This window comes from Sorex araneus, chromosome X (assembly GCF_027595985.1).
Source record: "Sorex araneus isolate mSorAra2 chromosome X, mSorAra2.pri, whole genome shotgun sequence".
Classification (NCBI taxonomy): domain Eukaryota; kingdom Metazoa; phylum Chordata; class Mammalia; order Eulipotyphla; family Soricidae; genus Sorex; species Sorex araneus.
In genome coordinates this window covers 150018147-150162325 of record NC_073313.1, presented here as the reverse complement: position 1 = coordinate 150162325, position 144179 = coordinate 150018147, and the positions used below count along the sequence as shown (strand labels likewise).

Genomic DNA, 144179 nt, shown 5'->3' with positions numbered 1-144179 from the left:
ACAATAAAAACCATATGATCATATAAATAGATGCAGAGAAACAAATTGCCAAGATTCAGCACCCGTTTCTGATGAAAACTCTATGCAAATGGGCATCGAAGGAACTTTCCTTAATATAGTTAAAACCATCTACCAAAAGCCCACGGGAAGTATCATTCTCTTTATTTTTGTTGATATAATGGATTACGTTGATTAATTTCTGAATGTTAAACCATCCTTGCATCCCTGGGATGAATCCCACTTGGTCATGGTGTATGATCTTTTTGATGAGTTGTTGGATTCTATTTGCTAGTATTTTGTTGAGGATCTTCGCATTGGTGTTCTTCAAGGATATTGGTCTATAGTTTTCTTTGTTAGTGGTGTCTTTGTTTGCTTTTGGTATTAGGGAGATATGTGCCTCGTAGAAACTGTTCGGAAGGGTTCCTGTCTTTTCAATTTCCTGGAAGAGCTTGAGGAGAACTGGCAGCAAGTCTTCTTTAAATGTTTGGAAGAATTCGCCAGTGAATCCGTCTGGACCTGGGCTTTTGTTTTTGGGGAGACTGTTGATTACAGTTAAGATTTCCTTGATATTTATGGGCCTATTCAGGTATTTCAAGTCTTCTTGGTTAAGTCTTGGGAGATTGTAGGAATCAAGGAATTCGTCCATTTCTTTTAGATTCTCTTGTTTCGTGACATACAGACTTTCAAAGTAGTCTCTGATGATCTTTTGAATCTCCTTGGTTTCTGTTGTGATGTCCCCCTTTTCATTTCTGATTCGGTTTATTAGGGTTTTCTCTCTTTCTTTCTTTGTGAGTCTTGCTAGCGGTTTATCAATCTTATTTATTTTCTCGAAGAACCAGCTCTTTGTTTCATTGATCTTTCAGATTGTTTTTCGGGTATCCATATCGTTAATTTCTGCTCTAAGTTTTATTTCTTTCCTTCGCTCTGGTTTGGGTTCCTTTTGCTGGTCCTCTTCTAAGATCTTGAGCTGCGAAGTCAAGCTATCTATATAGGCCCTTTCTTCCTTTCTGAGGAAAGCTTGCAGAGCTATAAATTTTCCCCTTAACACAGCTTTAGCTGTGTCCCATAGGTTCTGGTAGTTTGCGTCTTTATTCTCATTTGTTTGGAGGTATCTCTTGATTTCTTCCTTGATTTCCTTCGTGACCCACTCATTGTTCAATAGTGAGTTGTTTAATTTCCAAGTGTTTGATTTGGTTCTCCGCGTCTGTGCGTGATTAACGTCCATCTTCAGTGCATCATGGTCTGAGAAGATAGTTGATACAATTTCTATCTTCCCGATTCTATTAAGGTATAATTTGTGACCCAGAACATGGTCTATTTTGGAAAATGATCCATGTGTGCTGGAAAAGAATGTGTATTCTTTCTTTTGGGGGTGTATAGCCCTGTATAGGTCTATTAGCCCTGTCTCTTCCATTTTTTCCTTCAGAGCCATTGTTTCCTTACTGAGTGTTGTTCTTGTCGACCTGTCCAGAGGTGATAAGGCAGTGTTGAAGTCTCCTACTATTATCGTGGTGCTAGTTAGGTTCTCCTTAAATTCTGTTAAGAGTTCTTTTAAGTATTTAGCTGGTCATTCATTAGATGCGTATACGTTTAATAGTGTGATTTCTTCCTGGTGTACATATCCCTTCATGAATAGGAAATGACCTTCGCTGTCCCTTCTAATCTTTTTCAGCCTGAAATCTATGATGTTGGATACTAGTATGGCCACTCCCGCTTTTTTGAGGGAGCTGTTTGCTTGCAGGATTGTTTTCCATCCTTTGATTTTGAGTCTGTGTTTGTTCTGACTATTCAGATGTGTTTCTTGTAGGCAGCAGAAAGTTGGGTTTAGTTTCCGAATCCAGTTCGCCACTCTGTGCCTCTTGATTGGTGCATTTAGACCGTTAACATTAAGAGAAATTATTGTCATGGGATTTTGTGCCATTTTTCTGTAGGGTTTGTTGTTCGTATAGGTTTTTTTTCCCTTGTCTTATAGTAGCCCTTTGAGTCCTTCTTTTAAATTTGTTCTTGAGTCTATGAAGTTCCTGAGCTGTTGTTTCTCCGTGAAATAGTGTATGGTTCCTTCAAGTTTAACTGAGAGTTCATCCGGGTAAAGTATTCTTGGGGAGGCATTCATTTCATGGAGTTTTTTCACTATATCCCACCATTGTCTTCGGGCTTGGAAGGTTTCTTCTGATAGGTCTGCTGTGAGTCTAAGGGGTGCTCCTTTGTATATGATCTCCGTCTTTGATCTTGATGCTTGCACTATTGTGCCTCTATCCATAGCATCCATCATTCTGACTATGATATGCCTTGGGGATTTTTTATTTGGGTCCCTTTTAGCTGGTGAGTACCAATGGTCTCCTTCTGTGTCTAAAAGCATATTTGAATTGTGAAATTGTTAAAGTATCTGGTGTAAAAATCTTATGATTTGAGATAATTAAGGAATTTTAAAATTAAGCCAAAGAAGGTTTTCCCTATGTTTCATTAAAAAATTATGGTTTAAGGGTTTTCTTATGCTAGTGTGTTAATGTATATATTTGTTTGTATTTGTACTGTATTTCAATATGTGAGTAGAAATTACTGTGGTATGTTAAAACAAGTTTAAAGAGTAATGGGTTATCCTAATAAATTGAATCAGAAATGAAAAGAGGGACATCATAATAGAAACCAGTGAGATTCAAAAGATCATTAGAGACTACTTTGAAAGTCTATATGCCACAAAACAGGAGAACCTAAAAGAAATGGATGGATTCCTTGATTCCTACAATCTCCCAAGACTGAACAAAGAAGACTTGGAATACCTGAATAGACCCATCAATGTTAAGGAAATTGAAAATGTAATCAAAAATCTCCCCAAAAACAAAAGCCCAGGCCCAGATGGTTTCACTGGCAAATTCTACCAAACATTTAAAGAAGACCTGTTGCCTGTTTTCCTCAATCTTTTCCAGGAAATTGAAAAAACAGGAACTCTCCCAAACAGTTTCTATGAAGCACACATCTCCCTAATACCAAAAGCAAACAAAGACACCACTAAGAAAGAAAATTACAGACCAATATCCCTGATGAACACCGATGCGAAGATCCTCAACAAAATACTAGCAAATAGGATCCAACAACTCATCAAAAAGATCATATATCACGACCAAGTGGGATTCATCCCGGGGATGCAAGGATGGTTTAACATTCGGAAATCAATCAACATAATCCACCATATCAACAAAAGTAAAGATAAAAACCATATGATCATATCAATAGATGCAGAAAAAGCATTTGACAAGATCCAACATCCTTTCATGATGAAAACCCTCGCCAAAATGGGGTTTGGAGTAACTTTCCTCAAGATAGTCGAAGCCATCTATCACAAGCCTACGGCAAGCATTATCCTCAACGGGGAAAAACTAAAGGCCTTTCCTCTCAGATCAGGCACGAGACAAGGATGCCCACTCTCACCACTCCTCTTCAATATAGTACTAGAATTACTTGCGATAGCTATTAGACAAGAAAAAGAGATTAAGGGCATCCAGATAGGAAAGGAAGAAATCAAACTCTCACTATTTGCAGACGACATGATACTATATCTAGAGAAGCCTAAAGCCTCTACTAAGAAACTCTTAGAAACAATAGATTTATACAGTAAAGTTGCAGGCTACAAAATCAATACCCAAAAATCCATGGCCTTCATATATGCAAACAATGAGGCAGAAGAAAGGGTCATGAAAAAAGCAAAATCATTCACAATCGTGCCCCAGAAAATCAAGTACCTCGGAATCAGCTTAACCAAGGAAGTAAAAGACCTCTACAAAGAAAACTACAAAACGCTACTCCATGAAATCAAAGAAGACATGAGGAAATGGAAACATATACCATGCTCGTGGATAGGGAGAACCAATGTTGTCAAAATGGCAATACTCCCCAAAGTATTATATAGATTCAACGCGGTCCCTATAAGTATACCCATCACATTCTTCAAAGAAATGGATCAAGCAATCCTAAAATTCATATGGAACAACAAACGCCCACGGATAGCTAAAACAATTCTTGGGAAAAAGATGATGGGAGGCATCACCCTCCCCAACCTCAAACTTTACTACAAAGCAGTAACAATTAAAACAGCATGGTACTGGAACAAAGGCAGAGCCTTAGACCAATGGAACAGGGTGGAATACCCCTACACACAACCCCAAATGTATGATCATCTAATCTTCGATAAGGGAGCAAGAGATGTGAAGTAGAGCAAGGAAAGTCTCTTTAACAAATGGTGCTGGCACAACTGGACAACCACATGTAAAAAAATGGGCTTAGACCTCCACCTGACACCATGCACAAAAGTCAGATCAAAATGGATTAAAGACCTCAACATTAGACCACAAACCATAAGGTACATTGAAGACAAGGTCGGCAAAACCCTCCAGGATATTGAAGATAAAGGTATCTTCAAAGGTGACACAGAACTAAGCAATCTAGTAAAAACAGAGATCAACAAATGGGACTACATTAAACTAAAAAGCTTCTGCACCGCAAAAGATACAGTGACCAGAATCCAAAGACTATCCACAGAATGGGAAAGGATATTTACACAATACTCATCAGATAAGGGGTTGATATCAATGGTATATAAAGTACTGGCTGAACTCTACAAGAAGAAAACATCCAACCCCATCAAAAAGTGGGGCGAAGAAATGAACAGAAACTTTACCAAGGAAGAAATACGAATGGCCAAAAGACACATGAAAAAGTGCTCTACATCACTAATCATCAGAGAGATGCAGATCAAAACAACCATGAGATACCACCTCACACCACAGAGACTAGCACACATCAAAAAAAACAAAAGCAACCGCTGTTGGAGAGGATGTGGGGAGAAAGGGACCCTTCTACACTGCTGGTGGGAATGCCGACTGGTTCGGCCCTTCTGGAAAACAATATGGACGATTCTCAAAAAATTAGATATTGAGCTCCCATTTGACCCAGCAATACCACTGCTGGGAATATATCCCAGAGAGGCAAAAAAAGTATAATCAAAACGACATCTGCACATGTATGTTCATCGCAGCACTGTTTACAGTAGCCAGAATCTGGAAAAAACCCGAATGCCCTAGAACGGATGACTGGTTGAGGAAACTTTGGTACATCTATACAATGGAATACTATGCAGCTGTTAGAAAAAAGGAGGTCATGAATTTTGTATTTAAGTGGACCGGCATGGAAAGTTTCATGCTGAGTGAAATGAGTCAGAAAGAGAGAGACAGACATAGAAAGATTGCACACATCTATGGTATATAGAATAACAGAGTGGGAGACTAACACCCAAGAATTGTAGAAATAAGTACCAGGAGGTTGACTCCATGGTTGGAGGCTGGCCTCACATTCTGGGGAAAGGGCAAGTCAGAGAAGGGATCACCAACTTTAATGCAGTGGAAGGCCATGTGGGGGAAGGGAATTGCGGGCTGAATGAGGGTTAGAGACTGAGCACAGTGGCCACTCAACACCTTTATTGCAAAACTCAACAGCTAATTAGAGAGAGAGAACAGAAGGGAATGCCCTGCCACATTGGCAGGGTGGGGTGGGGTGAGATGGGATTGGGGAGGGTGGGAGGGATGCTGGGTTTACTGGTGGTGGAGAATGGGCACTGGTGAAGGGATAGGTACCCGAACTTTGTATGAGGGAAGCATAAGCACAAAAGTGTATAAATCTGTAACTGTACCCTCACGGTGATTCACTAATTAAAAATAAATAAATTTAAAAAAATAAATAAATAAAAAATAAATAAAAAATATAAAAAAAATAAAAAAATAAAAAAATAAAAAAAGAGTAATGGGTTAAAAATGTGAATTTTTATTTTTATTTTTTATTTTTTTGCTTTTTGGGTCACACCCAGCGATGCTCAGGGGTTACTCCTGGCTTTGCTCTCAGGAATTACTCCTGGCGGTGCTTGGGGGACCATATGGGATGCCGAGGATCGAACCCGGGTCGGCCGCGTGCAAGGCAAACGCCCTACCCGCTGTGCTATCGCTCCGGCCCCAAAAATGTGAATTTTTAAAGTTATAAAATTGGTTGCAAAATTTTATCCTATCAGAGTTTAAAGATATTAGGCTTTTTCGCTGGAATTTCAGACCAGCTTCAGGTCTTCTTACTGAAGGGAAGAAAAATGAGTCATTTTTAATAACCAAGTGAATCCAAGCAGCTATAAATTGCCCTTCTGGCTTTAGTGACCTTGCAGCTGAACAGAGGCAGCTGCCCCCAACCCCTCTCCCTTCTCAGCAGAGGCAAATGAGAGCTGAGAATGGTGACATATCACAATATTATGCTGATTTCAGCCTTGAAGTTAGGAAGTTAATATCTAAGTGCTAAAAGTTTAGAATGCTTTTTGAATTGGGAATATACAGGAAACAAAATATGTATTTGTGGCAAAAAGAAATTTAAGGTTTAAAACATTCTGGCAGAAGAATTTTATCTGAAGAATTATGAAAGGAAGTAGGAGATAAAACAGACAACTAGAAGGAATATTTGACCTTCATAGTAAGAAAAATATTGATAATCTAAAACTTTGTTTCCTTTCTCTATATTTTTGTGATTTTTTTTTTGCTTTTTGGGTCACACCTGGCAATGCACAGGGGTTACTCCTGGCTCTGCACTCAGGAATTACCCCTGGCCATGCTCAGGGGACCATATGGGATGCTGGGATTTGAGACCGGGTCGGCCGCGTGCAAGGCAAACACCCTACCCGCTGTGCTATCTCTCCAGCCCCTATTTTTGTGATTTTTAAGGATTAAAAATTAAATTAGGGGGCTGGAGCGATAGCACAGTGGGGAGGGCATTTTCCTTGCATGTGGCCGATCTGGGTTCGATTCCCAGCATCCCATATGGTTCCCTGAGCACTGCCAGGCATAATTCCTGAGTGTGTGAGCCAGGAGTAACCCCTGTGCATCACTGGGTGTGACCCAAAAAGCAAGTAATAATAATAAAATAAAATTTAAAAATTAAATTAAATTATCTAGTATACAGACTCCTGTTACAGTGTTCTTAGATAATTTAATTTAATTAAATTAATTAAAAATACAAAGTTAAACTGCATATGTGACTATTTGAGTTGTGTACTGGAAAGAAAATAAAATATAAAACGCAGTCCACTGGAAGTGATGAAGTGAAAAAAAAGATTGAAGAAATATGTAGGTAAATGAAATACATGAATCTTGTAAGTATTTTAACTAGAGTTCAGAATCTGATGTTATAAGATCTTTAATTATGAACCTTTTGAACATCTATGGGACTGATGTAATGTTTTTAAAAGAGCATTGCAGAATATAGCTTAGTCATGGTAATTGAAATAATGATTAGCAACTTGTTTCTAAATTTCTTGGTAGATCAAACTATATTAAGTTCAACAAAAATAAGGTTAAAACTGGAGACATGAAAATAAGGAAGGAATATAAGCGTATATTTTAGGTAAAAAGGATGATGGATGGAGATATCATTAGTGGGTAAAAGGAAAAGGAATCTGTTAAAGTGAAACTAGTTTTGAAGGAAGGTTATAGGACAAAATCAACGTAAAGGAATGTGTAGAAGGCTTGAAGAAATGTGTGTGTAGGTTTGAGGTTGTGTTTTAATAAAGAAAACTGTAATCAAACTATATTGTTATAAGAAACTCTTTAAATTATCTGCAAAATCATTCTAGTATAGACTCCTGTTACAGTGCTCTTAGATAATTAAAAATCAAGGTTTTCAATTTGGAACTAACTAAGTTAAATATGATGTTGCTAAACTGTATATTCTCTCTCTACAGAACATAATGCTTCATTTGACTAGGACCCATAGTAAATGGGTAGATTTCATTGTGAGTAAGGGAGATGTTTGCTTTTCTCTCCTCAGTGCCATGAAACATTGAGGTATTATGTTTGCATAAATCCAGACAAGAGTCTTTCCTCTCTGCAACAGAGTCTAGCCCTGGTGCAGACAGAAAAACCAAAAAAACCAAAAAACCAAAAGCCCTCTTCCAGGGAAAGAATCAGGAGATTGGTCTAAATGACAGGAGTAGGTATTTAACAGTTATTGTTTCAAGTACTCTACTAAGCTCAGGGAGACCCCAAAGGCAAGCTGACTCAAGGAAGGACTGGACATTGTCTGTGCCATGGTAAAAGAGGTAACTGGAAATCTGCAATAACTGACTCAGCCTGGGCCTTGCCCTCAGTGTCAAAAGTAGGAGGCCAGGATCTCTCCCAGCTCTGAAGAAGGGATGGGATGGACACTGACAGGATACTCCCATGGATGGCGAGAGGCCTGAGGACACATCCAGTTCAACCTGAAAGCTCTACCTTTAGTTCATCGTGGGACCTGATCTTCACATCTTATGGCCGAGCCTGAGGTATCCCTGATGTGAGTTAAAACATTAAATGTCATTATTGGTGTGTCTCCTGCTCTGTCTTTGATCAGTCCCTAGGATTTCTCAGTAAATAACAGGGTACCCCAAGTGGAGAGTTCTCCAATCTTCCTGCATTTGTGCAAAAGAACAAGCCAGATTTCTTAAGCTGTCTGGCAAATTTAAAATGGAGTAGGAGATAAAACCATGTTTCTGTAATTTGCCTCTTTTGTGAGGGAAAATATTCTAGTTATACAAAGGTGATTAAATAATTGGGTAATTTAGTAAGTAAGCTATCTAACCTATAAAGATGCTCAATGTTGTACATTCTTTCACCAGTCTGGCCAGAAAAGTGGAAGCCAGAGCTTTACCAAAGTGGGGGAACTTCAGGGGCTGGAGCAATAGTACAGAGGGTAGGGCGTTTGCCTTGCACACGGCCGACCTGGGTTCGATTCTCAGCATCCCATATGGTCCCCTGAGCACCACCAGGAGTAATTCCTGAGTGCAGAGCCAGGAGTAACCTCTGAGCATAGCCAAGTGTGACCCAAAAAGCCAAAAAAAAAAAAAAGTCGGGGAACTTCAGCTTAAAGTATCAGTTGCTTTCCTCCAACCTGTCAATTGACTAAAGAACTGAGAGTGGACATCTAAACTGTTTCTAAGTATTCATTCTTAGTACATAACAGTTCTCAATTCTTGTTCCCCCATGGGATTAATAGCCCATTGCATAATATCTCCTCTAACCCAGAACATTCTGCAGAAGAGGAAGAACAGGCATTGGAGTGAGGTTTTCAAAGAGAAGTTGAAAATTACAGACCCCTAGACTAATATAGTGAAATATTGAAGGGATGAATGGGCAGTAAGAAGTAACTCAGAACTGTGCCTCCTATGCCATTGATAATTGGTTCTTGTACCCTGAGCACTTGAGCATTTGTCATTTGTTCTTCTGCCTCCAAGGTTTGGTCATTTCAAAGAAGCATTCCTTAGCCTAACTGATGTGATTTTTCAAATTCATTGCCTGGGGCTCACTAAAAACTAAGGTAACCTGAGATTTCACCCCTTGTGCAGGCAGGGTCAGTGCCCTGGTATCAGCAGGAAGCAGCTCCAGAAGATGGAACATCAACCACTTTCCCTTTAAGGATTAAAGGTGGTGAACTCTCTAGGGGAATATGATGTAGACCGATAAATTAAGGAAGCCCCTTCCCACCTTGAAAATCCCAATTGCCCGGTTGTGAGTACAAACTCCCTTATGGAGGAACTCTGCTTTGAAATTCTCTGGGGTTAACTGCCACTATTCCAACTTAGCCTTGAAAAGGAAGTGTAGGCCAGAATGTATGATCTGTCTCTTCTCCTGTTGTTACTAGCCTTTACAGGTATTTACAGGTATCAAGGCCCAGCTCCATGGAGGCTTGGAGCACACTGCCAGTGTGAACTCATCCGTATGCATTGAGAGTTCTGGCTTGAATCAGGTGACATAAGATGACATAAGACCCCAGAACCTCGGTGGAGAGGTCCATCCTCACACAGTGATCCTGAACACACCAACTGCTCTGAAGGAGGACATAATCCAAAAGGCTGCCACCCCCCTTGGAATCAGAACGACATCGACCAGTGACATGTCCAGACAACGGGAGACGACCCCCTCAAGATAAGGCTGATGAAAGTGACTTAAAGGAACCATGGGAAGGGCATGGGTTTCTGTATGCTGTATCTGTTTCTGTATCTCTGTTTCTGTATGCTTGTAGTGAAAGCTGCAGACCGAGCTCGTTACCTGCCCCAGTTTGGGCACTGGGTAGTTTTTGATATTGAAACAGGTAAAATTAACCTTGATCTTTGCCAGTTATGACCCATGCTGGGATGCATGTTTGTTCAGGGACCTACCGAGACTATTGTAATCAGAACTATAGAGTGGCCTCCCAGCAATTATACAACATGTTAGCTAGAAGAGCCCCTATACCGGGACCCAACAATACGTGGCTTGCTTGTATGCAACCCCTTGCCCGTTCCCCTCGTACCTTGCCAATTCCAGTACTCCTGAATTGTGTTTAATGGTAAAGATTGTGCTACAAGTATCTTGTAATAGAAAGGGAATTGGGAAAGTCAACTTGTTTACCCCAATCGATCCCATCCCACCTGAGACTCCTAGTACCCCTGCTTTTGTTCCTGACCATGGACCCCTTGCACTCAGAACAAGCTAGTGGTCTTTGTTAAGGGTGGAATAAATACAGTAAGCTTATGGTTTTCAGACAACAATACTAATGACCCTGTGGCTGAGGATGATTCCACAGTTTGAAACAGAAAAGGGGGAAGAGTTGGACATGGAGTGGGGCAGGAGCAACTCCATCATGCCTGGTTCCTGCTTCATGTTTTGTTTTACTTAAATCTTTTTGTTTTTCTTAAATCCTTGCTTCTCCTCCCTGGCCATCTGTGATGGAAGGTCATTTGGGCTGAAAACTTGGCCTTGGCAAATAGTTTCATAACTGCTATTCACTGTCTATAGAAGCCACCCAGGCACAAGCAGGGTGGGTAGCTGCCAGAATGTTCTAAAAACATGTCTAGATTACGTATCTGTAATTGCTTATTTGTACTATTTGAAAATGTTTTCTTCTGAATAATGAAACTTGCAATTTTTACTTACGTTTATGTTTGAATTTGTAAGCACAGGCTATGATGTAAGCAATAACTATAAAACTAGTATCATTCCCCTTGCTCAGGGTCTTGCTTGGGCCTGCGTGCCTAGAAGTTTGACCCCAGCTAGCTGGCTTAATAAACTCCACTTGTGTGTTGCATTACTGGTTGAACTCTTTGTGCGGGCTCGGAGAGGTGAAAATTATAGACACCGGTAATAATTTAGCTGGGTTCTGGAGGTTTTCAGCTGCAGGGGCTCAGCTTGGGGTACGGAGGGACACTCAACCCGCACCCCTCTGAGGTGAACACAGCCTGGAGCGGGGGCAGAAGATTTAATCCAAATAGGAGAATTAGTAGTTCCCTGAGTCTGTGCACCTTCTTGAAAATGCCTCTCAGCTGCTGTATAGGGTTATCTTTGAGGTAAATTTAAAAATTTTAAAGTAAACAATGTCAAGGACAAGGAATCAAGTGGAAGCATACCTCCTTTTCTGTTTTTAAATAACTTGTTTTGAGGGTTCTATGGACACGCTCAACTATGCCTTGTCCTTGTAGGTTATAAGGAATTCCAGTAATGTGTTTAATTTGCCATTCATCACAGAAATATCAAAAAGCTTTACTAGTATAGGCTGGGTCATTGTTGTTTTTAATAGCAGAGGGAACGTCCAGGACAGAAAAAGATTGTAGTAGGAAGGAGCAGAGTGCTTTGTTTCTCTCAGAAGACATGGGAACAGTCCATAGGAAGCGAAAATAAGTATCTATAGCTACATGGAGAAAAGGTTTCTTAGGAAACCATGTGACATGATTAATATTCATTATCCATAATCCATTGGTATGTAGACCTCAGGGATTAGCTCCAGCCACATGGGAGGTGCAGTGTAAAGGAGCACAGACAAAGCAAGCACGGACAATATGCCTGGCTCCCTGCATAGGGATATGATGGTGAAAATGAAGGCAGGGGACATTCGTGTGTAGGGCCTGGTGCTCTTCTGCAGCAGAGGTAAAAATTGGCACTGCCAAGAGATCAGCAGCTTCATTTCCCAGAGTCATAGGTGTAGGAAGACCAGAATGAGATCTGATATGAGTAATACATACAGGTTCAGATTGCTTTTGTATAAGAGCTTGTAGCTGCTGAAGCAATTGTTGAACTATAGGATTGGGGGCATTTAGAGAAGCCATCATGATACTAGGGAAGAGACCAACCACATAAGCTGTGTCGGAGACTATATTAGCAGGTCTTGGTTCATGGGAGAATAGATAATCCAAAGTAGCAATTTCCACTTGCTGGGCAGAGGTATAGTTAGTGTTTACTGTTGTAGTTAGGGAGGGTCTAGAAAATCCGCCTTTCCCTGAGGCAGAGCCATCAATATACTATATGGGAACATTAGGAATGGAGGAGGAGAGAATGAAGGAGGAAATGACAAATGGAGTTCTTTTGAAAAAATCCCAAACTCTTTCTGCTGGGTAGTGGAGGAAATTTCTCCCGAAAAAATCAGCTAAAGCTCTTTGCAAAACATCACTGAAGGCCAGGATGGAGGCAATTTCTATCACAGGGACAGGGAGAACAATGATATGAGAATCAAATCCCAGCATGGCAAGGGCTCTCATTTGCCTTCTTCTTACCTTACCCTTGATTTATTTACTTCTCTGTGCTTCTCCTCCCTATGCCCTGGGGTCAAGGGTGATCTATGTATTCCCCCTTTAATACATTGCATTCTCTTGTCCAGTTATTCTATAGCCCACATATATGAAATCATCTCGTGTTTGTCCTTCTGGGTTACTTCGTTTAAAATGATGTTTTCCAGTTCCATCCATGTTGCAGTGAATTACATGATTTCTTCTTTCCTTGTAGATTAATATTTTTCAACTGTGTATATATACTGTGTCATGACAATCCATTAATCTGTTGTTGGACATCTAGGTTGTTCCCATATCTTGGCTACTATACTAAGTGTTGCAATAAATAATTGTGTATATGTCCTTATGAATGAATTTTTTGGTGTGTCCTGGGGCATAACAGGTAGTAAAATTTCTGAGTCATATGGCAGGTCTTAGTTTACTGAGAATCACCACACTGTTTTCTATAAAATTTGAACCAGATAACTTTCCCACCAGCAGTGGATGTGATTTCCTTTTTCACCACAGTCCCACCCACACAGATTGCTCCTAGTATTTTGATATGTGTAATTCTCACTGATCTTATTTGATATCTCATTGTGTTCTTTTTCGAATTTTCATAATAATAAGTAATATTGAGTGCTTTTCATGTTCCTACTGACCACTGTCTGTCTTCTTCATAGAAGTGTCTGTTCATATCCTCTCCCAATTTTTGGGTAGGGGTTTTGGATATTTTGGTAATCTTTCTGAGTATGTTCTTCATATATGCTCAATAACAACAATTCTGAGAGCTTTACCACAATAAAGCCAATCAGATTGGCTCCTTTGACATCCAACCAGTAGTAGAGAATGAGACAAAACCACAAAAGGAGACAAACTCTGTCCAAGGTTTAGGGTCACCTAGGAGGCCATCAGTGAGTTCACAAGATGGCCATTATTATATGCAGTACTTCCTCCTCACCTCACCCTGGCTCCCAGCATGTGAGCCATTAAGTTGACAGAGACATTAAGGACAGTTAGTAGGCATATCAAAATTTAATCAGTACCTTAAGAACAGAGACTGGTAAATTTCACATAGCTAATCAGCAGCCACACTTGAAATATAGAGTAAAGCTGTGGTATTTTCCTATTCTATGTTTGCTTATGCTGGCCTCTACATAGATATAGACTCAGATTCCTTCTTAAGGACTTAAAAATGTAGAAGAAGCAGGAATCCTTTCAAGCCATTTCAATATGACCAATATTACCTTGAGACCCAAAGTATACAGTGACATAACTATAAAACAGAATTGCATACCAATATCTCTAATGAACACAGATGTAAAGAGCCTCAATAAAATCCTAGTGAATCAAATATAACAATACATTATATGAATCATGCACCATAGATGAGTAGGAGGTATTCCAGGAATGAAAATGTAGTTCAGTATATCCAAGGCAATTAATATGATCACAGTATCACTGTATCACTGTCATCCCATTGCTCATCGATTTGCTCGGACAGGCACCAGTAATGTCTCCATTGTGAGATTTGCTATTACTGTTTTTGGCATATAGAATATGCCACGGGTAGCTTGCCAGGCTCTGCCGTGTGGGCGAGATACTCTCAGTAGCTTGCTGGGCTCTCCGAGAGGGGCGGAGAAATTGAACCTGGGCGGGCCGCATGCAAGGCAAAAAACCTACCCGCTGTGCTACCACTCTAACCCAAATAATATAATAAACCACATTATTCAAAAGAAAGATAAAAACTAAATGAACATATCTATAGATGCCAGGAAAATGTTAAATGAGATTTAACACCTATTTATAACAAAAATACTCAGCAAAAGCTGGGATAGAACAAATTTATCTCAATATAGTATAAGCTATGTACAACAAAACTATAATCAACATACCTTTTAGAGAAAAACTGAGACATTTTTTCTAATCTCAGGCACAAGAAAAGGATTTCCACTATCACTGCTATTATCTGATGTAGTACTGAGAGTCTTAGCCACAATGATATGGCAAGAAAGAAAACTTAAAGGTACTAAAAATTTTAAGGAATTGATCTATCAAAGATGACATGATAGTATACAAAATTCCCTACAGACTCCACAAAAATTCTTATAACCAATAAACCTACACAATAAAGTAGCAGGCTACAAAATCAATACAAAGAAATATCTTGCATTATTATACATAAACAAGGAAATAGAAGAGTAAGAAATAAAAGAATTCAATTTAAAAATGTGGGGCTGGAGCGATAGCACAGCAGGTAGGGCATTTGCCTTGCACGCGGCCGACCCGGGTTCTAATCCCAGCATCCCATATGGTCCCCTGAGCACCACCAGGGGTAATTCCTGAGTGAAGAGCCAGGAGTAACCCCTGTGCATCGCCAGGTGTGACCCAAAAACCAAAAAAAAGAAAGAAAGAAAAGAATTCAATTTAAAAATGTGTATGAAAATCTCAAACACTTAGGAATCAAAAAAAAAGATGAAGGACCAATTTGGTGAAAAATATAAATCACTACTGAAAAAAAATGAAAGAAGACCTCCACCAGAGTCTCCTCTTTCCTCTCCCAAACCTCCAACCCCCAGACTCTGATAAGTCCAGTTCTGTGAACCAGAGAGCCTATCTTTATTCCACTACAATGTATTTTTGATTACTATAACTTTGTAGTATACTTTAAAGTATTAAAATGCATTGACACCTATATTCTTTTTTCTCAGGATTGATTTGGCTACTCTTGGCTCCCTACATATTTTAGAAGCATTTGTTCTATGTGCTTGGATATTTAAGTATCTCATGATATTCATAACAAGCAATAGAAAAAAATATCTAGCATCTGCCTGTGGTAGACAAGCTTGAATGGTGGTGGGAAGATAAAAAATAATAGTGGTGGGAAGTTGGAATGGTGATTGGGTTGGTGTTGAAATATTGAATGTAATCAATTAATGTGAAAAACCTTATGAAAATAAAATTTAAAAATTAAAAAAAAAATTGGGTCGTCTGCGTGCAAGGTAAATGCCCTATCCGACTTTATTCAATCAATCAATCAATCATCACAATATCCCATTTATCACCAATTTCTCGGGCGGGTTCAGTAACATCTCATTTCGTCCTTTCCCTGAGATCTTAGAAGTCTATTTCGACTTGGCCCTCCTAACGATGTTGCACTGGGTGCTCTTCAGGGTCAGGGGAATGAGATCCAGCTTGTTACTGGATTTCGCATATGAATACACAATGGGGAGCTTGCAAGGCTGTCCCATGGGGGCAGGAAACTCTCAGGAGATTGCCAGTTTCTCCTAGAGGGAGAGGTAGGCTAAAGATATCGCTTCTGAGAGCTTGTTTTTTAAGTCTCTCTCTGGATGTTGGCCGTTGATGGGACTACACACACCTGGGTTCCTCAGCCGGTACCTTCATGCATGAGGCCTGTCCAAACATGTAGAGAGGAGCCTCCAGCATGGCTGCAGCTAGGTTCCGGTGGTCTTCGGCCGCCAGGAGCTCTGTTTGGGGTGGGGAGGGAAGCTGGAGCCCATTCCCAATAAAATAAATCCTAATAAAATAAATCCTACTTTATTAGGTGAGTAATATCACTATTTTGATCTACAACAAATATGTAAGGTACACTTAAATAAATCAATAAAATTCCCAATATCCATCTGATAAGAGGTTAATAATAAAGGCACAGTAAAGCACTGGTAGAATTTTGCAAAAAAAAAAAAAATCTAACCCCATCAAAAAAATGGGGAGAAGAAATGAACAGAAACTGCCTCTAACAAGAAATACAAATGACCAAAAGGCATACAAAAATGTTCTTCATCACTAAGCATCAGGGAAATAGAAATCAAAACAAAAACAAGATATAGTCTTGCGCCACAGAAACTGGCACACATCAAAAAGAAGAACAGCCAGCACTGGCACAGATGCAGGGAGAAAGCAACTCTAATTCATTGCTGGTAGGAATGCCAGCTGGTCCATACTTTTCAAAAAACAGTATGAGAATTCCTAAAAAAAATGCAAACAGAAATTAAGCTTCCATATTACACAACAAAACTGCTCCTGGGAATATATACTAGGACCAAAAAAACACAACACAGAAAAGCTATCTGCACATATATGTTTATGGCAATGCTATTAACAATAGCCAGAATCTGGAAACAACCTGAGTGCACAAGAATAGATGACTGAATAAAGAAACTATTGTACCTATACAGAACGGAATACTATGCAGCCATTAGAATGGATATGGAGAATATTATGATTAGTGAAATGAGTGAGACCAATATCCAAGTACCTAAGACTAATACAAGGGCCAGGAAGACTGCTCCACTGCTGGAAGCTTGCCACAAGTGAAGGGTTGCCAGTTAGGATTAAGAAATGATTACTATGATAATAATGATTAGAAATGATCACTCTAGAGAAGAACTGAGTGATGAAATGAGCTAAAGGGATATACATGATAACTTTTCAGTAGCAGTATTGCAAACCATAATGCCCAAAAAGAAAGAGGGAGAGAGTAAGAGTGAGAGAGGAAGAAGAAAAGTGTGCTATAGAGGAAGGCTGAGGGGCTGGGTGGCGGAAGGGAAATTGGAGACATTGGTGATAGGAAGTGCACCCTATTAAAGAATAGGTATTTTACCATTGCATGACCAATCATAAACAAATTTGTAACTGTGTATCTCAAAGTGATTTAATAAAAAATGCAGAGAATAAATAAATAAAATGCAGAGAATAAATCAAGAAAAAAAGCTGAAGTATCAATCGTGTCAGTAAACAAAAACCTGAAAGACAACTTAAGAAAATAACCTCAATACTGAAAGAAAAATTCAAATATAATAGTTGGGGACAAATTTAAGAAAGCAGGTAAAGGATCTTTGTGCAAAATACTAGAAGATATTGATTAAAGAAATTGATAACACACAAAAATGGAAATAAGTGATGATTCAAGGTAGGAAGAACTAATATTGGAAAAAGTTCATAATATAAACCATGTTTATATTGAATACAATAGCACTTAAAATTTTGATCATACTTTTTACCAAATAGAAAAATTAAAAAGTTATTTATGAAAATCATAGATATATCCAAAAGACCATAGTAAAAGCAAACTTACATAAGAATGAAGATGGAAGCATAATATTTCCTAATTTCAAAAAATGCTAAGATTGCATAAAAATAAAAATAATTTTTATCAGGACTAGATGTATATACATACATATACATATGTACACACATGTGTATATGCTTAAATCATATTATATTTCTGCTCCCTGTACTAAGGAAGCAGAAAGAAGTTCATAGAAGAAAGCTCACTCATACATAGTCCACTAAATATTTAACATGTCTGCCTGGAAAATAAAAAAGGGAAAGGATCATAAAGACCATCTCTTTAGTAAACGCTGTTCGAAATTGGATTTTCATGAGCTGAATGAAACTGGACTTCCAATCAATCACAAAAATTAACTACTAATAGATTAAAGATTGTAATGTAAGACACAAGTCCATAAAACTCCTAGACAATTACATAGGAAATTTCTTTTGCAATAATTTCATGGATAGGACACCTGAAATAAAAACGTCAAAACTACAATACATTAAATAGCTTATGTAAAAGAAAATAATTAGTTGGCAAAATGAGAAGGCAACTGTAGGGAGCCATTTTTCAATCCTGGCTCTTCAAGTAAGACAGAGCCTGGCACTTCTCAAACAGGGGCTTACTTAAAATTCCTGTAACAAGGATGCCATCGCTGACCCTACTGACCTTCCCGTTCCGCCATTGTTTACACTAGCCGATACCCGTGCCTGACATGATAGATGAACATGTCACGATCTGTGATTGACTACTGCTTGTACGGGGTCCAGGCACATATACCATACTACTGCCTGCCTCCCAGCAGGCAAGTATAAATGCTGTAGGTGCCAGTGAATAAAGCTCTCTCTCTCTCTCTCTCTCTCTCTCTCTCTCTCTCTCTCCTCTTTCTTGTTGCTTTCTGTCTCTGCGTCTGTTCATTTGGCTGCGTTCCCTCCTTAGCCCCACAAAGGGTCCTACCTGCTGGCCAGGACCGGGACCCTCACACCTGGCGCCCAGCGTGGGGCAATAGGGGACCACCGAATACCCGGTCATGTTCATGTCGGCCGACAAACTCACGAAGAAGGTATCTCTGAGGGTCGCCTCTCTCTTGGCGCACACCCTGGTATGGGACCGGGCTCGAATACAGTCTTGTCACACCCTGGTATGGAACTGGGCTCAAATACAGTCTCATGTTAAGGACGAGACGGTCACTGGCGGAAAGGCTTGAATTCCTTTGTCTTGTATGTGTGTGTGTGTGTGTGTATGTGTGTGTGTGTGTGAGTGATTGTGCAGTCTTGGACGTCCTCTTCCTTGTACTGAGTCTGTGGCTCCACGACTTGGCATCCTTAAGATCCCTTTAAGGTTACGGAGTCCGATTGGGCTGTCTGCGATTCCACAAGGAACATATGGTCTAGTGTGGTGCTGGTTTAGACACTGGCCGCAAGTCACCTCTCAGGCTGATCTACTATGGCTAAGTTCCTCACCAGCCAGACATGCATCTGAGTGGTCCATTATGAATGCCCCTGTCTTCCCCTTCTTGTGATAAACCATAAGCCTTGTTCTTTCTGTGCTTTCATTTCTGTCAAGTTGACAGAAACAGCCTACCAGTGACCCTTTCCTTTCTGTACTGTCATTTCTGTCAAGTTGGCAGAAACAGCCTACCAGTGAAGACAGTCACTGGTGGTAGGCTTGAATCTCTTTGCCCTGTGTTCTCATTTCTGTCAAGTTGGCATAAACAGCCTCCCAGTGAGGACAGTCACTGGTGGAAGGTTGAATCTCTTTGTCCTGTTTTCATTTCTGTCTACTTGGCAGAAACAGCCTCCCAGTGAAGACAGTCACTGGTGGAAGGCTTGAATCTCTGTCCTGTGCTTTCATTTCTGTCAAGTTGGCAGAAACAGCCTACTAGTGACCCTTTCTTTTCTCTTCTTGTTTTATGGCCTGCTTATCTTCTGTTCCCTCCATCTGTGTTCACTCCTGGGATATCCCCGTTATTTGCATCTTTTTTCTCACTATCCTTATGTTTGTTGCTATTTGCATTTTCAAATGGTGCTTTTCCCGCTGATAAAGATAAATTCCACTCCCTTACTCCCTAAAATCATGGGACAAACACTTTCTAAAAAGGAGCTCTTTGTCAATGCCCTGAAAGACTCCCTTAAAGACCATGGAGTAAAAGTAAAGAAAAAAGACCTAGTACAATTTTTTCTCTTTATAGAAGGTATTTGCCCCTGGTTCCCTCAGGAGGGGACTATTAGTGAAAAGAAATGGGCCAGAGTAGGTGATTGTATGGAAGATTATTATGAACAGTTTGGTCCTGAAAAAATTCCTATTTCTGCTTTTTCTTATTGGAACTTAATAAATGAGACTCTTAAGACGCAACAAAGACAGCCAGAGACTCAGCACCTTGTTTCCGAATTTGAGACCTTTTTGAGGAAAAAGTATAAGAGTTCCAAGGCTCCCTCAGTCTGTGGGAATGACCCCCCCCATGCAGGAGGCTGACTCCTCAAAATCTGCCACTATAGACTCTGACCATCCTGCTCCCCTATCTGAGCCCTCCCGAGCAGAGGCGCCTCCGAGACTTTATCCTGTGATTCCTGGCATCTCTGATCCCTCTCCTCCTGAACCTGAATCCCTGCCCCCAGAGGATGGGGCTATCCTGGAAAATGAGGTGGCGAGGTATCAGCCCTCAGCCCCTTGGCCCCCATCAGGAAAACAGCCACCCCCTTATCTGTCCCATGCCACTGCCTTTTTTAATTCCTCCTACAACGCCAGTGAGACAGTCCGTCAGCTTGCCTGGGACACTGCCGCTTTACACGCAGTTCTCCAACAGAAGCAGCAATATGTCCAACTTTTGACTCAAATAAGGCAGCTGGATAAGGAACTCGTGAGTGCCCTCAGCCTTCTACCCTCTCTCGAGGACCTAGCCTCTCTCAAGGGCCTAGTAAGAAAAGCTCGGTCTCTCCTTCACCCCGCCACACTCTAGCATTAAAACCCGTGGCTGCCGTCCCAGTTACCAGGTCCCATTCTCGGGCCCTCAATTACCCCACCTCCGCCATGGCTCTGCACCCGATGATGATTCCTCAGATAGAGAAGCTGAGGAGGCCTATCAGCCTGAGGAAGGGGCACATCCTGAAGAGGTAAATCCCCCTCAGGACGTAATTCCTCAGGCACCAATCCGCCAAAGTTACAGTAGATTAAAATTCGGGGACCTGAAAGATTTAAAGGCTGCTGTCTCTTCTTGCGGCCCCACTGCTCCTTTTACGCTTGGCCTCTTGGACTCCCTTAGTGAGGGATGGCTCACGCCAAACGACTGGTTCTCAGTCGCTAAGGCTGTCCTGAGTAGAGGAGACTATCTCTTGTGGAAAACAGATTATTCTGATCAATGCCAAGACATGGCGTGCAGCAATGTCGAGGCAGGAGGCTCTTCCTCATCCTGGGTCTTTGCTAAATTTCAGGGCCATGCACCATTCGATTCTAATGAGGTGCAGGCTTAATTCCCCCCAGGGCTACTTGCCCAGATACAAACGGCTGCCCTCCGGGCCTGGAGGAGGCTTCCCTCTAAAGGGTCGGTAGTAACATCCCTAGCCAAGGTTCATCAGGGAGCTAATGAGCCCTATAGTGATTTCATAGGGCGCCTCACAGAGGCGGCTGAAAAACTTATGGCAAGCGAAGAGACAGATAATGAGCTGATCCACCACCTGGCCTATAAGAATGCTAACTCCACCTGCCAGGCCGCACTTCGCCCCCATAAGCATGGGAAGACCCTCTCAGAATACATCCAGCTATGCTCTGATGTCGATCCCACCACCCAAAATATAGGGCTTTCTATAGGGGCTGCCTTCAAACAGCTTGCCATTCAACCAGCAACTGGCCAGGACAAGCTATGCTTTGGCTGTCAGCAGCCTGGACATCTTTTAAAAAACTGTCCCAATAAAAACTCGAGGCCCACCTCACACCACAGAGACTAGCACACATCCAAAAGAACAAAAGCAACCGCTGTTGGAGAGGATGTGGGGAGAAAGGGACCCTTCTTCACTGCTGGTGGGAATGCCGACTGGTTCAGCCCTTCTGGAAAACAATTTGGACGACTCTCAAAAAATTAGATATTGAATTCCCATTTGACCCAGCAATACCACTGCTGGGAATATATCCCAGAGAGGCAAAAAAGTACAATCGAAACAACATCTGCACATGTATGTTCATCGCAGCACTGTTTACAATAGCCAGAATCTGGAAAAAACCCGAATGCCCCAGAATGGATGACTGGTTGAGGAAACTTTGGTACATCTATACAATGGAATACTATGCAGCTGTTAGAAAAAAGGAGGTCAAGAATTTTGTAGTTAAGTGGATGGGCATGAAAAGTTTCATGCTGAGTGAAATGAGTCAGAAAGAGAGAGACAGACATAGAAAGATTGCACTCATCTATGGTATATAGAATAACAGAGTGGGAGACTAACACCCAAGAACTGTAGAAATAAGTACCAGGAGGTTGACTCCATGGCTTCGAGGCTGGCCTCACGTTCCGGGGAAAGGTCAACTCAGAGAAGCGATCACCAACTACATTGTAGTCGAAGGCCATGTGGGGGAAGGGAGTTGCGGGCTGAATGAGGGCTAGAGACTGAGCACAGTGGCCACTCAACACCTTTATTGCAAACCACAACAGCTAATTAGAGAGAGAAAACAGAAGGGAATGCCTTGCCACAGTGGCAGGGTGGGGTGGGGGGGAGATGGGATTGGGGAGGGTGGGAGGGACACTGGGTTTACGGGTGGTGGAGAATGGGCACTGGTGAAGGGATGGGTTCCCAAACTTTGTATGAGGGAAGTATAAGCACAAAAGTGTATAAATCTGTAACTGTACCCTCACGGTGATTCTCTAATTAAAAATAAATAAATTAAAAAAAAAAAAACTCGAGGCCCAGACCTAAAACACTTTGTCCTGTGTGCAAAAAGGGCTTCCACTGGGTGTCAGAGTGCCGCTGGAAAGCCAGGCCGGGAAACTTGATTCGGGGCCAGCCCCAGTGCCCCCAATCCGCTCCCCCTCCCATCACTGGGGCTCCTCAAAATAATGGGCCGTTCAGCCTATCGGCGCCCAATCCCTTTGTAAAGCCATCCCCTACTCAGCCGGATTGGACCTCTGTGTCACCTCCCGCACAATATTAGTTAAGGAACAGGGCCCACAGATAGTTTATGTCAATACTTGTGGCCCTTTGCCATCTGGAACTTTTGGCCTGATTATTGGACGAGGCAATATGCTCGCTCAAGGTGTGCAAGTACTCCCCGGGATTGTAGATGCTGATTTTCAAGGGCAGATTGGAGTAGTAGTTGAATCAACCTCCCCATTTTCAGTCTTGGACATTGGTGCGCGGCTAGCACAGCTATTACTCATTCCTATAACAGCAGAAGAAGAACCACCCCCAGTGCCAGACACTTTTGCATTCTTTGCCCAACACGTTCTTGATCACAAAGCCATGATGACTTTAGAAATCAACGGGAAGGGTATCTCGGGTCTGACTGACACTGGTGCAGATGTAACAATCATTGCCCAAAAAAGACTGGCCAAAAGAGTGGCCCCTCACCCCCTCACTGACTTGCCTTCAGGGTATAGGCCAATCCCAAAACCCTGTGTTAAGTTCATCCCCGTTTGATTGGCGCACCAAGGAGGGCAGATCCGGGACTGTACACCCTTATGTTCTGCCTGGGCTCTCTGTCAATCTCTGGGGATGGGATATTCTCTCACAAATGGATCTTTTACTAATTGACACCAAGGGCCTAGACATGCTCCTCGCAGCCGGTTATTCTCCCGGAAAAGGTTTAGGTAAAAACCTCCAAGGCATGCCTGCGCCGCTAGCCCTCGCCCGAGTGAAAAATGACCGCGCAGGCTTTGTTTTTTTTTTCAGTAACTGCCACTGCTCCTCCTGCTCCCCATATGGATAAGATCATGTGGAAGTCCAGTGAACCTGTATGGGTGAACCAGTGGCTCCTCCCCATTGAAAAATTACAGGCCGCCAAGCTGTTAGTGCAGGAACAACTCGCGGCAGGGCACATAGAGCCCACCTCCTCCCCCTGGAACACACCCATTTTTGTTATAAGAAAGAAAAACGGCAGTTGGTGACTGCTACAGGATCTACGAGCAGTAAATAAAACCATGGTCATTTTCGGGGCACTTCAACCTGGACTGCCATCCCCAGCAGCCATTCTTTCAGAAATGTATAAGATAGTACTCAATTTAAAAGATTGCTTTTTCTCAATTCCCCTGCATCCTGATGATCGCCCCCATTTTGCCTTTAGTTTGCCAGCTACTAATTATAAAGTGCCCATGCAATGTTTTCAATGGAAAGTTTTACCCCAGGGAATTGCAAATAGTCCCACACTGTGTCAAAAATTTGTGTCTCAAATTCTTGCTCCCATCAGGGCACAATGGCCCGACATTTATATGGTTCATTACATGGATGATATACTGCTTTCTGGATCTAATCCACAGGCCACTAAGCTCTGCTGCAATCAAGTAATCTGTGCGTTTACTCAGTCTGGCTTTCAAATTGCCCCCAATAAAATTCAGACTGCTGACCCCTATAAATACCTTTCTTGGATTCCGCCTCCAGGGGTCCCACGTACTTCTGCAGAAAACGCAATTGAAGCTTACTTCGTTAAAGACACAACATGATTTTCAACAACTGCTCGGGCATATTACATGGCTCAGTCCCTATCTCAAACTTACAAAAGAAGACCTTATGCCCCTTTATGACCTTTTGCGTGGTAATGCTGACCCCCTTCTCCCCTTCGGAGTCTGACACCAGCGGCCCGAGAATCCCTAGTTCTCATAGAAAAGGCGATTGAAAATAATTTTGTTTGCTCTCTAGATTACCAGCGCCCTTTTCACCTCCTTATCTTCGCTACTTCTCATTCCCCTAGGGACTTAATTTGGCAGGAAAGCCCTGAAAGATAACGTGGACGCCCTTAGGGCAGGTTCAGGAATCTCAGTGTGAACGTGGTGAGTGGGGTGCGCACCCGCGTGAAAGAAGGACCGGTCCGAGCGAGTGCAGAAGTGTGCTTTGTGTGTGTGCCCTTAGTGTGTGTGTATGTGTCTCATTATCTTTCTCTCAGTTCTGCTTATTATTATCAGCAGAGAAGGCAGGAAAATGTAAGATCATGTGGTTAAGTGTTTAATGATATCAGGAATGAAAAAGCATGTCACTAAGGTAGCCTATCCCCCAGTCTGATAAGAAGATACTAGTTCCCTGTCTCAGAACTAGTCTTGACCAAGAAAGAAGAATGCTAGCATCTGACCACCTTAGGTTTCAACAATTTTGAAAAGGTTTTGCTAGCTTATATCAACAAAAGCGCTTTCTTGACCCATTTTTAACAGGCAGGAGACTGGCTGGTCAGGCAGGGAAACGGGGAGCAATGTTCCCAATTGGCCGACAGGGCTTAACTTTGCCCTGGGGACTGCTCCTTCCTTTCTCAGTCTGTCAGTTTTCTCAACTGCAGACCTGTGCACATGTACGTGTGTGGATTTTTTTTTTTTGGTTTTTGGGTCACACTTGGCGATGCACAGGGGTTACTCCTGGCTCTGCACTCAGGAATTACTCCTGGCGGTTCTCAGGTGACCATATGGGATGCTGGGATATGAACCCGGGTCGGCTGCGTGCAAGGCAAACGCCCTACCCACTAATGCTATCACTCCAACCCCCATACGTGTGTTGTTTTTAGTGAACTTATTGTCTGTCTGTCTGTCTGTGGAACACTTGAGTGTCAGAGCTAGTTTGAAGTCAGTAATTCTTAGACCTGGGCAAATAAAATCAAGGGAGATCAGAATGATATGAAGCCCAGCAATTTAAAGATCTAGGTATCTTTGGAACTTGTTAGATCAGGTTTAAACAAAGATTTCAAATTAGAATGTGGCGCCTACAACGAAATTAAAATTTTTAACCTAAATTTCTTATTGGAAGAATTTAAATAGTTATTAACAGTTGAAATTATTTTGAATTCCAGTATCTGTACTATCTAGAAAAAGCTACAGAACTAGAGCCAGAAAACTAAAAGTGAAATAAGAATTCAGAGAGTGCAAGGCTTTATCTTAAAAGCCTCAGCCAATTTTAATGAGGAATTTAGCTGTTTTTTAAGCAACAGAGGTACAGAAACCCTCAAAATAAATAAAGTTTTCTTATGTTTCCATAAACATTGACAGTCCAAATGTTTTTTTCTATGCTATTATCAAAGGTTGGTTAATATATATATATATATATATGTATATATATACATATATATGTGTATATATATGTATATATATACATATATATATATACCCAAAGGGCTCTTTCTGTGTTTGAAAACATGTTTGTATTGTAGAATTGTTAAAGTTAGAAAGCTCATGATTTGAACGAAAGTACAAGAACTATTGAACTTAAGCCAAAGAAGGTTTACTTATGTTTCATAAAAATTGATGGTTTAAAGGCCTTATGCCGTTGTGTCAATGTACATATACATCTGCATTGGATTATTAGAATGTGAGCTGAAATAATTGTAGTAAAAACAGGTTCGAAGAGTAATGGTTTAGTTAAAACATGAGTTTTTTAAAGTTATAAAATTGGTTGCAAAACTTATTCTACCAGTGTTTTATTTGATCTGAGATTTTTTGATAACAATTTTTTAAGCTACTTACCTCAGGGTTATAAGGGTTATCTGAGGGTTATAAGGGGTTAATCTCATATGTCAGCTTGAGCGGTTTTTAAAGATTCTCCCTGAATCTGCCCATCCCCCTGCATTCCCAGCTCAGCAAGCTCTGCCTCAGTCAGACTGGATATGCAGACCCTCCCTAACCTCAACAGTGAATTCTAATCACACTTTTGCCCAGCAGATAAGACTTGCAAATTTAGTTTCTTAACTCTTCCAGGTATCTGGTTCTTGCAACTTTGTAAATCAGAAAGGGCTTGGGAAACAACTGATCCTTATGTTTGCATTAAAATCTGAGGAATACACAAAAAAGAAATGGTGGGGCCCACTCGCCGCGCCCGCTGCTCCAGTGTGACCGAGGAGGCCAAAAGAGCTACTTTGGACACCACTAGCCCACTGAAAAACTTGCAGTATGTGAACTGAGCGTTTCCGCCAGGCTGCCCATGCGGGGGCCCGGTATTTCTCTAGGTTTTCCCATCTTATGAGCACCATAAAAGGGTAAAAGATTGTAGCGATAGAATTTCAGGCAGAATTTTCCCTGGACTTTATACAGAAACCCAAAACCGCGCGGCCGCTGCTGCGGCCGCACTACCTAATGTCATCTAATCATCAGCAATATGAAATGGTTCCTTAGTAACGGGTTGGACTTTGGGGGGACCAAAAAAGGGTAAAAGTTTGTAGTGACGTGTAATTTCTGGCTGTACTTTCCCTGGACTTTATACAGAAACCCAAAACTGCGTGGCCGTGCGACCTAATATCATCTAATCATCAGCAATATGAAATGGTTCCTTTTTAACGGGTCGGACTTTGGTGGGAAATCCTAACAAGAATAGTAAGTCTTTTGTTGAAATATTGAAGGCAATCAAAGTGGTAGCCATCTCTCTAGATTGAACTAAGCCATATCCCCATGCCGGCTGAGAAGAAATATCCTTCTTTTTCGGGAAGAAACGCGGCGTGGCGTTAACCATAGTATGATGTCCATTAAGTTGACACGAACCTGGTGGCGTGGGAATGGGATACAAGGGAATAAATTATTATGTACATGGAACAGCGGGACGCTGGTGGAATCTCGAGGTGGGGTCGATACCAGCGCACTACTTTTGGTTCCAGAAACTGCTTGCAGACATTCTACCAGACTATCAACTAAGCCAGAGCCCCACGCCGGCTGATGATGGGAAATAACCATCTTTTTTGTTTTTTTTTCCCTTTGTCAGGCAGCGTGGTGATTACTAAACAGGCGTGAACTCGGTGGCGCGGGAGGAGGGGGGGAAATAATAGAAAAGTTATGTAACAAACAGCAGGACTTAATATCTCTACATTCTCAGCAATGGAGACTACCAAATGCTTCCTTGACAGTAGGACTGTCTTTTTCTTTTTTGGGGGAAACCCCAGCAACAATAGCGAGTTATGTGTTGAAACATAGAATGTAACCAAGATAAAGCGTAAACGAAGTGAAACTTATCACTTACAAGGGCAGGGATTGGGGAGGCGGGAGGGGGCGGGAGGTATACTGGGGTGGTTGGTGATGGAATAGGGGCACTGGAGAAGGGAAGGGTGTTTGAGTATTGTATAACTGACATAATCCTGAGAACTATGTAACCCTCCACATGGTGATTCAATAAAATTAAAAAAAAAGAAATGGTGGGAAACCTCCTTGTAGGAGGAAATGTCTCTGCTTATATTTTAACAGATGACAGACCTACTAATACATTCTGGATCCTGCTACGGCCTCATCTGGAGTAAAATTCATCCTCCTGGCTCAGTCTCCAGACCACCTGAGACTCCAACCCTCCAAACGTCAGCCCAGAGCAGATCTCAGCTGGAAGTCACAAGAAAATCTGAAGAAGACTCAGCAAAACAGAACCCACATGGGGAAGCACAGGCTGAATTGGCCTGAGGACTTAGTCTGGGATTTACGGTACCAACCTTATCCTGAACCTCAGAGAACTTTGTACACAAGTGTAAAATCCTTACTGTTTCATGGTAATTTATGAATGTTTTAATCATTAAAAAGTGTTTTCCTAGAAATCAGAATTCTAAGATGTCCCCTGGTTAATTTCTAATGTAAAGTGAACTTTCTCCCAGTGAATATATGTTATAAGAACTTTAGTTGTGATCATCTTTAAAACTTTTTGAAAATCTATAGAACTGATGTAATGCTTTTTGAATGATACTGCAGAGTAGTTTTGTCAAGATAAATGAAAATAAACTGTAATCAATCTACATTGTAAAAACTCTTTAAATATATCTGCAGAATTGTTCTAGTATCCAGACTCCTGTCACAGTGCTCTTAGATAATGGAAAATCAATGTTTTCAACATGGAACTAAATGAATTTTATGTGATGGTCACTGTGCTTCCCTGAATCCTCTACTATGAAGGAGACTCTTTATCCCCACAGGTAACCATCATCCCATTCAGAAGAGGGAGGTGATATCCACTCTAGCCATAGCCACGCTGTTTGGAATTGGACTGGCAGCTGTTTGGAACTGGACTGGCAGGAGCCAGGACTGGTATCAATTCACTCGCAACCCAGCGGAGCAGATTCTCATCCCTTCGAGTAGCTACTGACGAGGAACTGGAGAGGATCGAAACCTCCATCATCATCTCAAGAAATCCCTGACGTTCCTGTCTGAAGTGGTGTTGCAAAACAGGAGAGGACTGGACTTATTATTGTTGCAACCGGGGAGGATTATGTGCTGTCCTAGGGGAGGAATGCTGTTTTAATGATGTTTTTTTGCAGATCACACAGGAGTGGTCCACGATTCCATGACTAAGCTCAGAGTAGGATTTAAGATTACTTACTCCCCTTGCTGGGTCCACTGTCAGCTGTATTATTGTTAGTTTCTGTTGGCCCTTGCGTTTTTAATCGAATCTTGGCTTTTATTAGACAACAAATTCAGCAATTAAAAGCCAAGCCTATATAGGTTCATTATCATTGGCTTGATTTGCAGGACGCTCACACCTCTGTTCAGATTCATACCTCATATTCCCCCAGTTCTTTACCTTGAAGGATGCCGGGCTCCCAAGGATTTCTTCTAGTGGATCAGGTTGCCAGGCAAAGCACTGCAAGGGAGGGCTGATACCTGCTCCCTGTGAGGTATTCCGGTATAGCATAGAGGTTACTCCAAGACCAGGGACTAATGGGGCCTGTGAGGAGCCCCCTGCATAGACCTGATCATCCCTTGCCTCCACTCCCTGCAAAAATGGAGTCTTTTTGTCACAAGGGATACCGAATATGCCTCCCCTGAGCACAGTTAATTTAAAACAAAACAGGGGGAGATGTAGGGAGCCATTTTTCAATCCTGGCTCTTATCTTCAAGTAAGACAGAGCCTGGCACTTCTCAAACAGGGGCTTACTTAAAATTCCTGTAACAAGGATGCCATCGCTGACCCTACTGACCTTCCCGTTCCGCCATTGTTTATACTAGCCGATACCCGTGTCTGACATGATAGATGAACATGTCACGATATGTGATTGACTACTGCTTGTATGGGGTCCGGGCACACATACCATACCACTTCCTGCCTCCCAGCAGGCAAGTATAAATGCTGTAGCTGCCAGTGAATAAAGCTCTCTCGCTCTCTCGCTTTCTCTCTCTGTCCTCTTTCTTGTTGCTTTCTGTCTCTGCGTTTGTTCATTTGGCTGTGTCCCCTCCTCAGCCCCACAAAGGGTCCTACCTGCTGGCCAGGACCGGGACTCTCACAGGCAACCTACAAAATTGGGGAAATACTTCAACTATGTACCTCACAAGTTACTTATACATATATATACATATATACATATAAACATGCTTACAATCCAATAGAAATAAAACACCTAATAACAATATGTTAAAGTGTCAAAGAACCTCTGAGTAGTCAAAGTAATACTAGGGAAAAAGAGATAGAGGTGATCTTTATTTTTTATATTTTTATTATTTTTTAAAATTTTATTGAATCACCGTGAGATAGTTAAAAGTTTTCACGTTTGGGTTACAATCACACAATGATCAGACTATCCCTCCAACGGTGCACATTCCCCACCACCAATATCACTTGTATGCCACCCCTTTCCCACCCTCCCCCTGCCTCCATGGCAGACAATATTCCCCATACTCTCTCTCTACTTTTGGGCATTATAGCTTGCAACACAGACACTGAGAGGTCATCATGTTTGGTCCATTATCTACTTTCGGCATGCATCTCCCATCTCAACTGGTTCCTCCAGCCATCATTTTCTTAGTGATCCCTTCTCTATTCCATCTGCCTTCTCCCTTCCGCTCAAGAAGCAGACTTCCAGCTATGGGGCAATCTTCCTGGCCCTTGTATCTATTGCCTTTGGGTGTCAGTCTCATGTTATGTTATTCTATACTCCACCACTGAGGCACACTGCACACCCAAAGGAGGTGGTTTTTAGACCCAGAACTCCGAGGGACAGGAATCAAGGCAGGCCGCAGCAATAGCAGCCAACATTCAAGACTCGTTTTATCTCCCATTATCCAGGTACAGTCCCAGTGCAAGTGGCATCCAAACCTGCAGCGGCTAATGTGGCCACAAGTTATTCTCCGCCCCCCCCCATGTCCCATAAAAACCATAAATTAGCCTCTTAGGTGAAATTTTCACTAGGGCAGCCCAATCACCAAAACCACATTAAGCCAATAATTTATTAGGCCCACCTCAATTAATATCACACCAAAAACACAATAGTAACAGTGTGTGTGAAAGTCTAAACCACACAGGTCACAATAATAAAGCAATGCAGAAGACCACCAAGCTAAGTTAGCGAAGAAACTAGCCCAGAATACCCAACCAGTAACAGTGAGCTAGACAACATCTCTGACAAGGAATTTAGAAGGGAGCTACTGAGGACGCATGGGGATTGGAAGGATTAACATTGTCAAAATTCCAATACCCCTCAAAGTACTGCACAGATTCAATGCAGTCCCTATTAAGAATACCCATGACATTTTGCAAAGAAATAGATCAAACATTCCTCAAATTCACATGGAACAACATACCCCATGAATAGCTAAAGCAATCCTTGGGAAAAATAATATGGAAGGCATCAACTTTCCCAACTTCAAACTGTACTAGAAAGCGGTAGTAATTAAAATAATTTGGTATTGGAATAAAGACTGACCCACAGATCAACGGAACAGAGTGAATATCCTGACAATGACCTTCAAAATATATAATCACCTAATCTTTGATCAAGGAGCAAGAAATATGAACTGGTGCAAGAAAAGCCTCTTCAACAAACAGTGCTGGGAAAACTGGGCAGCTATTGAACTCACATCTGTTTCTAATGCCAGGCACAAAAGACAGGTGAAAATGGATTAAGGACCTTGATATCAGACCTCAATTAATAAGATACATGGAATAAAATATGAGCAGAACTGTCCATGACACTGAAATTAAAGGCATCTTCAAAGATGAAATACCACTGACCAAAGCAAGTGGAAGCAATGATAAACAAATGGGACTACTACACACTTAAAAGTTTCTGCATCTAAAAAGAAACAGTGACAAAGATACAAAGATAGCCCACAGATTGGGAAAAACATTCACCCAATACCCATCTGATAAGAGGTCAATAAACAAGATATATAAGGCACTGGGAAAAGTTTGAGGCTCTTCCTATTCCTGGAGTGTGCAGATATCATTGGGCTACACTAGCACGCGACAGGGACAAATGGAGACGTTACTAGTGCCTGCTTGAGCAAATCGAAGATCAACGGGAAGACAAGTGATACAAGTGATAAGGCACTGGGAAAAGTTTACCAAAAAAATCCAACCCTATCAAGAAATGGGGACAAGAAATGAACAGAAAATTTCTCAAAGAAGAAATACAAATGGCCAAAATGCTCATGAAAAAATTCTCTGCATCTCTAACCATCAGGAAGATGTAAATCAAAACAGCAGTGAGATATTATCTCACACCACTTAGATGGGCATACATAAAAAAGAACAAGAGCAACCAATGCTGGCATGATGTGGCGAGAAATGCTAAGTGAGATGAGTCAGAAGGAGAAGTACAGACAGAATGATTGTACTCATTTGTGGGATATATAAAAAACACATAATACAAGACCAGTACTCAAGAACTGGTAGAAGAAACAAGCTAGAAAGCAGTTGGGATAGAGTGGGACCAGTATGACAAAGATAGTTGGAAATAATCACTCTAGATAAGAAATGTGTGCTGTTTGTATGTTTATTGCAGCACTGTTCACAATAGCCATAATCTGGAAACAACCCAAGTTCCTGAGAACAGATGACTGGTTAAAGAAAAGTTGGTTCTTCTACACAATAGAATACTATAAAGTCATGAAAATTGCTTATAAGTGGATTGACATAGAGAGTACAATGCTAAGTGAAATGAGTCAGAAAGAGAGGGCAGACATATAATGACTGCTCTCATTTGTGGAATACAAAATAAAATAATCAGAGACTAACACCTTAGGACAGTAGAGATAAGGGCCAGGAGGATCACTCCATGGTTTGGAAACACCTGCCTCATGTGCTGAGGGAAAAGGCAGTTGGGATGGAGAAGGACCACTAAGTCAATGATGTTTGGATGGATCGCTCGGGATGGGATATGTCTGTTGAAAGTAGACAAAGGACCAAATATGATGACCTCTCAGTATCTGTATTGCAAACCATAATGCCCCAAATTAGACAGAGAGTAAGAAGGCAGGTGTCTGTCATAGTGGCAGGCAATTGGGGTGGGGGTGGTGGGAGGTATACTGGGAACATTGATGATGAAAAATGCGCACTGGTGGAGGGATGGGTGTTCGATCATTGTATGACTGAAGCTCAATCATGAAAGCTTTGTAACTCTATCTCACAGTGATTCAATAAAAATTTTTTAAAAATAATTTTGTGTTGATTACAGGTTAATTATCAAACATGACAACTTAGTACCTGTATGGCAAACCATATTGCACCAAAGCTGAAAGAGACAGACAGACACAGAGAGAGAGACAGAGAGAAAGATTGAGAGAAAGAGAGAGGAAAGTGCCTGCTATAGAGACAGGCTTGGGGGAGGGTGGCAGAAGACTGGGGACATTGGTGGTGAGAAATGTACTGGTGGAGGTATGGGTGTTGGAACACTGTGTGACTAATACCGGACCATGATCGGCTTTGTAACTCTGTATCCCTCAGTGATTCAATTAAAAATTTTTAAAAAAATCTTGGAAGAAGCAATGAACAGAAACTTCCCCAATACTAAAAGGTATATAAAATGCTCTGCATCAGGGAAATGCAAGTTAAAAAGTTAAAACAAGATATCACCTCACAGCAGTCAGACTAGCACATATCAACAAGAAAAAAATAACAGACTCAGTATTCCTGGGGCTGCAATGATTCACAGAGATACCTACATGAGTTGTAAAATAAAGAGCTTTTAAACTGAACAATGAAGAAATCGGTTTTTGGTGTAATAATCTTACATGTTAATCCCAATGACCCTAGAATTAGCTGGTAACCACTGTAAGGGTATAAAAGATGAGTTAGGATAACTCTGATTTCTGGCAGAGCAACCAGGTTTCACTATTACCTGGAATGAAGAATGAAATTAAATATTATTTCTAATGCATCATTCTAAGTTCCACTTATAAATCCGTATAGATAGGATCTCAAGGCCCTCCAACTTTTAACCGACTAGTAATGGAACAAGTTGTCGATGCAAGACTACTATTTTGGGTGAGCTAGCAGTATGAAGCAGATTTTATTTTTGGAGCCTCTGCTGTCCCCCAATTCTAATTAGAAATCTGTAGATTTACATTAATAAGAGAATGAGACTTTGGAGCTACCAGAGTAGGAGAAACAGAGAGGTTCCAGGGACAAAAGCTTCTTCAGTCTAGATATTTACAGGCGTGGATGGTCAAGGACTCCTTGGAGAAACTGTCTTGGATCTGGAAGTCTAGGGAACCAATTTTACCAGAAACAAAGCAAAGATATGGAGACTGTTAAGGGTTGGCCTGGCTTGGCCTGGCTTGGCCTGGCCCGGGATGGTGAGTGGAACAAAATAAGCAAGTTTCAGAGGGGAGGTCCCCAACTTCGGCTTAGTTTACTGGGCTTAGTAAACGAAGGAGAAAGGTCAGAAGAGGAAAGGCCAGGAGTCGGAAGAGAGATGAAAACCCATGCTGTGTGTTGCAGCTTTAAAGGGTCTGGTGATTGAGGGAGCCTGTGGCAGTGAATTGGGTGGAGCTGCTGGGTGGGGTCTGTGAAAGCGGGGAGAAACCAAACGAATAAAGAAAACCTCCCCCCCCTCAACATCGAATGCCGTGAGGGGGCATTTCGGTAAAAGGGTGTGGTTTAGAGATTCCCCACGCTCCCCAACTCTTTCAGACCGGCTCCTTTCGAGATGATTCAAGTCGAGTAAACTTGGGCTCTAGACAGTGCCCGTTTCCCCTAACTCCCCTGAGGAGGAGGCTGGTGTCCTTTATTTCCGTTCAGACCCCACCCAGACGGTTTTGGCCCCACGCGGGGAGGAGACGATGGCTTCTGAGGCGCTGAAGCCTGAAGTAAGTCTCTTTCGTTTTGCCCACCTACCCGTTCCCCTTCCTTTTGCTATCCTCACAGGGTTTATCGCTGGGCAGCAAAGGAACCACCTTGAACAAAGGAAGAAGACGTCCGAGGAAGACAGGGAGGGTGGAACTGAGTAGGTGAGGGTAAGAGGGGGAGCCGAGCCGCGGGCACCGCCGGGCAGCCGCGCTCTGAGTGCGAAGGTTGTGTGGTTGCAGACGCCACTTTTCTTCCTGTCACTCGAGCCTTGACTTACAGTCCTCCAGGTTCGTCTCCCTCCTTTGCTCTCTTTCCCCTCGGCCAGTCTTTTGTAACACTCCAGCTTCCGGGTCTGTTTGTTTAAAGCCTCTGCTGTGAGCTGGGAGGTCTCCATCTTGTCTGGCCTTCTTAAAGAGACAGTGCATTAGTTCCACTGAAGGAACCCTGTACTGGAAATTCTATTTCAAGAAGGATGGTAGCCACTCACCGTACTATGACGCTAAGTGTGTTGGGGGCGGGAGGAGGAGGGGGGAGTTTATGGACAAGTCAGACTTTTCTTCTTTTCACAAGACTGGTTTTAATATCCATATTATTCTCAGGAGGCACACACAGGACAGTGTTGCCCTTCCTTTGCACATTAATCATTGAATCAGTTGTCTCCTCAATTTTAGTGAGGGGAAAATTGCCATTTCCTAAGGGGTTGCCATGACAATTCACATAGGTTGAACAAATATGCTGATTCTATTAATATTTGAGTTTCAGATTTATTCCCTTTGGCTAATTCTGCTACTGAGTGGTGCCTCCTACAGTACGTATAGGGTTCTCTTTTTTTAAAATTTTTTATTAGCTAATCACCGTGAGGTACAGTTATAGACTTACAAACTTTTGTGCATGCATTTCAGTCTTACAATGATCAAGAACCTATCCCTCCACCAGTGCCCATTTTTCATCACCAGTGCTCCCAGCATCCCTCCCACCATCCCCACCTTGTCCCCTCCACCGTACCCCGCCTCTGTGGCAGGGCATTCCGTTTTGCTCTCTCTCTCTCTCTCTCTCTCTCTCTCTCTCTCTCTCTCTCTCTATTTGGGTGTTGTGGTTTGTAATAGAGGTATTAAGTGGCCATCATGTTTGGTCTATAGACTGTTCTTAACTGGTTGCTGACTAAGGTTTTCCCCTAAGATATGAAAATGAAATTTATTTTCACATTTATAGAGTATTTCTCATTTGAAAGGCTCAATGGTTTACATTCATTGACTTTCTTTTAATTCTAATCATACACATGATAAAGCCTGGCAGATTCAGCTGATTCATTTGCTCAAGTTAAATGATCTGAAAAAATAGGGAAGCAAAATGCTTCACCAGGAAAGTTTAGGCCACCTTGGCTAATATGTTATTCTCATGCCTAACATGTTGTTCTCGGGCCTATGTCCTCCAGTTTGGAAGTTTGTGTTAGTAAGGATGGCTTCAACCAATAGTTGTCTTCTGTTAAATAAAGAAGTTATGGGGCCGAAGCAATAGCACAGTGGATAGGGCATTTACCTTGCACACAGCCGACCTGGGTTCAATTCACAACATCCCATATGGCCCCCTGAGCACTGCCAGGGGTAATTCCTGAGTGCAGAGCCAGGTATGACCCAAAAAGAAAAAAAAACAAGTTATTAACAGGGTTAGGGGTGGGGAGAGAGCAATTGTGCAGCAGGTAGGGCTCTTGGGTTGCACATGGCCCACCTAAATTCAGTCCCTAGCATCCCATACATCCTGAGCCCACCAGGAGTGATCCCTGAGCACTGAGCTGTGAGTAATCTCTGATCATTTCCTAAAAACCAAACAAACAAATAAAGAAAATGACTGGTATGGCCAATTCTTGTTTGAAGACTTCATATAAATTATCTCCCATTTTTCTCTCTCTCATGTTTTATTTAGGAAACACAACAGGAAGGGATGCAACCTGATGATCATAAAGAGGAAAAGATTTGTTTGAAGTTTTAGGGCTAGTATTTCACTCTTTTCTGATGTAATGAAATAGATGTTTACACTTCAGCTGTCTCTGATATTAAATACAAGGAACAGAACATCTCACCTCTTTAATCTACTGGATGCATTGCATCTCCAGTGCCAACTCCCTGGCCTGAATTCTCAACAAAAAAAGAAACATTACTTTGACCAAAACTCTTCTGGTAACTTTTATTACTAAAAGTAGAGTCTTGACTCAGAGTAAATAAATATTTGTATATGTCAGTCTCACTGAACTCTGCCATCATACCCTGACATGGAGAATGGGAGAAGAATTCTGTTGCTGATTACTCAGTCTCCTGCATTTGATATGCAATGTTAAGTAAGGTTGTGCTTTCATTATAAATTGCTTTATGTTCATTTAGTTTTCTTAAAAAACTTTTATTTACAAAGTTATTGACAGTTCAGTTTAAGGCATATAATATTTCAACACCAATCCCACCACTAGTGTCAATTTCACTCCACCAATATTTCCATATTCTCTTCCCATCCCAACCCCCACTCCAACCCCACCTGTCAACAGGCACATAACAAATTTTCAGTGGTTCCAGCTTAGATCTCATGTTTTCAGTTTTGAATAGTCTGTATTTTGGTTATGTGACAAGACAACTCACCCATATCACCAGTATAAATAAAGCCCTGATGCCTGTTGACTTTTAGTTCTCTTCTTGCCAGCTTGATTTCTTTCCTTATCTGCCCTCCTCTCCAAACATTGGGGTCAAAGGTGATGTAGCATCTCCCCTTTTACTATAATACTTTTTCTCATCCAGTATTCTGAATATCACAGTTAAGTGCGATCATCCTGTGTTTATCTTTATTCTTCTGGATAACTTCACTCAATATGTTATCTTCCAGTTACAACCAGGTTGCAAAAAATTGCACGATTTGATCATTCCTTGCAACTACATAGTATTCCATTGCATATGTATACCACAACTTCATAGTCTGTCATTGGGAACCTAAGTTGATTTTATACCTTAGTTATTATACTGAGTGCTACAATGAATAATGGTATGCATGTCTTTTTTGAGAGAGATTTTTATGCCCAAAAGGTAGATGCCCCAAAGTGGTATTGTTGGGACATATGGTAGTTCAATACTAAGTTTACTGAGAACTCTCCATACTGTTTTCCACAGGGTTTGTACCAGAGAGCATTTCTACCAGCAGTGGGATGAGAGTTCCTTGTACACTACATCCATGCCAACACAGATTGTTCCTACTATTTTTGATATGTGCCATTCTCACTGGTGTGAGATGGTATCTCATTGTTGTCTTGTCTGGATTTCTCTGATGATAAGTGATGCTGAGCATTTTTCATGTACCTACTGGCCATACACCTGTCTTCCTCTCAGAAATGTTTATTGTTTCCTCTCCCCATTTATTGATAGTGTTTTTAATTTGTTGTTGTTGTTGATCTTTGTGAGTACTTTATATATCTTGGATATATCCTGGATATAACTTTATTTGAGTTGTTGAACACAAATATTTGTCCCATTCAGTTAACTGACTTTAGCTTTAGCCCATGTTTTTTTTTCAATTGCCATGCAGAAGCTCTTTTATTTTATATAGTCTGATTTGTTTATTTTTCACTATATTGCCTTTGCCAGTGGTATCAGATTATTGAAGATACTGAAGGTACTTTTGTGATCCTAATGTTGAAGTGTTCTGCTTATGTTTTCCTCAATGTAGTTTATTATTTCTGATGAGATCAAGGTCTTTGATATACTTTGAACTGACTTTCATTTGAGGTATAAGATATGGATCTAGTTTTAATTTCTTACATGTAGCTATCCAGTTTTCCCAGCACCATTTGTTGATGAGGCTGTCATTACTCTATTTCATATTCTCAGTTCCTTATCAAAAAATTAACTGCCCATATATATGGAGTTTTTGTCATGGGGTGTTTGATTCTGACCCATGGTCAGAGAGACTATCTTTATTCCAGTACTGTGCAAGTTTGATCACTATAGCTTTATAATACAGTTCCAAATTAGGTAATGAAATACCTTCCACTTTCTTCTTGTTCAGTGTGTCTTTGACTACTCATGATCTTTTCTGTTTACATGCAAACTTTCTTTGTATATTGACTTTTCTAGAATCTTGAAGAATGTCACCTGGATTTGGATAGAAATTGCATTGAATCTATATATAGCTAGTTTAAGTAGGCTCTTTGATTGCTTTCTCTGATAATTCAATTTTTTATTTATTTTTTATTTTTTTAAAAATTTATTTATTTTTAATTAGAGAATCACCGTGAGGGTACAGTTACAGATTTATACACTTTTGTGCTTATACTTCCCTCATACAAAGTTTGGGAACCCATCCCTTCACCAGTGCCCATTCTCCACCATCCGTAAACCCAGTGTCCCTCCCACCCTCCCCAATCCCATCTCCCCCCCACCCCACCCTGCCACTGTGGCAAGGCATTCCCTTCTGTTTTCTCTCTCTAATTAGCTGTTGTGGTTTGCAATAAAGGTGTTGAGTGGCCACTGTGCTCAGTCTCTAGCCCTCATTCAGCCCGCAACTCCCTTCCCCCACATGGCCTTCGACTACAATGTAGTTGGTGATCGCTTCTCTGAGTTGACCTTTCCCCGGAACGTGAGGCCAGCCTCGAAGCCATGGAGTCAACCTCCTGGTACTTATTTCTACAGTTCTTGGGTGTTAGTCTCCCACTCTGTTATTCTATATACCATAGATGAGTGCAATCTTTCTATGTCTGTCTCTCTCTTTCTGACTCATTTCACTCAGCATGAAACTTTTCATGCCCATCTACTTGACTACAAAATTCTTGACCTCCTTTTTTCTAACAGCTGCATAGTATTCCATTGTATAGATGTACCAAAGTTTCCTCAACCAGTCATCCGTTCTGGGGCATTCGGGTTTTTTCCAGATTCTGGCTATTGTAAACAGTGCTGCGATGAACATACATGTGCAGATGTTGTTTCGATTGTACTTTTTTGCCTCTCTGGGATATATTCCCAGCAGTGGTATTGCTGGGTCAAATGGGAATTCAATATCTAATTTTTTGAGAGTCGTCCAAATTGTTTTCCAGAAGGGCTGAACCAGTCGGCATTCCCACCAGCAGTGAAGAAGGGTCCCTTTCTCCCCACATCCTCTCCAACAGCGGTTGCTTTTGTTCTTTTGGATGTGTGCTAGTCTCTGTGGTGTGAGGTGGTATCTCATGGTTGTTTTGATCTGCATCTCTCTGATGATTAGTGATGTAGAGCACTTTTTCATGTGCCTTTTGGCCATTCGTATTTCTTCCTTGGTAAAGTTTCTGTTCATTTCTTTGCCCCATTTTTTGATGGGGTTGGATGTTTTCTTCTTGTAGAGTTCAACCAGTGCTTTATATACCATTGATATCAACCCCTTATCTGATGGGTATTGTGTAAATATCCTTTCCCATTCTGTGGATAGTCTTTGTATTCTGGTCACTGTATCTCTTGCGGTGCAGAAGCTTTTTAGTTTAATGTAGTCCCATTTGTTGATCTCTGTTTTTACTAGATTGCTTAGTTCCGTGTCACCTTTGAAGATACCTTTATCTTCAATATCGTGGAGGGTTTCGCCGACCTTGTCTTCAATGTACCTTATGGTTTGTGGTCTAATGTTGAGGTCTTTAATCCATTTTGATCTGACTTTTGTGCATGGTGTCAGGTCAAGGTCTAAACCCATTTTTTTGCATGTGGTTGTCTAGTTGTGCCAGCACCATTTGTTAAAGAGGCTTTCCTTGCTCCACTTCACATCTCTTGCTCCCTTATCAAAGATTAGATGGTCATACATTTGGGGTTGTGTGTAGGGATATTCCACCCTGTTCCATTGGTCTACGGCTCTGCCTTTGTTCTAGTACCATGCTGTTTTAATTGTTACTGCTTTGTAGTAAAGTTTGAGGTTGGGGATGGTGATGCCTCCCATCATCTTTTTCCCAAGAATTGTTTTAGCTATCCTTGGACGTTTGTTATTCCATATGAATTTTAGGATTGCTTGATCCATTTCTTTGAAGAATGTCATGGGTATACTTATAGGGATTGCATTGAATCTGTATAATGCTTTAGGGAGTATTGCCATTTTGACAACATTGATTCTCCCTATCCACGAGCAGGGTATATGTTTCCATTTCCTCATGTCCTCTTTGATTTCATGGAGTAGCGTTATGTAGTTTTCTTTGTAAAGGTCTTTTACTTCCTTGGTTAAGCTGATTCCGAGGTACCTGATTTTCTGGGGCACGATTGTGAATGGGATTGCTTTTTTCATGTCCCTTTCCTCTGCCTCATTGTTTGCATATATGAAGGCCATGGATTTTTGGGTATTGATTTTGTAGCCTGCAACTTTACTGTATAAGTCTATTGTTTCTAAGAGTTTCTTAGTAGAGGTTTTAGGCTTCTCTAGATATAGTATCATGTCGTCTGCAAATAGTGAGAGTTTGATTTCTTCCCTTCCTATCTGGATGCCCTTAATCTCTTTTTCTTGTCTAATAGCTATCGCAAGTACTTCCAGTACTATATTGAAGAGGAGTGGTGAGAGTGGGCATCCTTGTCTTGTGCCTGATCTCAGAGGAAAGGCCCTTAGTTTTTCCCCGTTGAGGATAATGCTTGCCGTAGGCTTGTGATAGATGGCTTCGACTATCTTGAGGAAAGTTCCTCCAAACCCCATTTTGGCGAGGGTTTTCATCATGAAAGGATGTTGGATCTTGTCAAATGCTTTCTCTGCATCTATTGATATCATCATATGGTTTTTGATAATTCAATTTTTTAAACTCCATCACTATAGTGGGTTTATTAGCATTCCAATCTCAGTAACTGATTACACAGCTATCTCCACTTGCCAACACTGAACATAGATCCATACTTTGGAAATGAGTTAATGGGATGATTTTCACTAGATGGGATACTGCAAGAGGGATACCATATCTTTGAAACTCTGTCAATAGCATAAAAATAATAAGTTTTAGGGGTCAAGAGATTGTACAGGAGGAAAGATTGCATGGTCATGACTGTGGTTCAAATCCTTGGCATCACAGATGGTCCCTTGAGGACCGTCATGGGCTATTTAAAGCAGAGAGGCAGAAATAACCCCTGAGCACTGCCAGGTATGGCCTCAATCCCATCCTCTGTCCCCCCTCACTGTAATCAAGTAAGAATTATAAAATGTGAGTAGATCTGGAACATTTTTGTTTGTCAATATGTTCTATTTTTTATGTATGTAATTTCTTCTGCTCCCCAAACCAACTTTAGCATTACTTTCTGGACCTGTCATATTCACCCATTTCTACCATGGCATTCTCTTTACAAAACAATATTAACAAGTCAATTATGGTGGGGTTTTATTGGAGGGCTGTAAAAATAATGAATGGCCATAATGGCATATTGGATGTCAATTTGCTTTGTGATTCTTACACTCTTTTCAAAATAATATAAAGCAGAAAAAGGATGATTTTTTGACAATTAAAATTGAAGAATATATTTAAAACATAAAACTTAGAGAGTTCTTTTTTTCTTATTCTCAACCCATCTCACTTCTGCTAACAGGCAGAATTTCTAGTTCTCTTTCATGAAGGCAGGATTAAAGCACAGATTTTGCCAAGATGCTTTCCAGAGGAACAGCTTTCTCTTCTTAGGAGGTGTCATAGGTTCTCCTACCTGATCTGTGCGTGAGTCTCTCATGGTTATGAGATTTTTAATTTTTTTATTAGTAAATCACCGTGAGATACTGTTACATACTTACAAATGCTCGTGTTTGCATTTCAGTCATACAATGATCGGCCACCCATCCCTCTAGCAGTGCCCATTCTCCACCACCAATGATCCCAGTATTCCTTCCACCCCCCCACCTCCTTCCCCTCCCCATCCCACCTCTGTGGCAGGGCATTCCCCTTTGTTTTCTCTCCTTTAGTGTATTGTGGTTTGCAATAAAGGTATTGATTGGCCATCCTGTTCGGTCTATAGTCCATTTTCAGCAGTTTCCAACCCGAGCGGGTCCTCCTAGCACCCTTTACTTGGTGTTCCCTTCTCTGTCTGAGCTGCCATATTCATGTTTTTTTGTACAGAGGAATGCCAAAATATATTTTGAATTATCTTTGTAGCTTGCCACTTAGCTGTATGGGTTTATTGTTTGTAGGAAAAATTTTTTTGCTTATTTTTTGGATCACATTTGGCAATGCTCATAGGTTACTCCTGGCTCTGTGCTCAGCAATTACTTCTGGTGGTGCTCAGGGGACCATACGGGATGCTGAGGATTGAACCTGGGTTGACTGTGTGCAAGGCAAACACCCTACCCACTGTACTATTGCTTTGGCCCTGTAGGAGCTTTTTGGTGGACTCGTTGGATCTCCTATGTATATCATCATGTGGTCTGAAAAGGGTGATAATTTGAATTCTTCTTTTCCAATTTGGACCCCTTTGAAATACTTTTCTTGCCTGACTCCTGTAGCAGGACTTCTAATACTATGTTTAATAGAAGTGAAGAGAGTGGACATTCTTGTCTTGTACCTGATCTCAGAGGGAATTCGTTCACTTTTTCAGGATGATACTGGCAGTGTGTTTGTTACAAATGGTGATTTTTATCTTAAGTAGGGTTTTCAACATTTTGTTGAAGGCTTTTATCATAAATGATATTGGATCTTGTCATTGACTTTCTCTTTATCAATTAATTTGATCATATGATTTTGATCTTTTCTTTTATTAATGTGGGGTATTACATTTATTGATTTTCATTTGTTTGAACCATCCTTGCATCATAGGAATGAATACCAATTGGTCAGACTGTAAGATTTTTTTGCTATATTGTTAGATTTATTTCGCTTAGATTTTAAGGATTTTTTTTGTTTGTTTTTGGGTCATACCCGGCGATGCACAGGGGTTACTCCTGGCTCATGCACTCAGGTATCACTCGTGGCGGTGCTCGGGGGACCATATGGGATGCTGGGATTCGAACCCGGGTCGGCTGCATGCAAGGCAAACATCCTACCCGCTGTGCTATTGATCCAGCACCTTGTTAAGGAATTTTGCATTGATATATATCAGGGAGATTGATCTGATGTTTTCTTTTCAAGAAGTGTCCCTGTCTGCTTTGGACATTATTTAAATGTTAGCTGCTTCTTTTTTAATTGAATCACTATGAGACACACAGTTACAAAGAGTTACAAAGTTATTCATGATCAGGTTTCAGTCATACAATGTTCCAACACCCATTGCTCCACCAGTGAATCTTTCTCACAAGCAATGTTCAAGTATCCTTCCTACTAACACCCCTCACACACTTTTCTTCTCTCTCTCTCTCTCCATTTGGGCATTATGCTTTGCAATACAGACACTGACAGGCGGTCATGCTTGGTCCGTTACCTACGTTCAGCATGCAGCTGCCATCCCAAGCAAATATTTCCAGTCATCATTGTCATAGTAGTTCTTTCTCTATCCTGACTGCTGTCTCCACCAACACTTGAGGCAGGCTTCCAACCATGTACCAATCTTCCTGGCCCAAGTTCCTATTGTCCTTGTCTATTGGTCTCTATTTTGTGCTTTTATATATCCCACATATGAGTGAATCATTCTATGTCTGTCCCTCTCTTTCTGACTCATTTCACTTAGCATGATACTCTTTATGTCTATCTGCTTATAAGCAAATTTCATGATTTCATTTTTTCTTCTCACAGCTGCGTAGTATTCCATAGTGTAGATGTACCATGGTTTCTTTAATCAATCATCTGTTCTCAGACACTTGGCTTGTTTCTAGATTCTGGCTATACTGAAAAGTACTGCAATGAACATAGAAGTGCAGATAGCACTTCTGCTGTGTGTTTTTGGGCCCCCTAGGTATATTCCCAGAAGTGGTATTGCTGGGTAGTGTGGGAACTCAATTTCTGGCTTTTTGAGGAATGCCAATGTTGTTTTTTCTAAATGGCTGGACCCAATGAATGAGAGGCCCTTTCTCCTGACATCATGCCAGCATTGGTTGTTCTTGTTCTTTTTTTTTTTTGCTTTTTGGGTCACACCCAGCGATGCTCAGGGGATACTCCTGGCTTTGCACTCAGGAGTTATTCCTGGCAGTGCTTGGGGGGACCATATGGGATGCCGGGGATTGAACCCGGGTCGGCCGCATGCAAGGCAAATGCCCTACCCGCTGTGCTATCGCTCCGGCCCCTGTTCTTGTTCTTTTTTATATGTGTCCATCTAAGTGGTGTGAGATAATATCTCACTGCTGTTTTGATTTACATCTTCCTGATGGTTAGAGATGCAGAGAATTTTTTCATGAGCATTTTGGCCATTTGTATTTCTTCTTTGAGAAATTTTCTGTTCATTTCTTGTCCCCATTTCTTGATAAGGTTGGATTTTTTTGGTAAACTTTTCCCAGTGCCTTATCACTTGTATCACTTGTCTTCCCATTGATCTTCGATTTGCTCAAGCAGGCACCAGTAACGCCTCCATTTGTCCCTGTCGCGTGCTAGTGTAGCCCAATGGTATCTGCGCACTCCAGGAACAGGAAGAGCCTCAAACTTTTCCCAGTGCCTTATATATCTTGTTTATTAACCTCTTATCAGATGGGTATTGGGTGAATATTTTTCCCAATCTGTGGGCTATCTTTGTATCTTTGTCACTGTTTCTTTTTAGATGCAGAAACTTTATTTTTTTAAGAAATATTTTATTGAACCACCGTGAAAAAAAGAAAAAAAATACAAAGCTTTCTGGTTTAAGTCACAGTCAAATACTGATTAAACCCCCATCCCTTCACCAGTGCACCCGTTCCACCACCAAGAACCCCAATACACCACCCTCCCACCCCACCCCCCATCTAAGTAGCTAATGATATTCCCATTATTCTCTATATACCTTGAGTACATTCCATATTTCCATACAGAACTCACTATTATTGATTGGAAATTTTCCCCAACAATCAGGCCTGCTGAATAGGCATCATCTAATAATTTCTTTTCATTGCTGAGAGTGAAGACTTTGAGTCTGCGCAGCCGCTATTGCAGCTGCGCGGTTTTGGGTTTCTAATATTTTAGCTCAGTTCACAGTCAAAATGGATGGCTGCAAGAATCCTCTCTGGTGCCAAAATGGGTTAGGAGACCTCAGGATCAGTCGATAGGCACAGAGGGTCTGCTTCTCGTGCTGCGGCTCCGGTTCATCTCTGGGCGGAAGGCACACCAGGAACGCCCCACCTCCCAGGACCACCTACAGGCTACATCACTAAAGAAAGTCCTACCTCCTGGTTGAGGGGTCTTAGAGGGTGGCTTTCACCATGTGGCTGCTGCCGCTGCCGCCATTTTTGCTCAGAAAAATGGGGTGGAGAGGGAAAAAAATCCCTCCCCGGGCTGCACGAGGTTGTAGCTCAGTTCACAGTCAAAATGGATGGCTGCAAGAATCCGCTCTGGTGCCAAAATGGGTTAGGATACCTAAGATGCAGAAACTTTTAAGTGTGTAGTAGTCCCATTTGTTTATCGTTGCTTCCACTTGCTTTGGTCAGTGGTGTTTCATCTTTGAAGATGCCTTTAACTTCAGTGTCATGGACGGTTCTGCTCACATTTTATTCCATGTATCTTATTAATTGAGGTCTGATATCAAGGTCCTTAATCTATTTTTCACCTGTATTTTGTGCCTGGCATTAGAAAGAGATATGAGTTCAATTTTTTGTTTTTGTTTTTGCATGTAGCTGCCCAGTTTTCCCAGCACTGTTTGTTGAAGAGGCTTTTCTTGCACCAGTTCATATTTCTTGCTTCTTTGCCTTGCATGCTTCTGACCCGGGTTTGATTTCTCTGCCCCTCTCGGAGAGCCTGGCAAGCTACCAAGAGTATATCGCCCACATGGCAGAGCCTGGCAAGCTACCTGTGGCGTATTCGATATGCCAAAAACAGTAACAACAAATCTCACGATGGAGACGTTACTGGTGCCCACTTGAGCAAATTGATGAGCAACGGGATGACAGTGATACAGTGTGATCAAAGATTAGGTGATCTTAGGGCTGGAGCGAGAGCACAGTAGGTAGGGCATTTGCCTTACACGCGGCTGACCCGGGTTCGATTCCCAGTATCCCATATAGTCCCCTAACCACCACCAGGAGTAATTCCTGAGTGCATGAGCCAAGAGTTACCCCTGTGCAATGCCAGGTGTGAGCCAAAAAGAAAAAAGAAATTAGGTGATTATGTATTTGAGGGTCGTTGTCAGGATATTCACTCTGTTCCATTGATCTGTGGGTCAGTTTTTATTCCAATATCGAACTATTTTAATGACTACCACTTTGTAGTGCAGTTTGAAGTTGGGGAAGATGATGCCTCCCATATTCTTTAACCCAAGGATTGCTTTAGCTATTTGTGGGTTGCTGTTGTTCCATATGAATTTGAGGAGTGATTGATCTATTTCTTTGAAAAATGTCATGGGTATTTTTATAGGGACTGCATTGAATCTGTATAGTGCTTTGAGTAATATTGGCATTTTGACAATGTCAATCCTTCAAATCCGTGATTAGGGGTTGAGTTTCTGGACCTGGGCGTTTGTTTTGGGGAAGGTTTCGATTACTGTTTCCATTTCCTTGATAGTGATAGGTCTTTCAGGTATTCCAAATCTTATTGGTTCATCTTTGGGAAATGATAGGAATCCAAAAATTTGTCCATTTCTTCTAGGGTCTCTTGTTCATGTCATACAGACTTTCAAAGTAATCTCTGATGATCTTTTGAATTCCTTTGGTTTCTGTTGTTATATTCCCCTTTTCATTTCTGATTAGGTTTATTAAGGTTCTCTCTTTGTGAGTCTTGCTAGTGGTTTATCATTCTTATTTTATTTTTTCAAAGAACAAGCTCTTGGTTTCATTGATCTTTGGATAATTTTCTGGGAAACCAGCTCATTGATTTCTGCTCTAAGTCTTATTATTTTTTCCTCCTGCCTGGTTTCAGCTACTTTTGTTGGTCATTTTCTAAGATCGTAAGCTCTGAACTCGAGTTTTTTATGTGGGCTCTTTCTTCCTTCCTGATAAATGCTTGAAGAGCTATAAAATTTCCCCTTAACACTGCTTTAACTATATCCTACAAGTCCTGGTAGCTTTTGTCTACATTCTCATTTTGTTTCCAGGAATCTTTTGATTTCTTCCTTGACTTCCTCTCTAACCCACTGGTTGTTCAACATTGAGCTGTTTAATTTTCAGTGTTTGATTTGAGTCTCTTTCTGTGCATCTTCTATCTTCGGTGCATCGTGATATGAAAAGGTATTTGATGAAATTTCTATCTTCTTGATTATATTGAGATAAGTTTTGTGGCCCAGCATATGGCATATCTTGGAAAATGTTCCATGTGCACAGGAAAAGAATGTGAATTCAGTTATGGGGTCATAGAAAGCCTTGTATACATCTACTAGCTCCCACTTTTCCATTTGTTCTTTCAGAGCCAGTACTTCCTTGCTGAGTTTTAGTCTTGTTGCTCTATCAAGAGGTGATGAGGCAGTGTTGAAGTATCTGACTACTATTGTGTTGCTACCAATGTCCCCCTTGAAGTCTGTTAGCAGTCGTTTTAAGTATTTTGCTGGACTCTCATTGGGTGTGTATATGTTTAGGAGTGTGATTTCTTCCTGATGTCTATATCTCTTGATTATTAAAAATGGCCTTTGCTGTCCCTTCTAATTTTTTCAGCCTGAAATTTATGTTCTTGGATACTAAAATGGCCACCCTGGGTTTTTTGAGGGATGTTTGCTTGAAGGATTGTTTTCCATCCTTTGACTTTGAGTCTGTGTTTTCTCTGACTGTTCAGGTGTGTTTCTTGTAGGCAGCAGAATGTTAGATTCAGTTTTTTAAAATCATTTTGCCACTCTGTCTCTTAGTTGTTGCATTTAGACCATTGACATTGAGAGAGATTATTGTCATGGGGTTTTTGCCATCTTTCTGTAGAGGTTTGTTGTGTTTGTGAGGTTTGTCTTGTCTTACAGTAGCCCATTCAGTCCTTCTTTTAAGTGGGTTTTGAGTCTATAGCGTTCCTAAGCTGTTAGTTTATCCATGAAATAGTGTATCATTTATTCTCTGAGGGAAAGTCTAGCTGGATAAAGTACTCTTGGTGAAGCGTTCATTTCATTGTGTTTTTTCACTATATCCCACCACTGTCTTCGGGGTCAGACGGTTTCCTTTGATAAGTATGTTGTAAATCTTAAGGATGCTTCTTTGTAAATTATTTCTTTATCTATGGTTTTTGTCATTCTGAATATGATAGGTCTTGGGTATTTTTATTTGGATTTCTTTTAGGTGGTACCCTTCAGACCTCCTGGTTCTGGGTGCAAGTGCACTAAATTCTCCAGCTAAAGCTCTGGGAATTTCTCAGTAATTATGGCTTTGACAGTTGTTTCTTCATCATGATTTTCTTCATATCCCTCTGGTAGCCCAATGATTCTTGGGTTTTTCTTGAATTCATTCAGATGTTCTCTTGTCATGTTACTTTATTTTGAGGCTGTTTTCCATCTTTTGCTATTGTCTGGAGAATCCCTGCACCTCATTCTGGAGCTCATTGATTCTGTCCTAAGCAGCACTTACTCTGTTCTTGCGGCCTTCTATTGAGTTTGTCATTTCACCTACCAGGTTTTTCAGATCTGTCATTCCCATCTGTTTTTATGTTTGTATTTTCCTCATTTCTGCTCTCATATCCTCCTGAATTTATTGGTAGTGTGTTCTGCTGTTACTTTGAGCTCCTTATGCATCCGTAACAGCTCCATTCGAAGTTCAAATATCAGAATGGTTCTATAGCTCATTTTTACTGGTTGGGTCATGTGGGCTAGTGTCTTCACTCACCAAGCCTGGTTTATTTCTGCATGCTTTACCATTGTGACCTTTACAGCTTGGCATCTTCTGTTCACCATTGCTTTTGTGTTTTGAGGGGGATGATAACTGGAATAGGAGCTTAATGTTGTTGGCGTGATCAGGCTATCCTAGAGAGAGTTACATATAAGAGGATAATTTTTGGTTTTTATAGAGCATTGTGGGGGAGCTCTCCGGAAGCCACACCCACTTGTCTTTTGACCAGTAATTTTAAGGATTAGGGCCTTCCAGTTTGCATCATTAGTTTGGAGCCATCTCCAGCTTGGAGCCCGCCATTCAAAAACTTCTGTGTCACATCTGTCTTTTGGTATGTAATGTTAGATTCATAAAAGGTGTTAGGACAGAGGATTCCTGTGTCTTTGAGAGCCCAGCAAGCTACCTAGAGTATCCCGCCCACAGGGCAGAGCCTGGCAAGCTACCCGTGTTGTATTCGATATGCCAAAAACAGTAACAAGTCTCACAATGGAGACGTTACTGGTACCTGCTCAAATAAATCGATGAGCAATGAGACGACAGTTCTACAGTGCTACAGTGCATCTCTTAACCAATTTATTTGAACACGTACTCTTTTTTCCCTCATGAGTTTACCTAAAGGCTTATCTATCTTGTTTATTTTTGAATAGCCATCTCATTGTTTCATTGATTGTTTGAATTGCTTTCTTGGTTTCCATGCTGTTGATAACCGCTCTAGTTTTTATTACTTCCTTCCGCTAATTTGTGGATTTGTTTGTTGTAACGTCTCCAGATTTTTGAGCTGCAAATATTTAAATTTTTAATTTGGAGTTTTTCTTCTTTCCCAATATAGACCTGCATGACTGTGGATTTACTCCTTTAGAACAGTTTTTCCTGTATCCCATAGATTCTGGTAGTTTGTGTCTTTATTCTCATTAGTTTCAAGGAATACTTTATAAATTTCTTCCTTAATTTCCTCTGCAATTCCATGGTTGCTTAGCAGTGGTTTGTTCCTCTTGCCAGTGTTGGAAGTTTTCCTCATCTTATTTCTGTGGTTAATATTTACTTTCAGGGCACTGTGGTCTGAAAAAGTAGTTTGTACAGTTCCTATATTTTTAAAGTATGTACATTTGAGTTATCCCCTAATACGTGATCTATTCTGGAAAATATTTCATGTTTTATTGCAGAAAACTGTGTATTCATGTTCAGGGGGTATGTAGAATCCTGTATATGTCCAACAATCTCAGTTCTTTCAGATCCTTGTTTAGGGATCATGAATTTTTACTAATATCTGTCAAATTGATCTTTCTTGTGGGGAAAATTATGTATTGAAGTCTACCACTATGATAGTGTTTCCATTAATGTATTTCTTTAGGTTCTTTTTAAAAGAAGTTATGTGAAGTTGGCTAAGCCTTCATTTGGTGCATAAATGTTGATGACAGTATCTTTTGATCAGTTATTTCCTTGGCCAATAAGTAGTGTCATCATTGTTTCTAATTACTTTCTTTTTTTTTTTGCTTTTTGGGTCACACCCAGCGATGCTCAGGGGTTACTCCTGGCTTTGCACTCAGGAATTACTCCTGGCGATGCTTGGGGGACCATATGGGATGCTGGGGATCGAACCCGGGTCGGCTGCGTGCAAGGCAAACGCCCTACCCACTGTGCTATCGCTCCGGCCCCTCTAATTACTTTCTTTATATTGAATGAAATTTGGTCTGATGTATGACTGTCCCAGATATTTTTCATCTTCCATTGGCTTGTATGATTGTTTTCCATCCTTTCACTTAAGTCTGTAAATATCCTAAGAGTTTACAAATGTGGCAAGAAATATCCTGAGAGTATCTTGTGGGCAGGAAATGGATGGATTTCCTTTCCTGATTCATCTAGCTATTCTTTGCTTTTTTATAAGGGATTTTGGTCCTTAAAAATTCAGACAGATTATTGACATAAAGGGATGTGTTGCTATTTTTGTAAATGTGTGTATGTGTGTGTGATCTAGTTGTTTTTGCAAGAGTCTTTTTTAAAATAAATGGCTTTTCATTAATTCTTATAGGGTTGGATTAATAGTTCCAAATACTACCAGCTCTTGTTTGTCTGAAAAGATTCTCATGTTTCTCCCAAGTCTAAATGATAGCTTTGCAGGGTGTTGAACTCTAAACTGGAAGTATTTTTTATTCAGTACTTTGGATGTGTCATTTCACTCCTTTCTGGCTTGGATGATGCAAGGTCTGTTGTGATTATTATGTTGTTTGCTTTATATTTGAGGGTTTTTTTTCTCTTGCTGCTTTAAGTAGTCTTTCTTTGTCTTTGGATATTATCTTTTTTCATTTCTATATATCTTGGCTTTCTTTTGTTTGAGTTTATTTTAGTTGGTACTTTTTGGGTCTCTTGAATCTGTGCTGTGCTTCTTTCAAGATATCAGGAAAGTTCTGTTATTATTTCTTTGACCAGCTCTTCTTCCCCTTTACTTTCCCCTGTCCTGATATCCTTATCATTCAAAGATTATTTCTCTTGATATTATCTATTAAAAATCTTACCTTCTTTTCCATTCATTTACTTTTTCCTTTCACTTCATTAATGATGATGGGTAGTATTTCATCTTCAGTATCAATGATATGGTCCTCTGCATGTTGGATTCTGTTTCTGTGACTTACTATTTCATTTTTTAACCACTCCAGTTCCATTTGTGTGGACTCTTTGATTCCTTGGATCAGTTCATCTTTAAGCTGGCTAAATTTTTCTTCCAGTGATTGATTTAGTTCCATGGCCATTGGATGGAGCATTTATTTGAGTTCTTCATTCATTAAGGCTTGAGAGTTTATTTGGGCTCTGTGATTTACCGGTATTTATATCCCTGTTTGCCAGAGCAGGAGAAATCCTTTGTTTCACCATTTCTCCTAATGATTTTTGTGGGTGCTATGATTTGAGTTTATGCCAGATATCTGAGGTCTGATCTAATTTTTTAAGTAAGCATTAATCTTTATAATCTATTAGTCTAACAATGTCTGTGCCCTTAGGACTTATCAGTGTGTAATATATCCACTTGTATACAATGGTTGGGACTGGAACGATACCACAGCGGGTAAGGCGTTTGCCTTGCACGTGGCTGACCCGGGTTCGATTCCTCTGTCCCTCTTGGAGAGCCCAGCAAGCTACTGAGAGTATCCCGCCTGCACGGCAAAGCCTGGTAAGCTACCCGTGGTATACTTGATATGCCAAAAACAGTAACTACAAGTTTCACAGTGGAGACATTACTGATGCCTGCTCGAGCAAATCAACGAACAGTGCTACAATACAATGGTTAAAATAGACATGTTTGGGAAATATATTACTCAAGAACCCTTGACATTGTTGGAAACAAAGAGGTGGTATTGCATGAATGAGTTACCTAATGTGTCTGTGTATTTTAGGGTTTGAGAGGGGTTCCCTTGGCCAAGGGGACCCAGGAAGAGGTCACAGTGCAGTAGTAGTGGGAGTGGAATGGTGACTTGAGTCTCTAAAGCACCTGAATGACAAAAGAGACCCACATCATCTTTTTGTGTCCTTATAGTCGTGCCCTGAGTTATAGAGGGGCTTGGGGTTGGGACTACCTTGGTCCAGGAGACCTAGGAAGAGGTCACAGATGAGGAAGGAGTTAAGAGGTGGAATGGGGATAGCGAGTTGATTAATTTCTGTTGTTTAAGTTACCCAGTTTTTAGTATTACATAGTGGCAGAATAGCAGATTGTAGACTCCAATATAGTATCCATATAAGGATATTTCTGAAGTACAGGTTTTTATTTTTCCAGGCATATGTTAAGAATTTTCAAAGGAGTCCAGAGGGAGTGCAAGGATTAAGGTGCTTGCCTTGCATGCAGTTCACCCTGATTTGATCTTCCCCACAATTTACAGGGCTAAATGTCTACCATGTTTATTATCTGTGACATTTACTCATAACAGGAGTCACATTAAGCCACCTGCTACTAATTAAACATGTTGTGGTCTTTTTATAGCACTGTTTTTGTTCATGCTATCCAGAATTTTATTTTACAATATATACTACCACACTTCAACCTTTTCTTTGATTCCATGCTTTTTGGTAAGCTCTTATGGAAATCATGATAACAATTCAGGTGTCATTTTCTTTGTCACTTTAGCTTCAGTTTGATGTGTAGGTAGTATTTAGATAACTGTGAAATGGTGGAGTACTTAATATAAGAAGGAAAAAGCATATAACTAAAGATAGGTTATGAGTATAAACATAAAGTGTGTTAGAAGGGTTGGAATAGGTTTAGTCAAGAGAAAGGTCAAAGAACTCTTCACCTTTGGTGGCAATATAGATGGTGAGAAAGTGCTTCTGGAGATGCAGCAAGGTAAACCTCTCTTTACTCCATAGAAAGGCTATAGTAACAACAAGTTTCACATGGAGACGTTATTGGTGCTAGTACTGGTGTATTGATATATTTATTTACAATTTTTATAATGCAGGTTGTCTAAGGAGGGGGATACAACATTCATTTATTCATTTTATGCATGTTCTGAAAGCCCTCTCTGTGCCCAGTTCTGTGCTATAGGCTGTTGACACACACAAAATAAGACCTCAGGCTTGCTCTGGAGCTCAGCTGGGGGCACACAATGTTCTAGATAATATGTAGTATTTGTTGATTAGTAACTATGTGCCAGTGAAAGTGAATGGAAATGGAAAATATTGTAGATGGAAAGACCATCATATGAAAATTAAAGGAGGATCCAGAAATGTAGAGTGTTTAAGAAATAATGTTTTATTATCATTAGAGCTTAAGGAGCTTCTGAACTAGTGGCAGGAAAAAAAACTGGAGAGGAAGAGTACAAATTAAACCATAAATAAAAGCCTGTTTAAAATGTTATGTATATTAATTTTATCCACCTTTCTGTAAAGTGCTATTAATGGTAGGGTCTTGAGCATAAAATACTCCCATACCACACTCTCCACCAGAGTACTGACTCCCCTTCAACTTTGTCCCAATGTTCCTCCCAAACTTTCCCCTTCCATATCTCATGTGGTAATCAAAGAAGACCAGTGCTCAGTATTTCTTGCGTCTGGACCTTTGTTTTTTCTGTACTGTGTTTCTTTACATCCCACATATGAGAGATCATTCTGACTGTCTCTCTCTGTGCGACTTCATTCAGCATAATACTCTACACACATATATGTAGCAACAAAGTTCATGATTTCATATTTCCTTATAGCTTAATATATTTCACTTTGCACATTCATTATAGTTTCTTTATGCAATAATCTGGTCTTGGACACTTGGGTTATTTCCAGATTTGGGCTTTTATTGAATAGTGCTGTGATGAACATAGGAGTACAAATGTCTTTTCTGAATAGAACTTTTTGGACATTGGGGTAGATGCCCAGATGGAATTGCTGAGTTATGTGGAGGCTTAATACCTATTTTTTGAGTAGTTTCTATATTGTTTTCCCAAAATGCTGAACCAGTTGACATTTCCATCAGCAGTGGGTGAGGGTCTTTTTCTCCCCATATCTATATCAACAGTGGATGTTTTCGCTTTTGGTAGTGTGTGCCAGTCTCTATCATGTGAAATACCTCATTTTTATTTTCAATTCCCTGATGAAAAGTGATGCAGAGCATTTTTCATATACCTGTTGGCCTGTCTTCATTGTGCCTATGTCTTCATTAGGGGAAGTTTTGGCTTCATCACTTTCCCTGTTCCCATTTTTTGATATGTTTATTTGTTTTTATTGTAAACTACTAGTGAAAATCCTGTTTAGGCACAGTGTAAGGAATACTTTCTTCAAGAGAAATTTTTACTTCTCAAAATGTTAGGGATTGTATCAACAATTACACAAATTCTGTGGGCTAGTTACTGTTCTTTGTCTATTGCTAGGGTCATAATATAGGCATAAATCTGGTGATTCACTGAGATCTTGGAGTCATAGGGAAAAGGGAAAGAATGAGAACCATTCTTCATGGAAGATCAGAGTAGTAAAAATGGTTGCTAGTTATGATAATCCAGTGGCAAATTTTACTTCACAGAGTTGACAGATTCAATGCGATCCCTATAAGGATACCCATGAAATACTTCAAAGAAATGGATCAAACAGTCCTGAAATTCATATGGAACAATAAATGCCCACAGATGGCTAAAGCAATTCTTGGGAAAAAGACAATGGGAGGTATCACCCTCCCCAACCTCAAACTGTACTGCAAGGTGGTAACAATTAAAACAGCATGGTACTGGAACAAAGGCAGAGCCGCAGACCAATGGAACAGGGTGGAATATCCTTACACACAACCCCAAATGTATGAACATCTAATCTTTGATAAGGGAGCAAGAAATGTGAAGTGGAGCAAAGAAAGCCTCTTCAACAAATGATGCTGGCATAACTGGACAACCACATGCAAAAAATAAATGGGTTTAGTTCTCAACATAACACCATGCACAAAAGTCATATCAAAATGGATTAAAGACCTCAACATCAGACCACAATCCATAAGGTACATTGAAGACAAGGTTGGCAAAACCCTACACGATATTGAGGCTAACAGTATATTCAAAGATGACACGCAACTGATAACCAAGTGCAAAAAGAGATAGACAAATGGGATTATATTTAACTAAGAAGCTTCTGCACCGCAAAGGATACAGTGACCAAAATACAAAGACAGTCTATAAATGGGAAAGGATATTCACCCAATACCCATCTGACAACGAGTTGATATCAAGAATATATAAGGCACTGGTTGGAATCTGCAAAAGAAAACATCGAACCCCATCAAAAAATGGGGTGATGAAATGAACAGAAACTTTCTCAAGGAAGAAATACAAATGGAAAAACGGCCCGTGAAAAAAATGCTCTGCATCACTAATCATCAGAGAGATGCAGATCAAAACAACTATGAGATACCACCTCACACCACAGAGACTGGCACACATCCAAAAGAACAAAAGCAAGTACTGTTGGCATGAATGTGGTAAGAAAGGGACTCTCCTACACTTTTGGTGGGAATGCTGACTGGTTCAGCCCTTTTGGAAAACAGTATGGACGCTTCTCAAAAAATTAGAAATTGAGATCCCATTTGACCCAGCAATACCACCCTGGGAATATATCCCAGAAAAGCCAAAAAGTATAGTCGAAGTGACATATGCACTTATATGTTCACCGCAGCACTGTTTACAATAGCCAGAATCTGGAAAAAACCCGAGTGCCCAAAATCAGATGACTGGTTAAAGAAACTTTGGTACATCTACACAATGGAATACTATGCAGCTGTTAGAATAGATGAAGTCATGACCTTTGCATATAAGTGGATCAACATGGAAAGTATCATGCTAAGTGAAATGAGTCAGAAAGAGAGAGACAGACATAGAAAGATTGCACTCATCTGTGGAATATAAAGCAACAGAATGGAAGACTAGCACCCAAGCATAGTAGAGATAAATACTAGGAGGTGACTCCACGGCTTGGAAGCTGGCCTCACATGCAGGAGAAAAAGTGTACTCAGATAGAGAAGGGAACAACGGGTAAAGTGTGGTTCAAAGTGTGCCAGGGATGGGAGATGCACGCTGAAAGTGGACTATGGATCAAACCTGATGGCCACTCAATACCTCTTTTGTGAACCACAACACCCAAATGGAGAGAGAGAACAGAAGGGAATGCCCTGCCACAGAGGCGGGGAGGAGTAGGGGGATGGGATAGGGGGTGGGAGGTATACTGGGATCATCGGTTTTGGAGAATGGGCACTGGTGGAGTGATGGGTCCTTGAACATTGTATGACTGAAACTCAAGCACCAAGATATAAATCTGTAACTGTACCTCACAGTGATTCACTAATTAAAAAAAAAATAAGAAATTATCTAGCATCTGCCTGTGGAAGGCAGGCTTGAATGGTGGTGGGAAAATTTGAAATAATGGTGGTGGGAAGGTGAAATGGTGGTGGAATAGATGTTGAAATATTGAATGCAATCTATTAATGTGAAAAACCTTATGAAAATAAAATTTAAAAATTAAAAAAATAGGTGAAACACTTAATCCATATGGAACAATAACAGCTCTCCCTGACCCCCCCTCCCACTAAATAGCTAAAGCAGTTCCATCTTTTTTCCCTAAGAAAAGAAGATGGAACTTCAAACTATAGTACAGAGTGGTAGTAATTTTAAAAGCATGATATTGGAATAAATACAGATCCTGAGATCAATGGAATAGACATGAATGTCCTTATACAGACCCTCGGGGATATGACCAGTTAATTTTTTATAAAGGAGAAAAAAATATGAAGTGGATCAAGGAAAGTCTCTATAACAAGAGGTGCTTGGAAAACTGGTCAGCTAGATACAAAAATATAAATAAATTCATATCTGTTTCTAATGCTATGCACAAAAATCAAATCAAACAGATTAAAGATTTGATATCAGACCTGAATCCATAAGGTACATCGAGGAAAACATAGGCAGAATTATCCATGACATTGCACCTAAAAGGCATCTGCACTGTAGCACCGTCGTCCCCTTGTTCATCGATTTGCTTGAATGGGCACCGGTAATGTCTCCATTGTGAGACTTGTTGTTACTGGTTTTGGCATTTCGAATACGCCACGGTTAGCTTGCCAGCCTCTGTTGTGCAGGTGGGATACTCTTGGTAGCTTGCTGGGCTCTCCAAGAGGGATGGAGGAATCAAACCCGGGTCAGCTGCATGCAAGGCAAACACCCTACCTACTGTGCTATCACTACAGCCCAAAACGCATCTTTAAGAATAAAACACCACTGACCAAGCACATGGAAGGAAAGATAAACAAATGGCACTACATTAAATTAAGAAGCTTCCTCATTTCAAAGGAAACAGTGACCATAATACAAAGACAGCTCACAGAATGGGAAAAATTATTTACCCAACACTCATCAGATAAGGGTTTAATATTCAAGATACATAAGGCACTGGTAGAATTTTATTAAAAAGAAAAGAAAAGAAAAAACATTGAAAATGGAGAGACAAGATGGACAGAAACTTTTTCAAAGAAGAAATACGAGTCGCCAAAAGGCACATGAAAAAATGCTCTACATCAGTAATTGTCAGGCATATGCAAATCAAAACAACAAAGAGATATAATCTCAAGCCAAAGAGTTTGGCACATTTCACAAAGAACAATTGTGCTAGCATGGACATGGAGAGAGGGACTTTCATTCACTTCTGATGAGAATGCCAATTGCTCTCGCCTTTCTGGAAAACATTATGGACATTCATCAAGCTAGAAATTGAGCTTCCATATGACCCAGCAACACTGCTCCTGGGAATATACCCTAGAGCCCCGAAAACACTATGCAATAAAGCCATGTTCATTGCAGCACTATTCATGATAGCCAGAATCTAGAAACAAACCAAGTGCCCAAGAACAGATGAATATGGTACATCTACACAATGAAAAACTATGCAGCTGTTAGGAAAAATGAAGTCATGAAACTCACTTGTACTTTGATGGACATAGAGAATGTCATGCTGAGTGAAATCAGTCCGAGAGAGAGGGACAAACATAGAATCAGTGCACTCATTTGTGGGATATATATATTATACATATAAAATATATATAATATACATTTTCCTTAGGACTGTAGCACTGTCATCCCGTTGTTCATCAATTTGCTCGAGCGGGCACCAGTAACGTCTCCATTGTGAGACCTGTTACTGTTTTTGGCATATTGAATATGCCACGGGTAGCTTGCCAGGATCTGCAGTGCCTGTGGGATACTCTCGGTAGCTTGCTGGGCTCTCTGAGAGGGACAGAGGAATTGAACCCGGGTCAGCTGCATGCAAGAAAAATGCCCGACCTGCTGTGCTATATATATATATATATATATGTATATATATATATATGTAATGTATATAAATATATACATAAAAGAGTATGTGAAAAATGCCTAGAGACATAGAGGACTGGCCCATGATAGGAATATTCCCACAAATAGGGAGGCAGAGTGCAGTTAGGACAGAAAAGTGACCACTATGAAAATGATTTCTCTGAACACAAACCAAACTGAGTGCTGAAAGGAGGTGAAGTAATATGCATGATACCCTTTTGCAGCAATACTGAAAACCTCAGTGCCTAACCATTTTCAACAGGAAGGTAGATAAGAAGTCTAGATATTTGTAAATAAGTAGAATTCCAAAAACAAATTTTATAGATAGACATGTCAATACCCATGAACCTCAACATCACTGTATCACTGTCATCATGTTGTTCATCAATTTACTCAAGCGGGCACCAGTTAAGTCTCTATTCCTCCCAGCCCTGAGATTTTAGCAGCCTCTCCTTACTCATCTTTCCCAATGATTGGAGGCTCTTTCAGGGTCAGAGGAATGAGACCTATTGTTACTGTTTTTGGCACATTGTATACGCCACGGGTAGCTTGCCAGGCTCTCTGCCCGTCCAGGTGGGATAATTTCGGTAGCTTGCTGGGCTCTCCAAGAGGTATGTGTGTGTATTATATATATACATATACACATATATATACATCTATACACACATACATAAATACATATATACAAATTTGTGTATATATGTATGTATGTGTATTATATATATATATATATACATATAACTGTATATATATAAAACTCTCTATGCTTTGTTGCCCACTGTCTGAACTCAATCAGATTACCACTCTATCAAATATGCTGTGGTAGTTATGGAAAATGAGTAGGAAGTGTCTTAAAATGTGTCTTTGCACCAGGCTTCTTAGCCACGCAGTCCAGAAAGTGGCCTGGAGCATGGCGGCTGTTGGGTACTAGAGGTCGGCTGCTGGGGTTGGGTCCCTTGGAGCAGGGAGGGTTCTCACCGGCCGCCTCTGGGGTGCCCCGAGCAAAAACAGACTGGTGTGGAGTCTATGGCTATGAGGGCCTCATTTTATACTCTCTCTGGGAGGAGCAGCCGTTGAGATCTGAACCTCAACATATTGTATGAAAAACAACTTTAAGAATAGTACAAGTAATACTCAGAATAAATATTCAGATAAATGGGAAAATATGTGTTGAAAGGAAGTAACATAATATACATGATAACATTTCGGTGCCTACATTGCAGACCACAATGCCTAAAAGAAAAGAGAGGGAGTGAGAGAAATAGAAGAAAAGTGTCTGCCATTTAGGAAGGCTGGTGTGGGTCAGAAGGAGGGAAACTGGGAGACTGGTAGTGGGAAATGTATACTGGTAAAGGCATGTGTATATAAAATATTGTTGGAATCCTGTGTGACTGAAACACAATCATGAATCACTTTGTAAATATATATTTCATGTGATTCAATTAAAAGGGGTAAATGTGAAAGTATGTTATGTTGTTTATAAATACATTTATATGCAGTAAAACTATAAACTATAAAAACGCACAAAAATAACAATAAAGGAGCCCAATGCAATATAATATGTATGATGCCCTTTTGCAACAGTAATGCAAACTTGTGTCTGAAAGGAAAAGAGAGAGACAGAGAAAGAAAAGTTGTCTACTATAGAGTCAGGCTGCAGGAGTTGGGTGGGTGGGAGGGAACTGAGTGGTGGGAAATGTGCACTGGTGAAGGAATGGGTGTTGAAACATTTTATGACTGAAAATCTTGAACAATTTTGTAACGTTATATCTTATGGTGATTCAATATTTTGTTTTCCTTTTAGACACTGATTTATATTACTGTCACTGATAAGGTTTCCTTTCCATACCCAGTCTTCATCCAAGGGAACACTTCCCTTGGCATAGTGGTCCCTTGCTTGACCAGCCTCCACTGTAGCACAGCTTCTACTAAGAACCAATTATGCTCTGTTTCTGTTGCCCCAAACAGGATTAGCTATTATCCTATTACGTTTCTTTAAGCATCTTCCATATGCTTGATATCACTGTGTCTGCTCCTGTCCCTCATAGTTTTCATGCATAACGATATTCTCTAAATCAGTCCACATAGTAGCACTGCACTGTAGCACTGTCATCCCGTTAATCATCGATTTACTCGAGCAGGTGCAGGTAGTATCTCCATTTGTCCCAACCCTGGGATTTTAGCATCATAAACTTTTTGCCCTCTCTCCGCGAATGCGGCATGATAGCTGGATATCCTTGGGCATAGTGGTGATGCGCTTGGCATGGATGGTGCAAAAGTTGATATCCTCAAAGAGCCCCACCAGGTAGGCCTCACATGCCTCCTGCAGTGTCATAACAGCTGAGCTCTGGGAGTGCAGGTCGGTCTTGAAGTTCTGCACGATCTCACACACCAGCCCCGGAATGTACCATAGTGTCATTATCCAGTCATCTTTTATAGGCACTTGATTTATGTTAAGATTTTGAAATTGAGAATAGTGCTGCAGTGAATATGAGAGTGAAGGTTACTTTTCTGCATTGTGTTTTTGGGCCCTTGGGGGCATATTTCATGGACTGGAAGCACTGGGTGGTATGCAGTGTTAATTCTAAGCTTTTTGAGGATTGTCCATATTGTCTTCCAGAAAGACCGAATTGGTTTTTCCCGACATCTATGCCAACACTGGTTGCTGTTATTTTTTATTAGTTCTAGTCTCTCCAGTGTGAGATATCTTGTTGTTCTGAATTGCATTTCCCTGATGTGTTGTAGAGCATTTTTCAGATGCCTTGTTATTTATTTTCCTTCTTTGAAGAAATTTCTGTTAATCTCTTCTCTCCATTTTTTTGCTGGGGTCGTATGTTTTATTTTTCTTATAGAGTTCTCTGATATTAACCCCTTATCAGGTGGATATTGGGAAAATGATTTTTCCCATTCCATGGACTGTCTTTCTATCTTGGTCACAGTTTCTTTTGAGGCACAGAACCTTCTTAGTGTTATGTAGTCCCATTTTTTAAATTTTTGCTTCCACTTGATTTGTCAGTGGTGTTTCATCCCTGAATATACCTTTAGCTTCAATACGGACAGTTTTGCCTATGTTTTTCTCTACATACCTTATAGATTCAGGTCTGATATCAATCCATTTTGATTCAGTTTGAGTCTTTAGCTTTGATTTTTAATTTTATTCCATTGATATGATGATTTGTCTTTACTTCAGCACTGCATAGTTTTAAGTAATTGTACTTTGTAGTTGTTTGAAGTTGGGGAAAGTGATGCCTCCCATCGCCTTTCCCCCACATATTGCTGTGGCTATTCAGGGCAGTGAGAAGCAGTATTTTTCCATAGGGATTTCAAGAGTGTTTCTTCTGTTTCTTGAAAAATATCATGGATATCTTTATGTGAACTGCATATATGTAATGCTTCAGAAGTATTGCCATTTTGACAATCTTGCCATCAATGAGCAGGGAAGCCCTCTTTTATTTCTTCTACTTTCCTCTTTTATTTCTTCAGAAGTTGTGTGTTGTGGTTTTCTTTGTAAAGATATTTCTCCTCTTTATTAAGTCAATTCCTGAGTACCTGATTTTTGAGGCACAATTGTGAATGGGATTTTTAAAAAATCTCTATTTTATTTCATCATTTGCTTTTAGCAACTCATGGACTTTAGCATGTTAATTTTGTAGCCTACCACTTTACTATAAAATCTGTTGTTTTTCAGTATTTTTGTAGAATCTTTAGGGTTTTCTAGATATAATACCCTGTCATTTGCAAACAGTGAAAATTTAAATTCTTCCTTTCTTACCTGGATGCCCTTGATATTGAAAGAGGAAACCTCAGTTTACCCTTACCAGCTCCTGTGAGCAGGTAGGATCACATGGACCATCCTACATTTTTGGCTCCCTGAAATTTTCTGAGCTTTCTCTGATAAACAGGGAGTTAATAATTGTTTGTCATAAAATTCTGCCCCAGAGTTTATGCTTACAGGGAGACTAAGATAGTAAATAGTCAAGGCAGGTCACCATAAAGACAGACCAGACAGACCACATGTAGATTCCCTGCATTCTCTGTAATACAAAGACCCGGTTTTCCTATAAAAATCTCACAAAAAAAGAGCCATAGTTAACTTAGTCATATACTGAGTTCCTCCTCACTTAGGGAGATCCTTTTCTTTTCTCTTCTACTTTCTAATTAACATTTATACTTTCCAGCTCTGAGCTGAGCATCTTTATTATTCAATATTTTTATTCCTGAAATATTGAAGAACATGGGAGTCGAGAATGAACAGAGACCTGCTGCCACTACTTCTGCCTCACCTGCATAACTTGCATCTTTTTGTTTTCTAGTTGCTATGGCAGGTAATTCCAGTCCTTGTCGAATACATGTATGAAAGTGGCCAAGCATCTTTTGTGTCTGATCTTAGAGGGGAGTTAATTAATTTTCCCATTGAGTATTGGCTATAGGCTTGTGGTAAATGGCTTTAACTATGTTGAGTAATGTTTCTTCAATTCCCATTTTGTTGAGAGTAATCTTTTCTCAAAAATGGGTGTTGGATCTTATCAATACTTTCTCTGCACCCATTGATATGATAATATAATTTTTTTCTTCTGTTGATGTGTTGCTGATGTGGTGTACATTAATTGATTTGTGAATGTAAACCATTATTGCACCCCAGGATGAATCCCACTTGCTTATCTTTTTGATGATTTGCTTACATAGATTTTCTTGTGTGTGTGTGTGTGTGTGTGTTTGCTTTTTGGGTCACACCGGCAATGCACAGGGGTTACTCCTGGATCTGCAGTCAGGAATTACTCCTGGCGGTGCTCGGGACCATATGGGATGCTGGGAATTGAAGCCGGGTCTTGTATTTTCTTGAGGCTCTTTGCATCTATATCCTTCAGGAATATCAGTTTGTGATTTTCCTTTTTTTGTGTTGCCTCTATCTGCTTTTGTTATCAGAATAATAGTTGCTTCATTGACACTGGGAGTGTTTCTGTTTCTTCAGTTTCCTGGAAGAGTGTGAAAAGGACTGGCTGTAGCTGTTCATTAATGGTTTGAAATAACTGACTATTGAATCCATCTGGGCCTGTGCTTTTGTTTTGGGGGAGATTTTTAAATATCATTTTGATTTCTTAGATAGTGACAAATCTGTTCAGGTATTCCATATCTTTTTGGCTCAGCCTTGCGAGGTTATAATTTTTCTAGAAGTTATCCATTTCTTCTAGTTTTTCTCTTTTCTTGGCATAAAGATTTTCAAAGTAATCCCTGAAGTTTCTTTGAACTTCTGTGGTATCAGTTGTGATGCTGCTCCCCTTCATTTCTGATGAGAGTAGTTAGGGTTTTTCTCTTTCTTTTAAAAAATAGAACAAATAATAAGTATTCACAAATCAATATCAAAATGCATTAAAATTCTGGACATTTATACAAAAGTTAAGTAACAAATACCTCAGTGGAAAGGAGGGTAAGAGTATCTTTTTTAAAAAATTTTATTAGTGAATCACTGTGAGGTACAGTTACAAACTTATGAACTTTCATGTTTGCATTTCAGTCATACAGTGATCATTTACATCCCTCCACCAGCGCCAATTCTCCTGCACCAATGTTCCCAGTACCTCTCCCACCACCCCCACCCCAACCCCCACCACTCCACCACAAAAGGCATTCCCTTTTGTTCTCTCTCCTTTTGGGTGTTGTAGTTTGCAATAGAGGTATTGAGTGGCCATCATGTTCGGTCTATAGTCTACTTTCGGCACACATCTTTCTCTTTCTTAGTGAGCCATACTAGTGGTTTATCAACTTAATTTTTTTCAAAGGACAAATTCATAGTTTTGTTGTATTTTATATTTTTATTCCAGTTCATTAATTTCAGCTCTTAAGTTTTATTATTTCCTTCATCTTGCCTGCTTTGGGTTCCTTTTGTTGATCATTTTCCAGTTTCTTAAGCTGTACAGTTAAGTTATTTTTGTGGACCTTTATTCTTTCATGATGAATGTTTGCATAACTATGAATTTTCCTCTTACCACTATTTTTGCCATGTCCCAAAAGTTCTGATAGCCTGTGTTCTCATTCTCATTTATTTCCAGGAATCTTAATATTCTCCTCTCTGAGTCACTGATTGTTCGGTAGTGAGTTTTTCAATTTCCAGATGTTTAAGGTTTTTTTTGTTTGTATTTAACTTTGATTTCAGCATGACATGGTCTAAAAAGTTTGTTGATATGATTTCTCTTTTCTTGCCTCTATGAAGGTATGTCTAGTATCCCAATATGTGGTCTATCTTGGAGAATATCTTATGTGCATTGGGGAAAAGTGTACATTTGGTTCAGGGGGTGTGAAATGCTCTCTGTGTATTTACTAACCCCCTTCCATTTCTTCCTTCAAAGCCAGTATTTCCTTGTTGAGTTTTAGTTTAGTTGATCTATGAAGAAGTGATATTGCAGTGTGAAGTCTCCAGCTATTATTGTGTTACTATACAGTTCTTCCTTCAAGTCAGTTAGTGGTTGTTTTAAGTATTTTGCTGGTCCCTCATTATGTGCCTGTTTAAGTGTGTGAGTACCTTCTGATGAATATATCTCTTGGTCCTTAAGAAGTAACCCTTCTGTCTCTTATAAGTTTTTTGGGCCTAAAGTCAATGTTGTCTGATCGAAGTAGGGCAACCTCTGATATTTAGGGGGTTTTTTGCTTGAAATATTGTCTCTCAATTTTAAGCCTATGTTTGTCCTTTCTGCTCAAATGTGTTTCTTGTAGAGAGCAGATGGTTGGATTCAATTTTCTAATCCATTCTGCCATTCTGTGTCTCTTAATTTGTACCCTTAGGCAGTTGACATTGAGTAAGGTTACTATCATTGAGTTTTGTACCCTCTTTCTGTAGAAGTGTGCTGTGTTTGTTAGATTTGTCTTGTCTTAAAATAGACACTTTTGTTTCTTCTTGTAAAGTTGGCTCCAATTCTGTGAAATTCTTTAATTGTTTTTCATCCTGTGAGGTTCTGTTATTTCTTTAAATCTGAATAAAAGTCTAATATGGCAAAGTGTTATTGGTGAGGCATTTATTTCATTTTTTACTATGTCCCACCATTTTCTCTGGACCCATGTACCCTTGGTAAATTTTCAAGATGCTATTGTATGTGATTTCCTACATTGATGTTGCTTTTTTCGGTATTCTATCTTTGGCTTTCATCATTCTGTTTAGTAAGTGTCTTGGAGGGTTTTTATTTACATTTTTTAGCTGATACCCTTCAGGCCTCTTCAGTCTGGGTGCGTGTGCTCTTCATCTCTGGAACATTCTCAGTGATTTCTTTGACTACTGATTATTCTTTGGATTATCTTCCTGAGCTTCTGGGACCCCTCTGAGTCTTATGCTATTCTTCTTGAATTCATTCTAGAGTTCTCTTGCCTGCTGTTCATTTGTTTTGAGGGTCTTTCCATATTTAGCTGTTATCTGGAGGTTATCTGCAAGTCATCTTGGTGTTCACTGATATTTTATCCTTAGCTACTGTTACTCCGCTGCTGCGATCTTACAGTGATTTTATTCATTTCCTCTATCAAATTCTTTAGTTATGTCATTTCTGCTTGTAGTTTTTCCATTTCTGTTCTCATATCCTCTAATCTGTAATTGACTGTCGCTTCCATTGTTTCTTTGAGTCCTTAAACATCTTCAACATTTCCTCTCTAAAGTTCTTAGCAGAGAGGTTATATAGCTGGTTATTACTGTTTGAATCTTCAGGGCTACTGTGCTTCTTTGCCATTGCACCTGTTGACGGTCTGTGAATTTTATTTCTAGAGTCCTCATGGCTGCACCAGAGGCCACACACTTCTGGGAGTCCCAAAAAGTGTCCCTATCACTTTAGGGAGAGGTGCCTCACAGATCTGGTGATATTCTCAGGCTCCCATTGGCTGGGAGGATGCCACCAATGCCTTTGGTCTAACTCTCCCATGGTGCCCCGAGGTTACCTTGCAAATCCTGAGATAGTCACAGGTACTATTGACTCTTGAAAAGATTCTTAGTTACTGTTTCAATTTCCTTGCTTGTGATTGGCCAGTCTTTCTACTTTCTCCTCTTTCAGGTTGGGGAGATTACATGTTTCTAATAATCTATTTCTTCTAGTTTCTCCAGATTTATAGAATTTTTCATAGTTCCCATGAACTAAACTTGTTCATAGTTCTTACAGTTCAAGCTCTAATGTCTTGGATTTCTGAGATCAATTGACTAACCCCCTTTCCTAATCTAAATGAGTGCTTTGAAGGGTAGTGAATTTTAGGTTTAACATTTTTTCATTCAGTAATTTGAATATGTCATTACATTCTTTTCTCAACTGTACCATTTCATGTGGGAGATCTGTTTTAATTCTTATATTATTTCCCTTATTTTCAAGGCTTATTCTCTGTTGATGCCTTAGTAATTCTGTATTTTTAAAATTTTTGCCATTTTGATTACTCTATGTCTTGATATTATTCTGTTTGAGTCTATTTTCCTTGGTACTCTTTGATTCTCTTGAATTTGTTCAGCAGCCTCCCTTCAGAAAGTGGGAAGATTCTTAGCTACTCTCTTGCATCACTTGTTATTCCCCTTTGCATTTTACCTCTTCTGGTATTCCTATAATTTGGAGATTATTCCTCTTGCTGTTATCCATTAAATACATTACATTCTTTCCCATTCTTTCATTTCTCTTATCTTTTGTTACTTCCATATCAATACCGGCTTTTTTTGTCTTTAAATTCATTTATACAGTTCTCCACATGTGCAATTTTACTACTGTGACTCGTTATTGTGTTCTTTAGCTTCTTCAATTCAGTTTGTATGGAATTCTCTGAATTGGTTCTTCTGAGTTCGTCAAATTTCTTGTTCAGTGATTGTTAGATTTCACTTGCCAGTGGTTACTTAATTTCTATTGCCAGTGCAGTGAATTTTGAGTTGGGGTCCTCATCGATGAGACTTGAGAGTTTTGTTGAGCTTGAGAATTTGCCTGGGTTTCTGTCCATATCTGTAGGAGCAGTTGAGATCCTTTGTTTCCCCATTGTTCTTTGAGTTTTATGGATGTTAGTGGTGAAACTTTAGATTCCCAGTTATTTAAGAACCGATCTGCTTAGTGTTTATACGAGACAACTACTGTTTATATCTCTGATGTTTAAATAATTTTTCTTACCATTTACTGCTATTTAAAAATGAATAAATTTGTTAAAAATAAATTTTAAGGAGCGATAGCACAGCGGGCAGGGCATTTGCCTTGTATGCTGCCAACCCAGGTTCGATTCTTCCATCCCTCTCGGAGAGCCAGGCAAGCTACTGAGAGTATCCCACCTGCACGGCAGAGCATGGCAAGCTATCCGTGGTGTATTTGATATGCCAAAAACAGTAACAACAATTCTCACAATGGAGATGTTACTGGTGCCCACTTGAGCAAATTGATGAACAACGGGATAACAGTGCTACAGTGCTACAGTACTGCTATTTAAATATGACAAAGGGATCTTCAAAAGCTCCTAAAAGAGAGCTACATAGAACATCCAGACCCCATTCCAGGCTGTCTTCACTAGGACAGTTTGGAGGGAGGAGGAGAGTTGAGTTTCCATACCTGCCCCAACCAGCCCCGGCAGCTAAAATCCTGCAGAACACAATCACCAGCATGCTCATGACCACTCCCCACAGGCTCGGACAAGCCTTACCCACAAGTGAATCTACAGAACAACCCAGGTACGTGGGACCTGTGACAGAAATTTCCACGCTCTCTAGGAGTGGGAATGAACTCCCTTCCCCCATTTCCCAAATTTTCCAGTAGCTTGGCAGTCACATCCACAAACTACCTTCGGTGTCATATAATCTTATCAATGACCAAGACCCAGAAACTATGAAATAAAGCTTCCAGATAAGAGCAACATAGGCCTCGTCCACAAGTGAATCTGTTTGTATAATCGTATTCTAAATTTTTGAATTCCTAGAACATTGGCAGCCACATTACCTCTCATAGTCTACACCACTGATGTACTAAGAGTAGTACAGAATATTTGATTGTATTTAACAAACGTTTGTAAGCTCTTATATAAGGGCTTAATGGCTCCAGGATGAAATACAACAAATCCAGGATGAAATATAAATCCAGGATGAAAAAAACAATTGTTTTGGTTTTGCTTTGGGGGGCACAGTTTGGGATTTGAGATGGAAACGTTTGAAATATGGTGGTGGGAAGGTGCAATGGTAATAGGATTAGTGCTTGAATATTAACTGTAATGAATTACTGTAAAAAACTTTATAAAAATAAAATAAGTTTAAAAAAACAAAGGGTTCTTCAACAAGTTACTCCATTTAGTTAACTGAAATTTATGAATGTTTAATGTCCATGAATTCGTTCTGTTATATCCCAGTATGAAAATAGTATATAGTAATACTTCTGCATGAACACACTAGTGTCTGTACTTTTCAAAATTAAGGATTAGAATTTATATCAGACTGCGTGACTCCCTGGTATAGGGAGGGAGGGCAGTGTACAAGAGAGCCCCAGGGTTCCAGGTGAAAGGCTTGTTATAGTCTTAATTGCTGCTTGTGACAGAGTGAACTTACAATGACAAAAGAGATAACTAAATTTTTCCTATGCCATTGTTAGTCTATAAAAATACAGTAGATTTCTGTGTATTCATTTTGTATCTAGTGAATTTACAGTGTAAGTTTACTGTTTCTAGAGCTTTTGAGCAGAGCATTTAGGAGTTTATAGCAGTGTTATTTTTAGGGTGTTCATATTATCCGAAAATGGTGCTATTATTATTTATTTGCCAATCTTAATTCTTTTTATTTCTCTTTCTTCACTAATTTTTATGACAAAGATTTACAATACTATGTTAAGAAGAGGGCATTCTTGTCTTGTGACTGACAGTAGCTTTCAGTTTTTCCCCATTAACGATAGTAATAACTGTGGGTGTTAGTATTGTATATGGCCTTTACAATAATAACACAAGTTCCTTCAATACCCATTTTGTTGACAATTTTCACCATGAATGAGAGCCAGGACTTGACTGGCTTTTCTTTTCATCCTTGTAGATGATAATATGTTGTCTTTTGTTTTATTGATGCATTGTATAACATTATTTTGTTTATTAACATTGTATTAATATTAACATTTATTATTAATATTAACATTGTATAACTAGTTTGTTTATACATATCAAACCATCCTTGCAGCTATGATTCATACTGGGTCATGATGTATGAAGCACTTAATGCATTATTGTATCTGATGCACATAGTTTTCTTGAGTATTCTTATATCTTTGTTCATCAGGAATATTGGTCTGAGATTTTCTTTTCTCATGATGGCTCTCAAAGCTTTTGGTAACAAGTCATGTTGGTGTCTACAAACTGTTCAGGAGGAATCTTGTTTCCTTTTGTTTTTTGTTTTTTTTAATTTTTTTTAATTTTAAACTTTTTATTAAATCACCATGTGGAAAGTTACAAAGTTCTCAGGTTTATATGTCAGTTATACAATATTCAAACACCCATCCCTTCACCAGTGCCCATATTCCACCACCAGAAACCCCAGTATACCCCCCGCCCCTACCCCCTACCCCCTACTGTATAACTAATGAATTTCACTTCATTTTTTCTTTACCTTGATTACATTCCATAATTCAACACAAAACTCACTATAGTTGTTGGAGTTTCCAACCAAGAGAGACAGACCTACTACATTTGATAATTAGTTTTTCATTGCTGGAAATGAAGAGATATGTAGCCCCACTACTACAAGTACATAACTCTCTCTCTCTCTCTTTTTTTTCCTTTTTCCTTTTCCTTTTTTTTCTCTTTTCCCCCTCATCCTCCTTCCCGCGCCTCATAGTATGGTGTACGCCACGCCACATCAGCCAGCGTGGGGCTTTTACTTAGTTCACAGTCCAGAGAGGTGGCTGCTACATTAAAAACCTTCAATATTTCAACAAAAACTTACTGTTATTATTTGGAGTTTCCCCCCCCCCCCAAGCAGACCTGTTCAAAAGGAACCGTTTCACATTGCTGACAATTATAAATGTTTTGGATTTCTGTATAAAGTCCAGGGAAAATTCTGCCAGAAATTACATAGCCCAACTCACAGTCCCAGTGCATTGCTGTAAGAAGTCTCTGAATTCAAAGTCTTTAGGCGCAGAGTGTCCGATTCGCGCTCAGCGGCTCCGGATTTATCTGGGCCGAGGGCGTGCCGGTTACGCCCCCTTCCCATGAGTTCCTGGGAGCCCCAAAAGTAAAAACCGAATACCTGTGGGTTTGGAGTCACAGAAGATGGTGCCTGCCACGTGGGTGCCACCAGGCCGCCGCTTTCCGTGCAGGAAGGCAGGGTGGGGAGGAAAAAAATCCACCCCTGGCAGCACAGAGTTGTAGCCCAGTTCGCAGTCCCAATGCATCACTATCGGATGCTGCGCTGGATGCCCGAATGTGTTACATCTCTGGAGTCAAAGTCTTTAGGCGCAGAGTGTCCGATTCGCGCTCAGCGGCTCCGGATTTATCTGGGCCGAGGGCGTCCTTTTGTTTTTTTGAATCTTGTTTCTTCTACTTCTTAGAAGAGCTTGAGAAGTATGGATAGAAGTTTTCTCTCTGAAAGTCTGGAAACACCATTGAATATATGTGGTCTGAGACGTTTATTTGGGGGGATAATTTTGATAACTGTCTTGACTTTCTTGATAGTAATAGAATAGGTGTATGTATTCAAGTTTTCTACTTCCTCCTGTCTCAGTCTTGGGACGTTGTACAACTCTAGTGATTTTTCTTTTCTTCTAAATTCTCTAATTTAATAGTGGCATATAGTCTTTCATAGTAATTTCATACTATCTTTTGTATTTCTGAGGTGCTTGTTATAATTTTTCCCTACCTGTTCCAAATTATCAGGTTAATCTGTTTTTTTTCCCCTAAGTCTAGTTGGGGTTTTGTCTGTCTTATCAACTCTTTCAAAAATAATTTTTTATTTCATCGACTTTTTATATTTTTATTTCCATTTTTTAAGGTTACAGTCCTTTCCTTTATTGGATTGCCAAATTTAGAAACTGGAAAGTAAAGCAATCCTTAAGTGGTTCAGGTAAAGGAAAACATCTTGACATGAGCGACCCATCAAGTCTACTCTGACTTGCCCTAAAATTCCTCCCAGAAAAAGCTTCTGGGTATTTAAAAACGTTTCCATCCTGACTCTATTAAAACCATCTTGACCAGATGGTTTTAATAGAGTCAGCCACCTATAAAAGCACAGTTCTTTGCAAACCTATTATTATGTACGTTGTTCACAGTTTGATCTCTCACTAGAGCAGATTTCTCTGCAGAGGCCCATTAAGGTAGGCATTTCAAGCAAGGCATTTTTGCGTTTTTTTGTTTTTGTTTTTGTTTTTCAGATTTGGTATTAGTTTGAACTTATCCCAGTTCCCTGAGGTACCACAACAAGAGCTGGTCACTGACAGAAATTTTGTCATTCACTTGGGAAGGTCTTTCCTTAGAACGGGCCATTTTTGTCCAGAATCCTAGAAGGTGCGCCAAGCTCCCGTTTTTGCCACGTTTAGGAGAAACATACAAATTTTCCCGAGTCTGGCTTCACTGGTTGCTAAGTCACAGTTCTGTTGGTTTGTCTCGCTCTTGCCAAGCTTTCTCCTCACTGTGGGTTTTCAGAAGTCCAGAGAGCGGTGCAAACGGCCTGAGCCATTGCTGACCTTGAGGACACTGGAAAAGCAGTCCTCGGTATGAATTCCCTTAGAACGGAGAGGGGACGCACTTCCAGAAAGCTCACACTCATTGCCTTGAAGGTTTTTCATCTCGGAATGCTGAGTGCCCTTGCAGGTGCTCACATATGAACTCAACTAACGCTTTACCCAAACTCAGGGCATCTGTAAGGTTTCTCACTGCAATGACTAGTAAGTAAGGGGTCCTGTCAGGGCAGCTCTATGCAAACCATCTCATTTCATCTAACTGCAGATTCTCTGGTCCCCACTGAAGTCTGAGGAAAGTGAGATTTACCTGAGTTTTCTTTCCATCTTAATGAGTCTGAAACATGTACATTAAAAAAAAATTAAAATTTCTCTCTGGTCAAGACATTTGTGAGGCGTCTGCTGCCCGAGGAGGGCTGAGCTCAAGGCCTTTGTCACCCGCACGACACAGATAAGGTTTGTCACCACCTGTTGTATGCGGAACACCAAGGGAGTGCCGCAAGCTACCGAGGGTTTCTTGCCCACATGAGAGAGCCTTGAAACTCCCCATGGTGTATTCATATGTCAAAACCAGTAACAATGCTGGTTCTCATTCCCCTGACCCTGAAAGAGCCTCCAATGTGGCATCATTGGGAAGGACAAGTAAAGAGAGGCTTCTAAAATCTCAGGGCTAGGATGAATTGAGACATTACTGAGACCGCTCGAGAAATTTGATGACCAACAGGATGATGATGATGATGATGATGATGATGATGATAATTTAAATAAATATGTCATCTTTTAAAATAGTTTCTTCATGTCATTAGAGTTAGAAATTGTTACTTTAGCATCTTTTATGAGACCATTTTATGTATCCTGCAGGTTTTATTTGGTGACCATGCACTTCTGTAGCTGTTGTTTTTAAGAAAGTTTTGTATTATACCACTGTATTTGAATGATGAAGTAGCTGGGTGAAATGTTCTTGTTTGGATGTCTATATCATTCCATATGTTTAATATATCATAATATTTATTTCTAGCTTTTATGATTTCATTAGAAAGATAACCTGTGTTTTTAAGGGGATTCCTTATCAGTAATTTTTTAATTGAAACACCATGAGAAACACAAAGTTGATGATGATTGGGTTTCAGTCATACAATATTCCGATACCCTTCCCTTCACCAGTGTACATGTCTAATCACCAACTTCCCCAATTTACTTTCTCCTTCTCTTCCTTCTCCTCTTTCTCCTTCTCCTCCTCCTCCTTCTCTTTCTTCTTCTACTCTCCTTCTCCTCCTCCTCCTCCTCCCATTCCTACTCCTCCTCCTCTTCCTCCTCCTCCTCTCATTTTCTCTCTTGCATTACGGTTTGCAGTATAGGTACTGAAAAGGTTATCATGTATATCCCTTTACCTACTTTCAGCACTCAGTTTTTGTCTAGAGAGATTATTTCCAGCTGTCTTGCTGGTCCCTTCTCTATCCTAACTGCCTTCCCCTTCGCCCTTTCATATGTCAGTAATTTTTGTGTTTTCTTTTGCTGCTCTCAAGAAAATATCTTTCATTGGCCCCTTCTTTTTAATTTCTATATGTTTTGGTGTTTTCTGTTTTGGGTTATTCAGATTGGTATTCTTTCAACTTTCAGGATTTGGAAGTTTAAGTTGATACTCATATTGTTTTCTGCTATAATAATTCTTAGCAAAAGTTTTCCTCCATCTTTTCTCTCTTTTTTCCCCTATAATATGGATGCTATTTTTCTTTAAGCTATTCCATAACTGTCTGATGCTTTCTTTGTTCTCTTTTCCCTGTTTTGTTCTTTTTGGATAATTTGCAGAATCTTGTGTTCTAACTTGATTATTTTTCCCCCAATTGAGGATGCTTCTATAATTCTTCATTTTAGTCCCTCTATTATATTTTGGTAATCCTCTTAGTACATTATTCAGGTTGGCAATTTCTGTTTGGAGTATACTCATATTTTCTTTTATCTTTTTGGAATATTCATCTAGAGTTTTATCCTGTTTAATGTGTAACTTTATAATTTAACTTTAAAATCCTTAGCTGGAAGATTAGCGAGATCTCTGCTTGTTGTCATTCAGGAATTTTTTTGTCATTTTCCATTAGTGCAGATAAGTTTCATCTGCTTCTACATTACTTCTAGTCCTTCTATATGTGGTTGTCCAGTTTCTCAAAAAATAATATTGAAGAAATTCATGACTTTTTTGGTATCATATGTTAATTCCTATACATACAAGAGGTCTTGCATCTGAGCGCTCTATAGGTTTCATTGATCTATGTGTCTATTTTTTTAATTTTATTTATTTTTGGCTTAAAATAAATAGAATTATTAATCGTTTCCTATGAACACAATTCTGACACCACACCAATCACCAGTGTACCATCTCCTTCCCCTCCCTTTGATCCACCCTTCTTCTTACGCACCCCCACTGTTCAATCATGTGCATCAGTTCCCTCTTATGTTGCTTTTGGATATTTGTTGCTGCGTAACTGTATCCCACATATGAGATAAATCATTCTGAATCTTTCATTCTGACTGATTTCACTCAGCGTGGCATCTTTTAATTCTAGTTTCATGCTGCAAATAGCATGATTTTGGTTTTTAGAGCTGCATAGTATTCCACTGTATATGTATCCCACTACCTCTTGATCCATTTTTCTGTAGAATGGGTTTTTATATTTTGGTTATTATATTAAGTGCAATGATGAACATAGGTTTGCATATATCCTTTCAAACTAATGCTTTTGTGTTTGGGGGATAGATGCCAAAAAGAGTTATTTTTGGATCATATGGGACTTTTATTCCTATATTTTTCAGAAATCTCCATATTGCTTTCCATAGAGGTTGAACTAGATAGTATTCCCACCAACAGTGGATGAGGGTTTCTTTCTTACCATAACCCTGCCAATACTATTTTCAGATTTTTTGATAGTGTTTTTTCTTGTAGGTTTTTAGATGGTATATCATCATTGTTTTGATTTGCATTTCTCTAATTGTAAGTGACTGTAAGTGCTTTCTTATATTCTTGTTGGCCATCCATATTTCTTATTTGGGAAAGTGTTCATTGTCTCCTCACCCCATATATGAATGTGGTCATTGTATTTTTATATTGGTAAGTTTATTGAGTGCTTTTTAGATCTTGGATATCAAAACTTTATCAGAGGTATTAGATGCAAATATTTTTTGCATTCAGTAGTGTGCCTTTTTATTATAGCTTGACTTTTTTTGCTGTGCAGAAGCTTTTTTAACTGTATACAGTAGCATTTGTTGAGTTTTTGTTTTTATTGTCTTAGCCACTGTGGTTATTTCGTTGAAGAATTCTCTGCTTCAGTTTTCTGGAAAATTCTGCCAATGTTTTCTTTAATGTATTTTATGGATTCCATTCTTATCTCAAAACCTTTGATCCTCGTTGAGTTTATTTTTATGAAGGGTGTAAGGTGAGGTTCTAATTTAATCTTTTTACATATGGCTATTCAATTTTCCCAGCAACATTTGTTAAAGAGATTTTTATTGTTCCACTTTACATGTGTGTTTTTTTTGCCATGGATTAGCTGACCATAAATCTGGAGGCTTAACTCAGGACTTTCAGTTCCTTCCAATAGTTCTGCAAGTCTGTCTTTGTTCTAGTACCATGCAGGGATTTTTATTGTTATAATTGTAGCAGTATATTCCTTTTATTTATGTATATGAAGAAATTACTGTTCATATGGGTATGTAGTTGAGAAAATAAGGATTATTTTAATCACTGTCACTGTCATCCCGTTGCTCATTGATTTGCTCAAGCGGGCACCAGTAACGTCTCCATTGTGAGACTTGTTGTTACTGTTTTTGGCATATAGAATATGCCATGGGTAGCTTGCTAGGCTCTGCTGTGCAGGCTAGATACTCTCAGTAGCTTGCCAGGCTCTCCAAGTGGGACGGAGGAACCGCACTTGTGTCAGCCGCATGCAAGGCAAACACCCTACCCGCTCGCTGTGCTATCACTTCAGCCCAATACCCTTATAAAATAATTTGATTTTTAAAAAAATTATTAAAACACCATGAGTCACAAGGTTATTCCCAGTTTACTTTTAGACATGCAATATTCCAGTATCGATCCCAACAAGAGTGTCAACTTCCCTCCACCAATATTCCCAGATTCCCTCCCATATCTCCCTAGTCTCCCCACCCACCACAGTCTGCCTCTTGACAGACACCTTTTAAAATTCAGTTGTTAAATTTTGGGTCTTAAGATTTCTATGTTGTTGAATCTGTGGTTTGGACATTGGCTCTATCATTACTTAAAACTACCAATGTGCCTGAATACTCTTATCTTTCCCCAATTTGCTTCTCATCTGTTTCTTCTCCATCTCTCCTCCAATCTCTTTCCTTCTGTCTATATTCTGGGGTCCAGGATAGTTTGGGCATCCCTGGTTTAAAACATTGCATTCCCTCATCCAATTACTCTAAATACCACATATAAGTAATATCATCCTATGTTTATACTTCTTGTTTACTTCATTTAACATGATAGCTTCCAGTTCCCCCTCTGTTGCAGCAAATTGCATGGTTTCATCATCCCTTACAGCTGTGTAATATTCCTTTGCGTATACCACATTTTCCTGATCTACTTATTTGTCGTTTGATATCTAAATTTATTTCAAATCTTAGCTATTGTACTGAGTGCTGCAATGAATATTGTGTTGGGGAACAGTTTTCCCCCAATGGTGCCTGGACATGTTGTGCACCAGGTCCGGGCAGACGTGGGGCAAAGGATGATGGGGCACGAGGACAAACACCCTCCGGGAGCAGCTAATGGCTGTTCACATTATTGCCAAATACACACATATATTATATAGGGTCCCAGCTTACAAGAAAGTCCAATCACATGAAGTTCAGCATTATTGACCTACTCCAACTCTGCTTTGCCCTGGTCCAATCCCAATCAAGACTAGATGCTGCAATTAGGATGACTTGCTAAGCATACGTGACAGTTTCTGTGTCTGGGGCTAATGTGACTAGGAGGCTGACGAGGCTCAAGGCCAAACACCTGGTGCTGGCTGACACCCTGTTCTTGCGAACTTTGCCCAGATACTCCCTCTTGCAAGGCTTTGTTTCTGGACTGATTTGCAAAGTTGGTCTTATCTGCACCAGTGTCTATCACCACGCTCCACAATAATGGTATGCATTTGTTCTTTGAAAGAATATTTTCTGTCTTGGGGATACCCAAAAATAGAATTGCTGGGTCATATGAGGTCTCAATTCTGACTTTACTGAGAACCCTCCATACTGTTTTCCATAGGAGTTGGACTAGACAACATTCTCAAGAGCAGTGGGTGAGAGTTTCATTTTTGCTACTACCCTGCCAAGAGAGATTATTCTCAGTACTTTTGATATTTTGGTAGTGATCACAGGTGTAAAATGATATCTCATTGTCATCTTGATTTGGATTTCCCTAATGATAAGTGATGATGAGCATTTTTATGTGCCTTTTGGCCACCTGTTAGTCTTCCTGAGAGAAGTTCCTGTTCATTTCCTCTACCCATTTTATGATGGATTTTTAAAATTTTTTTGTTGCTGATCTTTGTGAATAATATGTCCTCGATATCAACCCCATAACCGATGTGGTGACTGCAAATATTTTCTCCTATTCATTTAACTATTAGATTTAGTCCACATTTCTTTTGATATGCAGAAAGTTTTTAATTAGATGAAGCCCCCTTTGTTTATTGTTGATTTTGTCACCTTTGCCAGTGGCATTATATCATTGAAAACAACCTTTAAGATCCAGATTTTGGAGTATTCTGCCTATATTTTCCTCAGTGTATTTTTTAGATTCTGGTCTATTATTAAAGTCTTTGATCCACATTGTATTCACCTTTCTGTAAGGTGTGAGATATATATCCAGCATTTCTTACTTACACATGATTATCTTTTTCTTCTTTCCATATGTCAGCCTATATTGCTATGAGTATCCCTGATAGTACTGCTTTTTCCGTGTTCCATAGATTCTGGTAACTTGTTTCTTCATTATCATTAGTCTCAAGGAATAGTTTTATTTCTTCCTTGATTTCATTTTTTTCTGGTTGCTTTTTAGCAAAATATTGCTCAGTATCCATGTTATATTTTCTCCATATCTTTTCTATATTGTTAATTTTTATCTCCATGGCATTGTGATAGTTTACTTGGTATGATTCTTATGTTTGTGAATTTATTTGTTAGACTTATTCCCTAAAATGTGATTATTGCTAGAAAATGCTCTATGTGATTGAGAGAAAAAGCTGTATTTGACTTTTTTGAGAATAGAAGGCCCTGTATAAATCCAGAAGTTCCAGCTCTTCTAGTTCTTCATTTAGGGCTCTTGTGTATTTTTTTAGAATTTTAAAATTTTTTTAGTGAATCACCGTTAGGTACATTCACAGACTTACAAACTTTCGTGCTTATGTTTCGTTATACAATGATTAACCATTCCTCCACCAGTGCCCATTCTCCACTACCAATGTTCCCAGTAGCTTTCACACCCCCCCATCCTCCCCTGCCTCTCTACCATCAATGTTCCCAATAGCCCTCCCACCACCCCCCCAATGCCCCCCTAGCTGCCTCTGTGATAGGCTCATTCCCTTTCACTCTCTATCTCCTTTTGGGTGTTGTGGTTTGCAATGCAGATATTAAGTGGCCACCATGCTCAGTCTGTAGTCTACTTTCAACACACCTCTCCCATCCCAAGTGGGCCCTCCAAACATCCTATACTTGGTGGTCCCTTCTCTATCTGAGCTGCTTTTTCCCCAAGAACAGGAGGCCGGCTTCCAAGGCGTGGAGCAATCCTTCCGATCCTTATCTCTACTATCCTTGGGTGTTAGTCTCCCATTCTGTTACTTTATATTCGACAAATGAATGCAGTCATTCTACGTCTGTCGCTCTCTTTCTGACTCATTTCACTTAGCATGATACTTCACATGTTGATCCACATATTTGCAAATTTCATGACTTCATCTTTTCTAACAGCTGCATAGTATTCCATTGTGTAGAGGTATCAAAATTTCTTTAATCAGGCAGAGCTGCAGAGCAATGGAACAAGGTGGAATATCCCTACACACAACCCCAAATGTATGATCATCTAATCTTTGATAAGGCAGCAAGAGATATGAAGTGGAGCAAGGAAAGTCTCTTTAACAAATGGTGCTGGCACAACTGGACAACCGCATGCAAAACAATGGGCTTAGACCTCGCCCTGACACCATGCACAAAAGTCAGATCAAAATGAATTAAAGACCTCAAAATCAGACCACAAACCATAAGGTACATTGAAGACAGGTCGGAAAAACCCTCCACGATATTGAAGATAAAGGTATCTTCAAAGATAACATGCAACTGGCCAACCAAGTGGAAACAAAGAACAAATGGGACTACATTAAACTAAAAAACTTCTGCACCGCAAAAGATACAGTGACCAGAATACAAAGACAATCTACAGAATGGGAAAGGATATTTGCGCAATACCATCAGATAAAGGGTTGATATCAATGATATATAAGGCACTGTTTGAACTCTACAAGAAGAAAACATCCAACCCCATAAGAAAATGGTGTGAAGAAATGAACAGAAACTTTCCCAAGGAAGAGATACGAATGGCTAAAAGGCACATGAAAAAGTGCTCTACATCACTAATCATCAGGGAGATGCAGATCAAAACAACCATGAGGTACCACCTCACACCAAAGAGACTAGCACACATCCTAAAGCACAAAAGCAACAACTGAATGTGGGGAGAAAGGGACCCTTCTACACTGCTGGTGGGAATGCCAACTGGTTCAGCCCCTTTGGAAAACAATATGGACGATTCTCAAAAAATTAGAAATTGAGCTCCCATTTGACCCAGCAATACCACTTCTGGGAATATATCCCAGAGAAGCAAAAAAGTATAGTCGAAATGACATCTGCACTTATATGTTCATTGCAGCACTGTTTACAGTAGTCAGAATCTGGAAAAAACCAGAGTGCCCTAGAACAGATGACAGGTTGAAAAAACTTTGGTTCATCTATACAATGGAATACTATGCAGCTGTTAGAAAAAATGAGGTCATGAAATTTGCATATAAGTGGATCAGCATGGAAAGTATCATGCTAAGTGAAATGAGTCAGAAAGAGAGAGACAAACATAGAAAGAGTGCACTCATCTGTGGAATATAGAATAACAGAATAGGAGACTAACACCCAAGAATAGTAGAAATAAGTACCAGGAGGTTGACTCCATTGCTTGGAAGCTGGCCTCACATTCTGGGGAGAGGGCAACTCAGATAGAGAAGGGAACACCAAGTAAAAAGTGGTTGGAGGCCATGTGGGGGGGAAGGGTGATGCGTGCTGAATGTAGACTAGAGACTGAACACGATGGCCACTCAACATCTTTATTGCAAACCACAACACCTAATTAGAGAGAGAACAAAAGGGAATACCCTGCCACAATGGCAGGGTGGGGTGGGGGGAGATGGGATTGGGGAGGGTGGGAGGGATGCTGGGTTTATTTGTAGTGGAGAATGGGCACTGGTGAAGGGATGGGTTCTCGATCTTCGTATGAGGGAAACATGAGCACAAAAATGTATAAATCTGTAACTGTACCCTCAAAAAATAAGAAAAATTTCTTTCACCAGTCATCTGTTCTTGGGCACTCGGGGTTTTTCCAGATTCGGGCTATTGTAAATAGTGCTGCGATGAATATACAAGTGCAGATGTCATTTATATTATACTTTTTTGCCTCTCCTGGATATATTCCCAGAAGTGGTATTGCTGTGTCAAATAGGAGCTCAATTTCTAATTTTTTGAGAAATGTCCATATCTGCATCTCCCTGATGATTATGATGAAGAGAATTTTTTCATGGGTTTTTTTTTTTTTTTGGCCATTCGGATTTCTTTGAAAAAATTTCTGTTCATTTCATTGCCCCATTTTCTGATGGGGTTGGATGTTTTCTTGTAGACTTCAACCTGTGACTTGTATATCCTTGATATCAACCCCTTATCAGATGGCTATTGGGTGAATATTCTTTCCTGTTCTGGAGACTGTGTTTGTATTCTGGTCACTTTTTCTTTTGAGGTACAGAAGCTTCTTAGTTTAAGATAGTCTCATTTGTTTATCTCTGTTTCCACTTGCTTGGTCAGTGGCATTTCATCTTTGAAGATACCTTTAGCTTCAATATCTTAGAGGGTTTTGCCAACCTTTTCTTCAATGTACCTGATGGATTTTGGTCTGAAATTGGGGTCTTTAATCCACGTTCATCTGACTTTTGTGCATGGTGTTAGGTAGAGGTCTGAGGCCATTTTTGTGCATGTAGCTCTCCAATTTTTTTTAGCACCAATTGTTAGAGAAACTTTCCTTGCTCCACTTCACATTTCTTTCTCCCTTATCAAAGATTAGATAATCATATACTTGAGGCTGTGTGTAAGATATTCCACCCTGTTCCATTGGTCTGTGACTCTCCCTTTGTTCCAATACCATGCGGATTTAATTATTACCTAATTATTACCGCTGTGTAGTAGAGTTTGAGGTTGGGAAGGTGATGCCTCCCATCTTCTTTTCCCCAGAATTGCTTTAGCTATTCGTGGGCGTTTGTTGTTCCATGTAGGATAACATTGCCACAGATAGCTTAGGTTTATTTGGGTTACTCCCATCACATTGCTCCCATTCCTCTGTGTTTATTTGTAAGTTCTGTCTTTGTGCTCTGTTGACTTGTAAATATTGTTTTTCTCTTCTCTTTAAGTCCTTTGCATGGTTTATTCAGAGCAATGCCCTTTTTGTATGGGCACAGAAAGATAGTGAATGCTATGCTTTTGTAACATTGGAGTCAATTGGTCTCTGGACCCAAGCTTCAGCTGCCCTTACTTCCTAACATCCCCAAAAGCAACGTTCTGATGAGGGACTGGAGGAACCCAGGGCAAGCGGTGAGGTATGTGCTACCCTGGCATCGATATGGGCCTGGCCAAAATGCCTAATGCTTAGAGCTTAGTCATTGGACAAATGCTGTCATGATCCAAAATGTAATAACTAGATTCGGTCCCTGCTAGGGTTAGGAATGATTAATCTGGCCTGAGAACAGTAGTCTGAGTCTGTGGCAAGATGTTCCCAGGAGAGCTGCCCTACAAGCCTCAATGTATCTTTTACTGTGCCCATACAAAAATAACTAATATTAAGATTTTAATTAAGATGCTAGGAGGAGAGGAATGCCCCCAGGTGGTGTTTCTGCTGCAGAGCCTGATGGGCAGTCAGGAGGGCTTTGGAATACCCCTAGGTGGTGTTTCTTCCCTGGACCCTGATTGGCAGTCAGGAAGGGCTTTCTTATGTTGATTTTGTTACCAGATGCATTTAACTTGGGCTGAGAGGGCAAGGGTGGAGAGACAAGTGGGGAAGAGGCAGAAAGAGAGAGTCAGGCAGTTGCTGGAGAAGGAGCAGAGTCAGATCGAGGGGAAGTGTCAGAGTCAGAATCCTGAGATTAGAGAGAGCCCAGACTTTGAGATGGAGCACGGAGAGATGAGCCAGAGAGACAGGAGGAGATGGGAATGAGGGGCAGTGTGAGGCTAGAAAGGGATGTTCAGAGAGACTGGAAGAGGTGAGTGGAGAGAATGGAATAAATGGCAACTGATCAATTAACTGACTTGGCCTTTGTTTCCTCTTCCATCTGCCCCATGGACCCGGCCGCCTTTGCTTGGGTGGGTGGCCCGGGACACCCCCGAACCCAGGAGTTGATGGAGAGAGCCTCCAGGGCTCTCCCCCACCAGCCCCCGGCCACCCTTGGAGATTTTTTACAGTTCCATATGAATTTCAGGAGGTTTGATCCATTTATTTGAAGAATTGCATGGGTATCCTTATAGGGATTGCATTGAATATGTATAATGCTTTGGGGAGTATTGCCATTTTGACAATTTTAATGCTCCCAATCGATGAGCATCGGATGTGTTCCATTTCCTCATGTTCTCTTTTATTTCTTGAAGTAGCATTTGGTAGTTTTCTTTGTACAGGTCCTTTACCTCCTTAGTTAAGCTGATTCCGAGGTACTTGATTTTCTGAGGCATGATTGTGAACGGGATTGCTTTTTTCATGTCACTGTCTTCTCCCTCATTATTTGTGTATAGGAAAGCCATGGACTTTTGGGTATTGATTTTATAGCCTGCAACTTTACTGTACAAATCTATTGTTTCTAGGAGTTTCTTGGTTCTCTATAACATCATATCATCTGCAAATAGTGAGAGCTTGTTTTTTTTCCTTTCCCATTTGGATGCCCTTGATATCTTTTTCTTGCCTACCACTATTGTAAGTACTTCCAGTACTATATTGAACAGAAGTGGAAAGAGTGGGCATCCTTGTCTTGTCCCTGATCTTAGGGGGAAACCTCTTATTTTTTCCCCATAGGATTATATTAGATGGCTTTGACTATATTGAGGAAAATTCAATACCCATTTTGGTGAGAGTTTTTCTCATAAATGGGTGCTTGATCTTGTCAAATGCTTTCTCTGCACCTATTGATATGATCATATGGTTTTTATCTTTTCTTTTGTTGATATGATGGATTATGTTGATTGATTTCCAAATGTTAAACCATCCTTTCATCCTTTCATCTTGGTCGTGGTGTATGGTCTTTTTGATGAGTTATTGGATTCTTTTTTTTTTTGCTTTTTGGGTCACACCTGGTGATGCACAGGGGTTATTCCTGTCTCTTTACTCAGGAATTACCCCCTGGCGGTGCTAAGGGGACCATATGGGATGCTGGGATTCGAACCCGGGTCAGCCGCGTGCAAGACAAACGCCCTACCCACTGTGCTATCGCTCCAGCCCCGAGTTATTGGATTCTTTTTGCTAATATTTTGTTGAGGATCTTCGTGTTCATGTTCATCAGGGATATTGGCCTATAGTTTTCTTTGTTAGTGGTGTCTTTGTTTGCTTTTGGTATTAGGGAGATATGTGCCTCATAGAAACTGTTTGGGAGAGTTTCTGTTTCTTCAATGTCCTGGAAAAGCTTGAGAAGTACTGGCAATAGGTCATCTTTAAATCTTTGGAAGAATTTGTTAATGAATCAATCTGCACCTGAGCTTTGGTTTTTGTGAAGATTTCGATTACTGTTTCAATTTCCTTGATAGTAATAGGTCTGTTCAGGTATTCCAAATCTCTTGATTCAGCCTTGGGAGATTATAGAAACCAAGAGATTTATCCATTTTTTCTAGGTTCTCCTTTGTTCCGTGGCATACAGACTTTCAAAATAGTCTCTGATGATCTTTTGAATCTCCTTGATTTCTGTTATGATGTCCTCCTTTTGATTTCTGATTCAGTTTATTAGGGTTCTCTCTCTCTATTTCTTTGTGAGTCTTGCTCGTGGTTTATCAATCTTGTTTATTTTCCCTAAGAACCAGCTCTTGGTTCATTGATCTTTTGGATTGTTTTTTGGGTTTCTATGTTATTAATTTCTCCTCTAAGTTTTATTGTTTCTTTCTGCCTGGTTTGAGCTCCTTTTTTGGAACTTTTCTAAGATCTTGAGCTGTGAAGTCAAGTTATTCATGTGGGCCCTTTCTTCTTTCCTGAGAAATGCTTGCAGAGCTATAATTTTTCCCCTTAACATGACTTTAGCTGTGTCCAATAGGTTCTGGTAGCTTGTGTCTTCATTCTCATTTGTTTTCAGGTATCTTTTGATCTCTTCCTTTGATTTCCTCCCTGACCCACTCACTGTTCAACATTGAGTTGTTTAATTTCCCGATGTTCAATTTGGTTCTCTGCATCTGTGCGTGATTAACTTCTGTCTTCAGTGCATCATGGTCTGAAAAGATAGTTAATACAATTTCTATCTTCTTGATTCTACTGAGGTATGTTTTGTGACCCAGCACGTGGTTTATTTTGGAAAATGTTCCATGTGCACTGGAAAAGAATGTGTATTCTTTTTTTATGGGGGGGGGAGATGTAAAGCCACATATAGATCTATTAGCCCTCTCTCTACTGTTTCTATAGCCAGTGTTTCCTTGCTGAGTTTTATTCTTTTTGATCTATCCAGAGATGATAAGGCAGTGTTGAAGTCTCCAACTACTATTGTGTTGCTACCAATGCCCTCCTTGAAGTCTATTAGCAATTGTTTCAAATATTTAGCTGGTACCTCATTGGGTGGCATATATGTTTAGGATTGTGATTTCTTCCTGCTGTACATATCCTTTAATTATTTAAAAATGCCATTTTCTATCCCTTGTAATCTTTTTCAACCTGAAATCTATGTTGTTGGATACTAGTATGGCCACCCCGGCTTTTTTGAGGGAGTTGTATTTTGTGTTCAATTTAGTCTATTCGGTTCCTCCCTGTGAGATTCTGCAAATGCTTACTTAATTTCTGTTGGCAGTGCAATGTTTGTTGATTTTAGGTCCTCTTCAACCAGGCTTGAGAGTTTAAAAGGGCTTGGGGACTTGCATAGTTTTATTTTTTGTCCCTATCTGAGACTGCAACTGAGTTTCTTAGTGTCACCATTGTTCTTAGAGTTTTGTGGGTGTTAACGGTGGAAGTTAAGATTTCTAGTTATTTGAGAACTGTTCTGTTTGATTCTTTATACCAGACTGCTTCCAATGCTACATATGCTGCTCAGATTATATTACTTACCATGCAGTGTTCTTTGAGTATGACCTGAAAAGTTGTCAAATAATTACTTGGTTATGTTAACTGAAATTTAAGGCTATGTACTGGCGAGGAAATTGGAAAGTCACATTCCACCTGCCCCAATGTAAGAGATAAAGCAAGTCTGTGTGGTATGGGGTTTAGGATATAGACTGAGAAGAGGTGGGGCCAATCCCTGGACTAGGGCCAGGATCTGCTGGTACAGGACAGAGGGATGGAGTACCAAGGCTTGATGCATGTGGATGTATGGGGCTTTGGGGTGAGAAGGGGCCTGTTCATGCTCTCAGGACACACACCTGGGTATACAGTATAAGTTAATATGAGCTGGGGGCCAATCCCATGCAGTTTTGATTATTATAACTTTGTGATACAATTAGAATTTGTGTATGCAATACCCTCCACTTTCTTTTGTTTTCTTAGGATTGCTTTGGCTCCTTGGGACATTTCATGGTTCCATATAAATTTTACTAAAGTTTGTTCTGTATTTTTGAGAAAATGTCTTAATTTTAATGAGTATTTCATAGAATCTGTATCGTACCTTGAGTAGGATGACCATTTTAACCATTGTTGATTCTTGCAATGCATGAAAAATGGATCTTTACTTTGATTTCCTGGTGTTTTCTTTTAGTTCTTTTGGTAGTGATGTATAATTTTCACTGTATAAGTTTCTGACATCCCTTGTTAAATTGATTCCTAGATATTCTGTGATTTTGGTCCTACTTTAAACTATGTAATCTTTTAAATTTCTTTTTCTTCTACTTCATTTTTTGTAAATACATAATAAATCCATCTTAGTTTTGTGTGTTAGTTTTGTATCCTGCTGCCTTACTGGAATTTGTCTTTTATTTCTAGGAGCTTTTTGTGGAGTCTTTAATATTTTCAATGTATAATATCATGTCATCTGCAAATAGTATGCAAATTTGACATTTTTTGTTTCTAACTTGGATCCCTTTGATATATTTTTCTTATCTGACATCTGTGGCAAAAATTTCCAAAATGATGTTGAATAAGAGTGGTAACAGAGGACATTCTTCTCTCCTGCCTAATCTGGAGGAATACGTTTAGCTTTTCATCATTAAGTAGGTTATTGGTTGTGGGTTTGTTGTAGATGTCTTTACTACTTTAAGGTATGTTCCTTCTATTTCTATTTTTGAGGTTTTTTTTTATCTATGCGTCTATAATTCCAACATCGTACTTTTTGATTGCTATAGCCATGTAATATAGATTGAACTTATAGCGCATTATACCTGCATCTTTGTTCTTTTTGAATATTTATTTGACATTTTTACAGGTTATAAAAAACTTCAAGTTAGTATGTTTATTTCTGGGGAAACTCAATTGAATTTATTTGGTCATAATTTTATTTTATTTTGAACTTTTATTTTTTTTCACTGGACACCATGATTTACAAAGCTAATAATAGAGTTTCAGGCAGTTAATATATCAATGCTAAACCCAACATCAACAGCAGTTGCATCTGTAGATTGCTTTGTGTAGTCTGACTTTTTAAAAAATATTAATTCTTTCAGTCCATTTATGAGGACTAGCTTGTCATTTATTTGTGCCTTCTTAAATTTTTCACCAATGATTTATCTTTATTGGTTTACAAGTATTTTACCTGAGAGTTCAATTCACTTTTACTTATTTTGTATATTACTTTAAATTTTAATTTAATGAAAGACCAGTGCTTTACAAAGTAATTGATAATTGGGTTTTAACCAGTGTCAGCTTTCCTTCAGGAATGTCCCCAGGTTCCCTTCGTGCACATGCCCTAGCCTGCCACCTTGACAGGCACACTTTTAAATTGTGTGGTTTTTGTTTGGATCTTGTTTTGAGTGCTGCTGACTCTGTGGTTTAGATATATAGATATACAACTCCCCCCGTATTATCATTTACCCAATCAGTACCCCCTGTTCCCCTGTAACTTTCCTTTCCCATGCTCTTACTTTCCCCCTAAACTTCTGACATCTTATGTAGCTGTAAATTACTTTTTTTTATTTTTCTCTTTCTGATAGTTTATTGATAACATATAGTGTATAGAAATACAATAGAGAATACATGTTATTTAGTGTTCTTCTATTTTACCCAAGTTTTAGATTATTTTAACCACATTAAATGGAGTCCCTATACCCAAGGACAGTAGATACAAAAGTCAAGGGGATTGTCTCATAGCTGTAAGCCTGCTTCATGAGCGGAGGGGAGAAGGCAGATGGAATAGAGAAGGGATCACTAAGAAAATGATGGCTGGAGGAACCAGTTGGGATGGGAGATGCATGCCAAAAGTATATAATGGACCAAACATGATGACCTCTCAGCGTCTGTGTTGCAAGCCATAATGCCCAAAAGGAGAGAGAGAGTATGGGGAATATTGTCTGCCATAGAGGCAGGGGGAAGGTGGAAAGGGGGGTATACTCAGGATATTGGTGGTGGGGAATGTGCACTGGTGGAGGGATGGGTATTTGATCTTTTGTGAGATTGTAACCCAAATATGAAAGCTTGTAACTATCACGGTGATTCAATAAAATTAAAATAAATAAATGGAGTCCCCATTATTTCTGCAAATAGCTTTACTTCTTTAATAATCTGGTTGGCTTTATTTTTCCTAACTAATTGCCTAATTTTTCTGTGTAAGACTTCCAATTTCATGTTGAATAAAGGAGTGAGGTGTGGACTTGTCATGTATTACTTTTATTATTCTGAGGTACATTTTCTCTATACCTAAATTAAGAGTCTTCAAATTCTATATGAATGTTGAATTTTGTTAAATGATTGTTCTATATCTATTAAGATAATTATATTATTTTTCTTATATTTTATTGTGTTTTATCATAATGATTGATAATTAGGGAATTAATCTATGTATGTATCTCTGTAATAAATCCACTTAGTATGTATGAACATTTTGATATGTTGTTGGATCTAGTTGGCTGATTTTCTAATTTGCATTTATCGATGAAATTTATCTGTACTTTTCAATGTATACCTCACAAAATGAGTACAGAAGTCTTCATTGATCTTTGCTTTGGGGTGACTTTGAGGAGGATTGATATCAATTCTTCGTTAAATGCTTGATAATTTTGTTTTGGTTTGGTTTTTGGTAAAAGACCAGAGGTGCTCAAGACATATTCTTTGATCAGCTCTCAGGAATCATTCCTGGCATGCTCAGGAGTCCACATTCGATACCAACGTTAAAACTCCAGTTGTCTAGGTGCAAGTCAAATGCCTACCAACTGTACTCTTGCTTTTGTTCTTGAATATTTGATAGCTTAAAGCTGGGAAATGTCCCAGTTCTAGACTTTTCTCTCTTGGTAGGATATTTATTGATTATTCAGTTTCATTCCTAAGAAATAGTGGTTCTACTCAATTTTTTATAGTTTATATTATTACATGATATTTCTAGGAATATATTAATTTAGGTTTTCTAACTGGTTGTCACATATTTATATGTAATAGTACTCTCCAGTACTTGTATTCTGTGGTTGAAACAGTAGATGTAATATTGTATCTTGTAAAAAATATAAAAGCACACACATGCGGGAGGGTGCGATGATGTGTGTGGTGCTGTTTGCGGGCTCTCGGGGCTGTGCTCTCTCTTTCTCTTTCTCTCTCATTTGGTGCTCTCGAGCCGCTGTGTATAGACTGGATCGGGATGGCTCCTCCGTGTGCTCTGCTCCTGTGTGTGCCGCTTTGCTCTCTTCTGTCTGTCTATCTCTGTCTCTGTCTCTGTAGTCTCTCCTCTGGTCTCTTCCAACCTCTCTCTGTCTCTGCTTCTGTGTCTTCTCTCTGCTTCTGTCTGTGTCTTCCCTCTTGCTTCTGTGTCTTCTCCTGTGTCTTCTGTCTTGCCTCTGTGCCTTCTCTCCACTTCTGTCTCTTCTTGCTTCTGTCTTATCTCTGTCTCTTCTGTCTTGCCTCTGTCTCTTCCTTGCTTTTTCTTCTCCTGTGTCTTCTGTGCTCTGCTTCTTCCCATCTCTCTCTCCAGATCCCTTTCACTTCTGTGTCTTCTCCCTACTTCTGTTACAGTCTTAGTTTATATAGCAATCACATAGGGCGGTAACACAACGGTGGGCTGGAACATTAACACATAAACAAAGAGGGGTAAGACCACTTCTCCAGGAGATTAACAAAATCTCATCTAAAGAGATTACTCCAGATTACTAGGAAATATGCTCAAGGGTGGGATCCAAACAAGGCTGTGTCCCTTTCTTCCTTCCTCAGCTAGTAATCCGCTTAAATAGTTATAGTTAATATACTTCTAATATTTCTAGCAATGTCATTCTGTATGAACACAGTAGGAGATATATCAGACTTAAAGTTTGGTTTTTCCTGAGGACATTCACTATATATTCCAGACCACAGTCCTCAGGCCAGGTTAGTCTTCCTAACCCCAGCAGGGTTCTAGTCTCGTCGTTACTTTTGGATCATGACAGCATTTTTCTATGACCATGCTCTCAACTTATAGTTGAGTATTGTGGTGCTTTGGCCTGTCCCATTTCGATGCCAGGGTAGCTCACAGTTTGCCCTGGGTCCATTTTGTCCCTCGTCGGGACCCTGCTTTTGAGGTGCTGGGAACTAAGGGCAACTGAATGGAGAAAGCAGATGCCCGGGAGTAAATATTATTGGAGTCAATCAGCTCCCAAGTTAAAAAGCATAATATTAACTGTCTTCCTATGTCCATACAGAAAGGACATTGCTTTAAGGTAAACTAAGTTTCCTGTGGCAAGGCTGAAAGGACAAACCCAATGTTACCCTACAGTATCTTGTATTTTTTCTTTCATGTATTTCATTAATCTTTTATTGGTCATATAGTTAAAGGTTTATCAATTTTATTTCTATTTCTAAAGAGCATGCTCTTAGTTTCATTGATCTTTCAGATTGTTTTGGATTTTAAATTTCATTGATTGGTTCTTCGCTGGAATGTTTTGAATACCCACATATTCATAAGCTTTCCAGTTTATCCACTCATAGTGTATCCATTCATCTGTTCTTGGACTCTCAGACTGTTTCCATTTCCTTTTTATTCTGAATATGCTTCAATGAACATAGGAGCACAAATGTGTTTTCCAAATAAGTGTATTGGAGTTAGATACCAAAAAGTAGAACTCCTGGATCATATTCTTAGTATTTTGAAAAGTGTTCATATAATTTCCAAAAAAAGTTATGGGCCAGAGTGATAGTACAGACAGCCTGTAGGGCAATTTGCGTTGCACATGGCCAACCTGGCTCATATCCCCAGCATTTCATATAGTCTTTGATCCCACCCATAGTAATCACTGAATTCAGATTCAAGAGTAAATCCTGAGCCTTACTGGGTGTGGTCCAAAAACAAAACAAAAAACGTTTGTTTTTTTCCATATTGTAGCTATTGTAAACAGTGCGGCAATGAACATAGAAATGCAGATGTCATCTCTACTATACCTTTTTGCCTCTCTGGGATATATTCCCAGGAGTGGTATTGCTGGATCAAGTGGAAGCTCAATTTCTAGGTTTTTGAGAATCGTCCATATTGTTTTCCAAAAGGGCTGAACCAGTCGGCATTCCCACTAGCAGTGATGGAGAGTCCCTTTCTCCCCACATCCACACCAACACCGGTTGCTTTTATTTTTGGGGATGTGGGCCAGTCTCTGTGTTGTAAGATGATATCTCATTGTTGTTTTGATCTGCATCTCCGTGATGATTAGTGATGTTGAACATTTTCTCATGTGCCTCTCAGCCATTCGGATTTCTTCCTTGGGAAAGTTTCTGTTCATCACCCCATTTTTTGATCGGGTTGGCAGTTTTCTTCTTGTGGAGTTCAACCAGTGCATTGTATATCCTTGATATCAACCCTTTATCAGATGGGTACTGTGTAAATATTCTTTCCCATTCTATAGTTTGTCTTTGTATTTTGGTCACTGTTTCTTTTGAGGTGCAAAACAGATGACTGGTTAAAGAAACTCTGGTATATCTACACAATGGAATACTATGTAGCTGTCAGAAAACATGAAGTCATGAAATTTGCATATAAGTGGATCAACATGGAAAGTATCATGCTGAGTGAAATGAGTCAGAAAAAAAGAGAGACATGGAAAGATTGCACTCATATGTGGAATATAAAGTAGCTGAGAGGTACAAGCTTACAATGATGCAATTTCTGGCAGATATTTATCTGGACTTAGTTACTAAAATACTAAAATACAGAAATCCAAAACCGTGCATCCCTTAGTGCAGCCACTCGACCTCATATCTCTTCATTCTCAGCAATGGAAAACAAATTACAAAATGCTTCCTTTTCAGCAGGTCGACTTTAGGAGGAAGAAACTCCAAACAATAATAGTGAGTTTTTTGTTGATATATTGAATGTAATCAAAATAAAGGGAAAGTAAAGTGAAACTTACCAGTTACACAGGCGGGGTGGGGGGGCTGGGGTGGTGTGGGCAGGGGGGAGGTATACTGTGATTCTTGGTGGTGGAATATGTACACTGGTGAACGGATGGGTGTTCGAGCATTGTATAACTGAGACTTAAACCTGAAAGCTTTGTAACTTTCCACATGGTGATTCAATAAAAGAATAAATTAAAAAAAAAATTTGGGCCTTTCAAATTTGCCACCAGTAGGAGATGAGGGTTCCCTTTTCTCCACATCCTTACCAACATTAATTGTTTCTGTTCTTTTTAATGTTTGCTACTCTCACTGGTATAAAATGATATCTCATTGTTGCTTTGATTTGCATTTTGTGGATGATATGTGAGCATTTATTCATATATCTACTTGTCAATATGTTTTATTTAAGAAAGTATGTGTTCATTCTTCTCCCCATTTTATCCTTTTCCCCATTTTTGATAGAGTTGGGTTCTTTTGGCTATTCAGTTTTACAAATGCTTTCTATATCTTGGACATTAACCCTGGTGGATAAATTAGCGGACTGGTGGAGAATTCCAAATCTGTTGTGTATCTTTTTAGTCAAGTCATAATTTCTTTTTCCTGTATTTTTGGTTTTTGGGCCACACCACTGCTTATGTTTCCTGGCAGTCCTTGGGGAACGTATGAGATGCTGGGGACTGAAGCTAGGCCAGCCGTGTGCAAGTTAAATACTATGCATGCTGTACTATCACTTCAACTCCTAAAAATATAATTTCTTTTTTAGCACAGCATCCCCTTAATTGGATGTAGTACCATTTATATTTGTTCCATTCAGTTGGCCAGAGTCATTGAGTCATTAAAGATGCTTCTAGATTCAGTTTCATAAGAGATTCCACCTTGTTTTCCTCAATATAATTTATGTATTGAGTTTTAATATCATGGTCTTTAATACATTTCAGTTGGCTTTCTGAATTGTGAGATACATAGGTCTGACTTGATTTTTTTTACATATTACTGCCAATTTTCCCAGCACCATTTTTTACATTATTTTCATAATATTGTTCATATTAATTGATTATATTCAATATTTCAACACCAATCCTACCACCGTTATACCTTCCCAACACCTTTATTTCAATTTTTCCCACCTCCATTGAAGCCTGCCTGCCAGGAGCAGATGCTAGTTAATTCTTTTTCTATTGCTTATTATGAATAGGGCCGCGCCACTAGCAGCCAACTTTCAAGGACTCGCTCATCTCTCCAAACCCAGGTACAGGCTCGGTGGGGGTGGCGTATAGATTTTCACGTCTGGGCACAGGCAGAGCCAGTTTTCAAGATCAAATCTCTGAAGAATGGGAACCCAGGCATGCTGTGCCACTAGCAGCCAACTCTCAAGGACTCACTCATCTACTCCAACCCAGGTACAGGCCCAAAGGGAGTGGCATCTGGAGCTGCAACCACTAATGCGGCCACAAGTTATTCTCTCCCACCATATTCCATAAGAAACATAAATTAGCCTCGTAGGTGGAACTTTCACTAGGGCAGCTCAATCACCAAAAATATATTAGGCCAATAATTAATTAGCCCCACCTCAATTAATATTACACAAAAAACACAACAGTAACAGTAAGCATGAAAGACTGAACCACACAGGTCACAAGGGTAAAGCAACACAGAAGCCCACCAATCTTAGTTGTAAAGAAACTAGCCCAGAAACCCCAACCAGTAATGGTATGTTAGATAACCTCTCTGACAAGGAATTTAGAAGGGAGCTACTGAGGATGCGTAGGGAGCTAAAAGAAACATGGAACACACTGCCAATAAAAATACAAGAGGATTTGAGAGCAGAGATATGGAAAATGCAAACAAAGTTGCAAAAAGAAATGACAGATCTGGAAAACCTGGTAGGTGAATTGAAAAACTCAGTGGAACACCTCAGCAACAGAGTAACAGCTGCTGAGGATAGAATCAGTGAGCGCCAAGAGGAGATGAGATGCAGATAACAGCAGAAAATGGAAAAGAGACTCAATATGAACCAGCAGATGTCAATAAAATCAAGATGAAATCAAGAGAAATAACTTAAGAATCATTGGAGTCCCAGAAGGACAGGAAGAAAACCCTGAAGAAGCAGAAACTGTCAAAGATATCATTGCCAAGACATTCCCAGAGCTGAAGAGTAAATGCAACCAGATTCAGGAGGCCAAAAGGGTACCAGCTAGAAGATATCCAAATAAAAATACTCCAAGACACATCTTAATCAGAATGACTAAAACCAAAGACAGGAAATATTCTGAAAGAAGCAAGATCAAATAAATAAATTGCCTATGAAGGAACATCCTTAAGATTTACAGCCGAGACAGAATGTTCAGACCTTGTACCAGGCTGTCTTCACAGGAACAACTTGGAGGGGCGTGGATTGAGTTTCCCTCCCCACCCCAGAAAAACCCCGACAGCCCCAAACCTCTAAAATGAATTTTCACAGTCATGCACAAAGCTACTCTCCACAGGCTCAGTCAAGCCCCACCTATGGGGGAACCTGCAGAAAAATCCAGGTATGTGGGACTCGTGACTGAGATCTCCAAGCTTGCTTGAAATGGGATTGGGCCTCCTCCCCGCAGCTCCTCAGTTTTCTAGTACCTTTGCAGTCACATCCACAAACTGCCTTTGGTGCCATATAATCTCATCAATGGCCAAGATCCAAACACTATGAAATAAAACTCCTGGAAGAGAGAAACATCGGCCTCGTCCATGACTGAATCTGCTGTATAATCGTATTCTAAATTTTAGAATTCCTGGAGCATTTGAAGCTGCATGACCTCTTACACTCTATCCCATTGATGTAGAAAATGTAGCAGACATTTGTTAGGGTTTAACATATATGTTTGTAATCTCTTATACAGGGGCTTAAATGGCTATGCAAGAAACACATTCTAGTATCAGACCACATTAATTGCAGAGTGAAGCAGGTCACAAGAAACAGTGAAGGTCATTTCTTACTAATCAAGGGATCTGTACATCAGGAAGAACACACACTCCTAAATGCATATGCACCTAATGAGGGACCAACAAAATTCTTAAAACAACTACTCATAGACTTAAAGACATTGAAAGCAACACAATACTAGTGGGAGATTTCAACACTGCTTTATCACTTTTCGATACATCAACCAGACTCAAGCTTAGTAAGGACATACTTTATCTGCGGAAAGAAATGGAAGAAGGGGACTTAGTAGATATATACAGAACACTTCATCCTCAAAAAGCTGAATACACAATCTTCTCAAGTGTGCATGGGACATTCTCTAAGATGGACCACATTCTGGGCCACAAAACATACCTCCATACAATTAAAAAGATAGTGATTGTATCAATGATCTTCACAGACCATGATGCACTGAAAATAGGAGAGAATCACACACATAAACAGAAAATCAGATCAAACATATAGGAATTAAACAGTTCACTACTGAAAAATGGGTGGCTTAGAAAGGAAATCAAAGAGGAAATCAAAAGATTATTGGAAATAAATGAGAATGAAGACACGAGTTTCCAGAACTTATGGGACATGGCAAAAGATGTGTTAAGAGGAAAGCTTATAGCTCTACAAGCATCCCTTGAGAAGGAAGAACAAGCCAACAGAAATAACCTAACCTCACCGCTTGAGATCTGGAGAATGATGAATAAAAGGAGCCAAATCCAGGTAGGAGGAAGAAAATAATAAAACAGAGCAGAAATTAATGATATGGAAACCCCAAAACTAAGCCAAAAGATCAATGAAACCAGTTGCATCCTGTAATAAATTGGATCAATAGCACAGCGGGTAGCGTGTTTGACTTGCAAGCTGCCAACGCAGGTTCAATTCCTCTGTCCCTCTCGGAGAGCCGGGCAAGCTACCAAGAGTATCCCGTCCACACAGCAGAGCCTGGCAAGCTACCTGTGGCGTATTGGATATGCCAAAAACAGTTACAACAAGTGTCACAATGGAGACGTTACTCGTGCCCACTCAAGCAGATCAATGAGCAACGGGATGATAGTGACAGTGACAGTGATCTTTTCTAATGGTCAAGTAATATTCCATTCTGTATTACAGTTTCTTTATCCAGTGATCTATTCTTGGACATTTGGATTTTTTCATATTTGACTATTGTGAATAGTGCTGCAAGGAACATGGTGGGAGGCGGGGTGAAAATGGCTTTTCTCTATTTTATTGTTGGGCCTGGGGGGCTTATTCCGAGAAGTGGAGCTACTGAGTCAAATGGGAGCTCAATCCCCAAATTTGTTAGAAATGTCCATCACGATCACGATCACAAAATCCCGTTGTTCGTCAAGTTGCTTGAGTGGTCTCAGTAACCTCTACATTCGTCCTATCCCTGAGATTTTAGAAGCCTCCTCTTCTCGGCCTTCCCAATGATGCCACATTGGAGGCTCTTTCAGGGTCAGGGGAATGAGATTCAGCTGGTTACTGGCTTTGGCCTATAGATACACCATGGGAAGCTTGCGAGGCTCTCCCATGTGGGCAGAAATGTCCATATTGGTTTTCTATAATTTTTTATTAGTGAATCACCATGAGGTACAGTTACAAACTTATGAACTTTTCCTGTTTGCATTTCAGTCACACAGTGATCATTTACCCGTCCCTCCAACAGTGCCCATTCTCCTCCACCAAAGTTCCCAGGATCCTTCACACCACCCCCACCCCATCCCCCACCACCCTACCCTGCCTCTTCATCAGGGTATTCCCTTTTGTTATCTCTCCTTTTGGGTGTTGTAGTTTGCAATAGAGGTGTCAAGTGGCCATCATGTTCGGTTTATAGTCTACCTTCGGCATGCATCTTTCAACCTGAATGGGTCCTCCCAACATTCTCTACCTGGTGTTCCCTTCTCTATCTCAGCTACCTTTTCCACCAGCATGTGAGGCCAGTTTCCAAGCTGTGGGGCAGACCAATTTGTTCTTATCTCTACAACTCTTGGGTGTTAGTCTCCCATTCTGTTAAATTTTAATTCCACAGATGAGTGCAATCTTTCTATGTCTATCTCTCTCTTTCTGACTCAAAAATGTCCATATACTTTTACAGAAGGGCTGGACCAGTCAATGTTCTCGACAGCAGGTAATAGTCCCTTTCTCTCTGCATCCAGACAAGCACTGGTTGTTTTTGTTCTTTTTTTATTTATTTAATCACTTGAAAGCAGTTACAAAGCTGTTTTGTTCTTTGAGATGTGTATCAGTCTCTGTGGCATGAGATGACATCTCATTGTTGATTTGATTTGCATTTCATTGATGATTTAGTGAGGCGGAGCCTTTCTTCATGTGCCTTTTCGCTATTTGTATTTCTTTGAGGAAGTCTCTGTTCATCTGTTCTCTCCATTTTTATATGGGTTTGTATATAAAACCCATCTTTACAAGTTTTTCTTGTAAACTTCTACCAATGCCTTATATATCTTGAATCTTAACCCCTTATCAGATGAATATTGGGTACATAATTTTTCCCAAAGAAAGGGGGGGTGTACAGGCTGCTTGGTAATCAGTGGCCTTTTATTCAATTCTCACAGCCTTAGTTATATAGAAATAATGAGGGGTTGGGTAGCAATTACATATAGGTGTGGTTAAACATTGTCGTAACAACAAGCAGTTGTAAAGCCCTTCCTTCAGAAGAAGTTCTTCTAGGGGATTTACTCAAGGACAAAATTTCATCTAAGGGCTCAGCACTCTAGGAGATCCACCCAAGGGCAGGATTCCATCTAAGGACATATTGCTTTCTCCTTTTCTTAGTGAGTAATCCATTTAAACAATCATATTAAATTTTCTTCTTACTAATACTTCTAGTTATCTTGTATGAGCACAGTTAAGAGATATATTAATCTTAAAGGGTGGGACTTCCTGGGGACATCTCGCTATATATCCCAGACCACATTTCTCAGGCCAGGTTAATTTTTCCTAACCCCAGCAGATACCTGGAATAAATATTATTCGGAGTCAGTAAACTCCCAAGTTGCAAAAGCATAGCATTAACTGTCTTTCTGTGTGTATACAAAAAGGATATTGCTCTAAAGTAAACTATGCAAAGGATATAAAGGAAAAAAATGCAATATATACTTACATATACAAAATCCAGAGCCCTCAAAAGATTTTACCTACAGGTTACAGTGTCTGATTTGAGGATATTTGTGATTAACAGATAGAGGAAGAGGAGCACAAAGGAGAGGTTAAAGATAAACAGAGGATTGGGAGTGCCTGGTGTTCTCATATCTTTTGGAATTGATGTGTTATTGTTGTTGTAGAAGTGCCAAAGAATGGAATTGCTGGGTCATATGAAAGGTTTTTTTTTGAATTTTTTTGAGAAATCTCTATACTATTTTTTAATTTTATTTAAACACCATGATTTACAAAATTGTTCATAATACAATTATTCTGGGCTTTTGATGTTTCAACACCAATCCAATTACCTAAATGACCTTTCCATCATTGTCCCCATCTTTCCAACCACCGTCCCCAAGACTGCACCCATAGCAGGCACACAGTAATTTGTTTTATACTGCTTGCTACAACCAAATGACTAAAGGAATTCATCAAAATAATTCATTAAAAGAAAATTTGTGAAAATTGTTATATCTCACTGAACAGTCTTTGAGGATTTACTAAGGTGTCCATTGCTAATTGGGCCTTCTGTGTTATTGTTTTTGTTTGTTGAGTTTAGTTGGTTTCTATGTTACTTTCTCATCTAATTTGGTAAGCTATTACTGGAATTTCAGTACTGTGCAATATGTAGGTGTCCTGCAGCTGCATATATAGCTATGTGGTCCAGAAACTTCAGGATCTGTAGAACTGGAGTGAGTCTTCAGAGAATCTTTGTGAAACTGTGGAGTTAGGCTATAGGCCATTGGCATGGCAGCAGCAGTGACATGTAGGTGCAGCTGCCAGGGCTTCAGCAGGGTGGGGATTCAGCCCACCCTGTCCTAAGGTCACCCCAGAGTTTTCAGCCAGTGGGTACTGGTATGCCCATGAATTTCAGTTGTTTGGCTTGCAGATCCTCAGAGATTTATTTCATGAGTCTGAAGAGCACGCCCAGTGGGTGAGTCAAACTGGTGGCAATAGGAGGTGGGTATATCTGGAGGTGGGTACGGCTTCTGGAGACATGGGGAAAAGTGAGTTGGAGGGAGACTTCTTGCTCCCACTTCGAGAAGACCCCAGAGTTCTCAGCGCAACACTGTGATTCCTGGTAGTTACACTGTTTGGTGTCTTTGCAGAGATTTTAGTGAAGCTGTGGAATTAGGCCATGGGCCGTTGGTGTGGTAGCAGCAGTGGCGTGTGGATGCAGTTGTCCATAATGTTTCTGATGGAGACTTAGCCATATGATAGTCCATCCAACAGTGTATGAGGGATCTTTTATCTCTTTCCAATTTTTATTTAGTTACTATGATTTGTTACTGTTTCTGACATATCGAATGTGCCACGGGTAGTTTGCCAGGCTCTGCCGTGTGAGTGGCATGTTGTAATGATCTGCACGCTGACAAACACACCACACACCTTGTGTATGGATGTGCTGCTCACGTACAGAATTTACTGGCCAAATTGGCACAGTCGATACAGGAATCCAGCCCTGCACCTGCCTGCATCTCTGAGCAGCACCTGTTGGTTCACTCTTCACCAGTTGGCACCGTTGCCACCCCACTCACCACAATGAGGTGGTGAACCATCGAGGACGTGAACTATCGTGGCTTAAACGATATGCCAAAAACAGTAACAAAAACGGTCCTCATTCCCTGACCCTAACCCTGAAAGAGCCCCCCAATAAACGGCAGCATTGAAAAGGACAAGCAAGGGGAGGCTGCTAGTATCTCAGGGCCGAAGTAGGCTGCCAAAATGAAGAAGGACTAAAATGACTGTCTGCACTTTAAACACATGTACGTTGCTATCAGAAGCGTCAATCGAGGACCTGATGGTGCAAGCACAGAAGATCAAGTACAAAATCATTGGATTGACCGAGATGAGAAGGCTTCGATCACATCACGCAGTTTTCAACACTGGAGAACTGTTCCTAGGAACACGAAAGAGTAGAGGCATCACTGGTGTCAGTGTCCTTGTCAACACGATCTTGTCCATGAGCATTAATTCGTTTGAATGCCTAACAACCCGAATCGGATGCTTATGTTTGAATAGATGTGGTTCATTGCTGGCAGTTTCTATCTTTGTCATCTATGCAGCAACATCCAACTGCGATGAAGAAGAAATTAAATGTTCTACATGGAGCTGGAGAAGTTCTATAAAAAAGAACACACCTTCTACAAGGTCATTGTTGGTCATTTTAACGCCAAGATAGGACTGAGAAGGTCGCCTGAAAAACTCCACATCGGGACCCACAGCCTGGAATGGAACAAACAGGGTGAGAGACTGTCTGAGTTCATCATATTGACCAAGACCATCCATGGTAACTCGCAATTTCAGAAGGCCGAATTTAAATGTTGGACATGGGCATCTCCCAGTGGACAGTTCCACAAAAAAATTGACCACATCATATTCAATTGACAGACCTGGGCCATACAAAAACAGGATAAGACCACTATTCGAGGCTTCCAAAGAGGAATCAAAAGAGATATGCTCGGAATATCACGTTTCACTCAAGTCAGAGAAGGAATCAGGAGTTCAGACCTCTGTCGACGATGGAGAATCAGGGATTCTGTCTCCCTTGCCAAGGAGTTGAAAATCAGATGGGCCGGACACGTAATGTGATTTGGAGATGACCGCTGGGCTAGAGCTATTTCCGACTGGATTCCATGGGATGTCAAAAGAATGCCTGACTGCCCACCTACGAGATGATCAGATTTCTTCATCAATACCCTGAACTAACAGTTTGAGGCTTTTTGTGTTCCTGGAGTGAGCAGACACCATTGGGCTGCACTAGCATGCGACAGGGACAAATGGAGACGTGGTACCCAAGCAAATCCATGAGCAATGGGATGAGAAGTGATACAAGTGATACTATGATTTACAGTATTGTTGATAATCGAGTTTTGGGCATACAATGTGTGTGTTCACTAAAGGCAGCAGCGTTCTATCTCTCCTGCCACCAGCATTTGGTAGTCTCACACCGCTTCACCGAACCCAGGGAGGCTGATGGGGATGGGCAGGTGAAGGAAGGAATGAGTGCCAGACTGGTCGGTACCAATTGCGGTTTATTTCAATCTCCATTTCCCTTCTGCTTCTGTCTCTCAGCACCTCTCGCACTCACTTCTGACTTTGTCTATTACTTCTGACTCTGGCCCTTATTTCTGACTCTGACTCTCACTTGCTTTTTGCTCTTTCTTTCCCCTGCTTCTGGCTCCAATGACTCCCTAATTCTCTTTTGCCTTGTGCTCTGCTTCTGTGTCTTCCCCCCTGCTTCTGTGTCTTCTCCCCTACTTCTCCTACAGTCAGTTTATATAGCAATCACATAGGATGGTAACACAAAAGTGGGTCGGAACATCAACAAAGAGAAGTAAGACCACTCCTCAAGGACAAAATCTCATCTAAAGAGATTACTCCAGATTACAAGGAAATCTGCTCAAAGGTGGGATCCAGACAAGGGTGTGTCACTTTCTTCTTTCACAACTAGTAATCCACTTAAATAGTTGTAGTTAATCTACTTCTAATATTTCTAGCAATGTCATTCTGTATGAGCACAGTAAGAGATATATCAGACTTAAAGTTTGGTTCTTCCTGAGGACATCTCACTATACATTCCAGACCAGAGTCCTCAGGCCAAGTTAATCTTCCTAACCCTAGTAGGGTCCTAATCTCGTCGTTGCTTTTGGATCATGACAGCATTTGTCCATGATCATGCCCTCAACTTATAGTTGAGTATTGTGGCGCTTTGGCCTGGCCCATTTCGATGCCAGGGTAGCTCACAGCTTGCCATTGGTCCATTTCGTCCCTTGTTGGGACCCTGCTTTTGGGGTGCTAGGAACTAAGGGCAACTGAGTCGAGAAAACGGATGCCCAGGAGTAAATACTATTGGAATCAATCAGCTCCCAAGTTACAAAGTTATTAACTGTCTTCCTGTGTCCATACAGAAAGGACATTGCTTGAGGGTAAACTATGTAAAAAAGAGAAAAGCAATATTTAACTTACAAGTTCAAAGTCCTTAGAAGGATCTGATCTTACAAGCTAACAGAATCGGATTAGGGGAAAAGGTGATTAACTGGTTGGGAAGGAGGGTGTAGAGAAGAGTTTACAGATAAACAGAGGAATGGGAGTGACTGTGATGGGAGCACTGTGATGGGTGTAACCAGATAAATCCAAGTTCCCTGGGCAAGGCTGAAAGGACAAACCCAATGTTATCCCACATAATGTTCCAGTACTACCCTCACTACTAGTGTCATGTGTTCCTCCACCAATGTCCCAAGGTCCTCTTCCATCACCACCATCCCTTTGGAAAATTTGCTTTCAAAAATTAGTTACTGTAGAGTCACATTTCTACAATAGTGTTAACCATTTTTGTTTTCCGTCTTGCTTTACTCTTAGGATGAATTTATTGAACATTTGTTTTGCATATGTTTCCTTACTTGTTTATTTTCAAGCAACACTTTCATAATGGCATTCAACTTTTGTACAACAGAATATAATCCAGGATAAAAGTTTTAAGTCATCCACTTTATTTTTTTATTTTTTAATTAGTGAATCACCATAAGGGTACAGTAACAGATTTACATATTTTCATACTTGTGTTTCCTTCATACAATTTTTAAGCACCCCTCCCTCTACCAGTGTCCTTTCTCCACCAACAGTGAGCCCAGTATCCATCCCACCTGCCAATCCCATCTCCCTTCCCCCCCGCCTCTGTCGCAGGACATTCCCTTTTGATATTTCTCTCTCTCCTTTTGGGTATTGTGGTCTGTAATAGGAGTAATGAGTGGCCATTGTGTTTAATCTATAGTCTACTTTCAGCATTCATCTCCCCTCCCTAGCAGGTCCTCCAACCAGAGCTTACTTGATGTTCCCTTCTCTGTCTGAACTGCCTTTTCCCCCAGCATGTGAGGCCAGCTTCCAAGCCGTGGAGCCAACCTCCTGGAGCTTATTTCTAGTATTGTTGGGTGTTAGTCTCGTACTCTGTTATTTTATATTCCACAGATGAGCACAATCTTTCTATATCTGTCTCTCTCTTTCTGACTCATTTCACTTAGCATGATACTTTCCATGTTGATCTACTTTTATGCAAAATTCATGACTTCATCTTTTCTGACACCTGCTTAGTATTCCATTGTATAGATGTACCAAAGTTTCTTTAACCAGTCATCTGTTCTCGCAAACTCAGGTTTTTTCCAGATTCTGGCTATTGTAAACAGTGATGCAATGAACATATAAGTTCATGTAAGTGTTGCGATAAACATATATGTGCACTTATATGATGAACATATAAGTGCAAGTGACATTCGCATTTCGACTATACTTTTCTGCTTCTCTGGGATATATTCCCAGAAGTGGTATTGCTGGGTCAAATGGGAGCTCAATTTCTAATTTTTTGAGAAGCGTCCATATTGTTTTCCAGAAAGGCTGAACAAGTCGGCATTCCCACCAACAATGTAGAAGGGTCCGTTTCTCCCCACATCCTATCCAACTGCAGTTGCTTTTGTTCTTTTGGATGGGTGCCATTCTCTGTGGTGTGAGGTGGTGTCTCATAGTTGTAGCTTCTGCACTGCAGAAGATACAGTGACCAGAATACAAAGGCAATCTACAGAATGGGAAAGGATATTCACCCAATACCCATCCAATAAGGGGTTGATATCAAGGGTATATAAAGCACTGGTTTAACTCTTGTATCTCTTGTAGTATCAGTATCACTTGTAGTCCTGTTGATCTTCAATTTGCTCGAGTGGGCGGAGTAACATCTCCATTTGTCCCTGTCGCGAGCTAGTGCAGCCCAATGATATCTGCTCACTCCAGGAACAGGAAGAGCCTCAAATCTTTCATTCAGAGATTTGACAAAAATATGACCATCTAATTGGTGGGCGGCCACAAGATCGTCTGACGTCCCATGGAATCCAATCGGTAACAGCTCTAGTGTAGCGATCATCTCTGAATTGCATTACATGACCGGCCCATCTGATTTTTGATGCCTTGGCAAACGAGACAGTGTCCCTGATTTCTTGACCGTCAACGGAGGTCAGAACTCCAGATTCCTTCTCTCACTTGAGTGAGACGTGGCACTCCTAGCATAGCTCTTTCGATTCCTCTTTGGGATACCCGAATAGCATTCTCATCCTGTTTGCATAGGGCCCAGGTCTCTGAGGCATATGTTAGTGCAGGAAGAATGGTGGAATTGAAAAGATGTGCCCAGAGTCGGAGGTTCTTCGTTCTCTTAACCACTTCTTCGACGCTCTTGAAGGCATTCCATGCCGCTCTCTTCCTCCTGCGCAGTTCAGGCACCAAGTCGTTCCTTATGTTGATTTCTCGACCCAGGTACACATAGCTGCTGCATTCAGAGATGTTTGTTTCATTGAGCTTCAGGGACTAGTTCGTTTTTCATGAGCATTGTCTTGTTGAGATTCAGCTGCAATCCGACCTATCCACACTCCTGGTCGAAGTCGGCCAGCATTTGTGCCTCTTGGCTAATGTTTGATGTTATGAGAACGATGTCATCAGTGAAGCGGAGGTGGTGTAATTGCCAACCATCTATCTTCACTCCCATTCCTTCCCATTCCAGTCGTCCCATGATGTTCTCGAGGGTGGCACTGAATAGTTTCGGTGAAATGGTATTACTGTGCCATACCCCTCTCTTTACATCAATGATCACTTCCTTGTAGAATGGTGAGATCCTGGTGGTGAATCCACAATACAGGTCACAGAGTACTTTGATATGAGTTTGAACACCCTGTTTGGCTAGGGCTTTGATGACTGTGTCAGTCTCAACAGAATCGAAGGCCTTCTTTAAGTCGATGAACATTAGACAAAGCAGCATCTTGATCTTTCGCGAAACTTCAATGAGTTTGGTCACTGTGTGGACATGGTCGATTGTGCTGAATCCCCTTCGGAACCCAGCTTGCTCACATGGCTGTCCTTCATCTAGTGTTCTGCCTATTCTGTTCAGGATGACATGAGTGAACAACTTGTAGACGACAGACAGCAGGCAGATTGGGCTATAGTTGCCAATGTCGTGGATGTCTCCCTTCTTGTACAACAGAACGGTCCTACTGCTTTTTCACTGGGACGGAATCTTGCATTCAGACAGGTTGCATGTGAAGAGTTGAGCCAGTGTATTGATGAGTACTGGTGGCAGATTCTTCAGGTGTTCGGGTCTGACCTTGTCCGGACCAAGTGCTGTTCGCGTCTTTACCAGCAAAATGGCGTATCAGATTTCAGAAGGGAGAACGTTGGGAACGACATATCCATCCTGCGGAATTTGGTATGTGGGCAGGTGGACATGGCTGTCATAGAGATCCGAGTAGATCTCTACCCAGCCACCGCCACTCTCCAGGTTGCTCTCCAGATACTTGGGCCGAACCTCATGCACGAGTGAGGCCCCGCAAAGCCAGGTAAGCAGAACTTTTCGACCTTAGCTCTAGGTTCAACGAGAACTGGAAACAAGATCCTCTGTCTGCCTCCTCCAATCCCCGGCATCTGAGGAAGGGGTCCAACCGAGACGCCCCACCCTACCCAAGATAAATACCTCACTGGCCGACCCCCACTACATCCACTACCCAGCCACTGCCACCCTCCAGGTTGCTCTCTGGACAAACCATAAAACACTTAATACCTATTATTCCCACACCATATTTGATAGGGTTCAAATTTGGTGTGAACCATGGTAACACCCCTAAGGGCGATTGGAGGCCACTCTAAAAGCCTCTGTCCCACTCAGAGAGCCCAGCAAGCTACTGAGAGTATCTCACCCGCACGACAGAGCCTACCAAGCTACCCGTCGCATATTCGATATGCAAAAAACAGTAACAGCAATCGGTCTCATTCACCTGTCACCAAAAGAGGCCCCAATATGGCAGCGTTAAGAAAGATGAGCAAAGAGAGGCTGAAAAAATCTCGGGGACGAACTGGACTGCCAAAACGAAGAAAGAATAAAATGATTGTACTTTCGACGCACAGACACTGGCATCAGAAGCATCCATCGAAGACCTGATGGTGCAAGGGCAGAAGATCAAGTACAACATCATTGGTCTGACTGAAACAAGGAGCCATCAATCACATCACGCCATTTTCGACACTGGAGAAGAATTGTTCCTCGGAACAGTGACAACAGAGGCATTGGTGGTGTTGGTGTCCTTGTCAACACGAACTTGGCCATGAACATCGATTCATTTGAATGCCTAACAACCCGAATTGGACGATTACGCTTGAATAGATGTGTCTCACTGCCTGCAGTTTCTATCTTCATCATCTACGCACCAACTTCCAACTACAATGAAGAAGAAATTGAGAGGTTCTACATGGAACGGGAGAAATTCTATAAAGAAGACCACACCTTATACAAGATCATTGTCAGTGATTTTAATGCCAAGATAGGTCCAAGAAGGTCACCCGAAGAACACCACATTGGGACCCATGGCCTAGAATGGAATGATCAGGGTGAGAGACTGTCTGAATTCATCATGTGGACCAAGATACCATGGTAATTCACAGTTCCAGAAGGCCGAATCTAAACGCTGGACATGGGAGTCTCCCGGTGGACAGTTCCATAATGAAATTGGCCACATCATATTCAGTTGAAGGTTTTGCCTGACAAATGTCGCTGTTGTCCCAGTTACACATGCGGGGTGGGGGGCTGGGGAGGTGGGGGGAAGGGGGGAGGTATATTATGATTCTTGGTGGTGGGATATGTGCACTGGTGAAGGGACGGGTGTTTGAGCATTGTATGACTGAGACTTAAACCTGAAAGCTTTGTAACTTTCCACATGGTGAATTAATAAAAGAAATAAAAAAAATACCAATCCACCACCATTACACCTTCCCACCACCAAATTTGGGATGTTCCCATCCCAAGCCCCAAGCCCTGTCCCAAAGCACAACCAAAATATATTTTGTAAAAAAAAAAAAAAAGAAGAGATATGAATGGTCAAAAGGCACATGAAAAAATGCTCTTCATCACTAATCATCAGGGAGATGCACATCATCCACACTTTAATTAATATTGAGTCTGGGTTTTGAACCAAAAACATATAATAACTATTTGAGAAGTAATTTGCATACAATTTAGCTATAATAAGCTCAGAACAGCTTTCAGAATGAAGTTTACTGGTTTGAAATTCAAATACTGAGGACAATATAAGATTCTAGATATTCAATCTTTCTATTTTGGGGGATATCTTTAAACTACTTGTTATTTTATTGTATATTTTGAATTTCTTAAACATTGTATTTGAAACATCAGGATTTATAATACTGTTAATGAGGATTTCATGTATACAATGTCCCTACATCACACCCTCCACCAGTGTGGCTGCCATTGTTTGAGTCCTTTCCCATTTGATGTAATATAGTAGTTGTGAGATTAGGTAATTTTCCCACCAAGACTCTTTTTTTTTAATCTTTTTTTTTAATTTTTAAATTTATTTATTTTTAATTAGAGAATCACCGTGAGGGTACAGTTACAGATTTATACACTTTTGTGCTTATACTTCCCTCATACAAAGTTCGGGAACCCATCCCTTCACCAGTGCCCATTCTCCACCACCCGTAAACCCAGCGTCCCTCCCACCCTCCCCAATCCCATCTCCCCCCCACCCCACCCTGCCACTGTGGCAAGGCATTCCCTTCTGTTCTCTCTCTCTAATTAGCTGTTGTGGTTTGCAATAAAGGTGTTGAGTGGCCACTGTGCTCAGTCTCTAGCCCTCATTCAGCCCGCAACTCCCTTCCCCCACATGGCCTTCGACTACAATGTAGTTGGTGATCGCTTCTCTGAGTTGACCTTTCCCCGGAACGTGAGGCCAGCCTCGAAGCCATGGAGTCAACCTCCTGGTACTTATTTCTACAGTTCTTGGGTGATAGTCTCCCACTCTGTTATTCTATATACCATAGATGAGTGCAATCTTTCTATATCTGTCTCTCTCTTTCTGACTCATTTCACTCAGTCTGAAACTTTTCATGCCCATCCACTTAACTACAAAATTCTTGACCTCCTTTTTTCTAACAGCTGCATAGTATTCCATTGTATAGATGTACCAAAGTTTCCTCAACCAGTCATCCGTTCTGGGGCATTCGGGTTTTTTCCAGATTCTGGCTATTGTAAACAGTGCTGCGATGAACATACATGTGCAGATGTTGTTTCGATTGTACTTTTTTGCCTCTCTGGGATATATTCCCAGCAGTGGTATTGCTGGGTCAAATGGGAATTCAATATCTAATTTTTTGAGAGTCGTCCAAATTGTTTTCCAGAAGGGCTGAACCAGTCAGCATTCCCACCAGCAGTGAAGAAGGGTCCCTTTCTCCCCACATCCTCTCCAACAGCGGTTGCTTTTGTTCTTTTGGATGTGTGCTAGTCTCTGTGGTGTGAGGTGGTATCTCATGGTTGTTTTGATCTGCATCTCTCTGATGATTAGTGATGCAGAGCACTTTTTCATGTGCCTTTTGGCCATTCGTATTTCTTCCTTGGTAAAGTTTCTGTTCATTTCTTCGCCCCATTTTTTGATGGGGTTGGATGTTTTCTTCTTGTAGAGTTCAACCAGTGCTTTATATACCATTGATATCAACCCCTTATCTGATGGGTATTGTGTAAATATCCTTTCCCATTCTGTGGATAGTCTTTGGATTCTGGTCACTGTATCTCTTGCGGTGCAGAAGCTTTTTAGTTTAATGTAGTCCCATTTGTTGATCTCTGTTTTTACTAGATTGCTTAGTTCCGTGTCACCTTTGAAGATACTTTTATCTTCAATATCGTGGAGGGTTTCGCCGACCTTGTCTTCAATGTACCTTATGGTTTGTGGTCTAATGTTGAGGTCTTTAATCCATTTTGATCTGACTTTTGTGCATGGTGTCAGGTCAAGGTCTAAACCCATTTTTTTGCATGTGGTTGTCCAGTTGTGCCAGCACCATTTGTTAAAGAGGCTTTCCTTGCTCCACTTCACATCTCTTGCTCCCTTATCAAAGATTAGATGGTCATACATTTGGGGTTGTGTGTAGGGATATTCCACCCTGTTCCATTGGTCTACGGCTCTGCCTTTGTTCCAGTACCATGCTGTTTTAATTGTTACTGCTTTGTAGTAAAGTTTGAGGTTGGGGAGGGTGATGCCTCCCATCATCTTTTTCCCAAGAATTGTTTTAGCTATCCGTGGGCGTTTGTTATTCCATATGAATTTTAGGATTGCTTGATCCATTTCTTTGAAGAGTGTCATGGGTATATTTATAGGGATCGCATTGAATCTGTATAATGCTTTAGGGAGTATTGCCATTTTGACAACATTGATTCTCCCTATCCACGAGCAGGGTATATGTTTCCATTTCCTCATGTCCTCTTTGATTTCATGGAGTAGCGTTTTATAGTTTTCTTTGTAAAGGTCTTTTACTTCCTTGTTTAAGCTGATTCCGAGGTACTTGATTTTCTGGGGCACGATTGTGAATGGGATTGCTTTTTTCATGTCCCTTTCCTCTGCCTCATTGTTTGCATATATGAAGGCCATGGATTTTTGGGTATTGATTTTGTAGCCTGCAACTTTACTGTATAAGTCTATTGTTTCTAAGAGTTTCTTAGTAGAGGTTTTAGGCTTCTCTAGATATAGTATCATGTCGTCTGCAAATAGTGAGAGTTTGATTTCTTCCCTTCCTATCTGGATGCCCTTAATCTCTTTTTCTTGTCTAATAGCTATCGCAAGTACTTCCAGTACTATATTGAAGAGGATCCCACCAAGACTCTTGATCAATATTCTTACATCAGTCCACTTTATCATTTCCTCACTCAGTTGTCCTCTTACTTGTTATTCTCAGCTCTTTATTCTAGCGCTAAGTGCTTGCTGTGATTCTAGTCCTTTGTCCGGTATCTCTGTATAGTTGATTAAGTTTTTCTGGTTTCTCGTTTTTCTGGTTTTTCGTTTCTCCTTCTGACATACTTCTATTTTTCTATCCAGGTTGCATTGAACTGCTTTTTGTCTTTACTTATGGGTTCATCGCATTACATTTTTGGTTGTGTGTTTGTGTAAATCTTTACATTATGGGTGCAATGTATCACATTTTTAAGGGGCAGAGATTTTATTTTATTTTTAATTTTTAATTATATATTTTTATTCTAATCAATTACCATGAAATACAGTTACAGACTTACAATTTTTCGTGATTATATTTCAATCAAACAATGTTCAAGTACCCATTCTCCACCACCAATGTTCCCAGTGTATCTTCCGCCACCCCTGCCCCTTCCTACTCCCTGACTCTGTGGCAGACACATTCTCTCTTACTCTCTCTCTCCTTTTGGGTATTACGGTTTGCAATACAGGCACTAAGAGATTTTAAAATTTCTTCACCAGCAGTCCTCAACCTATTTGTTTTTAGGATGCCTCACAATTCTGAACACAATTCTCCCATCACCATCAGATCCATTTCCCTGGAAACCCAGGGAAATTATGAGTCTATGCCTCACAGAAATGATATGTCCTCTCTTTGTTCCCTATGGTTCCATTGTTTGTTCTCTTCCTCCAATGGGTAAAGTCCCAAAGCACACCCAGCATCCATCTCTTACTGCCACCCACCAGACCTTATGTGAGTTCAGAGTCCGAAACATCATTAAAGGAGAGAGGAAGGGACCTTGGACAGATTTTTTGGCTCCCTGGCCTGGTCTAGTTTAGGAAATTTAATGAATTAGCATGAGATATATCACATTTTTGTGTGTATATATATGTATATATGTATATATATATCACAACTTCTTTATTCAATTGTAATTGAATATTTGTTTTTCTTATCCTGGCTGTTGCATGCATGATAATATACTTGTAAGACCCTAAAACCTTCACTAAAAACTTTAAGAAACAATTAACCAATTGAGTAAAATAGCAGGTTATAAAATAGAGACACAAAAAGTGGCTGAATTTCTATATGCAAATGATTAACTAAAGAAGAATGAAATCAAGAATACTATTTAAAGGTGTTCAAAAAACACAACCAAATTGAGTCAACTCAAAAAAACTATATAAATAACTTGTGTCTTGGAAACTATAAATCACTATTGAAAGAAATAGAAGAGGACACCAGGAAATGGTTTTTTAAAAAAAAAAACATATTGATGGTGGGGCTGGAGCAATAACACAGTGAGGGGGGCGTTTGCCTTGCACGCAGCCAACCCGGGTTCATCCCAGCATTCCATATGGTCCCCTGAGCACCACCAGGAGTAATTCCTGAGTGCAGAGCCAGGAGTAACCCCTGAGCATTGCCGAGTGTGACCCAAAGAGAAAAAAACACATATTGATGGAGTAGAAGAAATGGCTATTCTCCCAGAATTTCTATTTAATTTCTATATAAATTCCAATGATTTTTCTTTAAGAACTTAGAACAAACTATAAATTTAGCTTGGAGGGATCCTTTTCTATTGCATGCCCACCTGCATTGGTTCTTTACACCATGTTGTATAGGTCATTCTCACTACTGTGACGTGATATCTTATTTTCCATTGGAATTACATTTCCCTGATAGTCAGTGATCTTGAATTCTTTCTTATATGCTTCTTGGCCATTCGTATATCTTTGTAGAAGAAATTTCTGTTCAGTTTCTCTCACTGTGGTTTGATTTTTTGTTATTGAGTTTTATAAGTGCCTTATCTATCTAAGGTATTAGTCCTTTCCCATATCTGTGAATGTGTGTGAATCTTTCTCCAAATTTCTTAGTGTTCATTTATCTTAGCCATTTCCTTTGTAGTGGTGGAACTTTATTTTGGCTTATTCCTGTTTGTTTGTTTTTGCCATGGTATTCTTTGCAAATGGAACAGAAATCAAGAAAGACATCTCTGATGTTAATATCTTGAAGAATTCTACCTGTTTTCATTTATTTATTTTTTATGGGTTCACACCTCATGGAGAGATATCCAATCCATTTCTATTAACTTTCGTATATAGTGTGAGATAGACAACCAAGATCATAATTTTGTTGAGATAGGCATCCAAGATAATATTTTTGTAAGTGCTAACCTGTTTTCCCAGTACCATTTTTCAAGAGACATCCTTTCATCTTTACATGCACCTAACTCCTTTGTTGTAAATTAAATGTCCATAAGTATACCTCTGAGGTTTTACCTTGGACTCGATTTATATTCCACTGGTCTGAGAATCTGACTTTATTCCAACTCCAAACAGTTTTGATTACTGTAGTTTTACAGTATAAAGTCAGAAAATGGAAACCCCCATTCTTGTTTCTCAGAATTGCTTTGGTGAGTTGGAGAGTTTCATGTTTTGATGCAAATTTTAACAGTATACGTCTTTGAAGAATGTCGTGTGAATTTTTATGGGAATTGTTCAGTGATTTGGATAGGATGAGCATATTAATGATTTTAATTATTTCAACCCATAAACAAAGAATATGTTTCCATTCCCTTTGTCTTCTATTTCTTATAACGATGGTTTTAATAGAATGGGGTTTTCATCTTTAAAAAGTTGATTACTAGGTATTTGAATTTTTAGACAAAATTGTAGATTATTACAATTCTGATATTTTCTATTTCACTATTTGGGCATAAAATCCAACATATTTGTGTATTGATTTTGTTGCACTCCATTTTACTGTATAGGTTTAATGTTTCTAGCACTTTTTAACCTATCTTAGGGTCTTTTTCATAGAAGGTATCATTGGAGAATAGTGCTAGTTTGAATTATTCATTTTCAATTTGTATATAATTTTTGTTTTGGGACCACATCTTGGAGTGCTCAGAACTTACTCCTAGCTCTGTGCTACTCCTCAGTGCTCAGGGAACCATGTGATTCTGGGATTGAATAGGGGTCAGCTGCATACAAAGCAGGTGCCAATACTATCTGTTCAGCCCTCCAATTTGTGTGTGTTTTTTAAATTCTAAGATCATGTTTTACAAAACTGTTAATGGTAGAATTTCATGTATGAAATACCACACATTCACCAATTGTCTCAGTGTCCCCCATCTTATCCACCCACTTTCCCTTTGTAGTATACTTACTATTGAAGATCAGTTCCCTGCTTCTATTGCCTTTGGTCATCTGTCAGTCCCTTACTATGTTTCTTATGTGAGAGAGATCATTCTGTGTCTGTCCCTGTCTTCTGACTAAATTGACTCAGCATGAGACTCTCAAATTTATCTATATATCAGAAAAGTATGTGATTTAGCCTTTCTTATAGTCAAATAGTATTTCATCATGTCAATATATGATGAATATTTGTCCAGTGGACTCTTCTTGGACACTTGTGTTATGTCAGGATTTTATCTATTGTGAATGAGCACAGAAGTGCAAATGAGCATAGGAGTATGCACAAATGTACAAAATACATTTCTACTCAATGTATTCAGTGAGCATAGGTATACAAATGTATTATCTGAATATAGCTTTTAGGCTGTTAGGGTAAATGTCAAGTGGGATTTCTGGGAAACTCAATCCCCAGTTTTCTGAGAAGTGTCTATAAATTATTCCATATTCTCTGGGCTCTTCATCAATAACTTGGTGTTTCTATGATAATGTAGGACACTATTAACTCATTTAAATCTTTGTCAGAGTTTCCATAGTTGTCATGTTATTAGAGTTGTTAGGCTTTTGTCTTAATCTTTCATTGTGCCTGGTATCCAAGAGCTTCTTGACAACAGTCCTTATTCAAACATGCCTAAAAATTAAGTGGAAGTTGATAACCACAAGTGTCAGGCAGTCAGAGACTTTGCACTCATGTCAGTCTGTGAAACCACTGTGGGTTTGCATTGATGAGTGCCCTATTGTGGCAGTACTACCAAGGCCAAACATATATATGTTTATAGCAACAGTAGCACCAAGCCAGTCTGTATGATTAAGGAGGATTTGCATTTATGAGAAGTTAACAACAACCTTATGGCCAGAGTCAAGTGGAACTGGGCAATGTCCTATAGTGCCAGGTCAAGGATGTTTGGTAACATCTGTGGGCCTGAGACACAATAAATGATTTAAGTTTGAAAGGTACCACAACAGGAAAGCAGTGCATCAAATTTATGCAATGTCATATTTAGTTCACAATACCCTTGACCTTTGTATTAATATAATTCTTAAAACATTTTAAATTAGATTTACTTTTTAAGATTTATATTTATTCACTTTTGTTTTGGGCTGGAGCAATAGTGCAATGGGTAGGGTGTTTGCCTTGCTCACGGCCAACCCAGGTTTGATTCCTCTGTCCCTCTCAGAGAGCCCAGCAAGCTACCGAGAGTATCCTGCCCGCATGGCAAACTACCCATGGCGTATTCGATATGCCAAAAACAGTAACAACAAGTCTCACAATGGAGACGTTATTGGTGCCCGCTTGAGCATATCGATGAACAATGGGACGACAGTGCTACCTACAGTGCTACCACTTTTGTTTTGATTTTGGGCAACACCCATTCATTCTCCGGGCTTACTCCTGGCTGGATGCTTAGGGGCACCCTGGCAGAGCTCAGAAGAACATATGGGGTGCTGGGGGTTGAACCCAGATTGTGCAAGACAGGTGCGTTACCCATTGTACTATCTTCCCAGCCTCAGTTTTATGTCACTTTATAAATTATCTAGCAAATCATTATTTATATCCCACAATTTAAAGGGGTCAGTAATCTGGTGATGAATATAATTGGATTGGGAGGTATTAGGCCATACCTTGCTATGCTCATAATTTATTCCTGCTTTCGGGGTCAAGAATCTCACCTGATAGTTCTTGGGGGACAATCTGTGGTGCTGGAGATCAAACCTGAGCCAGCTGTGTGCAAAACAAGTGCCTTATTCATTGTGACCCCTTCTTAGGGCACCTATAGTTGGATGTTTAATGGTGAACATAATATTGTTATGTATTTATAATAATACACACATATGAAATAATACAGCACTTTTATAAGTGATATTTCAACTAAATATAAATTTTTAAATTGCGATTGATTTTGTTTATATTACATCTTATTGTATTGTTTTATTATTCTCTAAGCATACTGTCTTTTGTTATATCTCTACAAATAGAAATATCATTCCTACTCCTTCACTGCCTATGGAACTAATAATTCTCTAATATATCTAACTTTTTATAGGTGCTATAAATATTACTTCCTTCTTGAGATATTTTCTGGTCATTCATAGATAGAATTAACTCTTTACTCTCTTCTATCTTTTTTTTAATTAACAGTATTTTTTGGTTTGGGGGCCACACCTGACAGTGTTTGGGGCTTATTCCTACCTCTGTGCTCAGAGATTGCCCCTAGTGGAGCTTGGGAAACCATATGAAATTTCAGGGATCGAATCTGGGCTGGCTCTGTGCAAGACAAGCATTCTGACTGGGGTACTATCTCTTCCACCCCCCTTTTCTTTTACTAAATCACTTTGCTTATATGCCTGCTGCATCATATATGGGATGATATAAACTACTCACATTATTTCATTATTATAAGTTTCTATCATTTTTCATGAACATTGTCTTGGTGAGATTCAGCTGCAGTCTGACCTTTCCTCACTGGTGGTTGAAGTCGGCCAGCATTTGTGAACTAGGCCCTGACACTCCATTTGCTCTCAACGGAACAAACATCTCCAAATGCAGCAGCTCTGTGTATCTGGGTCGAGAGCTCAACATGAGGAACGACTTGGCGCCAGAACTGCGCAGGAGGAAGAGAGCAGTGCGGAACACCTTCAAGAACATCAAATAAGTTGTTAAGAGGACAAAGAACCTCCAACTGTGGGCACATCTTTTTGACTCCACTGTTCTCCCTGCACTACATACGCCTCAGAGACCTGGGCCCTATGAAAACAAGACGAGAACACTATTCTATTATCCCAAAGAGGAATCAAAAAAGCTATGCTTGGAGTATCACATTTCACTCAAGTGAGAGAAGGAATCCAGAGTTCTAACCTCCATCAACAATCAAGAATCAGGGACGCTGTGTCATTTGCCAAGGCATTGAAAATCAGATGGGCTGGACATGTAATGTGATTTAGAGACGACCACTGGACTAGAGCTCTTACCGACTGGATTCCACAGAATGTCAAAAGATCGCGTGGCCGCCCACCTACGAGATGGTCAGACTTCTTCGTCAAAACCCTGGAGGTGAATGGGCACTGGTGGAGAGATGGGTAAATGATCACTGTATGAGTGAAATGCAAACACAAAAGTTCATAAGTTTGTAACTGTACATCACAGTGATTCTCTAATAAATTTTTTTTTAAAAAACCCTGAATGAACGGTTTGAGGCTCTTCATGTTCCTGGAGTGAGCAGATACCACTAGCATGCGACAGGGACAAATGAATGGAGCCCTCTCGAGCAAATCAAAGATCAATGGAATGACAAGTGATACCAGTGATTGTTTTCTATATTGATATGCACATTGTGGCAGCACCTTATTAGTGTGTACTTTCAACTGGGCTTACCATAGTGCTTTATTAGATTAACACTTTGACTATAGTCTTGAATGATTATTGAAACTATTTTTTATTTTGGAATCACATCGGTGATGCTAAGGAGTTGCTCCTAGCTCTACACTCAGTAATTACTCCTAGTGGTGCTTGGGGGTACCATAGAGAATGCTGGAGAATTAAACACAGGTTGGGGGCATAGAAGGCCCTAACTGCTATACTATCTCCACCCCAATTATAACATTTAAATGAAAATTTTTGGTGATTTTTGGTTGTTCTTTATTTGATGCTGCAGTAGTGCCAAAGAGCTCCCAGATGGTGGTTATTCTGGGAGTTGCCTTCTTAGACTTAAATTTTGCAGACCTTTCTCCCCGCTCTGTGAAGTAGAATTTTGCACGAAGGAGATGGTGGTCCGAACCCGTTTGGAATTTTTAGACAACAGCAACATCGGTCATGCAAAACCTTCGATTGAATATGGTGTGGTCAATTTCATTATGGAACTGTCCATTGGGAGACTCCCATGTCCAGCGTTTAGATTCAGCCTTCTGGAACTGTGAGTTACCATGGATAGTCTTGGTCCACATGATGAATTCAGTCTCTCACCCTGATCGTTCCATTCTAGGCCATGAGTCCCAATGTGGAGTTCTTCGGGAGACCTTCTCGGACCTATCTTGGCATTAAAATCACCAACAATGATCTTTTAGAAGGTGTGGTCTTCTTTATAGAACTTCTCCCGTTCCATGTAGAACCTCTCAATTTCTTCTTCATTGTAGTTGGAAATTGAGCCACATCTATTCAATCCGATTCGGTTTGTTAGGCATTCGAATGAATTGATGCTGATGGCCAAGTTCGTGTTGACAAGGATACCAACACCACGGACGCCTCTGTTGTCGCATGTTCCGAGGATCAATTCTTCTCCAGCGTCGAAAATGGCGTGAAGTGATTGATGTCTTCTCGTTTCGGTCAGACCAATGATGTCGTACTTGATCTTCTGTGCTTGCACCGTCAGGTCCTTGATGGATGCTTCTGATGCCAGCGTTGAAAGTACAGACAATCATTTTAGTCTTTCTTCGTTTTGGCAATCTAGTTCTTCCCCGAGATTTTTTCAGCCTCTCTTTGCTCATCTTTCTTCACGCTGCAGTATTGGGGGCTCTTTCGGTGTCAGGTGAATGAGGCCGATTGTTGTTACTGTTGTTGGCATATAAAATACGCCAGGGGTAGCTTGCTAGGCTCTGCCATGCGGGCGAGATACTCTCAGTAGCTTGCCAACAGAGAGGGAAGGAGGCTTTTAAGGTGGCCTCCAATCGCCCTTAGAGGTGTTACCATGGTTCACACCAAATTTGAACCCTATCAAATATGGTGCAGGAATAATGGGTATTAAGTGTCCTATGGTGTGTCGCGAGGCCACAAAGCGGCAAGCGGCCTGGAGCGTGGAGGTGGCTGGGTAGTGGATGACCAAGATGACTGCCTTCCAACGTCCCAGTGGATCTATCACATCTTCCAGAAAGGCAATGGAGAGGATTATTCATGACTTCAACTCAGATCTCTTTGACAGCCATGTCCACCTGCCCACATACCAAATTCCGCAGGATGGATATGTCATTCCCAACATCCGCCCTTCCTAAATCCATCACGCCATATTGTTGGTAAAGATGCGTACAGCACCTGATCCGGACAAGATCAGACCCAAACACCTGAAGAATCTGCCACCAGTACTCATCAATACACTGGCTCAACTCTTCACATGCTACCTGTCTGAATGCAAGTTCTATCTCAGTGAAAACACAGTAGGACCATTCTGTTGTACAAGAAGGGAGACATCTACAACATCAGCAACTACAGCCCAATCTACAAGTTGTTCACTCATGTCATCCTGAATAGAATAGGCAGAACACTAGATGAAGGACAGCCATGTGAGCAAGCTGGGTTCCGAAGGGGATTCAGCACAATCGACCATGTCCACACAGTGACCAAACTCATTGAAGTTTCGCGAAAGTTCAAGATGCTTCTCTGTCTAACGTTCATTAACTTAAAGAAGGCCTTCGATTCTATTGAGACTGACACAGTCATCAAAGCCCTAGCCAAACAGGGTGTTCAAACTCATATCAAAGTACTCTGTGACCTGTATTGTGGATTCACCACCAGGATCTCACCATTCTACAAGGAAGTGATCATTGATGTAAAGAGAGGGGTATGGCACAGTAATACCATTTCACCGAAACTATTCAGTGCCACCCTCGAGAACATCATGGGACGACTGGAATGGGAAGGAATGGGAGTGAAGATAGATGGTTGGCAATTACACCACCTCCGCTTCACTGATGACATCGTTCTCATAACACCAAACATTAGCCAAGGGGCACAATTGCTGGCCGACTTCGACCAGGAGTGTGGATAGGTCGGATTGCAGCTGAATCTCAACAAGACAATGCTCATGAAAAACGAACTAGTCCCTGAAGCTCAATGGATCAAACATCTCCATCTCCGAATGCAGCAGCTATGTGTACCTGGGTCGAGAAATCAACATAAGGAACGACTTGGTGCCTGAACTGCGCAGGATGGAATGCATTCAAAAGCGTCGAAGAAGTGTTTAAGAGAACGAAGAACCTCCGACTCTGGGCACATCTTTTCAATTCCACCATTCTTCCTGCACTAACATATGCCTCAGAGACCTGGGCCCTATGCAAACAGGATGAGAATGCTATTCGGGTATCCCAAAGAGGAATCAAAAGAGCTATGCTAGGAGTGCCACGTCTCACTCAAGTGAGAGAAGGAATCCGGAGTTCTGACCTCTGTTGACGGTCAAGAATCAGGGACACTGTCTCGTTTGCCAAGGCATCAAAAATCAGATGGGCCAGTCATGTAATGCGATTCAGAGATGACTGCTGGACTAGAGCTGTTACCGACTGGATTCCAAGTGATGTTAGAAGACCTTGTGGCCGCTCACCAACTAGATGGTCATATTTCTTCGTCAAATCTCTGAATGAATGATTTGAGGCTCTTCGTGTTCCTGGAGCGAGCAGATATCATTAGGCTACACTAGCACGCGGCAGGGGCATATGGAGACGTTACTGGCGCCCGCTCGAGCAAATCGAAGATTAATGGGACAACAACTTATACAAGTGAACTGAAGTTTATTTGATGGTCCACATCTAGCAGCATTCTTGCCCTATTCCTCCTGGTTCTGTGCTCAAGAATCACTTCTGGCACTACTCAGATCATATGCAGTGCCAGGGATTGAGCTTTGTTCATTGCATGCTAGACCTGACTATCTCTCTGTCCCAAAATGGAAAAGGTTTTACCAGTTGCCCGATACAGTCTTTAGTCCTGGTTCTCTATAAAAGTTTCCCCTAGCATCTTCTTTAATATAGTCCTGCTACATTTTCTTAGCTCCTTTTCTTCAGCCCATGAGGATAAGATTTATTTCTTTCACTAATTGCATATTCAGTAAACTAATATTGCATGATTTTCACCTTGTTTATTTATTTTAGGTCACTGGCTCTGTTCAGATCAGAGAGCCCCCTCAGAGAGCAGAGAGAGGTAATACAACACCTTCACAACTTCTTGATATGAACCCCATGGAGAATCAAGTACTGTTAAAGGATATCAAGATTGAGCCCCCAGAACTTCTGGCTAATGATTTCAACTTGCCCCAAGTGGAACCAGTTGATCTTTCTTTTCACAAGCCCAAGACTCCTCTCCAGCCTGCCAGCATGCTACAAGCTCCAATATGTTCTCCTAAGTCACAACCTACTTCTCAGACCCTAGTAGTATCCACTTCAACACCAGACACAAGCACATCAACAAATATTTCTACTCCAGGCTGTGTCCTGGCATCTCAGAACAAAGGTAGTCAGTCCATCTTACATGTGATACACACCGTCCCTGCAGTCAGTCTACCAAATAAGATGAACAGACTGAAAGCCATCCCAGTAGTAGTGCAGTCTCTGCCTATGGTATATACTACTTTGCCTGCAGATGGAAGTCCTGTGGCCATCACAGTCCCACTCATTGGAGGAGATGGCAAAAATATTGGATCAGGTGAGTATCATTGTACCCCTTTCATGGGACTTTTTGACTCCTCCATCATTGCCTCATCCTTTTTCTATCTGTTTTAATCCCTTCAGTTGTTTTTTAGCGAAGTAATATAGTTTTATTGAATGACATTTACTTAGGAAGATGTGAAGGGAGAGAAAGAGGATTAGGAATATGTGCTCAAAAGAGAACATGGAGGGGCTGGAGTAGTAGCACAGCGGGTAGGGCGTTTGCCTTGCATGCAGCTGACCCGGGTTCAATTCCCAGCATCCCATATGGTCCTCCGAGCAAACCCCTGAGCATTGCCGGGTGTGACCCAAAAAGCAAAATAAACAAAAGAGAGAGACTATGGGATTCTCCAGAGTGGAAAAAGCAAGCAAAGATACCAGTTCAAAGGAGAACACAGTCTTGAAAGAGTAAGCCAAAAGGTGTGAACGGAAAATGTATTCTTTCAGTTTAGTTTTGTTTGGTGGCCACACTCGGTGGTTCTCAGGGCTTACTCCTGGCAAGGTTCAGGGGACCATCATATAGAGTGGCAGGGATCAAACTTGAGTCACCTTGTATGCAAGGCAAGCACCCTATCCGCTGCACTGTCCCTTTGCATTCCTTTCAAATATTCCTGCATGCATAAAAATATTTTTATCAAAACCACTTTTTTATCATGTCTCTTTAATGTTTAAGAATACCACTCAGCTATAAGAAAAACAAAAGCATTCAATTTGCTGCTCCTTAGAAAAATCTGGAGGTTTTCATACGTAGTAAAGTCAGCCAGGAGAGTGACAGATATAGAATGAACTCTCTCATATGTGGTATATAAAGAAACATAGTAGGGACAAAACAAAAGGCAAAAAAGCAGAATCTAAGAACTAGTGTACAGAACTGAGCTTGTCTTGGCATAGAGATATGGAAGGTAAAAGGAGAGTGGTATTGAGTTGTGAACCCTGAAAAAACGGTGAAGGAAAACAGATACTCTTGTTGGGGCATGATGTAATGTTGTATTCACAAACCCTGTAATTGATGCTAATGTGAAATTACTTTACACTGTGTGGAATCACAGCGGCTAAAATATTTTTAATAAAATTAAAAAGCAATATAGAAAAATGTAAAATTACTAAGTATGTTTACTCTATACTTCTTAAAACAAATCTTCGAATAAAACAATAGTTATCATCTTAGAACTTTATAATACTTCTCAATAATTTTAAGGATTTTAAAGCTAGTGGGGCCAAGTAAGTCAAGATGGGAACCATTTGAGATAACTCTGGCTTCCCAAAACAAAATACATGAGGCAGTAAGACAACCACATAATCATGTATATAACCTCACAAAGGAAAAAAAAAGTAAGTGCCCAGTGATTGCCCCAAGGAGGTGACTCATATTGGGGTGAGGAGCAGGAATAGCAGAGTAAACAAGGAAGGTTTGATACCCATCACGTGACATGGACCCCTGAGCTTGGCCAGGTATGATCCCTGAGCACAAAGACAGGAATAAGTCCTGAATGCTCCCAGGTGCTGCCTCAAAATTTTAAAAATCATTTTAGTGAATGATGTTCAATCAGAGCATTAGCCAACTATTGCCACCCCCACATTATTATGTTAAGTTTTTTGTGTATGGAAGTTTTGAGGTGATTGAACAGACTGTTGACTAAGATTTTAGGAATAAAGAAGCATCAGTGGTTCATAATGAGGACAATTTGAGGGTTTTCTCCAACATAGATTGAAGGGAAGAATACTGATATGTAGTAAAAATTTCTAGGGGATTTATAAATATTTATTTTATCTCTGACTCATTTCTATTTGGGAGCACAAAATGCTAAGATGATTTCACATCTGGGGTGAGTCGGGATATTGATTTTAGGACTTCTTTGGAATATGCAATTTACATATTTATTTAAATCATACATTGAAACTGACTTTTCAGCAGACTGTCTCACGGGGACTGGAAATAATTAACTGAATAAGAACACTCCCTTCCTAGAGAAAGTTAGTATCCTATTTAAATCATTGTCCTATAAATGCTTATTCTGGTTATAACAGAATATCCGTTACTAACTATTCTTTCAGAGCAATTTCTGTTTTTTCCTATGCTAAAATTAAAAAAATCTCTTCCAAACACTTCTTCCATCTTTGCTTTTTCTTTATTTCTGCATATTTCTGCTAATTCTGATTGTGAGTTAAACTGGAAAACTCAAAAGCATGATTGCTGAGGCAGTATATTTGTATTCCACTTTGTTCCATTTCTTTGCTTGTAGTGAAAGTTGACCCCATATCTATGTCTCCACTGGATTTCCCAAGTGACAGTGAAGACAGTACAAAGGAGAGTGGATACTCTTCCTTGCTGGGTATTCGGGGAAAACTGAAAGAGTGAGTATTTTTTCTTTTCTTCATGTCTGTTTTGCTATATATCTCAAGTAAAAGTCAAGTGCCTTCTCAAACATAATAGTAAGAGTTTGAGGACATCAAAATACAGATAAATTGCCTTGTTATTGAAGGTAAAATTTTGAATGCATACATATATATGGGCATAAATGTTGTGTAAAGTTATATTCTAATTTTAAGTAATTAATTTTACTCGATGTGCCAAAAAGAGTAACAACGATGGTCCTCATTCCCCTCATCCTGAAAGAGCCCCCAATATGCCATCGGGCTACACTAGCATGCGACAGGGATGAATGGAGACATTACTGGCGCCCACTCGAGCAAATTAATGAACAACGGGATGATAGTGATACAGTGAATTTTACCCTTAAATATTTTAATTTCTTAAAAATTATAGTTATATCTCACCATAAATAAAGTTTATACTTGTAAACTATAATTTATAAATTATAGTTATGTCATCATAATGTTTATAATGTTGGACGTAATGGAGTAGTTGACTTATGTGTGACCCATGTTGTATTAAAAAACATTTCTCTAAACATAAGAATCAGACTTTAGAGTGAAATGTTCACACTAATTGGGAATAATTGGGTGGCTTAACCATATATACTTAATGAGAATTACCTAGTTGAACTCTTAATTACTTTCCCCCCTTCTCATGGGCCCAGTGTTAAATTTATGTATATTAACTGTATATATGAGGTGGTCTATAGTAAGCTTATTTATTTATCCTCCACTTTAAAATAATTTTTATCCTAACTCTGTTTCTTTGTTCAGACCAGCATCAATGACTCAAGTAAAGAGAAAAGAATCCTTTGATTTCAAAAGAAGACGGACTCACCAGTGTGACTTTGAAGGATGCAACAAAGTGTACACCAAAAGCTCTCACCTGAAAGCCCACCATAGAATTCATACAGGTCTTCCTTCCTCCACACCACCACCAACATATACACACATACACTTGTGCACAGGGGAACATAAAGTCAGTCTATACGTCATAGGAAGAGAAGGAAGTCTTGAAGCAAAGTCTGATTCATTTGTTCTCCTGTGCACAGGTTGCATTCATGTATTTTCCCTTTATGTATTAACCTACTAAAGTAACTTCTAGGAAAACACTAAGTCTGGTGTCTACTGCATAGTCATATTCCTTAGTGAGTGCCTGTGAATCTTTCAAATTAGGAAGTCATAACTCCCAGGCAGCAAAGACATTGCTACCAGAACCCCCAGATTTTAGTAAATATTGAAAAGAATTTTTAGATCCGTGAAATTAAACTTTTGATTTCATCAGCATTCACCAACCTACAAATTATCTTTGTTCACATTAGTTAAAAGGACTCAAATTAACAAAAAATAAGTTAAGCAGACTTTTTGTAGATTTTGCCAACCTGGGGATGGTGGTATCTGCCCCAGCTGAAGGACAGTCACTCAACTTTTGGAAAGTTTGTTTAAATCAGGTCCTAAACAAGGCTCATACACTAACTTTCAATATGTAGAGCCATATATGCAAAAGAAATGGGGGGATGGGGAATGTCACTGGCCAGAGTACAAAAGCTGTGAGAAGAGAAATGAGCTTGCTCTGCTCTGAAACGTGACAGAAATCTAGCTTGTGATCTTGAGTTCAGTGGTTGATGGGGAAAGCAATAAGGTTCAAGAGTGGCTATTATAGTGATCCAGGCAAATGATGATAGAGCCTGGTTAGGATGTTGTCAGTGACTTTGGAGAGAAGGAAATGTATTCCTATTCGACAAAGCAAATACTCCTGCTTCAGTTGCCTTCTGAAAAATAAAGCACAGGGCCAGAGAGATAGGGCACTTGCCTTGCAGTGGCTGAACTGAGTTTGACCCCTGGCATTTCATATGGTCCCCTGAGAACCTCCAGAATTAATTCCTGACTGCAGAGCTAGGGAGTAACCACTTTGCATCATTGGGTGTGGCTACAAACAAACAAAAACAGGTTCATTGCAAAAATTCCTAGAGAGCAAAAATTCCTGTCTATGGTAAATATTCACTCAACAGAGAAACCTGAAGCTTTTGCTCATCCAAACACCAACCATTTGTATTCTCCGAGATCACATTATTACAAATCAGGAAATACAGACACAAATGTATGTTTAATGGAAACTGTCCATTAAAAACCTTGGGTGTTATTATATATATAATTTCATTCACTTGTGCTCTGCATTTATCATTTATCATTGATTTCTTTTTACTTTCTCTTAGATGTCAGGGACTGGAGCGATAGCACAGTGGGTAGGGCATTTGCCTTGCATGCTGCCGAAACAGGTTCAATTCATCCGTCCCTCTCAGAGAGCCCGGCAAGCTACTGAGAGTATCCCACCCACACGACAGAGCCTGGCAAGCTACCCGTGGCATATTTGATATGCCAAAAACAGTAACAATAAGTCTCACAATGGAGATAGTACTGGTGCCCGCTTGAGCAAATCGATGAAAAATGGGGTGACAGTATTACAGTTCTAGATGTCAGTTATTTTTTCTTTTCTTTTTTAAAAATTTTATTGGATTACTGTGAGATATAGTTACAAAGCTTTCATGTTTGAGATTTAGCCATACAATGATCGAACACTCATCCTTCACTAGTGCACACCACTAGTATCCCCAGTAACTCCCACTCCCTCAATTCCAGTCCTCACCCTGCCTATATGGCAAAAAATTTCCCAATGCTCTCTACTTTGGGGTGTTGTATTTTGCCCTAATTTTCCCACCACTATTCAAGCCTTCCTGCCAGGGGCAGACGCTAGATAATTTATTTTCCATTACTCATTTTAAATAGCATTATTTTCCATTACTCATTTTAAAAGGAATAAGGATATTATTCCTTTATTCAAATAATTATTTTATTGAGTATATAGATGCAAGTTACAGTTACAGTTGTGATGTTACCGTATGGTAGACATCCCAGTCTACTACTTATTGGCTGAAACTTGTTTTTTTAATTTTATTTTCCTTACCTAGAAAAACTAGTAGTATAAAACATATAGAATAGTATTGGCATATCTTAAATTCTCAATAAATGGTAGCAATTATTAACATTCGTTTAAATCCCAACTCACTTTCACCAACTCAGTTTAAATCAAAATAAATCTTGATTTAATTTTTTCCTAATTTTTTGCTTTGGAAGGCAATTAAAATTATATAATCTTAGTATATACAATTTGGTGATTTCATGTAAGGGCCCCTTTAGGTCTCCTGAGCACTCCTCAAGAGGATACAGATATAGATATATAGATATATTCACACGTTAATTCACATTCACACATACAGTGTGTAAATATGTAAGGTAGTTGTTGTGAATGAACGTATTTGTGGTAAATATATGTTATATGTTATATATTATTTCACTATCACTATCATCCCATTGATCCTCTATTTCTTCGAGCGGACCAGTAACATCTCCATTTGTCCTAGCCCTGAGATTTCAGAAGCCTCTCTTTACTTATCCTTCCCAATGGTGCCGCATTAGAGGCTCTTTCGGGTCAGGAGAATGAGACCCATCATTGTTACTGTATTTGGCATATGAATATGCCACAGGGAGCTTGCCAGGTTCTCCCATGCAGGCAGGAAAAAAATCTCAGTAGCTTGCCAGGTTCTCCCAGAGGGAGAACTAGGCTATAAGTTGTCGCTTCTGGGGGCTTGGTTTTATAGTCTCTGGATGTTGGCTATTGATGGGATTACATGGCGCCAATGGCAGTTTCTGGGTGTGACCACCTAGCTACTGGAAAATGGGGGATCTGGGCGGAAGAGGCCCAGTCCCCATCCAAGCAGGTTTGGAGATCTTAGGCCCAGGTCCCGCACACCTGGGTTCCTCTGCTGGTTCCTTCATGCGTGAAGCTCGTCCGAGAGTGCCCTTGAGCATGGCTATGGCTGGGTTCCGGAGGTCTCTGGCTGCCATGGCTCTACTTGGAGCGAGAAGGGAAACTTAACCCACCACCTCCGAGGTGTCCCAGTGAAGACAGCCAGGTGCGGGGGCAATATATGATATTATATATTATAATAAATTTTAATGGGGCTGGAGAGATAATACTGGATAGATCACTTTCCCTGCATGCTGTCAACCTGGTTTTCCTTCTTTGGCACCCATATGGGCTTCTGAACCCTGCCAGTAGTGATATCTGAGCACTGAAGGAGGAAGCCTTGAAGCCCACTATTTGTGACCCCAAAACCGAAATATATAATGGATAAACAAAATATTTACCTCAAATAATCTTGTGAAGATCCACCACCTTACATGTTTACCTATTTCGTGTAATAAAAACACCTAAGATATACCTTCTTGGTATTTATTAATACATCAAGCAAATACCAAGAATACTGTACAATAGTGTTAACTATAGTCACATTGTTTTTGTACTAGGACTTATTCTGTAAAACCAAATCTTTGTAGCCATTGACCAATATCTAGTAGCCCCCTACACCTAGGGGGTTTATATTCTATTTAATTAATTTGACTTTTTTATCCTACATACTGTTAAGAGATTATGTAGTATTTTTCTCTTTTTTTGTCAGGAGCAGAGCACAACAATGGTGCTCAGGGCTTAGTCCTGGCTCTGTGCTCAGGGATTACTCTTAATGGGTTCATGGGACTGTAAGAGGTGCAAGAATAGAACCCTGGTCAGCTATGTGCAAAGGCAAATGCCCTACCTCCTGTACTATCTCTCCAGCCCCAGTGTTTCTAACGTAGCTTACTTAAAATGACTAGTTCATTGCTACTATTTTATATAACTTGATAGTATATGTAAATTTAATATCTTCATTATCTATTTATCTTCCATTTGATGCTTAGGTTGCTTCACTGTCTTGACTATCATGGATAATGCTGCAATGAGCATAGAAGAACAGATACAGATTTCCTCCCCATATATAGCCAGAAATGGAATTGCTGAGTGATATGTTAGTTTTATTTTTATTTTTCAGGAGCCTCCATACTTTTCCATAAGGTTGTACCAATTTATAATCCTATTATATGTACAAAGGTTCCCTTTCTCTTCATCCTCTCCAATATTTGTTACATTTTATCTTTTTGAAAATTATTCTGCCTTCTTTTTCATTGATGTAATACTATATACAAAAAATATTTAACTCTTTAAAAGAATTTTTTCTATTTTAGACACTGTGATTTATAATACTGTTAATAGACTTTCATGCCTGCAACGTTCCAGTACCACACTTTCCACCAGAGTATTCTGCTTCCTTTCACCATTGTCTCCCCCCCTTATCCTACCCCTCCTCCAGTCCCTCTGCTGTAGTAAACACACCCCTGTGGTCTCACATATGTCAAATAATATCTTATTATAAATTAGATTTTCATTTCCCTTAAAGATTATTAAAGCTGAATCTATTTGGCTTTTTATTTTTCATTTTTGGGGGGCCATATCAGCAATATTTGCTGCATTGCTTCCCCACACCCCGTCTGCCCCCACATTTTGCACAGTTTTAATAGGGTAATTTGTATTGTCTTGCTGTCAATTTTATCAGTTCTTTTAAAAATAGTTGCATCTTAAAAATATGTCTTAAAAAGATGTGCGATTTAAAAAATGTGTCTCCTATTTTATAGGTTGCTTTTGTATCATCCAGATTTTCCTTTGCTGTATAGCTTTTCTTTTGATTGAATTCAATTTTTCAATCTTTATTTTTGCTTTCTGTGCTTTTTGTGTCATTTCCAAAATATTATTGCCTGGCCTAATGTCAAGAAACTTCCCATTGTTTTCTTCTAATAGTTTTATGGTTTCAGGTTTTGCATCTTTAATTTATTTTGAGTTGATTTTTATAAATGATATGAGATATAGGCTCAATTTTATTCTGCATGTGAATATATAGATTTCTCAAAACCATTTCAGTCCTTTTCCATTGTTTATTAGTGCAGTTTTGAAGACCAATTTACTATAGATGCATATATCTCTAAACATCTAAGCACGCTATTCTTCTTTTTCTTTTTACACTATTCTTTTTCTTTTTTTGCTTTTTGGGCCACAACCAATGATTCACAGGTGTTACTCCTGGATCTGCGCTCAGGAATTACTCCTGGCAGTGCTCGGGGACCATATGGGATGCTGGGAATCAAACTCGGGTCGGCCTTGTGCAAGACAAACGCCCTACCCGCTGTGCTATCGCTCCAGCCCCTAAGTGGGCTATTTTATTCCATTGATCTATATGTTTGTTTTTATGTTATGCATTGTCTTGATTTCTGAAGGTTAATAGTTATTTTGAAACCATGCCTAAATTTTTTTTACTTCCTGCTCAAAACTGCTTTGGATATTTGACATCTTTTTTGATTGATTCCTGAGTACAGAGCCAGGAGTTCCCCCTGCATACAACTTGGTGTGCCCCCAAACAAAAACACAAAATCAAAAATTAGTTTTATAGGGGCTGGAGCAATAGCACAGCGGGTAGGGCGTTTGCCTTGCACGCGGCCGACCCGGTTCGATTCCCAGCATCCCATATGGTCCCCTGAGCACCGCCAGGGGTAATTCCTGAGTGCAGAGCCAGGAGTAACCCCTGTGCATCGCCAGGTGTGACCCAAAAAGAAAAAAAAAGTTAGTTTTATATATCACTACCTATATGATGTTTTAGCTATGTATCTAATAATATTCAATAATTCTATTCTAGCTTAAATAATGTCCTATTAATGTTTTATGACATGTAAACTAAGGGACCATGCTATAAATATATACAACTGTGGTAAAGAATGTTTTTAATACAAATGCAGTAAAAATCTTGATTAAAGAAATTACTAAATTTGCTGAGAAAGATGAAGCATTTTAATGATGATTAAAATAATTAAACTCTGATGAGAAAATTATAATTCCTTGATAGCAACGTATAGGTAAAAATTTCAAACTGGTGTTCACTTTGAATATTCAGTGAGGGAAAGTACAAATGAAATTAATAAAAGTTGGTTGTCTAGGAAATTTTCATATGGAAATAATATTCTACAATGAAAATAAGGGAACAGGTTTAATACCTCTTTGAACTATATTTTTTTGAAAATTAATATTGTGTCTTGTTAAAATTGGACTGGAGCGATAGCACAGCGGGTAGGGCATTTGCCTTGCACCTTGCCGACCCGAGTTAGATTCCTTCGTCCCTCTTGGAGAGCGCAGCAGGCTACCGAGAGTATCCCTGCCTGCACGGAAGAGCCTGGCAAGCTACCGGTGGGGTATTCAATATTCCAAAACCAGTAACAAGAAGTCTCACAATGGAGACGTTATTGGTGCCCGCTCAAGCAAATCGATGAACAAGGGGACGACAGTGCTACAGTGCTACATGAATTTTAGTACTTTTTCTATTTCTTTAAAGAACAGCATTGATATTTTGATAGAAATTGTATTGCATCTCTAGAACACTTTGTGATATAGATACTTTAAAAATAATAATTTTTCAATACATGAACATGGGATAGCTTCCATTTTATATCTTCTTTAATTTCCTTCATCATTTTTGTAATTTAATACGTATATGTCTTTCACCTCGCTAGTTAAGTTTATTCATAAGTGATTTATTATTTTTGTCACTATTGTGAATAAGAATGTTTTTTAAATTTACTTTTATGTTTTGAGTTTTTAATATAGAAAAAATCTATATTTCATGTTGGTTGATTTTGTATATTGTATGGTTATTCAGTTATTTAAGTAATTGTTTTAGAGATCTTCCCAAGTGGTGTTCAAGGGGACTTGTGACCACACAGTAAACTGAGTCAGGCAGCTGAATTCCAGTACCTGTGTGTATAGTCCTTCTCCATCCCCATAGTTCCAGAGACCATCAGGGTTGCACTAGCACTATGGTGCTCAGACCTTTAAGGTTACACCTGATATAGTACCTTCAGGTTCATATCCAGAGATGCTCATAGGACCATGTGGTGACAAGGACTAAACTGAAATGGGCATATGCAAATTGTGCATCCTAATCCCTGCACTATCTCTTTAGTCCTGACTTAATTCTAAGTTTTTGTTTACACTTAATATTTAGGTTTTTCCACGTATGTATATATGACATCTGAAAGTGGAGATAACTTTGATTCTTTATTTCTGATTTGATTCCTTTTTTCTTTCTTTTTCTTGTTTAATAAGCTGGGAAAGATTTTCAGTACTAAATTGAAAATAAATGAAATATATGGGCATTATTCCTTATACTGTATCTCTTTTAAAATTTAATTTTGGCCCACACCCAGCAATACTCAGGGTTTACACTTGGTTCTTCATTCAGAGAGCATTACTGATGTAGGGTGCTAGGGCTTGAACTCAGGTCTGCTACCTACAAGAATTCACCTTTGGGGCTGGAGCCATAGCACGATGGGTAGGGTATTTGCCTTGCATGCGGCCAACCCGTGTTCGATTCCCAGATTCCCATATGGTCCCCTGAGCACCGCCAGGGGTAATTCCTGAGTGCAGAGCCAGGAGTAACCCCTGAGCATCACCGGGTGTTACCCAAAAAAGAAAAAAAAAAGAAACCAAGAATTCACCTTACCTTACCCACTGTATTTCTCTGGCCCCTTCTACTGCATCTTAAAAGTTTTAGCACCCCCCTCATGATTATGATGTTAGTTGCGGGTTTGTCATATGTGGATTTTGTTGTGTTGAGATAAGTTCCTGCTATACCTTTTTTTGTTGAGTGTATTAATCATGAATAAATGTTGAACATTGTCAAGTGATTATTATGCACATATTAAATGTTCATGTAAATTTTTCTTTCACAGTTTATTGTGTCACATTAAATTGAGTATATAAAAATCATTACTTCATTACTGGAATAAATTAAACTTGTCCGTAGAATATTATTTTTTTCAATGTGCTGTTAAATTCAGTTTTCTAGGACTTTGCTTTATTCAGTTTTATATCTTTGTTCATCATGGATATTAAACTATAGTTTTCTTTTAGTGCCTTTTCTGCTTTTCATATTTGGTAATGCTATTCTTACAGAATGAGTTTGGAAGTATTCCTACTTCTCCGAATTTATTAAGAGCTTAAGAAGTATTAGTGTGTTGGGGCTGGAGCGATAGCACAGTGGGTAGGGTGTTTGCCTCGCATGAGGCCGACCCGGGTTCTATTCCCAGCATCCCATATGGTCCCCAGCACTGCCAGGAGTAATTCCTGAGTGTAGAGCCAGGAGTAAGCCCTGTGCATCGTTGGGTGTGACCCGAAAAGCAAAAAAAAAAAAAGAAGTATTAGTGTGAATTACTTGAATGTTTCATAGAATTTACACACAAAGTCTTCTGCTCCTTTATGATAACATTTTTCATTACTAAGTCAATCATCTTGTTATTTTATTCTGAGGCTTCCTTTTTCACTTTGATTTATTTTTGTAAGATATATATTTCTGGGAATATATTCATTTCTTTTAAGTTATTTTTGGAATATAGTTGTTCATAATAATCCCTTATTATGATCCTTTTAATTTTTGTGGCATCCAATATAATATCTCTCGCCTAATTTTATTTATGTTACTCATATTGACTAATAATTCTTCCATCGGTTCAAAAAACAATTAATTTGATCACATTATTTATGCACTAGGAAAGTAGATTATTATCCTCCAACCCACTGCACACCAGGGCTAGACCATTTCAATGAAAAACTGACATTGTAAAGTTCAGTTTTTACCAGTCTTGCACTCCCTGCCATTGTATTCTGACAGTAGTACGAGAGGGTAAAGGTGGTGGGAGCTGTCAGTTACGACAGATTTTTATCATTGGCACTATATGCAAGTGGAACATGATAGCAAAGAGAAAACTGACTTAATTTTATTGTTGTTTTATATTCCTTACCATCAATACACTCCCCCTCAGTATCTGTATCTGAGGGAGAATAATACCACCCCCTCTTTGGTTTGTAATTGCCTCTCATTTTAAAATTTAAATTCTTTATTCCACTCATTACAATAAGGTTCACCTCATAGGACTTTTTTTCTGTTATGTTTTAATTTTTTTAAACCACCAACCAAGATAAAAGCACTCCACAGATAGGCTGAAAAATAGACCATGGGAACAAATATTTTGGGAAAAATAAGGAAAGGGATTTCTATAGCATTATACCAGGAAAAAAAGAATTAGTTTAGAATCTCAAAAGTGTGTATTGTGGCTGATTATGTAGACATTCCTACAGCTAGAATGCAATGTGTGTTTTTATTATATGACACATAAACTAAAATTACATAGGGTGGGTAGTTCTGGAAGCATATGCCTTTTACAATCAATTTATAATTAATCTTTACTTCCCCAAGTATGTTTTCTCCCAATTCTTCTTTTTTATTTTTTAAAATTTTTAATTGAAACACCATGAAAGCAGTTACAAAGTTTTCGGTTTAAGTCTCGGTCCTCATAGGACTTTTGTAAATATATTCCATGCTTCAGGATATCTGACCCAATGTATCATTAATGGCATTGCCTTATCATACCGTGCCCCAACTGACTGGGTTGTTCTTTGCCTTCTCTTCGCCCCACCTAAAATCTATTTAGACATACAGCTCATTGCCTCACACTAACCCACAAATTATTATTTAGACTTAGTACTTACATCACACTATCATTGCTACAAAGTTCGTATTATGCATAATGTTATTAAGTTTTGATTTTATTTTTCATTTATATGATATGTTGATGGAGATCATGCATTATGTCATATAATGTGCTTTGACATAATCAGGAAGTTGTTCAGAGTCAAGGAGATAATAATTAAAAAGACTGAACAACAAGCTTTGCATGCAAAAAAACCCAAGTTTGATCCTTAGCACCTCGTAGTACCCAGAGGACCACCAGGAAGAGTCCCTGAGAACCTCCAGGACTCAATAAGAAAAAAAAACAAGAAAAAAGGTTTTTCAATGATATAAAAGAAAATGGGAGCATTGTCCTTCTTGCTGAATTCCTGTACAGTGATCTTTATGTATACTTTGGTAATAAGCTCTAAATCCACCAGATATTATAACAAGCCCAATTTTCTTTATTTATAGACAAGATAGACATTTTCAAGAGAAAATTTTAATAGAAAAAATGATAGGAGTATGATAAGACCGAGTCCCAAGTATATGTTGTTTTAGGGGTGATTCATGGAATATTCAGAGGAATATTGATGCTGAGGTTCAAACCCTAGGCTTCTGCAGAGAGAACACACATTCATCCTACTAAAGTCACTCTCCTGTCCCACAAATATACTCTTAATGAAGTCTACAGTCACATTCTCAGACAGACAGAGAGATACAGGGACAGAAAAACAGATTAGAAAAATAGAATTCCACTGTGTGAGCATTGCTTTTTCTTTTCATTTGGTCATCTTATAGCCACCATGCATCCAATTCTATCTAATCCTTTATAGCAGCTAATGCAATTTCAAAATATTGAAATGATCAGTAATTAATATCTTTATCACAACAGTTGCCTGGATTTGGTCGAGAATTGTGAATTCCATTCCGTTGTCCATAAACAGTAAACAGTTGTCCATAAGCAGTAAGTAGAGAACATTAAGTGCAAATGAGATTGCCACCAGAATTTAAGAAGGCATGAAATTAAATGTTCTGCTAATTTATAAGGAAGAAAAGGGAAAAGCTAGAGAAATAGAGAATTTTAGAATACAGGGTGCTTTGTGTCTTCATTTATTGCTTAAACAAACAATGATTATAAAATAATATAGTTTATCATAGAAAATAAAATATAAATTAAAAAGAAAATGGTTAACCTATGCTTCTATAAAAACTTAACTAGTTTGGTCATATAGTTATTTACTTTTTGTTCTAAAAATTTTATTGTAAGATGCAACATTATGTTTAAAAATATTCAAATAATTTAGGAAAGTAGAAGTAAAAAGGAAAACTTGTCTTCCCACAATGCTCATCTTCACTTTTCATATATTTACCCACTTAATATTTGCATTTAAGTGCATCAATATTGCCTTTATTTTTGGTGTACGTGCTGTGTGATCTATACACCACAATGGGAATCATGCCCTTAATGGTTGTATATTATATTTTAATTTATTTTGTTTGAGGCATCCACATACTATATATGAGCAATCTGGGGTTATGGACCATGTAGCTATTTCTAAGACTTTGATTTGGAACAACAAAAACATGTTTGACTTGATACTTCTCCTTACTCCATTCCTTGTCTTCGAGTTTATTACCTTACACAGAATATAATAGCTTCAGATCAGGGCTCATTCTAATGGGTCACACATTGTTTTTTAGTGTGTGGTTCCATTTTAGACTATTTTGTGGAAAAATTAAAGGGGAGAAATAGTTCCTACAGTGTGGTGTATGTAAAGTTTCAAAAACATGAGTTTGGGCCAAGTTTTATAACTGACTGTGTTTGGTTTGAAAAATAAAATGTTTAAAATAACCCTATAATGTCTTTTAGCACCTTTTGTTTTAATTTATTTTCTATTAATTATGCATACTTTGTATATATTTATTTTCACATATCTGTAGTTCCTGTCTACTTCCTTTTTGTTATTTTACTTATTTTTGATTTGCCATTAGATTATATCATAAAGTCTTGGCAACCATAGATGGAAGACGGCTTCATGAGTGAAGGGGAGAAGGCAGATGGAATAGAGAAGGGAATCACTAAGAAAATATTGCTGGAGGAACCAGTTGGGATGGGAGATGCATGCCGAAAGTAGATAATGGAACAAATATGATGACCTCTCAGTGTCTGTGTTTAATCCATAATGCCCAAAAGTAGAGAGAGAGTATGGGGAATATAGTCTGCCATGGAGGTAGGGGGAGGGTAGAAAAGGGGGTATACCTGGGATATCAGTGGTGGGGAATGTGCACTGGTGGAGAGATGGGTGTTTGATCATTGTGAGATTGTAACCCAAACATGAAAGCTTGTAACTATCTCATGGTGATTCAATAAAATTTTTTAAAACATTTTTAAAAAATCTTGGCAATACAATTTCATACCTATATATAAGTATAAGCCCACTAATACCCACCACTAAAGCTCTAGAGTCATCAGACTATCAAAATGACCACTCTACCTATTCTCTCCATCTTCTTTTCTCTTTTCCTCAGTAACCACTATAGTTTTCAGAATCTCAGAATTGGTTTTATTGGATGTTCCAGTATATTTATTTTTGTTATTTATATTCCAATTAAAAGTGTGTTTCACATTTTGTCTTACTTCATTTATATACCCTTTTAAAGATTAAAAATAGGGCCAGAGTGATAGCACAGCAGACAGGGTGCTTGTATTGCACATGGCCAGTCCAGGTTAAATCCCTGGCACTGCCTGTGGTTCTTTGAGCCCCACCAGAAGTGATCCGTGAATTAGAGGCAAGAGTAAGCTCCAAGCACTACTGGCTGTGTCCCAAAGACAAACAAACTAATAATTAAAAGATGGAAAAACAGACTTTCCAGGGAGAAGTGTCTTTGGGGCAGGGCTGGAGGGTGCAGCACACACAACAGAGCTCAGGGACTACTCCCAGCATTGTGCTCAGGGTGGCTTGACTCTGGGAATCTTACCATGCCTTCCTCATGCAAAGCAATGCATTCAGCCTATTGAGCTATGTCTCTCTCCCCGGCCCCCCACCCACCCACCCCTGCCCTCTTCTTTTTAAGCTCACAAAGTAAGCAGATAATACAGGCTTCAAAGAAAAGCCAATTTAAACCAAAGTCAATGTGTTTCCAATTCTACCATATTGCTTCCTTTAGAACTTCTGCAAATGTGAAGGAGAGTACATATTTACAGTACCAACGTTTTTGATAAAGTGTTATATAATCTTATTCGTATCAAAATTTCCCATCTCTGACACCCTTTCTATTGTTGTATTCAATTTTTAGGAGAGAAGCCTTATAAATGCACCTGGGATGGCTGCTCCTGGAAATTTGCTCGCTCAGATGAGCTCACTCGCCATTTCCGCAAGCACACAGGCATCAAGCCTTTCCAGTGTACAGACTGTAGCCGTAGCTTTTCTCGTTCTGACCACCTGTCCTTGCACCGACGGCGTCATGACACTATGTGAATGGCACAAACTGTACTAGAAAAGCTGTGTTGGATTCTTTCTTTTGTGTGTGTGCTTTGATGTATTGCCATTTTTTCTCTTTGCCTTCAACTTTCCTCTGGGATGGGAATGGAACGTTTCTTGACAGGTTTATGGGACTGGAAGAAAAGTTAGCTAATCTTCCATGGGATTCTTGTTTCACCTCATCTCTCCACTATCTAGTTCCCACTATTTTTCAGTCCACTACATGGGTTGAATTTCAGTGTGGAATCTGTAGTTTCTCTACACAAGTCCCAGAGTGCATTTTCATACAATATTTTTTTTAATCAAGGATGAATCAGATCAGATATATGCAGCTCCCCCTCATCCCCCTTTTTCTTTTGGTTTCTAAAATTCTTATTCATAATTTTCAAATCAGTGATTTAAAATGGTTGATAGTGTTGTAAAATTACTCTTTTTTTAAATACTAAGTGAAGTGGAACATAACAATATTAAGACAAAGTAATCTTGAGTCTAGAGCACATTCTCAGTGAATAAACTGAGTCCCAAAGCAAAAGTTCAAAGGTTTTATAAAGTCTTGTTTGTTCCTGTGGTTTGATTTTCAGAAAATGATGATGCTTTGCCTAAATACATGGAAAGGTGAAGGGATTTTCTCTTTCTTCTCTTCCTCCTACTCTTCCTCAGAACTAAATATTTTGCTACACAATGACAGTTTTTATTGGGGTAAATATGAACAAATATTCAAATATTCACACATCAACACAACTATAGAGAGAAAGGTATTTCAGAAGAGAAGGAATAAGTAGACTCTTGAAGATCCTAAAATTAATAGAGTCAGACTACCATTTGGGCAGGATATCAGAAGTATTGCAAAATAAAAATATTTCAAATAGAAGCCTCTTGAAACAGCAACTTGAGGGGTTGTACTCTATTGTTTATTCTTTTTCTCACATAAATCAACTATTATCAAATATTCAAATATTCACACATCAACACAACTATAGAGAGAAAGGTATGCCAGAAGAGAAGGAATAAGTAGACTCTTGAAGATCCTAAAATTAATAGAGTCAGACTACCATTTGGGCAGGATATCAGAAGTATTGCAAAATAAAAATATTTCAAATAGAAGCCTCTTGAAACAGCAACTTGAGGGGTTGTACTCTATTGTTTATTCTTTTTCTCACATAAATCAACTATTATGAGCATATCATACAAAATTGCTGTGTTGTAAGAAAAACTCAATTTTGTCCCAGGGCATTATTAGCATGAATCTCCAAGTTTCAAATAGCTCATATTAGTTTTGTTTGGTACTGAAATAAGGATACATTGACAGATCAATGAATTAGAACTGAGATCCTAGTGATAAAGTATATGAACTATATGAACAGTTGTTCTACTACAAAGAACTTTGGTGCATGAAGTGGAGCTGGGAAAACCTCTTCAACAAATGAAGCTGGGAAGACAAGATAACCACTTGTTAAAATTGAAACTGGATCCATATCTCACACATACCAAGATTAATTCAAAGTAGATTAATCCCTCTCAGAAAAGAGCATAAAGCCATGCCACTGGACCCCAAGCCAGGCTGCTTTACTCAGGGTGCCCTGGAGGTGGGTGGGTAAGGACCCTCCCTGCCCCAAAGGATTCAGCCCCTGCAGCCAAAAAGCTCCAGAGCTCAACTGCTGCAATGCTCATGCCCACTCTCCACATGCTGGGGCCAAACCTCACCCACAAGTAAACTTATGACTGAACTGCGTGGCCATATTTGCGGCTGCATGACATCTTATACCTCATACCACCCATACTCCAAGGGTAGTGCATCACATTTGATGGGGTTTAAAGTAGAAGGCAACCAATCTTAGAGGGAAATATATATTTACATATATATGTGTGTATATATGTGTGTATATATATACATATATATGCACACAGGGCTCAACCCTTAACGACATGTTAGTAATATCTTATAGAAGGGCTTAATGGCCCCTGAGTGAAATACAACAGTCTTCACACACTCTCCTTTAAGGAAAGTTTTTTGAAGCATTTTCAGCAGTTTATTCATAACAAACAATACAAAATAAATTATTTTGGTTCTGCTTTGAAACAGGGGTTGGGGTTCGGGATGGAAACATCCAAAATGTGGTGGGAAGGTGTAATGGTGGTGGGATTGGCATTTGAATATTAAATGTAATCAGATATTGTGAAAAAAGGTGGATTAATCCCTAAAATTCATTGAGTAAAACATAGGACTCCCAAGGATCTGAACATCAAAGGAGTTTTCAAAATCCTGATTCCACTAGAAAAGATAAAAACAAAAATAAGCAAATGGAATTATATGAAGTTTTAAAGGTTTTGTGGAGCCAGAGAGATAGTAGAGCAGGTAAGATGTTTGTCTTGCATGTATCTTATTCCACGTTTGATTCCAGGCACCACATATGGTCCCCCAAAACACAAAAAGTGATACCTGAGCATAGAGCCAGGAGTAAGCATTAAGTACTGATCATTATGGTCAGAAAAACGAAACAATAGTTTTCCATGGCAAAAGAAAATCATACTAAAATAAGAAATTGTCTCGACTGAAAGAAAATATTTGTGCGCAGTAATTCACCCAAAATCTATAAGGTACTCAAAAGCTCAAAAGCATAAAAACCCAATAACCCCATCAAAAATGGGACGAAGAGGAATATATCTTATCATTTATTATCAGGGAAATGCAAATTAAAAAAACAACAAAACATCGGGGCTGGAAAGATAATACTATAGGTACAGCATTTGCCTTGCATACAGAGCCTACCCAAGTTAAATCCCCAACACCATGTATGGTCTTGCAAATTCTCTCCAGATTCAGGAATAAGATCTGAGCACAGCCGTGTGTGGATAAAAGCAGTCAGAATGAGAGAGAGAGAGAGAGAGAGAGAGAGAGAGAGTATCACATCAGTGAGAATGACATATATATGCGTATATATATATATATTTATTTATATTTATAAGTTAAAAGTGTTGGTGGGGGTGTGGTAAAAAATGAATCCTCACTCACTGTTGGTTGAAAATGTCATCAGATTCGACCTCTATGGAAAATAATATGAACATTTTGCAAAAAGAAAAAAGTAAGAATGGAGTTCCCATTTGAACCAGGAATCCACTTCTAGATAAGTACTTTTAATCACAAAAACATTAATTTGATACACATCTATGTTCATTGCAGCTCCTAGTACAATAGTGGGATATAAAGTGGCCAAAATGTCCAACAACAGATGAATTGATAAGTTTATATGAAGCAACAAAAATATAATTATGCAGTTTATTACACATTGGATGAAATTGGAAGGTATTATGTTGAGTGAAATACTCCAAAGATGGACAAAAACAGGGTAAGCTGAATCATCTTGATACACCGAGTAACAAAACAAGGATATGGTCAATATCAATCAGTAGTAAACATTGGACACTAGATTACAGACTGAAAATGCCAGGTTAGGTTGTCCAGGGTTGAGAAAAATGGTTAGGTTGACTAAGTAAAACACGAGTACATGTGGAGGGTCTGCAACACATAGCTGGTGCTTACAGAAGGCAACCATATGCACCAAAACCATAACTGTAATCAACAAATTATGGGGGGATATGAGAGAGAAGAAAAGTAAACTCAAAGCTGACTTAAGGACAGAGGTCATGGAAACTTTGGTGGTGGGATTGGCAGGAACATCAATACCATAACAAAGACTATTATGTCCATATTACCTAAGCTAAAATAATACAAAAATTTTAAGAATTATTTTTTTAAGAATTAAATACATAAAATCTTTTTTAAAAAAGAATGTAATAAACTTCTTGTGAAAATGAACATCTAAAAATTTAATGTTCTATAATTTATCTAAACCAAAGCCAGGAGATAGTACAGCCTAAAGCACATGTCTAGCCTATGCTTGATTCAAGTTCAGTCTAAGGCTCCACATGGTAGCATGAGAAGCCCTGGAGGCCCCAAGCATCCAAGCATCTCCAATTGTAGTCCTGGCATCCCACACACAGCTAGGGTGGCCTAGACGGCAAGGCCCTGAGCACCACTGTATAATCAGTTCCTTGCATTGAATTGAGGGCCTCATTGACCAAGTACTGCCAGCGGGACCCTTGAACTTCTGAGCACCACTTGCGAACTTCCAATGTCCCCAAAAAATGTTATCAATAGTAGCAGGTTGCATAATTTACAAACTTGGTGACCCAGTAAGATTATTTCACAGTCTTTAAGGACATAACTAACTACTGTGTTTCAATTTGTTAACAGTTCTAGCTCTGCTCTCCTATCGCCCCCCCGCCTTGGGATTTCCCTTCGGTGACTCTCCCCACCCTGCCCAACTAAGAAGAGCTCTCCTATCGCCCCCGCCCCCTAGTCTGGGTCTGGGGCTCTGACACTCCCCAGCCCAACCTCGCTGCTCTCAGTCACCTCTTGGCACAGTGCTGAGCCCCGCCTCTTCCCCAGGTTGTTGGGGGCGTGGTTTCAAAAGAGGCATGGCCTCCTTCTGGGGCGGCAGCCTCATATGCGGCCACAGTTATTTTTACCATTCAATACATTGCACTTTGATCACAATCGGTATAACCTAATCCTCTGAAGAATACCCTTGTCATCTTAGTCACTATATGTTAATAGTCAACTAGCCAAGCCTAGCCTAATTTCACAAAAACTGTCAGTGAACACATCAAGCTGCACAAAAGTTCCTTTGTAAAGAGACCATAGCCCCACGTCTTCAACTGAGGCTCCTCACAAGCTAAGGAAGTGCGCCTGACAGTAAAGCCCATAACAACATGAAGAAAAAGCAAAAATCCCCACCTCCAGGAGAAATGGAAGAGAGGATCTCAGAAACCTCAACAGGGACTTCCCAGAAATACAACCTCCTCTCAGATAAAGAATTCAGAGAGGAAATTGTAAAGTTGGTTGATGAACTCAAAGCAATATGGAACGAACATCCAAAAAATTAAGGGAGGATAGGGATGCAGCTTTAGAACGGTCCAAGATAATCCAGGAAGAAATGAGAGCAGAAATTTCAAAGCTACGAGCATAAGTGACACAGTTAAAAGAATCGATAGATAAAATAAAAATAAAAAACTCAGTAGGAGCCCTCAATAGTAGAATAACTACAGCTGAACACAGAATCTGTGAGCTTGAAGATGAGCTACATAAAGCATATAGGCAACAACAAATGATGGCAAAAAAACTCAAAATGGCTCTAGAACGAATTAGAGTCTTAGGGGATGATCTCAAGAGAAACAACATGAGAATCATTGGAGTACCAGAAGCAAAAGGAACCAATCCCAACGAAAAAAACACAATTAAACACATCATTGCTAAGAAATTCCCAGAGATAGAGAATGCGGGCATCCAGATCCAAGGAGTCCAAAGGGTGCCAGCTAAAAGAGACCCAAATAAAAAATCCCCAAGGCATATCATAGTCAGAATGATGGATGCTGTGGATAGAGACACAATACTGCAAGCAGCAAGATGAAAGAAGGAAATAACATACAAAGGATTCACAGCAGACCTATCAGAGGATACTTTCTAAGCCCGCAGACAATGGTGGGATATAGTGAAAAAAAATAATGAAATGAACACCTCACCAAGAATACTTTATCAGGCTAAATTGTCAGTTAAACTTGAAGGAACCATACACTATTTCGCGGATAAACAACAGCTCAGGAACTTCATAGACTCAAGACCAAACTTAAAATAAGGACTAAAAGGGCTATTATAAGACAAGGAAAAACCATACAATAACAACAAACCCTACAGAAAGATGGCACAAAATCCCATGACAATATTTTCTCTCAACGTTGATGGTTTAAATGCACCAATCAAGAGGCACAGAGTGGCAAAATGGAATCAGAAACTAAACCCAACTTTCTGCTGCCTACAAGAAACACATCTGAAGAGCCAGAACAAACACAGACTCAAAGTCAAAGGATGGAAAACAATCCTGCAAGCAAACAACTCCCTCAAAAAAGCGGGGGTGGCCATACTAGTATCCGACAACATAGATTTCAGGCTGAAAAAGATCAGAAGAGACAGCGAAGGCCATTTTCTATACATCAAGGGATATGTACAACAGGAAGAAATCACACTCTTAAACATATATGCACCTAATGAACGAACAGCAAAATACTTAAAAGAACACCTAACAGAATTTAAGGGGGACATAACTAGCACAACGATAGTAGTTGGAGACTTCAACACTGCCTTATCACCTCTGGACAGGTCGGCAAGAACAACACTCAGCAAGGAAACAATGACTCTGAAGGAAGAAATGGAGGAGACAGGGCTAATAGACCTATACAGGGCTATACACCCCAAAAAGAAAGAATGCACATTCTTTTCCAGCACACACGGAACGTTTTCCAAAATAGACCATGTTCTGGGCCACAAATT

At 39.8% G+C, this 144179-nt stretch overlaps 1 protein-coding gene across 1 annotated transcript; it reads left to right on the top strand.

The window, feature by feature from the left end:
- The first annotated feature begins 34592 nt into the window (after positions 1-34592).
- On the top strand, positions 34593-138753 carry KLF8 (KLF transcription factor 8). The gene is made up of 5 exons (XM_055121895.1): positions 34593-34809; positions 120898-121447; positions 123693-123804; positions 124600-124739; positions 137607-138753. Exons 1-5 carry the CDS (start codon positions 34783-34785, stop codon positions 137786-137788), a joined length of 1011 nt encoding a protein of 336 aa, XP_054977870.1. The 5' UTR covers positions 34593-34782; the 3' UTR covers positions 137789-138753.
- The last annotated feature ends 5426 nt before the right edge of the window (positions 138754-144179 follow it).

Bases quoted from the DNA above. Each gene is read 5' to 3' on its own strand.
- KLF8 (XM_055121895.1), top strand. From the start codon at position 34,783: ATGGCTTCTGAGGCGCTGAAGCCTGAA. The intron at 121,448-123,692 runs GTGAGTATCATT...CTTTGCTTGTAG, and splicing joins TGGCAAAAATATTGGATCAG to TGAAAGTTGACCCCATATCT. The intron at 123,805-124,599 runs GTGAGTATTTTT...TTCTTTGTTCAG, and splicing joins ATTCGGGGAAAACTGAAAGA to ACCAGCATCAATGACTCAAG.